General features: G+C 42.1%; 5 protein-coding genes across 7 annotated transcripts; 4 read left to right on the forward strand and 1 right to left on the reverse strand.

Annotated features, from left to right (window-relative positions):
* Positions 1-1523: 1523 nt before the first annotated feature.
* Positions 1524-10769, forward strand: ccnl1a (cyclin L1a). 2 transcript variants are annotated; one of them, XM_076101061.1, is made up of 10 exons: positions 1524-1865; positions 2061-2135; positions 2849-2958; positions 4828-4948; positions 5096-5160; positions 7665-7764; positions 7893-7997; positions 8338-8591; positions 8762-8833; positions 8969-10769. In XM_076101061.1, exons 1-10 carry the CDS (start codon positions 1626-1628, stop codon positions 9450-9452), a joined length of 1626 nt encoding a protein of 541 aa, XP_075957176.1. In that variant the 5' UTR covers positions 1524-1625; the 3' UTR covers positions 9453-10769. The 2 variants fall into 2 exon arrangements, with proteins under 2 accessions (XP_075957176.1, XP_075957174.1); XM_076101059.1 differs by having other exon boundaries at positions 1527-1865; positions 8762-8860.
* A 5490-nt stretch (positions 10770-16259) lies between these two features.
* On the reverse strand, positions 16260-71010 carry veph1 (ventricular zone expressed PH domain-containing 1). Its single transcript, XM_076100878.1, has 14 exons — positions 70873-71010; positions 70493-70711; positions 68112-68286; positions 48640-48803; positions 47173-47382; positions 41240-41460; positions 40262-40489; positions 39319-39680; positions 35423-35562; positions 34917-35051; positions 28775-28892; positions 18966-19102; positions 16806-16859; positions 16260-16471 (listed from the first exon to the last, which is right to left on the reverse strand). Exons 1-14 carry the CDS (start codon positions 71008-71010, stop codon positions 16289-16291), a joined length of 2484 nt encoding a protein of 827 aa, XP_075956993.1. The 3' UTR covers positions 16260-16288.
* On the forward strand, positions 55287-63255 carry ptx3a (pentraxin 3, long a). Its single transcript, XM_076100370.1, has 4 exons — positions 55287-55610; positions 57666-57825; positions 58448-58899; positions 61300-63255. The coding sequence occupies exons 1-4, from the start codon at positions 55469-55471 to the stop codon at positions 61962-61964; spliced, it is 1419 nt and encodes a 472-aa protein (XP_075956485.1). The 5' UTR covers positions 55287-55468; the 3' UTR covers positions 61965-63255.
* A 9656-nt stretch (positions 71011-80666) lies between the features above and the next one.
* On the forward strand, positions 80667-87060 carry LOC142959204 (lysosomal amino acid transporter 1 homolog). 2 transcript variants are annotated; one of them, XM_076100414.1, is made up of 8 exons: positions 80667-80869; positions 81086-81479; positions 81674-81803; positions 82170-82257; positions 82691-82800; positions 83013-83114; positions 84214-84399; positions 84566-87060. In XM_076100414.1, the coding sequence occupies exons 2-8, from the start codon at positions 81280-81282 to the stop codon at positions 84680-84682; spliced, it is 933 nt and encodes a 310-aa protein (XP_075956529.1). In that variant the 5' UTR covers positions 80667-80869; positions 81086-81279; the 3' UTR covers positions 84683-87060. The 2 variants fall into 2 exon arrangements, with proteins under 2 accessions (XP_075956529.1, XP_075956528.1); XM_076100413.1 differs by having other exon boundaries at positions 80667-81479.
* An 83-nt stretch (positions 87061-87143) lies between these two features.
* On the forward strand, positions 87144-103855 carry golim4a (golgi integral membrane protein 4a). Its single transcript, XM_076100412.1, has 16 exons — positions 87144-88211; positions 94434-94508; positions 95092-95141; positions 95409-95462; positions 95625-95775; positions 96012-96094; positions 96277-96360; positions 98165-98389; positions 98498-98728; positions 99170-99438; positions 100145-100221; positions 100329-100399; positions 100829-101056; positions 101245-101313; positions 101445-101534; positions 102669-103855. The coding sequence occupies exons 1-16, from the start codon at positions 88025-88027 to the stop codon at positions 102828-102830; spliced, it is 2106 nt and encodes a 701-aa protein (XP_075956527.1). The 5' UTR covers positions 87144-88024; the 3' UTR covers positions 102831-103855.
* The last annotated feature ends 9217 nt before the right edge of the window (positions 103856-113072 follow it).

A 113072-nucleotide genomic window follows, 5' to 3' on the forward strand; every position in this document is an offset into this window, starting at 1 on the left:
CGCCATAGTTGAGATTTTACTTTTGTGGTGCAAATTCCCTCACAAATTTGTGGGTATAATCAAATTATAAAATACCAAATGATTTGCAGTGAAACTTGAGTTTTGGCACCTTGTGCAGGCCAATTGCTCTCTTTGCAAAAAACAACAGAGACAATACCAGCAAAAATAATGTTTGGGTTTATAGATACAACATTCACAGAAACAAACTACAGACACACACTGCAGCAGTATAGGCCCACAAGTCACTTGTTAGTAAAACTGTTTCAAACATAGAGGCTGTACTGCAGCATCAGGCTGTTGGTGGGGATTCCGTACAAGGTCAGTGTATAAATCCTCATTAGACACATTTTAAACGCAGAAAGATCATTGCTTCATGGGCCACCTGACTTTCAGAAACCTCAACTGGTGGGTCTCTAGCTCTCTCTGCTGTCTGGTTTTAGTTACTGCAGGGCTTCAGGCTACACCTTCCTGGAGGGAGTGAACACAATGTGCCCTGTACAAACTGTTCACATGAGGCTGCGCCTTCTTTCACAGAATCAATGCCAAAGTCCTAAAATCAAGCTCAGTTTGTCTTAAACCATTTTGTCCTGGTCACCCTACCTGGGTTACTGCTTTAAACGGTTAAAAATAAAATAACAAAGCTGATATCACTGACTTCCTGTACATTTTGTGTAAAATACGACAGCGAGTTCATAATAAAATCTAAGTATCCGCTGTGACTCATAGTTCTCCTAATTGGCGGATGGATATGTTCCATGGGTGAGAAGTCAGGACTTTCCCGTAATGCACGTCACTGAAACCCTTAGTGGTGAGTCGTTGCCTTCGCGTGATGTTGGAAATAACACACTTACCGACTACACTAATGAAATGATTTAATGAGATGTCTTTATTTCTAATACGAAGTGATATTTAATGAGCTAAATACATGGGGGGTATTGTTTTAATTAATTGTAAAACTGAGCCTCCATATAATAATTTAAAAATAAATCGGTTAAATCGAGTGAGACACTTCTCTGGTGTTTTCTTTCTGGATGGCGGATTACAGGGTCTGTAGTGTCAATTAAGATAGTGAAACAGTTTTGACCAACAACTATTAACTGTTTTAGGATTCATTTGTCATTATTTGACATCTAAAATACTTCTGATATTGGAAAATTGAGCTCACATGGAGCTCGTGAAGGAAGCATGAGATATCATCATTTGTAATGGAAAACCATGGAGCCATTTGTATCTCAGATCAGCGGATCTGTTTATTAACTATTTGTATAATGCGTGATTAACTTTGTTTAGACTGTCGGGAGTGTGCAGTTGCAATCTCCAAACAGGTGAGAGAAAAGAAGAAAAATAACCGGTAAATGACTGACCAATTGATTAACGGTGACAGATTAAATGCATGTTACACTCCAGTGAAGTTCGTGAACATTTGGGAGCAAAATGTCATGTAGTTTTTGTTCAACGCATGAGTATCGAGGAACTATTTTATCGGCGCGGATGTGCACAAACGTTTGCGTCCAGACAAGCCGGTTACGTCACGTGCTTTGTCAGTCACCCTGCTCCGCCGTCGTTCCGTCGAGGCTGGACGAGTTGTTTGCTGAAAACCGAAAAATCGCTTTTTCTGGGTGAAAATGGCCGCAGGTCCTCTCTCTGTCTCGTCTAACGCATCCACAAACAACGATGGCATCCTCATCGGTGACAAAGTTTACTCGGAAGTGTACCTTACGATCGACAACTCGCTCATACCGGAGGAAAGGCTCTCTCCGACGCCGTCGATGGTCGACGGCCTCGACTTGAACACAGAGACCGACCTTCGCATCCTCGGGTGTGAACTGATCCAGTCGGCGGGCATTCTCCTCCGGTTACCGCAGGTAAAGACTGCTTCGTATTATATATGTCGGTGTGTGTTTTATTCACATTGAGGAAATGTTAGTATTTTTCATGGCCTGGTGTTAGCTGTTTGCTAACGTTATCTTTTGTAACGTTGGCGTGGTGTAGTTAAAATGGCGGCGGTCCATTGTGTAAGGTTAGGCCTCCTTATACAAGGTCTGTATCTTTCTCGACAGGTGGCAATGGCAACGGGGCAAGTACTGTTTCATCGTTTTTTCTACTCCAAGTCCTTCGTCAAGCACAGTTTTGAGGTAAGTCAGTTTAAGCCTCTGGCTCACTGTCAGGCAGCTGGTTATACTAATGTTAGCATAGCTTAATGTTAGCATGGCTTATATCGTTGTGGTTACGTTTCATGGCGGCCATGTTGTCGATACGTTGTACCAGCGTTTATGAACTGCTGTAAGACGAAGAGGGGACATAATTCAAATCAAGAGGAAACTAATCAAACACTTGCAGTACAATAATAACACCGAATCTAATCATTCATTTTCTATAGTGGAAGAACTTAAATAATATAAAAGTATGGCAAACGTTGCACATGTAAGTTTATCTTAGTCTTAAAACCTTTTTGTTATAGATTCAATTGGTCGTTTGTTGGATAGTCGAGTATTACTACAAGTATTTGATTGGTCTGTCTGAGAAGTTCCGCCCAATATGGTAAATGCTCAATCACACTGTTCATTGTGATGTGCAAAAACAAAATTATATACAAATTTGTAATTTCTTTAAAGCTGTTCTATTCTCCGATAATAACTCCTCCCACGTGATGTAAATCTTCCAGAGATATTAAAATAGTAGCTACCATAGTATAAATAGGCACATAGGAACATTTCTTGATTGTTGGTACATTTATGTCTCCTCATTGGTATATTTTAATGTGTCTGTACTCTATTATCTCTGGATGCATGCCATAGGTTATTATACTCTGTCTTCCAATCGTTTGTTTCAATCATCTTCTTTCCAGATTGTTGCGATGGCTTGTATCAACTTGGCCTCCAAGATTGAGGAAGCACCGCGACGAATTCGAGACGTCATAAATGTTTTTCACCATCTGAGACAGATCCGAGGCAAAAAGTAAGTATCGCCAATGAACCCAGTCTTCTCTTTTGTGAAATAAAAAAAAAACTATTTTAATGTTGTATTGTATGTTTTGTTTTTTTTGCTGTGAAAGTGCTCTTCTGTATATCCTTGTACTCTAAACCATTTTAAAACTTTTCAGTTTCCGCTTCACTGGTAGTTTCTGAAGTGTAATTGTCTACCTTATAACATCTGAGTTTGACGTTACACTGAAATTGATATCGTGACAAACTCACTTTTAATAATTGGCGAGCATTTTAAGACGAGGCACCGCTGCTCTATTAGCGCGTGTGCCTTTTGTCTTCATAGAAATCTGTTCATGTCTATTCTATAGACCGTGGCATTAACTTGGCTTCTTTTTTCCCTTGCAACCAACTAACAGCGACCAGCTACATTTACCAAAGCCTGGGTGATGTGGAATGGTACGTAAGACGAAGCAGTCGGCATGACAACCATGATGCAAGGGGGTCTCTCCTCCCCCCCCAGGGCCACCCCACCCCCTCCTGTGGGAGACGCCCGTGGTCTGAACCCCCGTGGGGCACTGGGATCGGGGATGACAGGTTGGCCGAAGGTCCTTGGCCCCCCGGGGCGCCTTGAGGACTCCTGTGGTTCAATCTTAAGCTTTTGGGTATCTGTCCGTCACTCTGCGGACCGTTTGGGTAACGTAGTCTCCTTCACTGACTGCTCTTTGCCGTGCATCTTGTTTGTGCTTTAAGAGTAAAAAACCCCATTCACCAACTGTCTGCCAACCCATGGCTTTTATAGAAATATCACCTTGTTGATGTTGGAGTCATTAAATGGATACTTAGTAGTCCATGCGGCTTATGTTTTAGTTTAGGGTCAGTGCATTAGCTTAGCTTAGCATAGCTTTAAGAGATTGGTATTAAATTCAAGGGAATATGAACCGATTAAGAGTAACTGTAACCGTAACCGTGGTGCACTTGAAGCAAGTCTGTTGATTTAGATGTAGATTTGGACTGTTGGTCGTGTTAAATAATGGACATCACACAGATGCGTTTACCATGCATGTGGCTTTTAGCATGACAGTATTCACATTAAATTTGTTATTTGAGACATCAGAATGCTAGATTTTGATTTGATCATTGTTTGTAAAGATGCTAAATTATTCTGAAAGTGTTTAAAGTTCTATTTATTCTGGTATTGTGATATATACTGCATATCATACATGGTACATGATGTATTATAGGGAGGCCGACACACCGCCTGTTTACAGATTTACAGATCAGAATGCATCTAATCTTAAGGTTAATGCAGTTATTGTGATGAATGCTGAAAATCTGTTTGTATTAGTAGCATTTGAAATGATCTGTGTTCAACCAGCAGATGTGTTGTAGGTTTGTACAGTGTTCTGTTTGCAGTGACGGTTTTTGGTCTGGATATGCTGCTGTACTATGAATAAAAGTCAAGTGGTTTTGGTTACATAACAGATTATTAACTTAACTGGTGTATAGAGTATGTAAGAATAGGTGAGAATGATTTGTGACATCTCGTCATAGTAGTTTTGGGTTTTTATTCTAGTCCATGTTTGAAGATTGTAAAATATTTCTCACGTTGCGGTCGTGATGTGGGCGATGGTCTGAGTTGATATTTCTGTAAAAGCTGTGACACCTGGTGAATGAGGTAGAGGGCCGTCTACAAAATCCCATAACGCTTTCACGTGAACCACAGGAGTCCTCAACCCCCAGCAAACTGTCAGGCATGCAAACAGTTAAACCTGTTGCTTTTAGTTGGTTGAAACGGGAACAAAAAAGAAAAGAGTGCAAGAAATCAAAAGGGCACTTTCTTTATTTATTTTTATTTCCAAAGGGGGAAACATTATTTTATTTTGATTCCTTTATGAACCAGGACTCCAAGTTCATTGATACTTGATCAGAACTACATAAATACCAAAAACCAAGTCATCAAAGCAGAACGGCGGATCCTGAAGGAGCTGGGCTTCTGTGTGCACGTCAAGCATCCTCACAAGGTGAGTTCAAGCCACACTCGCACCTATTTAAGTTGTGCTGCGCAGTGTACTTCAGCTATTGCAACCACACAAGAAGCAGCTTTTGCAGAATATTATGAAGCATCTGGAGGCGTTTCTGTGTTTTTAACGTACAGTTTTTTCGTACAGATCATCGTCATGTACCTTCAAGTCCTCGAATGTGAGAAGAACCAGACGCTGGTCCAGACGGCCTGGTAAGTTCCTCCCTAGTTCTCCAATGTCCATCTCCCACAGCAGCAACCTGTGTCATGTCTGCAAGAAGTGCCACCAGACCTGGGCTAAATATTACGTTGAACGAGTTTCAAATGGTTGAACCGCTTGAAGAGCACTTGATTTATCTGCTAGGATCTCGGAACAAACCCATATGTGGAAACGACACCACCTGTCGGATAAGTGACGTTCAAGTGCCTCCATGTGTTCTTAAGCACAAATTTTGAAAATTATTCAACCACCATTTCGCCCAGGTTTGACTGCGACGTTCCCTCACTCCATTTTAACCCTTCCACCTCTTTATTTTTTGTTTCTGATGGAGCAATTTTTTTTTATTGCAAACCTGTTGCGTGTCTCACTCTCTTGTCTGCCCTTACATGGCTTTGCTGTAAAGTCTGTTTGATTTGCGCTGCCCGTGGAACTTGGTTTAACTTTGTCCTTTCTCTCTACTCTTTGATTAAAGGGTAGTCCATGCTGGTAAGTCACATAAAGAACCTCTGAACTCTGCCTCCTCCAACCACATGACCTAAGGAAGCTCCCCCCATTGGCTGGCTGCCCCTCTCCAGACAGCCAATCCCAATGCCGAGATTCACTGAAGGGGGCGGGCGGGCCTTTCCCAACAGCCAACATCATCTTGTTTTCTCTTGGGTGTCCAAAAGGATTTGTATTTTTTTGGTCTTGCTACAAAGGTTTTAACTGTAATACCCAGTTTTGCTAAGTAGCTACATATACATTTATATTCTGACTTTTTTTTCTAGTTTACTTGCATCTAGCAATGAAGTAAACTTAGACACAACAGAATAACTTTTTTTTTTTTGACCAGTTTACCTGCCTATTTTTTTATTATTATTTACAGTAGTATACTGTGTCCTGTCCCCAACTTACTTGGTGTCCAGACATGTGTCTGTCTTACAGGCTGATCCAGTTCTCAGGTTTTTCCTCCACGGACCTGTCTCACCCACGCAGCAGTCAGAATCCAGCGGCCCTGTGTTGTCTATGGTAGCGTTAGCAGAGCGGGTTCACGCCGACGTGCCAAAGTGCAGGTCGTTCGATGAAGGCTGGCTAGACTGGAAGTAATCCTGGTGTGGCAATGTCGTTATGAGATACTTGTGGCATGCTTCCAGCAGAGCAGCTCATGTTATATGAGTCGAACTGTGGAACTTGACACACAGTATTTGGAGACTTTTCACTGCTTTGTGATTAGTTGTTTTTTTTTGTTGCTGGTTGTTCCTCTTGATAATCTGAATGGGATCAGTGCTAGTTTACCGGGGTTTAACCATCATGTTTCTGTTATCACACTTTTTTTGTCTTTAGGACTTCTATGTTTCTTAAGGACATAGATGCTCACACCACCCTGTACTCCTCTGATTCACATCCTGGCCATTTTGTCTTTCCTTTTTTTCCTAACTCTTCATGGCTAATCTAATTTATCCATTGTTCCAGACAACCCACTGACACATAATCTGTTTATATCACAGAGATTTCACTTAACCGAAGTAGTGAGGCCTACGTTGCCACCTAATGTCTTTTTAGATGAGTTAAAGTGAAATGGGGTTGAAGACGATCAGTGGTCTTCCGGGGGTTCGTTTTAAATCGTGGCTGGAAAGCATTCATCTTCATTTAAAAGTGGTTACTGTTTTGCAGTTAAGCCTTCCCATCAATGTGAGTATCACAAGCAGGCTGTCAGAATATTCTGCCAGTGCTGCATCATTTGATGACATCAACATGCCACTGACTCCCAGACTCTAGCTGTCGTGCATGCCACCATACATGCTGTGCCTCCCTATTCTCTCAGATGTAACAGTTTGAAAGCAACTGCATTCTCCATGAATGTGTTGAATCCGTGTGTCTGCATGCCTCCCCCCCTCTCCCTCCCTCCACACACGGCATGTGTCATAATCTCAATCATCATTAGTCTTAATCTAGCTACTCAAAGGTCAGTGTGGTAAAATGGTGTTGGCAGGTCTTCAGTAGATTTTTTTCCCATTTGTGTCTTCATGCTTTACCTGTGACATACAGCACTCCCATGGATGCCCCAGAGAGAAATGGACAAAGTTAAATTTTGACAGATCCAAGTGCATATTGCTCCTCAGAATTGTGTAACTCAAACTGTATAACCGTGGTCTTTATCGCTATCAGGGCTTATGATTGATTTGATGCTGTCAGGGCCTCTGTTGGTCTAATCCTTAGTCAGTGAGCCGTTAGTGTTGATGCTTGTTCAACAGTCACCCACCGAAATGTCTGGGTGGTGAAGAGGTTGTTTCTTAGTCGTAAGATTGAGCTAAATTTTAAAAAGGAATGAAAAATCTAAATCTTTATCAGAAAGTTAAAAACATAAAGCCCTGATAAATCAGCCGATCACTGACCGACTAACGACCTGCGGCTACAGCTGTGACACGTCTTTAAGTGTGTCGGTATGGGTAAGAGGTGGCTTTGTGTAGAGAAGATGCTATGTTTTTGTTTCTATGTGTTGTTTTTGTCTTCATAGGAACTACATGAATGATACCCTGAGGACAAACGTGTTTGTGAGATTCCAAGCCGAGACCATCGCCTGTGCCTGCATATTCCTCGCTGCTCGAGCCCTGCAGGTAGTTTTCACATGGCCTCAAATGCTTTATCACTGTTTTTGGACTACATGTTGTCTACTCAAATCCTCTCTAGCTCTACAGTATTGTACCTTTCACATAATACTACCTTCTGTGCATGTGTCTGCCAGATCCCTCTGCCATCCAGACCTAACTGGTACCTTCTGTTTGGAGCCAGTGAGGAGGAAGTTAAAGAGGTCTGCATCACCACCCTCAAGCTCTACACCAGGAAGAAGGTAGGCATCTTTAGAGAGCACAGTACTAGCATGACTGTGCATCATATGAATAATGCATTAGTTAATAGATAGTTGTGGAAGTATCTGCATTTGAATATTTCAGCATGCTTCATTTCATCCCCAAATTTTGCCCAGATGACATTTTAAGCGTGTATGATATATAATTAGGAACCTGACTATCCATCATTGGTCGTAGACTGAAAAGACGGTCTAGATTTGGGATTAAAAGCTTACTTCATTTGGTGCATTGAGTTCAGAAACGTTAGTCAACGACACTTATAATATGGTGTTATTTGCTCACAGTCGTCTGTGTAAACTGACGGCATGATTTCTTCCCCAGCCGAACTACGACCAGATGGAGAAGGAGGTGGACCGGAGGAAAATGTTCTTGACCGAGGCCAAGCTGAAAGCTAAAGGCCTGAACCCCGACGGTACCCCTGCACTGACCACGCTGGGGGGCTTCTCTCCGGCTTCCAAGCCCTGCACCCCAAATGTGGCAAAGGTGGAGGAGAAGTCTCCAAACCCCCAGACCCTCAAACCCGTTAAGAAGGAGCCAGAGAGCCGGACTCAGGTCAACAAGAGTCCACACAATGGGTAGGAAATAAACACATGTTTTAGCAATAGCCATCCTCACTTTCCTTAAATGCTTTCCTTTTGCCTTCATTAAGTTACTCAGAGTACAAGATGGCTGTCATGCCACTTATCTAACAGTGTTTGTCTTTCTATTTTCATTAGTTCCTAATATATATGGGGCTTTTTTTCAGCTTAAGGAAAGACATGAAGATTGGGAGGAACAGCAGGAGCAGAAGTCGATCTCATTCAAGAACACGTTCCAGGTCTAGATCCCGCTCACCTCGCAGACAGTAAGATCACTTGTTTATGTCAAAATGTTCTAGTTAAACATAACTTTTATTTATGTTTAACTAGCTGAATGTATTGCTCATCTTCCTCTTTTGCTTCTCTTTCCACAGTTACAACAGCAGACGCAGTCGCTCAGGGACGTACAGTTCTCGCTCACGCTCTCGCTCTCACAGTCGTAGTCCATCGCCTCGCCGCCATCCGCCCTCCCCCCTCCTCCCCCACCTCAAGTCCAAGTCCAGCCACCACGGCAACAATAGCGACTCCAAGCCCAGCAGCCGCCACAGCAACAGTGGAGGTGGAGGAACCGGTCACAAGAGGAAGCGCTCGCGCTCTCGCACACGATCCCGCACCCCGGTCAAAGTAGACCGGGAACGGGACCGAGAGAGGGAACGGGAGAGAGACAGAGACCGCGGCTCCTTTGACCTCTCCACAAAGAAACACAAACACGAGCGAGGAGGTGGCCATCGAGGAGACCGGAGGGAGAGGGAGAGGTCTCGGTCCTACGACCGGGACCGGGAGCGGGAGCGTGGCCACAAGAGCAAACACCACAGCAGTAGTAGTGGGCACTCAGGACATAGCCGTCACCGCCGCTGAGACAACACACGCACACACGCCCCTCTTTGGGACTGATGGTCACTGAAGCATTTTCAGTATACGCAAAACTAAATCAGATTTTTGCCGTGTTCTCTGAATGCAGTGTGCTAAATCAGTGTAACTGCCAGTCTTTTCATTTAATGAAGTCACATCTTGCAAGTTCTTCCGAAGGTTGAATGGTTGCACTTAAACTATTATGGAAGTCATATATCTGTCGGATGACTTTGCTGACATGTCATCAGACTGCAGCTCTGCCATGGGTGAGAGAACAGGCCAGGTTTGGTTTCATTTTGAGTATATTACCAGCCTAATGCAACATAGTTGGGTTTCTGGGTTTCTCATATGCATCTGGAAAATGACCATTTAAACTACTCGACTTACAGGAATGTTGATTCTCCTCAAGCTTTTAATTTTGTTGGCCAAAGTCAAATAAGTAAATATTTATTTTTTTTAATTGAATTTTGCCTTGTCACCGGTGGCAATTATGGAAACGTTGAAATTACCTAAATCCTACACATACCGTCTGCATGTACAAATGTCTTTGTTATAGAATATTCATTACTTTGACTCGTCTACACGACAGCACACTTGTAGCTGATATTTGGCAGAGGTGGTTGATGTTGTGTCTCTTATGGTTTGGAAGTGTGCGTCTGAGGAACCCAGGCTGCAGCAGTATCTACCAGCATTCAGTGGACTATTTGTAGGTTTACCAACCTTTTGTTTCACCCAGCTCAGACACGATCAGTGGTTGAGGGAAGGCACCAACGCAGTGCGACATCAGTCCCAGTCCGGTTGTCCTGCCCTCTCCCAACTATACGTTTATCTTCATTTTTCCCATGATACCGCCACTCCGCACACCACCACCATCTCTCTAGCCTCCCTTATGTTCTTAGTTTTACATGTGAAGTTATGGACTTTAAAACAAACCTTATTTACAGTGTAAAGATGGATGGATATCCGCTGACAAAATGTGAACGCTTTGATTTATAAAAGCGAACCGCTCAGTGGAACCATTGAATGAACAAATGTAAAATAAAAGCGATCATTCAGGAAGATCAGTATGTTTGCACATTAAGGGACAGGTGGGCGAGTGGTATTTGTTTCCATCTCTTTTTTTTTTGACATGTTGCTAAAGCTGTTTTGTACAGTTTCAATTATATATCTACATTTTCCTTTTTTTTTTTTTTTTTTTTTTTTTTTACAGCAGGGGATGCAGATTTGAAGAAGTTTAGGGTTGTCAATTTGTTACACTGGTTTTTAGTCTGCATGTGTTCATGTCCAATTTTTATTCAATAATAAATGAGTTATGCCACTGAACTCTCTGGTCTCCATTGATTTGAACTGTTGTAACTAAATAGAACAGCACAACATATTTGATGTATGAAGAGGAGAAAACGCATTGGTTTTGGAAAAGTTTGGTCCATATGATGTGCGCATGACATGATTTGTGTACCATAAATGTGAAGCTGATTATTGCAGGGGGTAAATCCTTAAAGTGTGTGTTGTGACAGCCAGAGGGTGCTGTCGGCCTTACTAATACAAGTGCTCATGTCTCTGAGCAGTCTTGTCAAATTTCGAGTTGGCTCTTAAGACTAGTCGCATTCACCAGGCGATGGTTTAGGGAACAAACCCACATCGGTTTTGTCATTGTCCGCATCTCTTTTGTTCCCCATACTGCTCAATCTATGTCACGGAGTGGTCAAAGTTCCCAATCTTCAATTAAGTACTTTATCATGTTGCTGTTGCACAATAATTAAACCTGCCAGAAAGTCCAATGACCCCACACACACACACACACACACACACGTAAACTGACAGAGCAGTCTGATGCTTGCTTTGCAGATTTTGCTACAGGAAGCCAGTCCACACTGCCAAAGCATTGGGGAGCACTCATCTGTGATGTGCATTAAAGCACCTTCACATACAGGTGACACACACACATGCCATAATATCCACCTTTGGCCTTACAAATCTGTAAATCCTTCCTGAGCTCTTTATATAGCCTGTTCTATGGCAGAATATACTATATTTTTAATGACAATTTTATACATATGGATTGGCTATGTTGTAATATTCATATGTTCATTCTGCAACATATTGCCCTTCTGCCCAGTTGCTCTCCCGGAGTTTTCTTGGGGGGAATTTTTCCTTAATCCGATGTGAGGGTCTAAGGAATTGTAAAGCCCCCTGAGTTTCTTCCTGACACTTTATATCATACTATACTAGGACATTTTTAAAGCCTTCTTTAAAATATGACTTTTATGACTGACCTTTTGGAACATACTACACTGACTTTTTTCAACATACTACACTGACTTTTTTCAAGATGCTATAGGCTACTATGACTTACATGACCCACAACGATCACAGCAGACTGATCGAACGAGAGGGATCCAGTCATAAGGGTTTGGAGTTTTGGATCTTCTTGTGAAGCTGCAGAAAAAACATTTAAATTCTTCAATTATGTTTTTTGAATATATATATATATATATATATTTTTATTTTATTTCAAGTGACAAAAACCAAACCCAGGAGTGGAAAGACACAAAGCGAGAGGAAGAGAAACTTAAGATACTTCACTAGAAAATATTTATTGTACAATTGTGTCAGGGGAAAAGAAGGCAGTGTGAGACATGCAAAAGGTGCAACAAGCAAATATACAATCCATACCAATATCAGATAACTGTCAATAAAATACAGCATTCATTTTTTGCAGTATTAATTCATAGTAATATAAACACAATGTAGGAGGAAGGGGAAGACAGAAGCCACATTCATCGTTTCAGTAGCCTTTCTAGACATCATTGAAGTGTTACAACAGTGCTTGTACAAAATAAATATTGACCTTAAATGAAAAATCAAACGTAATTTAACACTCTAAAGTTTCCTACGATTCTTTACACAAGGCTCAAAAATGTTTTTATACATTCAGAAAATGTAGCACGTTCATCTTCACATATACAGTTTGTGATTGTTGATATCTACAGTCTTGTTTCCGTTCTCTCAACTGCAAATGGAATCTCTTTGTGCCTTAAAGTAGTGAAAATAACAGCTCACTTCTCTCAAGTGTGAGACGACAGACAGACAGATAGATGCTAGAGTATCCATCCGCAGTCTATTTACACAGCTGCCTACAAATGAAGCTCTAGCGTAAGTCAGGAAGACTATACTCTTGTATGCTTAGTCTTGTAGTTTATTTCTCATACATCTGCCATTCACTTCTCTCGCATGCTCACTCATAATTTCCTTGCTGTCATTGTTCCGGGCTGTCAATCATGAGATCAGCTGTGTAGATCAGCTGGTCTCTTCTATCCATTAGCACAGCACTTAGCGAAGGGTCAATTGGTCATGTTGGCTGTAACTGTTGCCCCGTGAGGCTTGGAAACTAGGTCCACACGGCAGTGTGACGGCAGAGAGCGTTCATATTATTACTTCAACATTCATATGATCAGACATCCACCTTCCAACACCAATAACTCAACACAACTGAAGAGGCAGGGTAAAGTCAGCACCATGGTACATTTAAAGCGAAGGGTAGAGAACTTCACTTAGCAGTGGAAGGGGATGTAACGTTTGCTTGCCAGCCGGCTGAACGGCCCAGATAGGTAGGTTTGCCACAAGACAAATTCCAGAAAGTGTACATAATCCATCAGTGTTGTGTAAGTAAATCTGTGCATGATAACATCTGACAGCTAAGTAATTGTCCTGAGGTGCTAAACCTGACACATATGTTAGTTTTCTTTAGGACAAATGATAGTGCATAAGTGTTAAACAAGGGACAGCGATGGTCAACTTAAATCTGATGCATTCTATAGGTCAAACCAGACGAGTCTATGCTATTGGCTCTGTACTTAAACACTGCAGTGCTTTGAGCTAAATACTACTATGAGAAATAATGTCGATGTTTAGTTAGCATGCTAAACATCTTAAGGTCTTTTCTTAAGAGTACCTTGCAACGTAAATGCCTTGCAACATGTTTGGTCCCACAAGGTGAAAATGCCAATATAAGAGATCATATTATGTATTATCATATTAAGATGACCAGAATGCAATATACAATAGCTGTATATTGTACAATAGCAATTATATTGCACCTATTATGCAATCCTTGCGTTTTGTGTTGTGTTATTGTACCGTTTTAAAATAAACTCCTATGTAGGTGTGTCAATCATAAAAGAAAAGCAGAAAGCGAATCAAATTGTGAAGGACAGGCATGATGTAAATAATATTATGTGTAAGCAGTCACCTCTGCTGTGTAGGGGGGGGGGGGGGGGGCACAGAGACAGCAAAAAGTACAAACAGTGGTAACCTGAACGGGTGGGAGAGGCAGTGTTATGACTACATGACTACATGACGACAGGGTTATAGCTGAAGGACAAAGTAAGACCAAAGTCAATGTGCTCGTCTGTCACACCAGTTGAGATTAATACCACCCGAGGCATTTTTAAATGTATCCAACGTTGGATTCTATATATTTAACCAAAAGCAAACACATTTGATAAGAGACAATGCTTCCACCTGTGGGCAGAAACACACCACCCATAAAGATAAAGATCAAATCAGACATCATACATAATAATTGATTCGTCACGGCCGACCGTGAATGTTTGTCTGGTGCAGGCAGTTCAGAGCTTAACAGGGGCAGTACATGACACGAGGAGTTTTGTTTTGAAACAAAGGTTTGAACTGAGCCCATGTTGGTTTTTAAAAAGCGGACTTTTCAGAATGAAACGGATCACTTTTCTCAACATAAGGGAGTCATAGTGCTCCACAGAAGTACTGCAACAGGCTTCGATTTTTCAGGTGGAAAGTTGTAAAGAAGAAAAAGTTGCGCTCACTCAGTCAGGTGCTCACTCGCACTTCATCCAATCTCACAGTTTCAACACAAGACGACAAAACACACAAGCGTTTCCTTTCTAACCTTTGGAAAGGGCCTGTTTTAAAATGATGGAGATTGCTGCATCACCACAGAACAAAACATTTTACTGAATCGTCAGCGGAAATTAAATCAATGTGACTGAAGTGGAACAGTTTCTAAATCCACAAGGAAACCCCAAATTGACTTCACTGTTGTTCTTATGTTTCAAACACCACTGTTGAGCAACAGTTGAGCTAACACTGCTCCTCGTAAAATATGGAGTGAGTTGTTGCAGATTTATCTTGTTGAGGAAAGCCAAAAATAACCAGGTCCATGTAGAATAGAGATTGCAAAAGAACAGAAATATGAGCATTGCACTAACTCTTAGGGGGCTCGCTTCATAAGTACAACAGCAGGAACAGGGTCGAAATGTTTTCTTCACACAAGGTGCTCTTATTTTTTTGGAGGAAACATTTCAGATTTTTAAATAACTCAACTTGAACCATGTCTGCTGACTTTGCGTCATGACACAAATGATTTAAAAACACTGGCTCAACTGTGTACATCCATATTCCACGAGAAAACAATATGTCAATTAAAAGAATAGTTCCACATTTTGGGAAATACACTTTTTTTGCTTTCTTGCCAAGAGACAGATTAGAAGATCGCTATTACTCTCTTGTCCGTACGGTAAATATGAAGCTAGCAAGTCGGTTAGCTTAGCATAAACCCTAGAAGCGGGGAAACCTTTAGCCTGGCTCTGGTGAAGGAGTTGTGCTTTTACAGGGGGTTATGTGCAGGACTATTTCTTGGTTGGGAGCAGCGACTTCCTCAAGATTTTACGCCACCATGAAATTGCCAGTTAACAGCGTGAGAATCCAGGAAGTCGCTGCTCTTAGCCAAGTAATAGTCCTGCACATAGCCCCCACAAAACAAATAAAGTTTTACTTTGGATTTCGTACAAATTAAACAAACAAAAGTTGTTGACTAGTAAGCTTGAAAGGTGATTCGATTCAGAGGGATTTTGTTACCTTTGGACCGAGCCACGCTAGCTGTTTCCCCCCGTGTCCAGCCTTTATGCTAAGCTAAGCTAACTGTCTTCCGGCTGTAGATTCATATTTAGTGTACAGACATGAGAGTTGTATCAACCTTCTCATCCAACCCTCAGAAAGACATTTAACTTGAAGTGAAGTTGAACTATTCCTTTGAGGCTACGTCATACTCTCTCTCTCTTACTCGGACACACACACAGACGAAGACATTATTCTAGTATTGAGTGCCCTTCCAAACTGCTGTCCATTAGGCTCCTCTTCCTCATCATTCCTGCTCTCAAGAAAGACTCTTCAGTTTCATTATTGCTTCAAGTCCTAATGACGTCTTTGCTTCTATGCAGTCTTTATTGTTAAATACTACCCTGGCTTCAAATAGATCTCAATCATCATGCATCATTAAACTCACAAATCCAACGTTTCCACAGATGCTGATTTAGTTTGGTTGTTGAAGCTCGCAGTAGTGTTTGGTCTCAAGCAGAAGAATGTCCATACTGTAGAATCCAGTCAGGCTAAGATCGTGTACAACTTCAAAATGTAACACTTATGTATACTGTAACATTAATTTATGATGGTCCACAGCTGTAAATGCATCAGTGAGTCCATGTGTAACAGCGAGGAACAGTAACATCCTTCCTTCTGGTTGGATAAACAACATTGCTGGTTAATTAAACATTTTATTTCTCTAAAAGTACTGCATAAAAAGTGTTTTGATTGTTTTTGGAATATTGGAGGAGACCACCAATTACAGATACAAAGTTATAGTACTGGCAGTGGATGTTTGTGTCTACAACAAAAACGACTCAGTGTATATATGACTGTGTGTGTGTGTGTGTGTGTGTGTGTGTGTGAATTTGTATGCATGGCATGTGTTATCAATAGTCCTGTACTGTGTGTGTCCTCATTAGTAAACAGTGTTGCTGTTGCTCTCACAGGTAGGTGGTAGCCTCTCTGTTCTCCCTCTCTCTGGCCTGAGCCACGGCCACGTTGATGCACTGCAGCCACTCCTCAGCATGTTTCTCATCCTGAGCTTTCAGCACATACGTCTTACTGTCAGTGAAGATCTCAAAGGCCCGTGGCAGGCCCCGATCACGGCGCTTCTTGGCTACCACCTGTGATGAAAAAAAGAGAAGCAGATGACACACTCGCACTGAAACATCTCTGAAATGTCGCTCTCCTTTTTTAGATTGATGTGATTTGGCTTCATGTAGCCAAAGGATTTCGTTTGGGATCCACCCACACGGTACACTCTACCATAATCAGATGACAGCAAAAGCTTTGAAATGACAATAATGTAACGTCACTTAAAAATCTAAAGTAAAAACAACAACTATGAAACCAGGTAAACTGCTAATAATGGAAAAGAAAAAAGATGTGATCGGTAGGGAAGATCAAAAAGGTTTTGGGAGCAGGTTTTTGAGGGATGATCACAATATAACTCCTCACCTTGACACTTTGCACCTTGCTCAGCTCAATAGGGATGTCATCCAGCTCATCTTTCTGTGGGGTGGACAAAACATCACAGTAGTTAAAAAGTCTTCATTTTCCAACAGCTTTTGTAGGATTAAGAGGTGGTCATTTTAGCAAAACACAGCTGGAGTCAGCCACCTCACTAGTGGTAAAACTATAAACCAGTAAAATAAATTACAATTACCAAAATACGGCACCATGGTCTGAACGGACACATAACAAACACGAACAAGAAGTAACATTTGCATTTTGGAACATAAAACAGCACACGTAACAGAATACTCAGTCAGCGCTCTGCACCTGCAGGCACGATGGCAAATGTGGGCCGTCGCTATCGTTAAAATACTCTCAGCACTGGCAGACGGCCCTCAGTGCAGCGAGAGGTGGCTCATTTTCTCTTGTTTCTCTCTTCTTCAATATCAGAAAAAAAAAAAAAAATCCAATATTGGTCTGGCTCTAGCACAAAACCAGAGCTAGCTGTCAGGCTCGTGGCAACTGCCAACATCCTTTGTGTGTGTGTGTGTGTGTGTGTGTGTGTGTGTGTGTGTGTGTGTGTGTGTGAGACACTGTTTTACCTCCCGGCTGGCTGTGCTGAGGGTCTGATGTTTCCCACAGCAGATTCATGTCAGTGGATTCGTGCAGTTATTTAATTGGACAATTGATGGATTTTTGCCATATGGCTTGTGACAGCTGGAATCCGAACCGGAAAGTCCATTAAGACATTCTCTTATAATGCTTTAAGTAATCGCACCTCACTAACGTGTTTTTGCAAGTATTTTGTACCTTAATGTGTAACTTCTTTCATATTTCTTGACAGCTTGCATTTAATGAGACGATGGTGCTAGAATTAAGCCAAAGACTTAAATATCCTTTGGCTACTCAAGGTGTCCAGAGATTTTCTCTCAAATCACCTTGTACCTGCATTTTAGAGATTCTCAGAGCAAGTGAACACACCACAATTAATCGGTGAGCATTTAATAAGTCTGCTGTTCCAAAGTGAGATACAAGACTTACTCTCAAACCTCTCACATCAAATGTGGATGAAAACAACCAGTTTGTTTTGTTCTTAATCTCACTCCTTATTTGGGAAAGGGTCTTTCACGACATAGGCCTACCAAAATACCTCCAGAACAAAGATGGACTGAGCTCTGAGAACAAAGACTCAAAACCTTTCCAAATTGTGGCTGCTGCAAAAAGAGAGGAGTGCAATACCATCTGGAAAGGAGCACAACGACTATTGTTAGGAGTTTAAAAAAGAGAGCTCAAATCTACTTCTGCATTTCAACCAGCAGAGAATATCCCACTGTTTCCAGATATCCTCGTTGATGTCGTGCCTCCCTTTTACGTTTTGGGAGCTGATTGTATAAACATGTCTAAAGATCCAGTTGACACCCAATCTCCTGTCGGCTGTGAACATTATTTCAATTATAATAAATTGTTTCACTCCTGCAGATGATCGCCAAAGACACGGATATAAGCACGAATACACGGAGGTGTAGTATTTCCCAATAAATCTGATTTTCTCATGGACTGATCTGACTGAAAATATTTTTCTTCCGTCAGTGGGATAAAATCAAACTTGACCTTTTTTTTTTTTTTTAGCAAACTTTGACCTGAACGAGTTTTTGATCGTGCTGCTTTCGCTTTAAGTTTTGATTAAACAAACCTTTCCTTTCCACAAAACTTCTCCGATCAGTAACCTTAGCCTTTGTTCAAACTTACAGTAAGTCACCAGCAAACACATTGCTCATTGCTTCAATGAAAACAGTCTTTTCTTTAACTCACACCCTAACCCACGAGGCAGTACCTCCTGCTCGGTGTTTGCTACTTGTGCGTAATTATATCTGCTTTGAGTTATAGTGGGTGAGAGTGACTCAGGTTGTTGCAGCATCATGCTTTGGCCTTGGGAGTCCCCCAAGAGTCCTTACCGGGGCCATTGTTTGTTACGGTTGGATTCACCAGATGCTCCTGAGGGATAATGAGCTTATCACGAGATGTGATTTCCACTGTTTCACGCAGAGTTTCACCATGATTCAAATGACACGGAACTAGGAAACATTAATACAGATTTTCTGAATGAGAGGCCAGAGACAGTTGTCTCTGTGTGAGGAGGCTTAATTTCCATTGATTACATACTGATTTGCCTCTACGGAAGAGGAGCTGGTTTCCTGCCAGGGTGAAGTAACGGGTTTTCCAGCGCTTGATGAACTTCCAGCGGACCTGCTTCTCCTTTAGCTTCCCCTCGATCAGAGGCTGTCCCTCCTGGTTCACAACTAGAGGGCCACACAAACAGAGACAGAGACAGAGAGGGAGAAAGACGCAAAGGAAGAATTATAAAGAAAAAGATGAACGAAATAAAATATAGTGCTTTTTAAAAATGTTGTTGCCCATTTACTTGACTTTATAGCTGACCGTCAATAGATTGATCTGAAAGGTCTGCCAATATGATGCATTCATGAGCTGGTGGAGGGGTCTGACATCTGAGACTTGAATCAGCCATTGAACAGTACTGTGGCTATGAGCTATGTTACTAGAAAATCTAGCCTGAAAGGTGAAATAAAAAATGTGGAATGTTTGCAACCAACCAGCAAGCAGCAGGTTTCTAGATTCTGGAAATAGATTTTTATAGCGTAGGGCAGGCCAGGCCAGATGCAGCTCACGGGACAATTTCATAACCCCCTACATGGTTAGAATTTATTATAACATCTGGCTCACTAATGTCTATTTTTCCATTTCTTCCTATTTGGATTTTCCCCAGTCTAAGTTTAAGTCTACAGTAATCATTTACTTTTTTATTATTATTATTTTTAGGATGCAACCTGGCTCATGGCCCCTGAATAATTCAAGATTGAGACCCATGCCGTAGGGAAATGAATGGAAGCCAACGGCTGCCTGCAAGATGTAAAAAAATTAATTCCCATCTGAAAAGATAATGTTATGCTTTGGACATGGGCTGGCAGCAACATAAAATATAACTGGCTAAATATACAATACAAAAGCAGAGGTATGGTACATTTAGGCCAGAAAGACTCTGAACATGTTGTAACAACCATTGTAAATGTAAATGAATGCACAAAATGCAGATCTTTATCCAAATAAAGTGAGTGCATTCAAAGCACAGCTCAGCCACCCTGCTGATCTGAGACTCACATCATTAATTCTATTCTGTTCTCAATTTCCTTCACTTTTATTTCATCCTGTTTCTTTAGTTCGTAGTTGTAATGTTTTATAACCCTATTAAGCACTTTAACAGTTGTATCTGATTAAATTGTAGGATACAAACAAACTTCAACTTCCAGTGAACATCAATGAGTTGTTCAGTTCAGTTACTACATTTAAGCAAAAACATGTTGTATTACTTGTGTGTGCATCTGTGTGTCTTTCTGATAAGATGAAGGAGAAGTCCCCCGAAGTGAAGTCTGTACTGGTCTGATTACAAACACTCGTATGTGTGTGTATATATATTTTGTTCATGTATATAACTGTTTTGCAACATCCTTTGCAGGGCTGTAACAGAAACATTGATTCCTTCATCATCCGTAATCTGTTTTTTGGGGGCGTGGCCATTTGATGAGTTTCGTCTGGGAGTGTAACCAGCATCCAGCAGCTAAAGTGAACTGCTGTCAATGGGTCGCGGCCCTGTTGCTGCACAGAGCGCTGTTCACATTTTTATTCAAAGTGTATTAATATTAAACGTGTGGCATGTCCAAATGTATCCGACTTCGACACTGCATGTTCTTGGGTACCCAGCAATGTGTGAAGTAGATCGGATGAACGGTATAGATATGCGAAGGACACACACACACACACACACACACACACACACACACACACACACACACACACACACACACACACACACACACACACACACACACACACACACACACACACACACAAATGTAAAACATTTACATTCCTTCCAAATTGTCAGTCTGCGTGTGTGTGTCCTCTGCACATTGACTTCCTGCCAGACTGTTGAGACAGACACACTTCTCATATACGGTTGGACACACTCCCATCGTTACTGTGTGCCGGCTTCTCTGCATCATCTAAGAAATATTCTTTGAGTGCAGAAATAAACTTGTCTGCTGCATGAATCATTGGGCCTCGTGCCGTATCTTTGCTTTGAAGCGGACACCTGGAAAGGGATCCCTGGATTTGTTGTCAGCCTCAGGCAAGTACTGTAATCCACAACACCTCATCTGGGACACGCTGGTGTCAATCAATGAGACATAAAACGCACACACGGAGTCGCAACAAATAATGTATGTTTCTGCTGCATTTAGTCTTCTATTTAGATCCGTCCACGTGTAGTCACATGACCCATAACACATTTTTATTTCTGAATCTGAATAAGGCTTCTCTGCCAGTGCTACATGTTCAGCCTCATGGAGGACATGATTTCAAACCTGTGACAGGAGTGAAGTGTCCGACCCAAATCATTAGCAGAAACAGCTGTCCCTCCAAAGCAGCCTAATTATGCCCCCAGGCCCAAACATCAACACGTTCGTGTTGGGATATGTCAATTTGTTTGGCTTTAATAATGTATGAGTGCATTTGTGGTTTGGTGTTTGTAGTCTTTGGCTAGAGTACAACAACTTCAGGTTGAGGTGTGAGGAGAACAGCGAGATGTGTCCTGCAAGACAAATATGGGTTTAAACCGCAGTTCCCTGACTCACCCTTGTTAACCATCAACATTAGGAAGAAATGTGGTTGTAACCAGGCCCCCACACATCCAACTGTGTTAATGTCACGTTTTTCCATCCATCCATCCATTTTCCTCCGCTTATCCGGGGTCGGGTCGCGGTGGCAGCAGGCCAAGCAGGCCGACCCAGACCTCCCTCTCACCGGCAACATGTTCCAGCTCATTCTGGGGGATCCCGAGGCGTTCCCAGGCCAGCTGGGAGATGTAATCTCTCCAGCGTGTTCTGGGTCTTCCCCGGGGTCTCTTCCCAGTTGGACGTGCCTGGAAAACCTCCAGTGGGAGGCGTCCAGGAGGCATCCTAATTAGATGCCCGAACCACCTCAGCTGACTCCTTTTGACGCGAAGGAGTAGCGGCTCGACTCCAAGCTCCCTCCTGATGACCGAGCTCCTTACCCTATCTCTAAGGCTGAGCCCTACGGAGGAAGCTCATTTCGGCCGCTTGTAGCCGCGACCTTGTCCTTTCGGTCACAACCCAGAGTTCGTGACCATAGGTGAGGGTAGGAACGTAGACCGAGTGGTAAATTGAGAGCTTTGCCTTCCGGCTCAGCTCCCTCTTCACCAAGACGGTCCGGTGCAGCGCCTGCTTTACTGCTGCAGCCGCACCGATCCGCCTGTCGATCTCCCGCTCCATCTTACCCTCACTCGTGAACAAGACCCCGAGATACTTGAACTCCTTCGCTTGAGGTAGGCACTCCGTCCCCACCTGGAGGGAGCAATCCACCGGTTTCCGGCAGAGAACCATGGCCTCAGATTTGGAGGTGCTAACTCTCATCCCCGCCGCTTCACACTCACGTTTTTCCTTTCTGAGTAATTGTAAAAAATGCCAAGTTACAACAAAGAGAAAAAGTGCTTCTTGTAACATGCTGAGCTTTGCGAAAACATGTTTCAGAATAGAAAAAAACAACAGCTGAGGGGAATCCCTGCAGGACTCTGTGCTGTTTGTTCACAGGTGATACTTTGTTTCTTAGTGACATGAAGCACAATGTAGCTAATCTGACAGCTAGTCCGTACTTTCTTTGTTACTCTGCACTTTTTACAATATCTTTGCTCTAACTTTTATTCATGGTATATCTTTCCGATTCACAATAGCCTCCAAGAAAAAACTCAAAGGCTAACTATTGTCTTTCACTTTTATTGGAAGTATGTTTATCTTGCTATGCAAAGTCCTGGTCCTGCTTGGACATTCAAAACCTACAGTATGTAGGTACCACTATGCTATGAAACTCTATTTAAGAGTCTCATTGATATCAAGATCTCTACTTCAAGAAGCAAACAAAGCATTTACAGTGAGAGAGCCAGAAGAGAACCATAAAGTTTGACAAACAACAGTTAAAAAAGTGTCACAAAGAGTCATAAAAAATTCAGATGATGAAGCTGTAAAACCTCAAACATGAATAAAACCTCTCCGACAGATAGTTCTCTCTCTCACACACACACACACACACACACACACACACACTTTATTTATACTTTAATAAAAAAGAATGCCCTAAATGCCAATTTTCCCCCTGGTATCAACAATTGTATTGAATATCGATATTTTTCAAAATATTAGTCAAAGTTAGAAATTCCAGTATTGTGACTAGAGCGGATCAGGCGAAAGCCAAGGAAAAACCTTTTATTTCTCTGCAGGGTAATTTCCATAATGTTTCAGACATGGATAATAACAATCTGAGCCTGTCAGTGGCAAAGACAAGCACTTTTAGTGGACACAATGATGCATTGATGCTGCGCAACTGCCCTCACAGCTCGTTTCGCAGCTGCCAGTTCCATTGTTCCCCCACAACACTGGACCAATTTTAAAAAATTGTATTGCCATTAGTCACTTGGATACAAAATAATGGGAAAATATGAAGAAAAAAAAACAGAAGTTACCCTTTAAGTCATTATTAGATTGCCTACTGCAGTTAAGATTTAAATGAGAGAAGAGTGGAAGATTTGACTGTAGAGCTTTATAGGCCAATATTCTGAAATAGTTATCCCTTCTTGTCAATAACAAGGTATTAGCCAACATGTGTCCTTATGACCACAGCCCTGCCTGAGGATATTAACGGCTCCCTTGACAAATGCTGTCTAAAATTATTTAAGCACACTTCCCCAACTCTCAAAACTCCATCTTTAATAATGACACTCACTTATACACTTTGGCACAGCGTGATGAACGTCTCCCTTTAGCCAAGGAATCTCCTGAATTTGCAACATAATTCCTGGAGGTTGGGAATTTCTGTCCAGCGTGTCTTCACTGATTGATGGCAAAATGATGGAAAGTCATCCTTGGGGTTTTCCATCTTTTTTTTTTTGCAAACAGGGGATCAGTCTTCCAGACAAGAGTGAATGTGTGTTCAAACCCACATGTAGAGGCACGAGGGAGTGAGGGTATATATGCACATTTTAAAGTGAGTGCATGTTTGTGATAAAAGGCCTAAAAGTCCACTCAAGACAATTACAATTATCTTCTGTCTTGTTTCTAGTGGTTTCACACAAACCAGTTATCTCTGTGGTAAGTTTGGTGATAAGGCAATAAAAACTCAATGATGCCAGAAACACCGGAAGTGAATGAGAGAGGGAACGTGTTGAACCTGTGCATCTTTTTCTGGCATGTCAACACATACAGTGCATGCGCATACACACACACACACACACAACTCTGCTCGTTACCACTCACTTCAAAGGCATTCCAGTAGTTAAACTCAACAGTATATCATAGAGCATCATGGAGTTGCAGTCACAACTGGCCTTCACAACGGAAAAACACTTCACCTTTCTCTATTTATTTTTTTTTACCATTAAAAACATGAGACCAGCTCCTTGCTTGTGTGTGTGTGTGTGTGTGTGTGTGTCCTATGTAGTAAGGTGAGCCACTATAAGGCAAAGTCAGCGAGCATTTCAAAGTACAATGTTGGCGGGTGGCAGCTGTTAATGTGAACAGCATGCGTACATGGTCAATATGTGAAGTGTTATGTGCTGCATTTGTGATGGAAATGCAAAAGTGGGTCACCTAAAAGTGACATGGATCCAATTCCAAACTGCACAGGGTCTGAAGTCAGGTTGTTACGTTTGTTTCAGTGAGATGAGTAACTTGACCTCATATGCTGGCTGTGGCTGGACAGCTTTCAGTTGGACGAGTAGAAGTTTCAAGTGGACTTTTTTCTTATTTCTGGCTACGACTGCATATTGCGAGCTTGTTTTATGGACATATTCATTTTGGTGAAAGACCTGTTCATGTTTTACATTTTCACAAACCATTTGAATTAAGGTTGATGTACATGAGCTATGTTTGTGTCCACTATTTGATGGCATGGATACAGGCGCTGTGGTATGATCACTAACCCAAAATATAAAAGTTCTATAGAGTATGTACCAATTATTTTGTCTAAGGTGAAAACATCTTTCCTGAAAATCCCTAAAAAAAGAATTAAAAGAAGAAAAAAATGGTCATAATGTTCTGTAAACATGTTGTGCATAAAATGTAAAGTAGCCCCTGTTCTTCAACGTTATGTAGCTTACTGTCGACAGCTGACTGATGATCAGCGGCAGATAATGTTGGTTCGGGGCAACTGACATGTGTCATGTGACTGACACAAAAATGTCAGGCCTCAGGTGGTAAAGGTCACAGAGGGGGTCATCACAGAGGGGGTCATCACAGAGGGGTCCCTTATTTAACACAGCGGGTTGTTTGAATACAATGCAGGATAGATTTACAGCCAAGAAATTCCTTATTTCCTTGACTCATATCACACATACTCAAGTGTACAAGTATATGCTGGCTGTATGTTGCTCAATTGCTTTGGAATGTGTTAATTTCCTGTTTCAACAAAAGCTCTCATCACTGGCCATGCTGAGGTGAACAGCTGACTGTTTGCGTGTTAACTACTATGTTGTTTTTAACAGGTTTAATGATAGTGATTTCAGCTCTGCAGTTACAGTAAGTGTTGTCTGGGCCGGATCTCAATAGAGATACAACGTACACGTTAGAGCGACTCTGTGCTGTTCGGTTGTGTTTTACCTAATTCTTTTGATTATGGCTGGCTGGGTTTACAATAATTAACAATATTAAAATGTGTTACCGAGCCACAGTGATGTGATGGGTTAATGGAATAATTTAAACACTAATGGCTAACATACAAAAGTAGATGTATTATTGATTTAACAACAGGGAGATTACATACTGTACATACAACACATGCTGTATAATATGCTGTGTGTGCCTATCTGAAATTATTTTAGTTGAATTCTCGAAATGTCATTTACCAATGTCATGCACACCACAAACACAATTCCATTAATTCTCTTTGTAGTAAGGTGGAGGCAGCAATCTCACTGTTTGGCTCGTTTGTACGCAACACATCTTCATACAACGGATCGTAAGATATCTTACAAAAAGGGAATTCCTATTTTTTGTGTGTTTTTCCACGAAAGTCAGCAACACATCCTTCCAATATAAACTTCTGTCTTCACAGGAAACAACTCAGATGGGTTTAGGAAACAAAAATACTTAGTTAGGAAAAGATTGTGAAATAGTTAGGTTTAGGAAATGATCATTGTTTGGGTTAAATTAACTAAGAGGGTGCCGTTACTGAAGTACGCAAGTTACGTGACAAATGAATGAACGTTGACTTCTTGTTTTACATGGGGAACAGACAGCGGTCTCTTTGGACCCATCTGTCTCCACTCCCGCCTGCCCTGTGTTTTTGAAGACTTTATGCTTCCTTGTGATTACGTGGATAACATACAAAATCCTTTCATGGAATATCTACGGATTACAGCGCATCATGTTTCATTGGTATAGCTACAAAGCCTGGACTACGAGGGGTGAGTGGTTTTATTTTTGTCATATGGGTGAACTTAACAAAGCGTATTCCAGTCAGACATGCAGAGCAGTCGAGCCGTCCAAGGATACAAAGACACAAATGCTTTTGTAAACACATGTATTCACGCACGCACGCTTCCAATTACACCATCCCAATGGGAAAGTACTACTATTCATTTTTTCAGTGCTGTAATGTAGAGAGACTGGCAGGAATCTAAAAGGTAATCATCCGTTCCTTGCAGTCATTCAGCTGGCTCAGGGATTGCAATGTTCTGAGCAGCAGAGCTGGAAGAATGGCTTTCATTTGGCTTTTGTTCTGTTTGGACCGGGCAGGCTGACGGGTGTGTGTGTGTGTGTGTGTAAGTTTACTTCTGTGCGTGTGTGCTTGTGTATTTGAAGAAATGGATGATGACAAGGGAATGACATGGAAGAACGTGAAAATGAAAACCCAGCTTTATGACAGCTTCCATATAGATGAACCAAATGAACAGTAATTCCAAGATCATTCATCACTCACTAAATCATCTATTAACTTGATTACTGACGACTACAGAACCACTTCCAAGTGAATTAGTGTTGTTCCAGGTGCTCAATGTGCTTGTGACGTATATTTCTGCCTACATTTTCACACTTATATTACACTGATCGACAGTTGGTGGCTGAAACGTGGAAGGAAATATGGCAATGCAGAAAAGAAATCTGACTCAGAAGCCAGTCCCTCTCATTCTTACATTATTTCTTCATCACACAGCATCTGCCACGAATTGCACTCTTCTAACACTCTTATATAACTAATAGCTGCTTCTATGAAAGACTGCCCGAGAGATACACATGAAGATTTTAAGCCCAAACACATTTCCTTTGAAGGCTAAACTGTCACTCATTGATTTAGAGACTCTGTAAACGTCTCATCACTCAACTACACACACTTCCTTTGTTTCACACAGTGGAGAAACGAGTGAGAAGAGACAGGCACCAGGGGAGAGATACATAGCAGTGTAAATAAGATACGATTATCTCTTATCAGTCCCACAGCGGAGGAATATGCAGTGTAGCAGTAGCAAAGGGAACGGTGATATAATAGATAAGTAAGTATAAAGCTCAGCTATAAATAATAAACGGTGGAAAGAATATATAATATTAGACGGACTGAATGGATGAATTCACATCATGAAACATGAAAAACAGACCTAAGGAAGAAAGTCTGAATAGTGAGGAGTCACTGTTAGACAGGCGTATAAAAGAGTTTGTTTTCGCTTTGATAAGCTTTTAAATGTGCTCAATACATTTTTGTAAAAATATATTTTGGTCACATTTTATACAGCTTTAAGTCTCCAGTGTGTGGAGTTGAAGAGTAGACAGACAGAAAACACAAACACAGTAATCTAAATGTCATTTAAGGATGTTGGTCACTATTCCAAGTCTGACTTCATCAGGACAACGTGCTCGTCGAAGGGGGTCGCCGGTCCAAAGTAAACTAATCAGCAGTAAATCATGATGGCACTGACTGACTGATTACAGTGCTCCTTCAAATCAGACTGCCAGCTATTAAGAGCTGCTCTTTGCTCCATTTCTCTTGACTGTTCTGAGAAAAGATTATTCCCCTTGATGGCGTTTTGAGTGAAAACATCCCATTGAGCCAGACCATCAGACCACAACTGTGTGCCCAGGACAGCTTGTGACATGATAGAAATGAGGGAAAAAAACAACGTAAAACCCCACTTTGGTTGTTCATTGCTCTGTTTAGAGAGGACAACAAGGGGCAGGAGCAATTTAGGGGAAACCACAGAGGAATTCAGTGGTCAAAGTGAGTAATTTGATGGTAATATATGAGAGGATATCTGAGGCGCAGAGGGTCAATTTGTTACATTTTTTCTTCCCGTCTATTTTTCCTTGTGTGCTTCCTCTCTGCCTCACCCTTTTTATACTTTTACGGGCCGTGAAACTTATTGATTTTATTTGCTTATTTCATCCATCAGCGTTTTCATCATCATTAATTCACGACATATTCATTTCACTGTTAAATTCAACGTATATAGAACAAAAAATATTCTCACAATAACGGCTAACTGATAGAGCACTCACATTTTGTATGTCAGCCTATGAAAATTGTCTATATTCCTAATCCCTGTCTGTTTTCTTAATGAAGATTCTGATATTAATATGAAGTTGATGAAACAGAGAATGATATTTTCTTGTTCAACCGCTCCTAAAAAAAACAACTATAAATCTCAAATTTTGAAACAGTTGAAACAATAATGTGCTTTTTCACAAACTTCTCCGTTTGTATGAAACCAACTTGGTTATGCCCGTACAGTAAACTATGTGTACTCTGATCATGGTATTATTTGGCCTGTGTGTGTGTGTGTGTGTGTGTGTGTGTGTGTGTGTGTGTGTGTGTGTGTGTGTGTGTGTGTGTGAGCGTACCTGTGGCCTTCTCCGGATTGTTACACATGAAGCAAAGCCAACCTTCCTCTTCCTCACTGTAGCCAAACAGGTCAAAAAACCGCACCTCCTCCAGCTGAATCTGGAGACTGTCCAGGTCCTGCAGACAGACGGAAAGAAAACAGAATAGCTATTAAATATCCAGTAACTATATTTTAACTTCCTATTCAGTATATCTGTATTAATATTGACAAAATATCTTTTTCACAGAAGACAATTGGACATGTCATGGTAGGAAAAGCACGAGTGTAACTAATAAATATAATGATGTCTGAATTCCATTTAGCTTCTTCAGTTTCCTGGTATTGCGCATGCTGGCTCACTGTGACAGCTTACGAGGAATAAATACAGGGAATACTGCGTCTGATCCATCCAATCATATTTTATTTATTCTGTCCTGCATATTACATCTGCACATTGCCCACATAGTCGACATTATAACTGAAATATTAAGACATTTGAACAGCTGTGTATTATTAAATTACAGCCGGCATCATCAACTTTCTTTCATAGTTTAAGATGCTCACATTGTTTGTATGAGCTAATACTGACGCATCATCCCTCATTCTGATCCCATGGATAGTTTCTATAACACAAAATACTATAAAGACTGAGAAGAAATAAGAAAACTAAATGGGAATTTATAGGAGAGGTTTAACCAGCCCACATAAATCTGTTAAAGCTTGTTAAAGCTGCTGTACAGGAACACACACACATATACCAAATCACAAGCTGTGTGTGTGTGTGTGTGTGTTTCAGAATAGAAAGTAATAGAAACCAATACAAATCCCTGAAGAACCCCTGCACATGGTAAGAGTTATACTTCACTTTGAATACACACAAACACACTTCAATGAGTGAGTTAAACCCACGAGATAATACATATTTATCTTAAAACAGGAACATTCAAGAAGATGATGGATTACTGTCATCAGTCTTCATGACAAAGAAACAGTCATCCTGCGTGTGTGTCTTCATACTGTTCTTGCGTACATTTGCTGTTTAATGAACTCACAGTTTAAATACCCTGACCACCAACGCGGCAGAATACTCCGCTTCATCATGTCTCTGAACTCTCCAGGCCTTTCACATTTTCTGATGATCCATTTAGGAACGTAGTGTGGCGTTATTGACCACGGACAAGGTACTCGCATGAAATGCCCAGAGGGAACTGGATTTTAAGAAGTATATGAAAAACAGGTAGCTGTAGCGTGCTTGACCTTTCGACCCGCGCCCCTTCAGTCAGTCCTTGATGTTAACGAGCGAGGATTTAAATACATATAAACCAGGAACATGTGTGGCTGAGAGAGATCTGTGGATTTACGCAAACCTTATTATACTGACGCGATTTAGAGGACTAAGTGGTCTTCAGGAGACGCATGTTGCAAATTTGGGAAATCCTGATTATGATTACTGAAAAGTGTGAGACAGTGTGAGAGGCTGAAAGGTGGATGAAGAGGTGAAAGAAAGGGCAAGAAGAAGAGAGGCTGGATAAAGAAAACATCCGCAAATGGTTTCAGAGGAGAGTACAGTACGAGTACAGTACTTGAGTACAATTTTGAGGTACTTGTACTTTACGTGGCTATTTCCATGCTATACTACTTTGTACTTCTACTACACTAAATAAAAAAATGACTAGTGTAGTTACAAGTTAGTTTGCATGTTAGAATTTCACACGAATACAAGATGCACTCGTATAGATTTTACTACCAAATAGTAATGTAGTTAAAGGAGAACTCTACCACCGTTACACATGAAGTTCAGTTTACTCATCATAAGGAGCACGACTCAGTCTGTGTAACGTCTTCATGTGGCTCTGGAGAGTAACTCGAGTACCGGATTTGGATACTTCCTCCAATCTAGGATACTCATTCAAGGAAATAATGCTACACAGATGAAAGATGAAAGAACTACCACTTGTGGCTGACAAACAGAAGTTGCTCATTGCAGTTACGTGTTGAATAACTCAAGCCTGCACACAGTAATCATTCCACCGAGTTTTGGCTCTCAGAAGAGACAATCAAAATGGAGACTTTTCTGGATTAAACAATGCCGACACAAATGCCGAGGTAATTAAAATAGCTTCAACATTGTTCACTGATTACACAGCAAAGCTGAGCTGAATCATCTATTCTTCAAAAAGCAACAAAGGAAAGACAGAAGCGGAAAGACGATGAGGGACAGACTGTGAGTCAGAAGTTGAGCAACAATGTGCGAGAAACAATAAATCAGGGAAAACACGGCCAAGATCTGCTGCATAACACAACGAGAAGGGAATCATTAACTTAAATGAGTAAAACACCACGTATGCGTATGTGCTTCCGCAGTCCATAATACTCCGGAAGGCCATAATAAACAGATTAACTCATTTGTATACGGTTTGAATGAGCCTTTAGGAGGAAGTCGCTGTCTTTAGAGTGACACATGTGCAGCTGGACAACAGACGGATGTGGACAAACATAAACCCAAATTTGATCCTTCAGGACCAGAGAGGTGGATTCAATAAAGAGATGGCTTTACAATGAACAATGGCTGAGTGTGTGAGTTTGAATATAATCTGTCTATCCTCATGTAACCCCCTTTACCCCCTTCAGCACGCCCCCTCTCTCTCCTTCTGCACGTCACCCTCCTCCCTCGATCGCCGTTTGTAGATCACCATTATAATGTGATCCCGATGCAAGATTTTTAGTGCACATGACAGATTACAACTGTAGGCAAAACAGCGACGATGGAGAGCTGTACTGAATCTGCAAAACATGTTCAAAACAAAAGCAACTCTGTTGTTCTCATGTTCAGTTTTAAAAAGCTATTTTATTGAAATAAGTAAATCAATCAGAGTGGAGCGATTCCCTCACTGCGTTCTTTGTAGTCTCACCTATTGTTGTATTTTATTATAATTTAAAAGGAGAACTTCATCAATTTTACACATCAAAGTCTGCTCACAGGTCCTGGGGAGTCTGATATGTTGAAGAAGAGATCAAATGAGAAGAAGCTTGTGATAATGAGACGGGACAGGATTAGACAAAAGGAGAGGACAGTAGAGAAGACGTGAGGACAGAGATGCTTCATGGAGGTTTCCTGAATAAACTTAACCAGAGACAGAGAGCAAGGACAGTGGGAGGTGGAGACAGGAAGAGGAGAAGCGAGGGGAGTGGGAGTCAGGAGAAAGATAAGTGGATGAGAAGTGGGAGTGTTGGAAGGGGGAGTGGATGAAGGAAAGGCAAAGGCTTTGGCAAAGGCTTTGTCTCTCAGGAAAATGTCCAACAATGTCTGGGCATGAATGCATGATGTCCTGATATTATAAGCCAATTTTAAGCAGGCACAGCACATCCTGTAAGTCTTGTTGCTCCTTTAAAAAGGAGCAATTCGTCTTCTCACCCTACCTTTTGTGTTGTCTTTCCTTCCCCAAATATCTTTATCTAATCTCAGTCCTTAGCTTTACTCTATCTCCTGGTATTCAGCCTCCTTCATCCTCATCCTCTGCCAAACTTTATCTCCACCCAAAGTTGTATCAACAAACGCTCTAACTCCGGGCTAAAGGCAGAAGGTGAAACAATACTTGTCAAGTATCTCCCTTCTCAGGCTTCCACTTTGCTGCCGTCATATCTTATGCCATGTCTGCCCTCTTTTCCGCTTTCTCTTCCTCTTTTCTCTTGCCACATCCTTTATTCTATTATACTTCTTCACAATCTTTCCCCCCCGTCTTTTTCAGTCTGCATGTTCACATCTTCCTCCTTCATCAGTGTTTAATCACTCCACATATCACATTTTTTGTCTTTACTTCTGCTTATTCTACTTTTTTTGTACTTTCCTCTCCTTGAACCATTATTTTTAGTAATCTTAGCTCTCTCTCATCTCCAGTTACCACTGTTATTCGTCTCTAACCCTCTTTAAGGGACAACAGACGGTAGAGGAATACTGTGCTTATTCTTAATCACTCAGTGCCTGGATTCTTTTTTCCAATCTTGTCCATTATTTCCCATAATGTCCTTTTCTTTCATCCTTCAATCTCCACTTTGCTCTCTCGTACTGATCTATGTCTCTTGTGATCAACGCAATGATGGTACAGCTCTCTAATTTTTCGTGAGGCTCATTTCAGTTTAATCTTCGATTAATCTTTATCTCTTGACCCCTGACTTTTCAAGTCTTTTTACTGTTTCCATTTTTTAAACCAATTACCTTTTTTTTGTTAATGTATCTTTCTCAACCTTTTCCTCACAAGAATCTCACATCCTTTCATTTCTGTTCATCCTTGAAGCTCTTACCTCCCTCCATCCCTCCCATCTTTGCTCACACCAGCTTTTTATTATCTCTGTCATAAAACCATGAACATAAGATGCCAGAGGCTGTACATAACTCATTCTTAAACCTCTGGAGCCTCATGAAGCCCTATAGTATCCTTTTAAACCTCCCTGTCAGTACAGACACAATCGATAACCTTTTCCGTCTGATGTGTGTAATAGCTTTTCTTCCTCTCGCATCTCTTCTCTCCTCGTCTTCCACGACATGTGTTTCTGATTGGCTGACAGGGACAGGAGTGAAGCTGTAGGACTAATAGAGTGGGAAAGAAAGCAAAGAGGAAATGCAGAGCATATGGATGGAGGGAAAGGTCGTGGCCTTCTTATTCCCTCTTTGCTGTTAAATCTCATCCTCTCTTTTTGGTGTTTTTCCTTGGTGCTACCTGACAAATGAAAACCCATATTAAAGCAAAAAGGCACGTCAAAAGTGTATCACTCTGTCAGTGTACACTGTGTACTTGGCAGGTTTGTTGGGTCGCTACCGGTTACAGTTAGTCATCTTATTAATGCCAGCTCTGATCATCACATCACACTTTGTTGTCTTTGGACAAAGCCAAGCTAGCTGTTTACTAGAACTATTTCCCAGCATTAGTTACTAGTTGCTTAACAAACTAACAACCAAACAGTTGATACAAGTACAACTAAAAATGAATTTAAAATAGTTCTGGTAATTGGTAGAGTCATTTTTCATGCCAAAACATAATATACAAATTCACAAGTCCAGCTTTTAAAATGTGAGGATTTGCTGCTAATTATCATTATGATACAATGCTAATTATGTTTGGTATTTAGAATTTATGCTTAACAGTTTTGAGGTCTGGACTGTTGGTTGAACAAAGCAAGCATTATGATGGTGTCACTTTGGGATCTGGGAAAAGCATTTCTCACAATTTTATGATTAGTTTTTTACACACCAATCAATCACTCAATTAATCATTTGAACTATTAGTTGCAGTCCACTAGCAAACTACAACAGCAACATCCTGTTTATCCAACTCTACATTAATGCATGAGTAATAATAATCTGATGATATAGTATATAGCAGTATGACAGTCACAGGGATTATTTTTCTCTATCTTTTACTCTTAATACGTTAGTACGTTTAACTGATTATACTTAAATATTTTAACTAAAAATGTTCAATGCAGGACTTTTACTTGTAACAGAGTAGTTTTACAGTGTGGAACTTGTACTTTTACTTCAGTAACGTATCTGAATACTAACTCCACCACTATTACCCAGTGTAAAGTTAGTGTGTTTATGAATAACTATGTTCATGCTCCATGTGGTAACTATAGCTGGTCCATCTGATAGAATACACAACACAACTTTAGAGAAAGACAAACCGCAGCTGTATTTTTCCTTGTGGGTCTAATTATTTCCCAGGGACCACTTAGCTTGTCACATTATGACAGCATGAGGAACACCACCCATATCCACACACTTACAAAAACAGACATTGAAATGAGCACGCACACACACACACACACACACACACACACACACACACACACACACACACACACACACACACACACACACACACACACACACACACACACACACACACACACACACACACACACACACACACACACACACACACACACGATGAAGACGAGGCGTCGGGGTGAGTAAGGCCTTGTATACAGAACTGTCTATTTAGTGCATTCCATATTCAAACAAAGTGGATGTTGAACTTTGACACTTTCCTATGTTGGAGTTTAGTTTTTTTTTCGTTTCACTACCGATGACTTCATTCCCTCTGCTCAAGGCAGATAGGGGGAAGCAGCATGCACGCACACACAGACACACACAAACACACCTTCCTGTGTGGGGTGGTGTTCTGTGTCATAGCCATGGGGAAGCTGTGAGCTCCTTTTAGCTGCGTCTTCTCCCAAAGGGTGGCAAGCCTCTGGACACACTCATCCTTGGAGCAGAGAGCGACACTGGATTTACTCTGGTCAAAAGAGAGAGACAAGAAAACAGCAGGGAAACAAAATTAAAATATAAAACAGAGGCATGGTTCGGATAGAGACGGAGTAAAAATATTGGAGAAAAAAAAGGTTGGGAAAACAAAGCTACTCTTGTTTGCCAGTTTACATTCGAACAGATGCAACCACATCTTGCGTTCCAAGATAATCCTCAACTGTACAGCTCTTCATATGTTCCCAAAATGACATGGAGACTTTCAGAATCAACTGTTAATTTAAAGCTTGTTATATTGATTCATTGCAAAATGAAAGTTTTTCAAAAGGGCACAACATGTTTTTCTACTCTGCAATGTAAATCAACTTCAGTGAGCAAACCACAACCACATTGCCTGCGCACCTGTAGGTGTAGCAGCATGATGTGTATCCAAAGGTGAGGCCGTCGGCTGGTCATGTTGAAGCAGGACTTGGCGTACAGACAGTAGTGGCCCTTAAGAGGACAGGAGAACGACAGCTTGGCCACACACCCTCGATTTGAATCTGACACACAAAAAAAGACAAACAAACACATAAAAATTCAAAATTTATATTTAGCAGATGCTCAAGTTGAAATTTCCAGGCTAAACCAGTGTCGGTTAGCTCTCTGTCTTGGTGTGCTCCTCTCCGCCCCTTGAACATGAAATGTATGTAACTTTGGGAACATGTTTACAGAGTGATTCATGCAGGGACACTTGTAATCATCAGAAGACGTTTTCTCTTCCCACCACCACCTCCCACGAACTCCCACCTCAAAGCCAAGGACAAGAAACCAGGGACAATAAACCGATGACGGTTTCACGTTTCTGTGCTTCATGTGGAAATCATCTAGATCAGAATGGTGATCAAAATATGTATTTTTTTGTTTTTGGAGAGCTTCATTTTAGCATTTCATTTGTATTTTTTGCAATAAATAAGAACATTGTTTTAGTTGTGTCTGATTTAACGAGTAAAGAGGTTTAGGATTTCTTCTGTGTTTAGAGTAATAATTACACAACATGTTGTTAATAAGTCTATTCACTTTGTGGTGGAAAGTCAGAGGAGAGGATGGATACACTCAAAGCAAAGAATGTCCATCCAACCCAATAAAGGAGCCTACAGCTGCAGCACAAAAGACAGCGTACAAAAGAAAAGCAGAGGTTGTCCGCATGATGATATTTGCACGCTCCCAAAATTGTAATTGACGCCATGTTTTTATCTATAAGGCAAACATCCATATGAGCATTAAGCAGGCTATACAAACAGACAAAGGTGCGGCACAAAATGTCTCGTACAACGGCAAATAGTTGTTTTTTGTGTGGATTAAACAAATCAGTTATTAAGTGCTGGTAGGCAGTTACCTTTAGTCGGAGGCAGGGTAGCTATTTCCCCCTGTTTTCTTTCGTTTTGCTAAGCTAAGCCAACTGGCTGCTGGCTGTAGACTTATATAAGAGAGACAAACATGAGAGTGGTATCAATCTTCTCATCTAACTCTCAAAGAAAGCGAATAAGAGCCTTTCACAAAAATGGTTAAAGAAATCAAACATCTTCTATATATCTTCTCTTAATAACAAAGTTATCTGTCCATGCTTCAGGGGACTGAAGTGGTTCAAAGTGATATAAAGCCAAACTCAACCTTACTTTGTTTTTCGGCACATGGGATAAACTCGGATGCCTCAAAATTGCACAAAACAAAATTGTAGGAGACACTATGGTAGAGAATTTAAACCTACATGTGTCTGAACTATAATGTGTATGTTTATCCTGCGTCACTCTTTAGCACAGGTGTGTTTCTAAGAGAGGTTGTTTGTTTCTGATAGTCGGTGACGCTGTATGTTTTTTGTCTCAACATGTGTGTGTCGATGTTTGGATTGAGGATACATGTGTATAATCCTCCTCCCCTGAGATAGAGGGGTCGGCAGCTCCATGATGACATCATCCAGCTGAGACCACCTGTGACATCATCAAGTGCTAAGGGGTCAATTCTCATTAAGAGAAAATGCAAAGCACCAATTATGAATGGAGGAGTGAATGTCTGTCTATGTGTATGCGTTTAACATGTGTATATTTAAATTCAATCAATTAACCAGAGGCCAAAGGAGGAGTTTGTTATTTTTTAGTCTTGTTTCCTGTTTTACACATGTGCATACATGTGTGTTTGTGTGTGTGTGTGTCTGTGTGACTCCTGGCTGCCTCTTAGTTAAAATGACATTAAGGCCAAAGGTGGAGCAATAACATCCCCTCCTGTCAATCAAAATGTGTGAACTTTGTCTGTTCCTAATATGTTCAAAAGACTGAAGCTGTGTCCCCATAGGTGGGGCTCACTGCTGCAGATGACTCAGACTAAGGAATAGAGAAAGGACTTTACTGTCCTATTGCATACTCATGTAAGTATTTCTGGGTTGTAAAGTGTGAACTGATGTGTATTGTTGAATTTGTGCACACACATAAACAGAGGCGTATGTCACGGGGCATGATGGTGGACTCAAACGCAGACCAGAAGTAGTGTTAAAAGGAATTTAATGAACACTTAACTAAGAACGTGAACACTACAAGAACACAGGGAATCCAGGGACGAGACAAGAGACGAGGGGGCAAATCCAGCAGGACAGGCAGATGTGGGAAACCGGGAGCAGGACAAGACAAACAGGCGGGTACAACACAAACAATGACCTGGCAGTGAGTGACTGAGAGACAGGGGTTTATAAGGTGACTTGAACAGGTGAGGAGAGTTGTGCTGATGAGGGAGTGCTTGCTTACTGAGGGAGTGGCTGAGTTAGACTGGTGCTGAGGGAGTGAGGAGGGTGAAACTAAACAAAGACACACAGAACACTCAAGGCAAAGCCTGATCGTGACAGCGTAAGGTACCAGTGGTCTGGTTGAACAGATCAATGTTTTTCATGTCTATATGTGTTAATCTTGTAAAATATGTTCATCTCATGTATCAAATGCATATTCCATGTTGGCGTTGGTTGAATTTAGCTGTTCGATTTATATCCCATTTAGCTAGGATCTATTATTACAGGAGGGGCTGCATTAAAAACAACAAAAGGTGAACAGGCGGTGCGACGTAACAAAATGGCAATGAAGTCTTAATTCAAGTGAAGCAAATCAAATTGAAAAAGCAGAAATCATGAGGCATTACTGAAAATATATCAAATATCAAATTGCTGAATATGAAAAGAATCAGAGGGGAAATGTGAAAATGGATTACAAAGTTTAAGTAAGTGGATTAGATTAGTTTGGAAGAGGTTTCGCATTTCATTGTTTTTTCACATGAACTGCTTGACCGCTGTTTCTAGTCAGTATGCACTGCTAGAACGAAGGTATGAAAGCATGCGTGCACACACACACAAAACTGCACCTATACATGTACTTCATGCATACTACATGTATGCATAACACTCTTCTGTTCCTACTTAAACCTGACTATGTTGTAGAGATGTAACAGAATCTAATAACCCTGCCCATTTCAAAACAATTCCTTGATTAATTTTTCCATTAACAAATTAGCTCAGTGACATTTGCCATATAGAGTTTGGGCCATAGGTTTTATATAAGAGTACATTCTTTCCCTCCAGATTAACAACAAGTACAAGTTCACTGGAGTCAGCAGATGAATAAAAGGATAGGTCTGGCAACTCTCCTCTCAAAACAGTAAAACCAGCAAGAAATTGATCACACTGATCCCTTTAAGATGATGCCATTTTAAATCTGCAGTGCAGATTAACCAACATGTGAAACTGTGAATGAGGTCAATGGGGAACAAAGACAATTAAGTAAATTGTATCATTCAACATCAAATTTAAAGACCCGAACTAGGGCTGTGTTTGGACAAATGGTCTAGGGGAGGTAAAAAAATAAATCAACAAAATATTTGCTTTGCTTCTCAGTGTCTGTCCAGACAGGATATGAATCATAGAAGGAGTGTAATTAATACTGGGGTAGAAGGGGGAAACAAATCACTGAGAAGCACAAAACTATTCCCCCTCCAGGAATAAATCCCTGTCTGACTGGGTCTAAATGTGTGTGTATGTGAGATGAAGAATGATAGTGTGCGAGGAGAAGAGAAGAGAAGAGGAGGTGTATCATTAATCATCCCCAGCCACCACTTCTGAATGTAATCTCATTCAGGTTCAGCAGGCTACACAAACCCTCCCTCTGCCTCTCTCTTTACTGCACTTTTCTTCTCCCCCTACTGAATAAACCAATAACACTGTCATCAAATCATCTTCAGCACTTATTTTCAAGAAAGCCTGCCGTTCGTCATGTTCACATTACCTTCTATTGCACACTGCTCTGGTATGGGGATCTGCTGCACCATGTCTCGACAGAACTCTCCGATGGTCTCCATATTGTCTCTTAAATGGATGAAGAGCCTGTCAGCGTCCTCATGCTCCTCCTCCTCCTCTCTGCTTTGACCTTCCTCAGACTCTTTGACCGCTCTGTCCAGGGCAGCTGTGAAGGGCATCGACCCGTCACCCTTCGGTTTCCTCTCGACAGGCGGCGCTTCCTGGTTCTGCGAATTCACCGATGTGTTGGAGAACACGTTGTCTGGGCCCGGCTCCGAGCCGTCACCGTCCTCCCCGGTGTCTGAGTTGATGGAGCGCGAGCGCCCAGCGTGGAGGGCCAGGCTCTTTGACCTAAGAGAGGCCAGAAAATTTAAAAAAAACAGTCAAAAATAAAACAGAATACAATGCATGGCAGGAGTATTGTGGGGCATAAGCATGATTCTGCTTAAGCTACTGATCCTTTGTGGTCCGTGGCTGCCTTTGCCTTTGCCTGGGCATTTCTTTGTTTTCTTTGGCCAACTAAAAAAAGAGCAAAAGTTCCTAAGTTCATCAATCCAAATCAAAGCTGAATTGTCATTGTTTAATTTTAAATACAATGTGTTGGAGTGCAAAGCAAATGAAAAAAAATACCATCTCAGTATTTCAAGCATCCCTGTTCTGTGCTCTCAGCATATAAACATTTTTCAGTGTTTTGTTTGGAGTTATTTCAATATAAACTGTATCTTTGGATGGTCTGTTCATGTTTTTCTTCAATAAACAGAAATAGAACAATGTGTTCTTGGCTCAAGGGATCTCTTCTTAATATGACTAGAAATCATAATAATCCAGCAGGCTGCACAGTGATAACAGTCTATTGTTCATAAAATTGTTACCATCCAGTCAGATCTAAGCAGATACTCAGCAGAGCCATTTCATGTGACATGCTAACCGACCTGTTGAATCTCATTTCTCGTCTCTCCTCCCTGACGGCTTGGCTCAGGCTGTAGCGTCGTTGGGGGGCAGGGGAGTCCTCCTCCACCTCGTCCTCCTCTCCCCTCTCCTCCCCCATTTTCTCCTCAAAGGCCTGGATCTTCACCTGCAGCCGCTGCTCTGACCCCCTAACTCCCCCTCCGCCCCCTGGGAGAGATGCACGAGGAGACGGCTGGCTCGCCTCATCCACTCTGTAAAAAGCACACACAAACAGGTCAAAGGGTTGGATTCCATGTGGTGGGCACGTGAGATGAAGCTGGACGGACACATTTGGATGGATTTCAATAGCCTCACTCTCCACCGTCCTCCCTCCCTCCTCCGGATAGCCTTTCTGTAATTGTTGCTTTCTCACGATGACCGGCTCTATTTCTGTCTCTCACTCCATGTGTCCCCCTCTCTCGCTCTCTATTTGGTTTTGTTGTTATTTGTCCCTCACCATGGAGCCATTCTCCTCTCTTTTGATCTTTAACCAAACTAATTATTCCCTTCATCTCTCGCTCTCTTTCTTTCTGTCTCTATTGTTCCACCACAAGTGGCCTTTATAACTTCATTAAACAGTCCACTTGTTTGCTGAAAGAGGACATCCAACTGCCTCTTTATTGTTTTTCTTCTGTCTTCCCCCCGGCTCTTTCACTAATAAACCATCCTGTCCCTCTCAATCCCTCGTTCCCTCGGTCTTTCTTCCAGAAGACCCCAAACAAGTATTTGGAAGCTCCCAATCCTGCACATGATGTTTTTGTTTCGGAGAGAGCTGTGCGTGTCACTCCCAAGCTGCAGCCAGATGAATCCCAGTCAACGTATGCACATTAACACTCACACATGCACACGCACACACAAAAGCACAAGCATACTGTGTCCTCACATGTTGTGCTTGCATTCTGCATGATGAGAAAAGACATAGGAGCATAAAAACATGGGCCTGTAAATGCCCGTCTCCTAACCTGCAGTGCATGGCCGTGCTCTCCTCCAGTCGTCTCCCCAGCAGTCGGGCTATAGCAGTGAACGAGTTGCTCATCCTGTAGATGTCTTTGCCGCAGCCTCCCAGTAAAGTCGGGTAGCGGTCGGTAAGAGCTCTGATCTCCAGCAGCAGTGTGTGGTGAAAGCTGTGCTCCATGCTGCCCAGACAGGACACCAGGTAGACCAACACGCTGCGAGCATGAGTCTGGAGAGAGGAGGCGACACAGAGAGAAAGACAGGATGTTAAAAGGATAATATCTGCTGTTGTGATCCACGCTGGTCCCAGCATTAAACTAAACAAAGAAAGAAAGAATTAATGAGATTGCCAACAAGTTGTTTTATTGTACAAACATCCAGTTTTATGGTTATTTCTAAAGTCGTGGTTGTTTCTAAATACAGAGAAAATGACTGAAAATGGCACCAGTGTTGTGTTATAGGACAGCTTGAAAGTATTTTCTGTGTTTTGGTGAAGGAAAAGAGTAGATTTTATCTAATTCGACACACATTGGTTTTACACTTCCAAGAAGTTTCTTTTGTTTCTAAATCACGACAAACAATACTGAATGCAAACACATGCTCTTGGCAAACTTGGCATTACTTTCCACTAGTGGTAACACACTTTTTGTCATTCTGAGTTTGCTTTTTTGTATCCAGAGCATATACAACCTGCTCACCTCTGGCACAGAATAACAAGATTCAACCTCCTGTTATGCATATTTGATTCTCAAAGGAAGGTTCATACTTCTCTTCTATGTGTACTATGTCCTATGATATGCAATCTCATAATCAATATACCCCTGTGAATGCAACAACAACTTTCAGGTAATCACTTTTTAAACCATTTTGGATCCTAAACCGTTATTTTACAAAAAACCGACACGTTTTAAAGTGGTGTAAACTAGTCAATCATTGTGGTAACAGATGAACACAGGTGACATGGTTCGGTAAAGGCACTCTGGCTGTGTTTGAGAGCAGAACCAAAGCCAACAAAACATCTGGAAGCAAAAAGAGGATTCTTTAAAAAAAAATAACTTTGCGCTTGTAAAAACTCACACTGCTTTGACTGAAAAAAAGAGACCCACTCTCTTCTCCTCCTTGAGACAAACTGATTGATTGATCGAAGGAAGGACAGAAAGACAGAGCGAGCCAACCTGTGCTTCCAGAGCTCAAGCACACCTTGTAACAAGGAGAGAAGAATGCACAGTTTGGGCATGTTTCACAAGCACGCTCTGTCGGATGCTATATTTATACGGGGATGTCAAAACGACCAGAAAAAGGTACAACTTGACTTTATACCGTAACAACATGCTAAGGTAGGTATTTAGGAGTTTATGAGCCTGGATTGCAGGCTGCAGGTACAAAGACTTTGCTAGGATGTGAGCTACTTCTCCACACAGTTCAAGCTTTTACTGTTGAGATGTTTTACTTTTTAAGGACTTACTATAATACTTCCAAACATTACAGCATAAGCATAACTCGCATCATTTCAGACATATAAGCGTAGTACTTTTAAAAGCCTGCCAGATCAAATGAAGCTCTCCCTCATCATAAAACGACACAGCTCGTGTTTAATTGTCTGGAAAAAAGCACTTGGCCTTAATTTGATGTCTTAAACACATCACTGGTTTAACTCATGACTAAATTCTTCTGTAAAATCCTGCAATGAGCACAATAACAGGAAGTTAACAAAAAACAAAGAACTGTTACATTTAATAACTTTAAATGTTCACCAGAAAATGATGACAGGAGGGACACGAATGTGGAGAAATAAATCAGCTCTTTCTGCCTCATGTGTGCTCTACTACACAAACATAAACACACGCACACATAAACACACACACACACATAAACACGTCCTCTGAGAAAGACACAACTTGGCTCCGTCACCCCATTATCATAATTCCAACAACACTGGGAGAACATCTCCTCTGGCGGTAGAACATGCGTTTGTGTGCAGGAGATATCTGATTAAAAACTTAGCTTTAATATTGAATGATTCAGAAAAAAAAAAGAAAACACTGCATCCGTCCAGCAACAAGCCAAATCTGTGCTCTGCTCACAAACCTGTTTCTTTCTTTCCTTGTTTGCTTGGTCGCTTATTTTCCCCTGATTGTCCATCAGCACACTGATCTCTCTGCTTGCTTTGGAGCTGCAATCTGGCACACTAACAAGCCCCATGGAGATACTCCTGTGTGCATGACTGTGTCCTTTGTTGCCCACAGCACATTAATCACTTGCGACAGTGACAATGACTGTGTATATATCAAGGGGACGGATGATTTAACCTTTGAAATTCCGAAAATTTCTATAAATAGTAAATGTGAAGAATTTCAGCAAAGTACAAAAATATCACACTTAAGTTACATTTTATAAGTTATACTTGTGTTTTTCCATGAGCTATGATTGTGCTCAACAGCGGTTGCTTTAAACTTTTTAAACTCATACGGACTGTGTGTCATGGTACCTCTCTTTGCCAGTAGTCACCAACCTCTTTGGCTTGTAACTTGTAACTTTATATTTTTAGGAGCTGTTAGCAAAGAGATTATTTTTACCTTCTCAAACTGTTATTTTAAAGAGGTTGTGTAGGCCTGAGGTAAAACGTAGTCGTCTAGATGTGCTGTATCTTGCGACGCCTTGGAGGTGAACCAACATGAAGATGGTACACAATGTTAACAATTTTAAAACAGTGCAGCCTTATAATCTTCATTTTGGCTCGTAAAATAATTGTTTTATTGAAGGTATGACATAATCTGAGTGTCTAGTAAAACAGCAACACTTGAATGATGCTGTCTTCTTTAAACAGTTAACATTTTGCAAAGACAATACTTTATTGTTACGTATTGAGGTTGTACTGTATATTTTGTGGTGATGTTGTGTTGGACTGCATAATATTGAAAACTGTTTCTGATGTTAATAGGCAATATAATAATATTAAAAAAATTAATTTAGTATTCAATCAACACAATTCTGAAACATTATTAAGACCAAGTAAAAAATATCTTAGTTTTCCAAAACTAGGATTTATAACAGGACTTCTGGGTTGGACAGCATTAATTAAAGCTTTTTCTTTTCTCAATGTACTTTGATGAATATACAGCACAATATAGACTAACTCTCTTCAGGAGGTAAAGGAAACCAGAAAGAGTGTTGTGCAATCATGTTACACTCAAGTACAAATGCACCCCTGTGAGAAAGTGTGTGTGTGTGTGTGTGTGTGTGTGTGTATGTGTGTGTGTGAGAGTGTGTGTGTGTGTGTGACACAAACAGGAACCCACAGGAGGTACTCTCCACTTCCATCACCAGGAGGCCTCTGCAGAGGCATTTCCCAGAAAAACATGGGTTATTTTCCAAATGGTTCCAATGTGAAGAAAGACAGGACACTGAGGCCTGACCAACTGCGTGCATATGTGTGTGTGTGTGTGTGTGTGTGTGTGTGTGTGTGTGTGTGTGTGTGTGTGTATTTGTGTCTGTTCTGAAGCTGGGTTGGCAGGTTTTTTTGACAAGAAGATTGAGGAGGAAAGGTTGCCCTGAAGCAATAGAAAACTGTATTATGGTTTCCAGCTCCATAATATCTGTGTGTGTGTGTGTGTGTGTGTGTGTGTGTGTGTGTGTGTGTGTGTGGGAGTCGTGCCATATTTCCCCCTTTCATTAATTTACCCAAATTGTCGTTAAACTGCGTTAAATGGACCCAGAGGAAAAGAGGGAGGGGGAGCCCTCAAGCTGTCCTGCTGTCACCTTCATCGCTCCGCACACACACACTACAGACTGGCTGTAATGTCTGTCATACAAACATGTTTTTATTATTATCCAGCAGAGGTTTGCATCTTCCAAGGTATTTTTGAGACGGGTGTTCACTGTCTTCCCGGGATGAGAACATCTTTGCCGGGGGTTTAAATCCAGTATTTCCACAAACTGTGCTCACTTTTCAGAAACAAAACTACAATTATTTTCTATTAATGTTGTCTCTTACTGTCAAAACTTTCAACAAACACAATTTTGGGGGAGCAACATTTACTCAGACTGTAGGTGTTTTAAAGCCTGGGCAACAGAAAACTCGAGGCTACTCTGAACCACTTTCAGATGGGAAGAAAAGACAATATAAATAGAGGAATTAGAAGCATTGATTCAAACCATCAGATGAAGAGTCTACAGCCAGACAATGTCATCATGGCAATCAATCCACCTCCCCTAAAAATGTCAGGCCATGCCGGCAGCAGAGGAAAAGTCAGGGGACCACCAGACTTAGTCGGGAGCTGGGAGCCATGAATGTCTGAGCCCAATTTCATAGCAATCCGTCCAACAGTTGTGGAGATATTTCAGTCTTGACTAAAGTAGTGAACCGACTGACATTACTGTACCATCCTCAGAGCCATGCCACTGTCTAAAAAGGAAGGTGGGTTCAAGGGTCAAGCAAGCTGCTAAGACAGCACTTAATGACTGATCTGTCTCTGAGACAGCTCAGCCGACATCACGCCCTCCCTCTCCAGCCCGTCAGTCAGCAGAGATGCCACTTTGCTCCAGTTGCGAGGCTAATTAACCTGCAATCAGCAGCTCAAGTGTTTTTGCAGAGGCCAATCACAGCGAGTTAATGGCTGAAACACCACTTTTTACGTCAAAATGAGTGCCATTAGAAGGAAATGAGCGGCCAAGTCTGTCGGGCAGCCAAGGGTTTAACTCGTGGGTTGGCCACAATGAGGCTCATGGGACACATTTAGTCGACTCCACACAAATTTAGATTTTGTAAGTCTTCCAAAAAAGTATATTATTAGTAACAGTAGTTATAGTTTCAGTCGTAATATTTAGAAAAATGTACCCGGTACATCAAATTAAAAATCAGATCTGCCACACAAGTGCAGTTCAGTTCAGGTTGTCACCTTATGAAGAACACTTTCTTGCGGTTAGTAGTCCCTTACATTGTGTCGTTCTTGCACCATTAGGCTGACAGAGCTGCTCTTTAACTGTTCCTTCAAATTAGATTTGTTTCTCTCCCTGCCAGAGGAGCAGTTTGTTGCGTTTCTTCTTCTCTATTCAGCTGTAGAGAGACAGAACTCTCTGAGGAGCCGGCGTGTGCTTGTTTAGAAGAGACGCTCCTGAACACTGATGTGTGTGGTGTCGGACTGCAGTTCAAACCTTCCGGTTTAGTGTGTGCTTTACACTTGGCAGGACAACAGAGAACAAGTCATGCGAGAGTGCAGCCAGTTCCTCCCTACTCATTAGAATAATCACGACTGCCCGTTTCAGTGTGTGCGAACACCCACTGCTAGACAGACGTGGGGTGTATTAATAACATTATTCCCAAGCCATTTTAACAGGAATTTGAGAATTTTTACAGCCTGTCTATGTTTACCACAAACAGACACAAACAATGACAATACAGACAGCTAACAACACACACCACCTTGTATGACAGGTACAAACTTCAGAGTAAGAATGATTTCAAGCACCTTCCTTTGCTTCTTATTGCCTTCAGACCCTTCATTCTTCCTCTTTATGTACCTTAATGTAATAACTGCAAATCTTTCTTTGTAGAAATAGTTCTACATCTTGGGAAATACACGTATTATTTTTCTTGTAGAGAGTTGGATGAGAAGATCGATACTACTAGCGTGTCTTTAAAGTAAATATGTAGTTGAAGCCAACAGCCAACAGTTAGCTTAGCTTAGCACAAAGACAGAGGGAAACGGCCTGCCTGCCTCACTAATTAACACGTTATATCTTGTTTGTTTAATCTGTACAAAACTCAAAGTGTAAAAAGAACATTATTACTATTATTTTTTGGCCGGGATTAGTACATTCTTGGATTCTTCCAAAGTATACTGAAAAACATGTATCCACTTTCTGTATCAGCTTCAAATCACTGCTGCACACGAACGTGAACTTGGGTAATTTGTGTGTGTTTTGACTGCGGTGTTTGTACCTCACTGATGATGCCCACGGCACCATGGATTTTGGCCACGTGACCCAAGAGAGCAGGGCATTGTTGTCCCACAATCCTCAGCGTTGGCAGAAAGCTGACCAGTGAAGAAGGGCTGGCCTGTGACACGTCCACGAGCGCGCCCAGTAGGGCCTCAGTTAGGGATTGGTCTTCTAGGAAACTGACGAGTGTGGGCACCTGAGGGCTCAACATCTGTTCGGGTGAGGAGAAACAAAGTTAGGGAGGGAAGAAAGCATTATTCATTGCTTTTGATTATAGCCGTAATCAGCGTTTTTTGCACCATCACTCAATACCAAACAGAAGTTCAATGGGCCTTTAATGAAGGCTTGAGGTGAGAGGAGTAACCTTAGATAGGGATGAACATACTGGTGAGTAATAGCAAACAAAAAGTTTGACCGCCGGACTGTCTGTACAAAGTTTGTGAATGGCCAGTTCCTCTCTACTCATTGGAATAATCACTACTGCCTGGAATGCACTAGACAGGACCAGATGCTCACCATTTCCGGGCCCTCCTTCTGCTACTTTATGAGTCACTCGTTCTGAATAATCATATTAATATCAAACACATATCTGTACTCCAGGGAGAAGATGCTTGACTCCATAAAATAAAAGTTACGTGATTTTCCATATTAATGCCATGGTTCATCGTTTCAATCACTTCCAGTAAGTGAATATTAGGATGCAGACGATTTGGTAACTTTTGAGATGAATGAAGTTACAGTCATGACCACATTTTTTTAGTATTTCTGTGTGGTGGGTGGAGATTAGAATAACTCCAGATGGCTGGTTTGGTTTCGTGAGGAATGACATGAGACCACGTTTTACCACCATGTGCTCTGTTGGCTGGTATGTGGTACTTTCCCCTCATGCTGACCACCAGCAGCTCTGTTCCTACAGAGAAATGTGCACTCCACATGCACTGCTCCATTTCATCACTTCTAACTACGTTCCAGTGGCTTTTTCTATATTTCGACACAAGCTCATTACAGGGTATTGCGAAGTTGAATAGTACAAATTCTGATTAAGCTTGACTCATGGGCAGAAATATTACACAAAAGCCACACACGTACATCATTGTAAGCCAGTTGGATGGTGCTATATTTTCAAATATCCCCACAGTCTTAAGTATTGTAACTACCTCATTATCATTTAATATGAGTATCTAATAAAGCTGGAAGGGTACATGTTTTAGATGTTACTAGGTTTCTTGAAACTGTTAGTCCAAAGCTGATGAAGATAGTGCCAACAAAAGTTTTTTTTAAATATGACGAAATATAATTCATATTTCGATCAGTGACAGTGAAATAAGTGAGTTAATTTACATGGGCCTATGCTGTAATAAAAAGATAACATAGTAGTATGTTATATATCAATATAGTTTGATTTGCCCACAGTGCGTTGTGCTTTATTCTTTAATCAAACTACACAACAAACAACACAAACACTCACCAGTGGATGTTGCTCGGCAACAATTTGAATGAGTCTGATTAGGTGTTGTTGCTCTGGGGACTCCAGCTGTGACATCATCGCAGTGAGGTTGCCTAGGTGACAGTGGATGGTATCTGGTTGCCTGGGGTAGACCGAGTGCAACACTCGTAACAGCATGTGGTTACCTGAGAGGGGGGGGGGGAGAGAGAGTCAGAGTTGCTTTCAGTAAACCTCGTCGCCAAATATAAATTTGGTGACCACCATTTTGACAGTGAAAGGGTCACAATTTAGAAAAAGTAGAACGAGGTTTGTTGACCAGTGTTAACAGTAGAGGTGGAGACATAAGTCCACTCCATTTTCTTACAAAATGCCCAAAATACAAGAAATTACATTTTCCCAAAATACCCCACAACATCCCCGTCTTTTTCGTTACACTGATCGATGTTATTACTTTGTGAGGGTAGACCAAATAACAAAAACACCTTTCTGTGGAAAGCAAATTACATGATTTAGTGAAAGTGACATCTATTGCAAGTCTGTTGTGTTAGACTGCATTCGTTTTAGTTGGGTGTACCTAATAAACGGGCAACTACTCCATCAGACTACTTATCTGCAACTAGTTATTGATGTTGCCACATTCCCAGATTTCAACAATTAACTTGGTGACTATAATTTCTGTATATTACTACGAAGAAAACTGAAGGCCATAACTATCAAACAGACCCAAGTGGCATGAAACCTGAATTTTCCTTTAAGCTGTTCATGGGGTAGCTTTACTGGAACATCATGCATATTTGACGTAACTGTCATTTCCCCTCAGAAAACACACACGATCCCCCGTCATGACACAACATCTGTGTTCAGTAAATAGAACTGTTTCCATTTGTTGTCAATATTTCTTCAATGAAGCTGATGCAGGAAAAAAGAAAGTCAGTGCTGACGCATGACTGGACATAAAGGCATTTTTAAATCAGCACGCAGCCTAAAAAAAACCCCACGGCATTACCCAACAGCCTTTGACTCACGTATGAAACATCTTTAAGTGATTCACTGAACAAAGACTCTTGTTTTCAAATGGAAGGTTTGTTATTGGTGACATTTCAACATTTGGCTACAAACAATGGCTTCTGTGTCAGACGCCTGACAAGAGATGTTGCAAATTTAATTTTTAACCACAGTGACATTTTGGAGCTTAATATAGAAGTTGTATAGATAGATAGATAGATAGATACTCAGACTCAGGGTCCATATAAGACAAATACATAAAGTGACATACACAAACAATAAAAGTACATAGGCCTAGCAATGCCTTACAAAGAGACAGCTGTAACAATTTCGCCACAGCTGGGACTGGTAGCGTGTGGTACTAAACCTTATGTTGGTTAAAACCAATATGATCTCATTTTCAGAGTCATTAAGTCGACAAATTCATTCATACATGAGATTTCTTAACACAGTTTGGAAAGTATTGACTCGTGCAGCCACAAACATTTCACTAGCACCGCTCCATCTCGGTCTCTTTAGCAATAGTCTCATGGCGTCATTAGAATAAAGGTTTGTGTTAAAGATGCTGCAGGGTTTAAACCATGGACAAATTATAAGTGGTGTTCATAATTGGTGATTGGTATTCACCATCGTAGTTTAGAGAGTGAGCCTGCTCTCATTTGCTAATTAGCGAAGTACAGCTGAGGCTCATTGGAATGTGATTATCTGTAAAATGAACAGCTGAGGGATCACCAGAGTTATTACAGTTCATCCTGAGGGGAATATTAATAATGTTTAAAGTCCAGCCGTTACTTGCTGAGATATTAGCCATCCCAGGAGCCATGCCGCTATTAATTTCAATTCAAGTAGTAACAGCAGAACTGCCTTGACATCTTGAAGCGAAATTACAGTATTTATGATCATTAATCATATTTTTATTCATCATGAACATCTGGTCCATAACATTTCAAAACAGCTAGTAGCTCATGGTGAACTTTTGTCATATTTCATAAAAGCTTAAAAATAGCAAAAACCTAAAGAGATGGTTTCAAACAGGTGATTCACGGCTATAAATCACTTTAACCACAGGTTTTATCCCGTTACAGACAACTGGATGCTGACCAACCGAGAGGACTCTCTGTTCTGTGCTGAGGCAGAGGACGGAAGAAGAGTGCACATACAGTACAAATTTGAAAGATGGGTCGCTGGCTCATGTGTTCCTTTCATTTCCTGTAATCTTAGATTATACAAGATCACACACACCCATCTCCACACTTACGGCACAAATCGCCATAAAAAGAGACAGGCACAGTACATGTACAGAAAGACCATAAAGTTGTGGTTGCAGATTTATAGAGCGTACCTATTAGAGCACACTCACCCACATCTAAACACACAGACAATACACGCGAGACGTGAAGATATTCTTTTGATTATTGATTAAATATACTTATTGTCTCATATTTAATTTTTTATTTACTTGACTCACACTGAATCTCCCTACAGCACCCTCTGTGTGTGTGTGTGTGTGTGTGTGTGTGTGTGTGTGTGTGTGTGTGTGTGTGTGTGCGTACAGTTTCTGACCTTCATACCTTCATTCCAGCATACAGCCAACCCATCATCATGAGTTACAAATCTCAATAAAATATCCTGTAATGACCTTTGGTTCTGTAGCACACAAAGGCGACATTTTTGAAAGGCCCATCAAACATTTTCCGAGAGGAATGAGAACTAAGTGATCTGTCAAACTATTGTTAACTTTATGTGCTGAGGCAGGAGAGGACACGATGGCTTTCTTTTGCTCTGCTGTTCATATAGTTGCAGCTCTATTTTTGACAAATACGGGAACATTCCATTAAAAACCCACAATCCACACATACCTTGGCAAAAGAAACTGAACTCTTATGCAAGGGACGTTATTGTACAAGACAAAAATGCAGAGATCAGCACGAATGATATCCAAAGGGATGCATTTGGAAGCTTTACAGCTTACAAGTGTTTCCCAACACTCATTTTGTCTGCGTTTGTCCCTAAAGTCGTATATCACACAGCTCGAATAACCTCTGGTGGCAGAGGGCGGGAGAAATCAAAAACAGAGACAGGGGTCAAACATCTCCCAGAAAATATCTTCGGAATTCTGTGCATTGTTGTTGCATGACTGACCCCCCCTACAGCACAGTAAAATACCTTTAAGTATTCAGCACCACATGAAGCTGACGGGGATCCAGAGAGCAAAAAAGACGGAGGGATTTTCCTTTCGTGTACACAATACTCAAAATGTTTCATGCATAAAAATATTTTATATGCATTCCATTCAGTGAAAACCATAACGGCAGACCAGATGTGCGGCAGTGCAATTCATAGACACACACACACACGTGTGTCTCTTGCACAATTTAAACTCAATGACCATCCTCCCCCTTTCACCCAGATAACTTCAACCGTACATACTCTCACCATCTGTGTGAAACAAAATGTCCTGTGCTTTCTGACTTGATGCATCATGGTGATAAAATATGCAGTGGAGACAAATAATTTCACTGGTGAATCATGAATGAATCTTGCTTTCCATGACGCATACACAATGCTATAAACATGTGCATAATGCACATGCACACACGCTGATGTGACTTCTTTACTGGTGTATCAGAGAAACTTCCTGTTGGCTTGATTCCTACCTCAGGTAGCAGGCTGAAAGCAAAACATGGAAACATTTACACCCAACGCATGGACACACATACTTATACTCATACATATAACCAAACATGTGTTTGTTGTCTTTTTAAATCTGTATCTTTAAGCTTATAATATCCCTCTACTTCTATATATATAAAAAAGGCGTAGCTTTATACCTTCAATCCAACGTACTGGCAGAAATGACTAACCTGATGAAGGTCTAGCAAACATTTTTTTGTAACAAATGTATTTTTGCAAGTTAGACTGTGCGGGAGTTTTGTTTCCAACTTTTGATCTACTCTTCCCTCTCAAACGCGCCTGTCTCATGAAATGGATGTGCATCTCCTGGTCTAATTACAGACACTACCACTCTGTTTTAATGCCCTTTTAACTTTTATTCAATGAAATCTTGCAGCTAAAAATGCTTTAAATCCCCGTTCACTTCACCTTTAGTGCAGCATGAATGCAGTTATAAGTCTAGTTCATCATTTCCCCCAAACACGTAATATCAAACGTCAGCATGTCTCTCAGTTTTTTGTCTCTGATTTTTGTAAAGTCATACAGTGTCAAACTATGGCAGCGATTATAAAAACGTAGATTCCCGCCAGTATTTTCGCCAAAAATAGAGCCGTGATCAGTGCTTTGTTCTCTGGACTGAGGGAAGACTGGACGCTACAGATATCGCTGTTTTTTTATGTTTTAAACTAGTATTCTGGCCATATCTTACACATTGCACCTTCAAATTCTACCTTTTTTCCCCTGGTAATTATTAAAGTAGGTCTTTAAAAATGATTATTGGTTATTAATATCGACTGAAATTAAACATCATGAATCATTTTCAGCCCAGCCCTAGCATCATTTTATTTACTGAGAAAGAACTATTAGACAGAAGCAGTCTCGAAGATAAAATTGTCAAAAGCATACCACAGATGCTTCGTAAAAAATAATTCAATTCCATACTTTCTGTTAAGAAGATGTAAAAGCTTTAATGAACTGGCTGCAGGTTAAATAAATATTGTGTTCTACCAAGTGGCAGTAGAGAACTAAATAAAGTAGCTTTTGCCACTTCACACAACTCCATCTCCGTCTGAGCAGCAGTCTGAATGAGAAGGCTGTTCCATGCAGATAACAAGTGAACAAGTGTGTGTTTCAGTAGGTATTTGTGAGAGAGAGAGAAAACAGACACAATGAAAGAGAGACACAGGCAGACAGAAAGATGGAGGGAGGGGGGAGCGAGATAAAATCTCATGAGGAAGTCATTATTTCCCTCCCCCTTGAAAACACCCACATACACACGATATATACTGACACAAACTCACGCCATACAAATTCACATACAGTATATACACCCACAAATACCTACAAACCCACATGGTGAGGCTGACAAATAAATAAATAAATAAGTAAACAGAGCGAAGCAGGAGAACAATAAACCCATTTAGAAACCCCTAATGGCTGGGTTCTATTCAAACTTCCACACACACACACACACACACACACACACACACACACACACACACACACACACACACACACACACACACACACACACACACACACACACACACACACACACACACACACACACACACACACACTCTGCATGGGGCAAAAATCAGGAAAGTTTGTGTTCACTGCTTCCTCCCCCTTCCATTACTTCTTTCCCTCTCTCCCTCTCTCTTTCTCTCAGTGAGTCAAGGGGCTGCAGTTATATCTGATTACAACATACAGGCCACCTCCAACGACGCATTACTCACCGCCTCACTTGTAGGTTTGAGCGCCGCTTTCACATTCTATACTTGTGAGAGCCAAATGTTTTCACAAGGATGGAAAATGTAGAGAGCTTTTTGAACATTGACTAACTTACTCACAGGATACTCTTCATGTGTTTGCATAATGTTGTGTAATAAAAGGGTTTCATTCTAAACTTGTAATCAAGATTAGTATGGATCAAAGACAATTCGGAGTTAGAGCTTGGGTTTATAGTGACGGTTTGTAGAAGGATTAGTTTTGGGGTTGAGGAATTCTTCCGGTTTATTACAAGCTTCTTGTAGGTGAGGCTTTTGTCCGTTTTGGTTTTAATATTGTACTCATCAAAGTAAATGTTGAGATCTGGGGCCCATTTCAACAAGCGAGCACTGCTTGCACACAGTTAGCAGGTGGTGGTGGTGGCGTCATGTTAAAAAAAAAGATCACTCGTCTTTCAGGCCTATCGCATCCTCGTGCATGGGTCACAGGTACATAGTGATTATTTTGATCAGTGAAAACATGTCCAAATCAACACAAGAGGAAATGATCGCCTGTTGAAAATCCCAACTTGCATTTTGTAGATTTGCTAAAACGGGCCTCTTGGGGCAGCATCGCTAAGAAGTAGTGAGATGAATCGCAAGCAGTCTGATCGGAATCAGTTCCTACAGAAAAGCTTAGTTGTGTAGTGAGGGATAACTAACATTTCGGATGCACACTTTGGGTTTATCTGAAAGAATGATGGTTTTGATAGTCTGACTAAGATGTTGGCCTGATTACAACCCATTTGATTGCCTGACTGCTTGTGTTTCTTGCCCCGTCAGACTTTGCTGTAGCGAAGTCACCGTGTTCCCAGCATTTATTGCTGAGTTGACCCATGTTGCGATAATCCAAATTTATCTTTTCAGAGTAAGTATGCAGGGCTGAGGGTTACGGTCTGCTGGTTAAGATTATAGATAAATACAGTAAATCAACGGAAAGTACTGAATAGTATTATAAACGTGTGTGTGTGTGTGTGTGTGTGTGTGTGTGGAGCGCACGTTTCCCCTCTTTGGTTGAAGGACTCTACACTGCCAGGCTTCCTGCCAAAGGATTGCTCAGCATTTAACGAGAGAGTGAGAGAGAAAGAAAAAAAGGGAGAGGGAGAGGGAGAGGTGGGGAGTCATTAGGGAGGAGGGACAAATGTTGCACGAGAGAGAGAGAGGGGTTGAAAAAGAAGAGAGGTGGACCTGCAGCACTGTAGAGAGTGAGACAGACAGGGAGAAGCAGCAGAGATCAAAATAAATAAATAACACACACACACAGCTAATCGCACACATACAGACACACACAGACAAGCAGGCAGGAAGAAGAGCAGACCTGAAACTTAACCAGACACACTCTTCAAACACTCTCACTCTCTCTCACACACTCAGTCGGCAGCAGCAGCAGCAGCAGCAGCAGCATGTTCCAGTGGAGGCTCCCCCAGGCAGTGTGTGCGCTGTCGGCGTGCGTGTGTCTGATTCTGGCCTATGAGGAGGATGATATTCAGGTCAACTTCGCTGACCCCTTCTACAATGAAATCATAGGTGGAGAGACACCAGAACGTAAGTGTTAAACCGTGTGTGCATTGGGGTGATTCATCTGATTAAGACTCACAGATGGAAATGTTGCAATTGAATTCAATTCTGGGAGCGTGTCATTGATTTCTTGCAGGATTCATGCATGGGGTTGTGTGAAAGGTGAGCTCAGGACTTTATGAGTCATCATCCCTTTATGTTCAGTATCACTACTGAGATTGAACTCCGTTACAAATATACCGTTCGAGCAGGACCTTAAAACTGACAAAATAGTGCTGGACTATGATTTAAAAAAGAAACATTGAGCGACGGAGGGGAAATAAAGGAACAGTTGGGGTCCAGCTGCACAGTAGCCGCTTCACAGGTTGCAGAAAAATACAGTTAAGGCAGTTTGTTGTTTTGGATTTGTGCTTACTTTATATTTGATGTGCTGCGGCAGCTTAAACTCAAAGATAGAGAAAAAGACAGAGCTAAGAGATCACAGTACGTAGAGTACACAGACCGTTGGCACAGAGTTTTGTATGAGACGAGCAGCATCAAAGAAAATGCTGAGTCAGAAAAATGGGCTTTTTCAACCAACACATATTACAGCATGAATGACTGGTCACCAACCGCAGAACCACGACAGTATACTGTATTCATCATGAAACTCTTCTCCCAGCTGTTCTTAATGATCTTGATAAGAAAGTGTGTGTGTGTGTGTGTGTGTGTGTGTGCATGCGTGCAATGAATCCCTCAAAGCTTTAATTTGGCATTTGTTTGTTGTTTTATAACTGGCGGGAGGTATAATTGCAGCGCCAACAGTTAACAGGCAGAAAACTTAGCTCGGGGCGCAGCAGAGAAAAAGGTGGGAGCAAATACAACATTTCATAATTGGCTTGCTGGACTAAGGAGGAAAACGTTAAATCACGTGAGTTACATGCAGTTTTGGGATCAGTGCTTCTGACCTGCTCGCATCTCTGAAACTCAGGACGGAGTGGAATTTATATCAACAAAGGCAGAGAGGCCATGACACAGTTCATTTTGCCTTTCTAAAATGATAGAAGGCTAAAGGACAGTACTCACTCGCAGACACTCAGCTCATTTGCGGATCTATCCTTCTTAAACCTCTGACAGACCTGTACTTTTAGTTTGGTAAGTTGGCGTCAGCAGAGTGCATGAACCTTCTGTCTAATTCTCTTTGAGCCTTGGGGACAGGCAGACAAAACACATCCTGCAGTCCTGTGATAATACCCTGTAATAGGTCTGCAGGTATAAACAGAGTTTGAGGGGCTCAAACGTTAATCAGAACAGTGTGTCTGACACATTCTCACTCCCCTGGCTTTGCTTTATCTCGCTCCTACTTTCAGCAGCTCTTTCCTTTTCATTGTAAACAAAACCTTCCTTTTCCTTCCTTCTTTCTCCTCATTCACGCCGGGAGGAGCCAGATGATCTTGCCGGACAAGCAAAGTTGTTTATGAGTCAATTGTACCGTTTCTTTCTCACGTTCTCTTATCGCTCCACTAACGACCTCATTTCCTCTTTTGTCCCCATCTTTACTCTTCATTTTACCTGCTTTTCAGCTATCTCCAGTATGTTTCTGTCTTTCTTCTTGTAATTACGGTCCTTAAGTTGCAAATATAAGTCAGTCCAATCTGAACAAACAGATATAATAAAAGCGCATAAACAATTTCTGAGTATATCATTTTCTCCAAAGTCTATCGCAAATAAACATCTATAAACTGGCTTAGAAATTATAGAAATAATTTCCTTCACTGTCAAAGTAATCCAATGATGGTTATCTGTGAATTCATGGGTACATTGCAAACAGGTACTTATTTAGCACATTTTTAAATGGTGCCCATTTTGCCCAAATGCAAACAAATACAAGCTACAAAAGTTGGTAACTAGTTGTACCAACTTTGTAGCCATTATGGACATTGTAGTTCCAAAGAGGATAATGGGGGGGATGTTGAGGAAGTGCAGTTGTGTCAAAAGGAAATTCTTCTCTACATGCATGCTGTTGAAACCCAAACAACTTCATCTTCCGTTTGATCTTGAGATTAACCTGTCTCTCCCTCTTTTTACAATCCCTCTATCCAGCCACACAGAGTCAAGCCCCCTGCAGTTCTCGAGACCTGAACAAATGGGACAAACTCTTCTCGATGCTGGAAGACAGTCAGATGAGAGAGAACATGCTGCTTCAGTATGCAGGTGACATCATCAAGGTGGAGATGGCTTCGCTGCGTGGAGAAATGCTCAGGTTGGTTGGACAAAGCGATCAGAGGTCCGAGAAACTACCGTCTCAAATGAGAAGAAATGAGTTTTCATGATAGATGCACAAGTCAAGCTAAGAAGGTGAAAAGAGCAACTAAGTCACGATAGTAAAAAGGTCAGGTTTGAAACTCAAATGAAACTTAAAAATCAGTTAATCTCGAGCTCAAAGGTTTGCTACACTGGTGATCAAAGTCTACAACTTATAAGTGCAAATACTAGTATTGCTATCGTGATCCATGGAGGTACAGCAACTAATGATTATTCTCATTAGATATATATATATATACACACTTTCTTGATCCATCGATTAACGGTTGGTCTATACAAATGTATGCATTTTACCATCATAGACAACTAGCAAATATTTGTTTTTGAGAGGATCTGGATTTTACCTAATTGATTACTAAAAGAAAATCGCTTCAGCTCAACTTGCGACCAGTAATCTGAATCCCTCCTGTTCCTAAACTCAAATGGTTTTATGAGTGAATTGGGAACAAAGGTCAGTTCCAGGTCAAATGCTGGTGCTAAATGCAGCCTCGGTTGCTGAGGATTGTTGACACAGTTGAAAAGGTTCAAATACATTCATTTACATTGGTTCTTTTGGTCAGATTTGGAGCCCAGTATGGTGGCTCCTGTGGGGTTGCAATGGAGACAGCAGGAAGAAGGATGGCCTTGCAGTTGGAGGGCCGCCTCAAAGAAACAATGGAGCGCGTCAAAACCAGAGATCCGACTTCTGCTGCCGCTGCTGCTGCTGCTGCTGCTGGGAATTCTGTCTCTAACCGCTCGGAGGCGATGCTACAAGAGCTCCTCTCCGCAGCACGAATGCAAGCTTCCCGACTTACCAAGCTGGAGACCAGCTGCCTTAGCAGCCCAGGAGCCAGGATGGGGTTGAATACAAAGCCAGGATCCCAGCTTCCAGAAGATGGAGAGGCAGGGCTCCAGGAGCAAGAGGTCACATCACCAGAGGTGGCTTTAGGCGGGGTGCTGGCAGCAATGCAACAGACGAGGGTGGAACTGGAGGAGGTGCTGAGGTCATCGAGGCAAAGATTACTACCCGCAGGTGAGACATCCATCTTAACATCAGCCAACTCTGTGTCTGTCATTACCTCTTGCTTTCTTTGTGTTTGTCTTCACCTTTCTCAACAATGCCAACAAAACAACCTTCCACCTTCAATTTTTTTCCTCCGTGTTGACACATTCAGGTCACGCCTCGAGCAAAAGAATGAGAACCCTTTGCTTGTGAACGTTCAACAACTAATCATGCAGCTTGTGGTTGTCCCAAATACCTATTCCTTCTTATTCTGTATGTCTCCAGGCATGTTGTCCTCCTTAAGTAGCAACCTATCATTTTCCCTTCACAATTAGTCAAACATGGAGAAGACGGGCCAGTGGATGGTATGGGGTCCGTTCTATAATGTTCACTTATTGCCTCTTATTGATGTTTAACATTTATTTAAAACACATTTTAGAGAGTCATCAAACAACAACAAAAAAACTCAAACTCTCAGCTCAGGCAGAGTGGGACATCATTCATCAAGCTTAAACCTTTGCCGTTAGCTATTTTCATTGATTTACAGAATCATTTAAAGATACTTTTACATGTATAAAGATAATAATGGAAGAAAATAAATGCAGGAAAGGATAATGTAGAACTTTTGCTGGACTGACTGTGAACACAAATAAATTCTTCTCGGATTCAAGCCAGCACGGCATATGGTTTGCATTATCAGAGCTACTACTTGAAAAAACACTGACTAATACTAATACCAATGTAACTTTAGAGATTAAGTGACTAAGGGTGAGTAGGTAGACTTGAACCAAGTTGAGTCCCACAAAGGCACCACTCATGTCAGTAAGACAACTTCATTTCCAAGAATTAATCAAATAACTGCAAAAAAAGGATATGTTATATTACTCACACCTTTACAGTCCAGAAATATAAATCTGAACCAGATGGAAACCATCATATTCTCTCTCACACACACACACACACACACACACACACACACACACACACACACACACACACACACACACACACACACACACACACACACACACACACACACACACACACACACACACACACACACACACACACACACACACACACACACACACACACACACACACACACACACACACACACACACACACACACACACACACACACACAATTATTATTATTTTCTGAGTGGCAGAAACCTGAGACAATTACTTGGTATCCAAGAGAGACAAGGAGAGGAAGAGACACTAATGGAGATGAAAAATAATGATGAGAAAAGAATAGAAAGGAGAGTGAAGAAGAACAAAAACACACAGTGAGACAAAAAGCAACAGCTTTCCAGAAGGATAAATTGCCCAGAAAGGCTTCGCTTAAAGGAATACATCAGGTATCAAACACAATTTCTCTCTGTTTTTTACGTACAAAAAAAACTAAACAACAAAAGTAGGTTTTACAATGTAGAGTGAGTTCAGAGGAGAGTACATGAGAGTGAGCGAGTGAGTATGTTTGAATGATTAAAAGGAGAGAGGGACAGGGGAAATGATAAATGAAGCAGAACAGACCAATGAACCAGATGATCCAGAGAGGGAGAGGTGTGTGTGAGTGTGTGCATGCGTTGTTCGGGCAGGAAAGAAAACTCCCATGGTTCATGACCTCATCACCTGAACTTGAACTGACTTCCATATTTACTGTAATAATGCCACATATATGTACCTTTTCAAAACGGGAGGAGAATGCACCGTATGGCTTCACAAGCATTCCAAATCTATTTTACATAAAGACATTCATCCATATTATTCAACAACATATTCCAATCAAATTCACAAATGCATTTCCCTGTATCTGGTGATCGGTCCAACTACAAGAAGGTAATATACGACAGGGTCTAGATAGCTTCAGCTAGCTGTAGCTTTAAATTGGTCGTCTTAATATTAAACAGTGTGGAACCGAAGCCATCTGCTTTTAATGTAGAGTCCCACGAGGTTCAACTGCGGGCCCATTTCTTATCTCTACTTATATGCTCCTATACCAGGAAGTATCATAATCAAAAATACAGAATGTTGTTTCACAACAAACTGTTTTAAACAAACCCGATCCAAAATGGAAACAACAACCTTGAGGACATCAAATGTTGGCCGGCTAAAACTTTCTCCAGTTGAATAATAATGACTTTAGAATCATCATATGCGATCCTGCACATAAAACCTCCCTTATGAAAACAGACATGGGCACATTATCCTTTTCAGCAAAGCCATATATGGATGTCTGGTACTGATGTTTATATATCATTTCAATCAACTTCTAACTTAGTGCTTTTTAAATAATATTGCTGTTGCTAGTCTCCTAACCAAGTTTGCTTGTATGAAAAGCCTAAAACCTTCTGTGAGACAAATGATTCAAGTAAAATCAATCACCGATACTAACAAGTAACACCATACATGTCTTCTTTTTTAGGTTATGAGATGGCGCTCCTCTTCCCCATGCGTTCCCGTCGGATCTACGCCTCGGTCATACCAGACGGCCCTCTCTCCATCTCCGCCTTTACTGTCTGCATGTGGGTGAAGCCGACCACTGTGTCCAACAGAACCGTGCTGTTCTCCTACGGGAACCGTCGCAACCCATATGAAATCCAGCTGCTGCTGGGTCAAACCTCTGCGCTCTTCACCGTCGGAGGAGAGGCTCACCTGGTGGAGGCCCGGGATGTGGTGAAACCAGGAGGCGCTTCAGAGTGGATCCACTTGTGCGGGGCTTGGTCATCCGAGCAGGGCCTGGTGTCCCTGTGGGCAGGTGGGAAAAAGGTGGCCTCCACACCCGGAGTGGCGGAAGGACACGTCTTACCCGACGGAGGCTCACTCCAGCTGGGGCAAGAAAGAAACGGCTGCTGCCCTCTGTCTCCAAGCAGCGGGAGCAGGGTGACAGGGTTTGAGGAAGGGTTCGATCCAAAGGTGGCGTTCGTGGGGAAGATGACAGGAGTGAACATGTGGGACAGGGTGCTGTCAGAGGAAGAGATTTCCCAGCTGGCTTTGCGGGAGGGTCAGGGCTACGATCTGAGGGGGAACATGGTGGCGTGGGGAGTGACGGAGATGGTGCCACATGGAGGCGCTCAGTTCGGCAACTGACAGGTTCCTTGAGGTGGAACTTTTCATCATTATCGTCATTGTGAGTACCAGCAACATCTTAATAAGCTTTCATGATGAAACTGAAGATATCATGCTTTTATCATCTTTGTCCCTATAGTTAAATGTTTTAATTATTATGTTATTTCTTTTCTTCGTCATCTCAATCGCCATTATCATGAACAATAATGCTGCAATGAACTTTACTGGACATGTTCAAATGAGAGAAAGCCAATGTTGTGAGAGACTGAAATTTATTTTTGTAACATAATCTTTTGAACTGAGGTCATAATACACACATACACACACACACGCATTCACTCACACTGATGTAAATTCAGCTTCGAAAACTTGTATTGTAGCAAAAGAAGTCCTGCATTTACCAAAGGCTCTGGCAATTAGACTGCAGAAAAGACAAAGAGTCTATTGTTAAAGTGAACGGGTTGTGAGCCAGTAAACAGAGTAATCAGCAGACAGAGGAAAATAACAAGAGATTATCTTGTAACTGTAAAGTGATGCAGTTGTTAGAGTAACGATGCCATTTTATCTCTTTCTATCTAGATTTGTAAAGAAATAGCTAGTGCAGTTATTCAATTATCAATGTTAAACATGTTAAGCATTAATATAACACAATATTTTTGTTTTCTATCTTTGCAGTCTTGTAGATACAATTATTATTAGATGTTTGAGATTGACTGTCATCTATCCCAATTAAAAGCAGCGGTACCACACTAATGTGTTGATGATGTGTTGTCATGCGCAGTGCAACATATAATGTATAAAATACCTGCTTTCATTCATGGACAACCAGCAACTGCAGAAACAGCTTCAGACAAAACTATTTTAGCAACTTATTAATTAATTCTCATCATTTTCTTGTAAAAGCTTTTAAAATATTTTTAAGACCTTATATTTCCAAACGTGTAGAGTTTACATTTATACGAGTTATATAATTCCAGTTCTTCTTTGTTCTTTTTTTGTGAGCAATTCAATTTTATATTTGTCTGTTCTTTTTTGAAACTGCATAAAGTAATAGAAGTAAAACCGTTATATTTGTAATGGGAGATTGACATTGATTTTGTTTTGTAATTTTTAAGAGAAACTGAGGACAATGTTTACACACTAATCATTTATGAACTAAGTTGTCTTGTATTATTGTATTATAATGTAAATTGCTTATGATATTCTTGCGAAAAGGTGAAATTGAATGTATTTTGTACATAAATATATTTTGCATAACATGACTGGATGAATGGAGAATGAGATATGAATAAACATTTCAAGTTATATTATATATTCTCTTGCTGGATAAGCAGTGTCTGTGTGTTTCTGTCGTTTCTAAGTCTTATCAAGTGTGCTTATGGTTTAAAGGGTTTTGACTTTCATTCGTTCACGCACACACTCGCTGGTAGCAGACGAGCTACCATGCAGGGCTCTGGCCTGCTCATTGGGAACAATCTGTGACTTGCTCAAGGACACCAAACCTACAGTTAGCGGACAACCAGTTCTGCCATGTGAGCCACAATACTCCCCCCGTAACCACAGGTGAGATTTGTCCTGCACACAACTTTTCACCCGGAGTCAATCTTTACATTTTTAAGTCTCATCAGGGAAGACCTCTGCCGAGTTCATCGAGTTAGGTGTTTGCCTTTTTAAAGGCACTTCATTGTTAGTTGAGGGGAAAAGTCCAACTGTAAAAAATGACATTGAACCTACGCTGCTGAAATATGAATTGAAACGCATGTTTGACACGGACAATACATCTGCATCTGCATCAAATTCAAGACACAGCTATAAAGATCCTTCCATATAATGTATACAATCTCCTGTCGATTCAATTTAATCCGGCAATGACACTGAAAATACATCTGCAACAGCAGACAAATAGCACGCAAGTTGTTGTGCAGCTCACACATGCTTACAGTTTACTGAGGCCCATCCTGCTACTTGCCCATTAGTGAAATATAACAGGTTTCTCCGGCAGCTACAGCCTCTGGATAGTCTCCAACCGTTCCTGTAACCTGTTGTGAAATGGAAACGTCACCTTTCACACTGACTGCCATCCAACCCACCCTCCCGGACTTTCCTCACTCTGCCTTCTCTTAACCTTATGAGACAAAGTACAGTAAGTACACATGTCTCGCAGCAGGGGAGCCTGAAAAGACATAAAACTTTGACAGATGACACATTCCAAACGTCAGTGTTGCCTTAAGATCTGGTTTTACTTAGAGAAGGAAGAAACTCTTAGCTCCAAAATCCTTATGTGGCAAAAGCAATGCCATATGTTGCCACACATATGTCAGTGTGTGCGTGTGTGCGTGTGCGTGTGCGTGTGCGTGTGTGTGTGTGCGCGCGCGCGACATCCGATAATGGCCAAGCCCTTATTTTAGCAAGCTATAAAACCTTCACGCTATATCCTGCTTCTGGCTTCCTGTAACTAGTAAACGCACACACATTCTCATAAAGCTCGCTTTACATGGAACTAACAGATATATAACAGATATATAATAGAGATACAACAAAGGACAAAATGCAGCCAACACATTGCCTTCCACAGAACACAGAGAAACGGATGAAATCAATAAAAACCAGCATGTGGCGACCTCAGGTTTTGATAACAAACTTAAAGTGTAAACACACACACACATGCACAGTGTGACCAACTCATCATCAACGTCACCCGAATCCCATTACATCAGCTCACATCCTGAACAGAGGGGCTTCTGGGAAAAAGAGATGTCATCTGTTTTTACTTCTACAAGCTTTGTGTGTGTGTGTGTGTGTGTGTGTGTGTGTGTGTGTGCAGTTTGGCATGTGTTTGTAGTCTTGTGTTTATGTTGTGTTGTGTTTATGTTGCGGTTCGAGAGGGGAGGAGAGAAGTAGGGGCTAGCTAGGCTTAAAGAGGCAACATGAGGTTGAAATGTTCAGAGTCTCAGCAGTGGGGGTAAAAATTTGAAACTGCCGAGGATGCAATAAAAACTGCCCAAGGAAACGTAAATCTGAACTTACTTTAATAAAGCCCTCAAGCAAGCCTTGTTCACTTTCATCATTTCTCTCAGTATATACTGTATATATATGTGTGTGTGTGTGTGTGTGTTATTCCAGATGTCATAAGACCAACCATCAGTTCGTCATCCCCTGTCCAGCCAGGTCACAGCCACTGGAAGCTTTTTAGTGTCTATTTGCATAGAACTTTCTATCCCTCCGATCTGTTTCTGTTTCTCTCTAAGCTCGCACAGAAAGACCAGGTTTCACTGTGTGCTGGTGAACACGCGTGTGTCCTGAAGTGTGATATATTTTGTGATGACTTTGGGGAGGTCATAAATCTATTGGAAAGAAATTGCCAGGTCCAAGTTCAGTGACAAACATTACGACTGTATCTCCCCTGAGCGGCTGACCAACGGGACTTTGACGCGTGCATGTGGACAACAAACTGTAAACATCCAAAAAGAAACGCATTGATATGACACGCCGATACACACGTGGGACTTTATTTGCATCTCTATTCGATCAAATGAACTGAGTTTGACTTTGGCCCAACACCGAGCGCATAGCTCATTAGATTACTCAGATGGAACAAAAAAGTTGGAGAGGTTGAACAAACTATTACAGTTGAGTGTAATAGATTTTCAATTAGTTAAACTTAAAATATTCCCTTTTAAGTTTTAATAATTTCTATAAGGGTGCCCTGTGGAGTTTTCTTGTAAACAAAGAAAACAACTATGTTTACATACAATGTTTCTCTCCTAAAATAATTGTGTGTATACTTGAGAGGTAACAAACATTTATTTCCTTGTAAAACCTTTGCAAAGCAGATCGTTTTCAATATTTTAAATCATGCATTATTTACGTCCATTTTTTAAAATCTTGCTGTCTTATTGCTCTTTGCCTTTGCTGGCGCATTGCTACGCTTCTTCGCCATTACCGCCTTCCAAAATCGATCAGCATAACATGACATGTGACATGTCACCTTCGTGCTCGCTTGCATGTGCATCCTCATCTTTCTGCACAATGCAAGCAAAACATGGACATACTTGTATAAACGTTGCTCCACAGCGCTACTAATGGTTAAATAGTTAACGGAGTACCTTAAATAGAGCAGAAATCTCAAAAAAAGCTTCCAAAATGCTCCAGAAAAAGAAATAGCGTTAGCTGATTTGATTTGATTTGATTTGTTCTTTTTCTGGAAAGAAGCCGTGGTGTTTCTTTCTTTAGCATCAACATCTGACTTCAACAGTAAGCCATGTTGACAGGCATAGGTTTTCAACACAGTACTCAAGTGAAAAAATAATCTTATTAGTCTCATATAGCAACTCTAATCAGAGAAACACCTGCTTTCTGTCTCCCCGTTGGCAGGGCATCTCTATTTTCAGCCACAGTTTTATGACCAAAAGGTGTAAAGTGTCTTTCAACTATTTAACGCTCTAAGCCCAAACGCTGGCTAAACTTCACTTGTATAATAAACCAGACAGCAGAGCGCTAAGCTGTTTCATGTGCTGAGCTGCTGGCAGAAAATGTGCTCGGTGGGAGCATGACTGTGGTGGGCGCCTCACTTTGGTGCTGCATGAGGTGATAAGCACCATGCGATAGTAAGTGTGTGTGTGTGTGTGTGTGTGTGTGTGTGCGTGTGAGGTGATAGTTCAGCATGTTGCCAAAAGCAAGAAAAACACATCTGTGCATCTCTACACAGAATCATGTACACATAATGAGACCTAAATTATTTCTAGACAAAGAAAACTGTTTTCTTTTAGCTGAACCGCTGCATGGCAACCCCCTCGTATTAATGGAGCAATTGTGTGTGTGTGTGTGTGTGTGTGTGTGTACACGCCTGAGGTGTAAACAGATCTCCATCAGGCAGTGCTAACTACGGTTCTTTAGACACCTACACCACACTAATGAGCTTGAAAATCATGTGTTGAAAAAAAAACAGGTTTCAGGGAAAACAGGCAGAAAAACAGGTTTCAGGGAATAGCTGTCTTAAACATCTGACCAGAGGTCAGCTCAGTTTCCCTCTATAACCATTAAGAGGGGAAGTTGAAGACAGTACGGATCAGATCGATGCCTGAGGACAAGTCCACCTTAAGAGGATACGTGCCTCAGGTAGATTCATATGATTTGGTCATTGGGGAAAAAAAACATTTGATTTTCTTCAATTGTTTGGAATTTAACTATTTGTGGGGCAAATCAATGAAAGCAATGAACATGTTTTTTTTTGTATTAATCAAACAGTAAAGTAGACAAAATACAACCAAGTTGAAAAAGAATATTAACACAGACAAAAAGAAGAAACTGCACAACACGAAACATCAGTTGTCCTTTTCTCCACACAATAACTACGTCTTACGCATGATTTTCCATGCTGCATCAAAGGGCCATCGGGGGAAAAGATGATTTGCAGCAGCTGTTATTTACCATCATATTTATCCCTGGTGAGCTGGCAATCATTATAAAAGCATTCACTACAGCTCATCATAGGATAAGTCTGTGGTTTGCTACTACGACGACAGCAGATTACAACAGTAATTCATTTTTCCACTCCAGTAAACCAGCTAATCCCATTGTTGCAGCCCTCACAGTAAGAGCATATAAGCACTACTTCTACAAGCCCAACCCACATGTCAACCATCAACAGCTAAATAAATACATCAACGCCTGTAATGAAACCCTCTTAATGTTCATTCTTAAGCAGAGCTCTCCTGCAAAGCTCTTTCTGTGACTCTCCTTCTCTTTATAGTCCCTACAAAAGGCACACACTCATACCCCACCTCAACACACACACACACACACACACACACACACACACACACACACACACACACACACACACACACACACACACACACACACACACACACACACACACACACACACACACACACACACACACACACACACACACACACACACACACACACACACACACACACACACACACACACACACACACACACACACACTTCGTCTGTATCTATCTGGAGCAGCCTAAACTAAGGAAAGGAGAAGAACTGTAATGCATTGCATTGAATTTGAAAGGGTAAAACTCCCTCACTTCACCTCTTTTTAACAGCAACATCTAAAATATGTTGTGTGCACGTTAGTTAATATGTGTGCATCCTCTTCTGTGTATGAACATGTGTATGCGCGTCCTACCTCCCAGCACGCTGAGCGTCATGGCCTCCGTGTGCTCGGCCAGCAGATCGGCCTTGGCGATAGCAGCCAGGGAGAGATAACTGGACATGTTCCTGCTCAGCTCCCTGTTGCCGCTCTGCAGGAACCGCACCGCTACCGGGACGGCCAGCACCATGACCGAGGGACAACTGTAGTTCTGAGGGGACAAAAGAAGGTTGAGAGGACAGCAATCACCATACATTCAAGGGAAAGGAAGGAGACACGGGGGCTTATATTTAAGGCTTGTATTTATTAAGGGCTTTTATTTAACCACAAGAGATCTGGCTCTCTCTAGTCCTCGGTCATGACAAAACATGAAACGATTCAAGTACATAGGGGAAAGGAAAGGAAGTGTGTTGTGTTTCAGGATGCAGACACATGCAGACGTTTTGTCTGAGGAAAGGGATTTGAAATGCACTAGCACCCTCAACAGGACAGACTGATATCAGGTCTGTGTGTTTGTGAGTGAGTGTGTGTGTGTGACAAGGACACAGAAAGATGGAGGAAGAGGGGACCCCTCCCCCCCCTCCTTTAGCTGCGGAGGTCTAATGGTGAAACTTTAGATTTACATTTCTAAGACCATCAGCACCTTTGGATGTGTTTCATGATGTATTATTTATCTGCAATGTTAACTGCACCCCTTGGACGTTACAATTTATCGTTAAGCAACTTATTTCAAACTCAACCTTCCTCATCTACTTCTACTTCAGAATACCCAGAATGCCTTTCAACCGGATGAGTTGAAAATGTGTCCTCTTTCTCTCTCTTTGTCTGTCACATCTCTATTCAGCCACTAGATGGAAGTGCAGACAAAGTATCACCAAAAAGTGTTTTTCAGTCAGGATGATCCATCAAACAATCTACCTTACATTACATTCATTTGACAGGCCCTAATTTTAATCCAAACATACATTAAATGTTTTGCCCATGTTCCTCATGTATGGATGTCCCGTCTCTCTCTTTAATCTAATCAGCGAGATTTAGAGCCAGTAGATGCCATCATAAGCCGGAAATCTGCGGGCTCATACATGTGTGCGTGTGTTGCGCACAAGCAGTGAGCTAATGAAAACCTTCCTTCCTGCAGTCTTGCTTTTTGCTCCTCTCTGTGGGAGTCTCAGTGGAGGGTTAAGAAGAGCGTTTGTGCATCTGTCGATTCGAAATGACAGGAAGACAAAAAGAGTAGAAGAGATCATAGAAGAGATAAAGATAGTCGGAGGGTAAGAGAAGGTAAAAAAAGAAAGAAAGAGGGAGAAAGGGAAAATAGGTAGAATGAAATCATGAGGAAAAAAAGATTGAGAACGAAAGAGAGTGAGGAGAGAGAAGTGCTTTCCTGATAAGTTTAGAGTTTAGACATCAGAGCCTGGAGTTGCTGTCAGAGCTGTCAGAACTTTTAGTTTCACCTCTACGTGTGTGTGTGTGTGTGTGTGTGTGTGTGTCTTACCCTCAAGAATCGGTCTCATTAAGAGGGAATTAAGCACATTCCCAAAGGAAAAGGAAGGGGGGAGAGAGAGAGTGAGAGAGAGTCCCTTTGCTTTTAAGCCTTTTAGAAGCAGAGGTCTGATGGGGAAAGTAGGCAAGATTGAGATTTACATTTTAAAAGACCCTCAGCAGTGATTACATAAAGAATATTTGCTCTTGAAGCAAAAAGACACCTACGAATATGTTGCATGATGGATGGATGTTCTAACTCATACTTGTATAGCCACTTTACTTCAATCTTCCTAATCTACTTTTACTTCCAAATACCCAAAATACCATTCAGCCTGCTGTCTGCTGTCTTACAGTAGATAGTTGAAGCCTATGATTAGCCTGTTAGCTGCAGCATTAAGTAAAACAAATGTCACAAAACAATAAAAATAACGTATTTTTGCGTGGAGTGTTGGTTTAAACCAGCGGTTCTCGAGCTGGGAGGATGAGCTCTTCTAGATTTTACTCTTTTCAGGATCCTCATTGTCAGACAGACAGAAAAAAGTTGAACAATGTGGCTTGGTATGTGCTTTTCATATTTGTACTTGTGTGTGCCTGACTAGCTAGCTAGCTCCAATGCCGGCAAGGTGTGCACTGATACATATCTGTGGTCATTTTTAGGTTGGTACACGGTAAATCCTCCTGTCCAGAGGTGGGTATAAACCGTAAACCTGCTTCTATGTGCCACTACTTTTTTTACACAGACCAAAACCCTGTCTGGCAAATTCACTGCTGAAGTATCGTATTACAGAGTCATTTTTCAAAGTGTCAACAGGTATGTCCAGAGGTATGTACTGTATGTGGCGTTTGTGCTTCAAACAAAAAAAAGAGAGCACTGCAAAACTATGTCTAGTGTGTGTGTGTGTGTGTGTGTGTGTGTGTGTGTGTGTGTGTACCTGCAGGATACAGCTGGTGATGTCCGAGGCTATCTTGGTATGCGGCGTGTCCTCTGTGTTTTCACCTTGCGGGGTGAGGTTATGTTCGAGACACGACTCCCACAGCCCCACCAGCGCCGTGCTGTGCTGCTCGATGGAGCCCGTCTCCCTTATGGCCGTGGTGATGCGCGTTATGCAAATCTCCACCACTGCCTGGTCATTGTCATTGGTCAAATAGTCCTGTCAGCCGGCAGACGGTAAGAGGGTACACAATTAAGGATGCGGTGATAAATGAAGGACAAAACGATGAATTATGGATGAGAACATGAATAATTATTCAAATGGACATTTGCCCTTTTTTTGATAATTAACATCTATGTGTGTTGGTTCTGCATACTGACCTGTGAGCAGGAGATGGCCTTGATCTGGTCCAGAGCCTGAGACAGACAGGCTTCGATCTCTGTGTCCTCCAGAGAAAACAGGTCCCCTGCTCTGGACAGATCCCTCTGGCCCAGCACCTGGCTGAACAGCTGGTGCATCCTGGTCCTGGTTTAGGACTCCTTTCAGACCAGTAAAGGGACTGGTGCTGCCCAGTTTAAGAAGCCTTAATTACAAATGAATATATCCCGGACATTTTTTTGTCTTTTGAATAAAGTTGTCCTCCTGGTTTTAGGGGACCATTTAGAGGGAACACAAAGTAGTTTGCATTGTCATCCCAAAAGAGTAGAACCTTCTAAAATTACAATTTTTCCAAGCACTATTTTAGGCATTTTGAGTCAAAATAACTTCATGGAGTAACGAAGGACACTTTCAAGAATTGATTGTGATTGTGTAAATGTGTGTTAAAATCCTCTTCAGTACCGTCCAGGCTCAGGTAGGTTGGACTAGAGGGGATGTTTTCCCGGGTCTGCCTGAGGTCTGTTACCATGGAGACAGGGCATATTCTGGAGAGGACTTTCTACAGCGGAGCCCTGAAGGAGAAGGAGGGAGAGACGAATACATTAACCAAAGAGAACTAAATGCTGGGATATTCATTTTGTATACAAATATTAATATTCTGGCCGGCGATAGATTGAGCAGCCGAGGATGAGAAAATTAATTTTGAGCCAGTAAGAGAAGCTGTAGAGGTTTTGACAACCAAGGAACAGTCTAACAGAAGTGGAGGTAAGTCAATATCAAAAGGAAAAGTAGGAGTTAACTTTAGGAAATACGCTTGAATACCTTCTGATACCTTATGAAGTCACTGCTCTACTCCGGCATACAACCCCCTGCAAATCATCCATCCTTCCTCCAGCTTCCTCTCCTTCTTTTCATCTTTCTAAAAGGTGCACCAAGTGTAAGCTAATGTGAATAATCTCTTTTGAACGGGACAAGAGTTTTGCACCAGAAGCGCTTTGGTTTCCGTTTGTAGTCTGAGTACTATCGACCAATCACGTTTAAGCAGGCTTTGCTTGAATTGAGGTAAACAGTCCGCGTGGAGAGCAAAGAGGCAGAACGCATTGGCCGAAATGCAATCTCAGAATCCACTGGCTTTCGTCTGAAGATGATGTTGCTTTTTATCGGTTTAAAATGAGCTTGTAAACTCTCTGGCTACACCGGAACCCCAGAATCACAGACCCTTGACCCCAGAGGCTTCTCTGTCGTCAGACCGATAGCCGACGGGTTCAGAGATCGAAGTGAGAATGATGTGAACTAGATGACTCTTGGTAATGTGTGACATATCAGCTACAAAATCATACATACCTACAGGCACACACACACACACACACACACGCACACGCACACACGCACACACACGCACGCACACACACGCACACGCACACACATACGCACACTGGGAATGTGTGACTACAGTTTCCACTGTTTGCTTAAACTGTGCAGCCTCAGTGACATGTTGGGTGACCGTCTGTGGGTGAAGTTATATTGTTTAGTCCAGTGCACATTCCACACCGTGCTGGGTTCAAATTAAAAGTATGACCCATGTCGCCGAAAAGGCAAAACCAGAATTGCATAAACAATCTTCAAAAAGGTTAAATGTTTTGTATGTATTCAAATGTATCATTTGATTTGTTGTATTCTTAATATGCCGTTCAGTATTCATTACAGTACTATATATGTATTCATAATGACAGATTGGTTTAATGAGAATGAACAGTCCTCTGCCTTTAACTCTTATGAATGGAGGCAGAGTTGAGGGAATTCAAAAGCACTATGTTAACCATTATCACTGTTCCTGTGAACCTCAATTAAACATTAAACACTGTGAGGGGCACCGGAAGGGCGGAGGGGGAGTTTTACACACACACACACACACATATATGCATGCACAATCTATGTATGCTTGTTTCAAAAAGTGTGTTTCAATCAACACAAAGCATATCTGTCCTCCCATATAAAAACTTAACACACACACACACACACACACACACACACACACACACACACACACACACACACACACACACACACACACACACACACACACACACACACACACACACACACACACACACACACACACACACACACACACACACACACACACACACACACACACACACACACACACACGTTCTTCAAAGCAGCCACCCTGTTTGTCTGCTGCCTCCTTTCAGAGGATGAGCAGCTAAGCATATGTATCTGTGTCATTGTCTTCTTGCTGCATCCGCTTTTCTCGACGATCGGACGTCATCGCACATCGTTTCTCTGAAAAGTCAGATTGGAACGAGCCCAATGCTAGACCAAAGGACGGCACAAAGCGGAGCACTCGGGGGACCGTTGTCTCTCCTGCCAAGTCGGTGATGGCCATAGAGAACCCGCCCACTGCCAGGATACCACATCAGGAATTCTTATTGGTCCGAGCCAGGCTGCTGGGGCCAAAACAACAAAACGACCATAAACACAGAGCAAAGCGATTTATCTGTCACACACACACACAGATATCTATTATCCTTGTACAAGCAACAATGAGAGCTATTTCTGTGCATGGTTGGAGGTACAGTATGTGTGTGTTGAAGGGGTAGCATACATCAATTACCTGCAGCATGTTTTTGTATATTGGATACATGCATTCTTGAACCTTGACACAAGAAGACTGTGAGTTTATTAGGCACACCTACAGTATAGCAACAATGCGGTCCTGCAATAAATCCTACCTTCACAAAGTTCACGATGTTTTTAGAGAGGTGATGATTCAAACAAAATTCAGAAAGTAATTCAGAAAGAAAGCAGAGACAGGGGAGATAGATAGATAGATGGATAGAGGATCTGAGAGAGACAACAGAGAAGAAGAAACGAGACACCAGGAGAAAAGGAGGGATGAGAGTCGGTCACACTCAGAGTGAAAGAGAACAGCAACAGAGCAACAGAGGAGCTGACAGAGACCCAGAGAGAGACAGCCAGAGGTGGATAATGTTTCTGTGTCCTGAATTCCCTGAGTAACCTGCAGACAACTCGCATACTGAGCTTCCATTATTCTACCTGAATGCCTCACAATAACTCTCTCACACACACACACACACACACGCACACACACGCACACATGCCATCCTCACTCTCCTCGCGAGTGAACTGTTGTGTTTATTTACTTATCCTTTCCTGCTCTCACTATGTCACAGCCTGTCTGAGTGACTGGGTGCCAGTGTGTGTGTGTGTGTGTGTGTGTGTGTGTGTGTGTGTGTATAAAAGCAGAGGAAAAAAATGGGTCTGAGGAATTTCAGTTCTTAAACAATCAGCTAGTTACTATTAATCACCCAGCTACAGCTCAGTAAGCTCAGGAATGCGGCCTTCAAACACACGTTCACAGTAAAAGAAAGTTGCCGTAGCTTGTTCCCGCCTGTTATTTCTGATACATTCTTAACTTTTTAAATACTTCACAATTAACCGAACAGCACATTTGAGTTGCAGTTTTACTTTTTTTCGTCTTGTTGGTGTGTTCTGTCATACTTCAAATTACAAATTCAAATTGAATGCAAAAGCACCCACATGTTGCAGGAGAGCTGTGTATGGGCCACTCGGTGAAGGGTGCCGGGGGGTGAGAGGGTGAGGGGGCTATGTGAGGACAATGTGACTGAAGGGCCTCTCTCTCTCTCTCTCTCTCTCTCTCTCTCTCTCTCTCTCTCTCTCTCTCTCTCTCTCTCTCTCTCTCTCTCTCTCTCTCTCTCTCTCTCTCTCTCTCTCTCTCTCTCTCTCTCTCTCTCTCTCTCTCTCTCTCTCTCTCTCTCTCTCTCTCTCTCTCTCTCTCTCTCTCTCTCTCTCTCTCAGCGCTCCGAGAGAGAGTGAAGGAGAAAACACTGGCTCTTTTGTATGACCTATAAGACAGAGCTCCCTCCCCCCTCCCTCCCTCTGCTCAGTCGGCCCTATCCTTCTGTGTAATGTGCACCTGCTCGGCCTGTAAGACATCACACACACACAAACACACACTCGCACAAATACTTTAGAAAGGAGCTGAGTGAAAGGGAGAGACTGAAGAAAAAAAGCCCTGCATTCCACTGTTTTCTCCACATTGCTGCTTCATATCTGACTGAGTATCTTTCTTTCAGTCTTTATTTATGCACAACATTTTAAGAATGGGGAAGAAGGGATTTGGAGTAAAGGCTTCCTGAACGCTGTTGCAAAGATGTTTAAAAAAAAAAAAAAGAAAACATTTTAAATTCCTCATCTCACACCATTGAGACAAAGTTAAAGATGCCCAACTGGCCTTCATTTTGCAGTCAGGAACCATTTGACAAAACATCCTGTAAACGTTCACCGATACTAAAGATTGCATATTAACTTTGTCTCAAATCAGTGTTTGTTTTGTTCATTTCTGGCAATATGCAAACAAGAAGCATACTTTCTACTTTCCGATAAGAGAAAAGCTTGCACCAGCATGTGCAGTAAAACTTCCATATGACTTAAGTACACATATATAAAAAGTTCAGTTTTAATTACTCCGCCTATTATTTTCTCAATTAATCGACTTCTCGTTTAGGCAAAAAAATGGTGAAATGGTGAACTGGTGAAAATGACCTGTCGCAAATTCCTCAAACTGAGAGTTACGTTTAGTTTTGTTCAACCAAAAGTCCAAACCCCGAAGATATTCAGTGTGCAGTGATGTAAAAACTGAGGAAACCAGCAAATCTTCACATTGGAGGAGCTTGAACCAGACTCGACTGATTGTTCATCAGCTCTAATCCGATCAACCTGCTGGTGGTTTTGAGTACATCGGAATCATTCCAGGACTCCTTGAAAAACCTGTTAAGCATCCCAGTCCACTAGAACGTCCCAAAATTGGTATCTGTGTGACAACAACTAAAGAAATGTTCATCTTTTATGCCAAACGGCCTCCACACATCAAACAGGTGAAATATGCCAGACTGTGTCTCCCGTCATATCTCCCCGTCACGTCCTGGGCAGAAATCCATTGTCCATACTAATGGTATGATTTAAGGCTTGTTGCCTTGGTAGTTATTCCCTATAACTGGGCCAATCAGTTATGTAACTGATGCCATGAATTTCATGAATAAGTAAGAGGACTAAGTCGCTATGAAGAGATCCCCTGAGGACTTCTCTGGAAATAGGTCCACCCTGCCGCAACTCTTCTTGAAACATAGACCGCCTAGGTTTCTCATATAGGAACATAATGTATGAGTCTACTGTATTATATGTGTGTGTGTGTGTGGGACAAAGGGAAAGTCCTCCATTATTTATGCCCTGCAGTTATGCAGCTGCCGAGCAACGATTGGGAATTACAGTATGACAGGAGCTGGAGAAAATAGCTACTGTAAAGACGCATCGGAGCCACTGAGAGATAAAGAAAGACAGAATGGGACATATGGAGGGACAGAGAGAGAAAACAGAGACTGAGAATAAGGGTAAAGCCCGGGAGCGCATATCTCACTTTCTCTCCTGAGAGCAGTCGCTGTGGATCCGATAAGAGAAAGCAGAACCAGACCACAGGAACACTTAATGTGCCACTTATGGATGTCACACTGCCGACTGCAGACATGTTATGAATACCAAAGAGGTAAGTTCAAAACGGTTCAATGTGACTTTGTGGCCTTTTATCCTGCTGATGGACTGATCAATGTATCGTTCCAGCTCAGTTACTAAGGAGTGCTATTATTGAAAGGCTACAGTATGGGAATCAGACATAAAGTATAGAGGATTTCTTTATACAGCCACAGATTTAACCCAGATTGGTCACAGTAAAACATATTTTGGGGCCCACCATGCTGAATTCCAAGGTGAAATGAATTTGAGTCCCAGACAGGGAAAAAACATGACAAAAAGAAGATCCCCTTCTAATAGAAGGTCCTTATAGACTGATTTGAATTGGCTTCCCATGTGTGTTTGTGGATGTAAGTGTGTGTGCGTGTGTGTGTGTCTGAGTCTCTGTCGGCATAACTGTGTCAAATAGCATTGAATCCAACCAAAAGTGTGGAGTGGGGGGGGGGGGGGGGGGGGAGAGATCCTCTTTGCTCTCAAGTTTGGCTCTGCTGCGCCGTGAGACTCTCGACCGCTGAGAGGATTTCCACAGCAGAGAGGAGAAGTGCATTATCGCCACACTCAGCCAGCTAACATACACGCACATTTTTTAAAGCATTCATTATTCATTTAGTTGCCTTCAGGAGCCCAAACTCAGAGAGCTGAACGGAAGCATGTTCTGGTTTCAGCATATACGGGTCTGACCCAGGAGTGTCGGCTTAAAGGAATAAATTCAGTGCATCAAATATTAGGAGCTCATTCTTAAAAGAAAAGTGAGCTGCGTTCAAATATTCTCAATACATGTTTAATATGTTTCTAAGTTTAGAAATCTTGCATCCGAAACCCTTATTTAGATTTCCTGTCTCGTGTGCGAGTAGGTGGATTTGATGGGCGATTTAACCTATTATGCATTAGAGTGAATATCCTGGAAAACATGTATAAATCAAGTTGTTTCCCTAAAAATATATACGCAACCTAATTTGACCTGTAGCTGAAATTCACCTAAATGCCATCAGAACGAGGAAATGCGAAGATGACTCCAGTTTAGTCATCCAATAATTCCTCATTCCAAGATAACATGCGTACATTTTGTGAAACCAAGTCAAATGCTGAATCAAATTAAAGACTATGAGTCTGGTGTAAGGCAACATGAATGCATATGTTCTAAATTACACAATAAAATGCTATAATATTTGATTTGGTCTTTGCAGTGTGGAGAGAAGCAAGTGAACGAATTTGGGCTCCAGTGTGTTTCTGTGAACTGGCAGCCTCCACATGACGGATTTGGCCAGAAAGGAGAAAAAATGAAAACACGAATGAAGGGATTGCAAGCTGCGAATACGCTTTGAATGGAGTATACCACAGTATTGTATACAAAGTAAATTAATTTCACGATGTAGGTGAAAAGAGAATTTTTATATCCGTTTATTATAGAAATAATGCATGAAAATAATCAGGACAGTCTCCTCCTTTCCTGGGACATCAAGATATGTCTGCCTTAGAAGTCTTGACCTTGAGGAGTCCCTCCTCTCTACATATCCACGCAGAGACACGCGCACGCGCGCGCGCACACACACACACAGATTACGAGAAGAAATGCAGACTAAATGTGAGTAATGTGACTGAACTTGCCTTTCAAGCTCCAAGAACATATTCCTCCGAATTTAAACTGAAACAGAGAGAGAGAGAGAGAGAGAGAGAGAGAGAGAGAGAGAGAGAGAGAGAGAGAATGGAAGTAAAACAGGTGTAAAATAACTACCCAGGATCCCTCAATGTTTCCAGCCAAACCTAAAACTTTTCACTATAAAGTGCCATATGTGTCTGAGCCGCACTTGTACTCTTACCTCCGTTTATCGTATGAGGGCAATATGTGTAGTCAGCATAAGCAATAATTAACAAGTAACCATATATTGCATTCAGTGCCTTTTGGCGACAACCCACAGAAAACACCTCTCCCATCCACCTGCGTGCTCCGCTGTGTATTCGTATTTAGGTCTCACGCGTAAAATGCATTTGATGCGCGATGAGGAGAGACGGTGGCACATCGGCGCTTTGACGAACGATTTCACCTGATCCAGTCAACTTTCCCGACCATCAGGGAATGCGGTGTGGCATTCATGCCTTAAAGCAGGCAACGCGTTTGTGTCTCTGACAGAATACCACGCAACAAGAAAAAAAAAAAAAAAAGCCTGATTCAATTCCTAACACCTACAGCTTACCTGCTCCGTGCAGGACGAAGGACGCACGGACACCGGAGCTTGCAGAGCTTCGTTCAGTAAGTCCAGACCTCGGTTCGAAGCGGCACATAGCAACACACATTACCCCTGCACAGCTTCAAGTTCTCCCACGGAGCAAGCCTTTTATTCATCCTCGTCATCCACCATTGCAAAGCGCGCCATCGTGCGGTCGACGAGGGCGCGCGGCTCAACAGGTGAATAGAGGTGGGGACAGGTTGGGGTGCTGCCTTCAAGTGCTCTCTGGAAATATAGGAAGTACACCTGGCGTGACATTTGAGACCTTTCAAAGTAGCGCATGGATTTTCCTCAGCTGGTTACACACTTCACCAGGTTTCATGGGAATTTAGATCAAGTTTTAGGATTTTATTAAATACACCTGTAAATATGATCAGAGTCAGCACCAATTAAAGGTTTCTTCCCATCTGCAGCTGGCCTCAATAAACCCGATTCTGATTTACACGTTTTTAATTTCTGTAGCTATCCTGTAGCAGCAATTCTGTATTGATTGGAATTAAATTTAACTTTTTGTTACAGGGTGAACCTTGCTCTTCTTTTCGCAAACTAATACTTATGATGTCTCGGAGTTTACAAGGACCGCTTAAGGCAGCATGGTACCACAGTGAGGATTGAGAGGGGGGTAAATGAGGCCTAATGACTGCATGGCTGCATTCCAGAGCAAAATTATCCCTAATCTCTTTTCCCAGCTTAGACATACTGTTTAATGTTTGCATGAGTGCCTCAATGAATCTACTGGCAGGGTAAGGTGCAGAGGAAAAGGTAAAGGCCATATTACATTTGTCAGCTAAAGGCCTGGCCAAAAGTCCACTGTATGTCTTAAACATATTAAACATTGTTATCGAGAGACGAAACAATATATAAATATATATATATATATATATATATATATATATATATATATATATATATATATATATATATATATATATATATATATATATATATATATATAGAGAGAGAGAGAGAGAGAGAGAGAGAGAGCTGGAGAGACGAAACACTTTTTACATCATTTATCATCATTTCATTCAGTCACGTGAGGCTGTTCATTCCTGATTGTCGGGTTTGATGAGTTTTATCATTTAAGAGAAACAATAATCATATTCTGGGTTATTTAATATCGACGTCACAATCTGAATTTCAAAACGTACAGACGCAAATAATTCATAAATAAGACGATCGCATTCCGCCGGTAGAAATGGATCCTGTGCTTATAAACAGAACACAGGACACAGTTTGTTAACAGAGAAACACCTCTACAGTGGTGATTACTGTGTCTTTATTAGTTATTAGTATTATTAGTTACTATTATTAAGTACAGTGATCATGTGAACAGACACAAACTTCTCAAAAGTCTCTCCAGCTGTTAAAGCCGACTGACAGCTGTGATCAGCTGATCCTCCGTCATCAGAAACAGACGTCGCTTCACGTGACGCAACTGAGGAAAGGACGTCCCATGTCTCTTAAAACATATTTCCTCGTTCCTCTCTCCTCGCATGGTTTCCTCCATGCATCCCTGGTGAGAGGGACTAAGACACAAGGAAAGGACCCAAGTGAGGGAAACGGGGATGCAATTAAAAGACTTGGGATGTACCCTGAGAAGCACTTTTGCTTTCAAAATAAAAGCGAAGGATTTGTCACCTTTAATACTGGCAAAGAGGCTGGTACACACACAGAGGGTACACATTATCAAATTCAAAGAACATATTTTGAAACTTCGGAATTATCAGACTAAACAAAAATGAATTTATAAAATAGTTTCCATACTTTGACGTCTCTATTTTTAATTAGATTTGGCAAAACTGTTCATTGTAGCAGTACTGCATGGAATTGCATCATATTTGAACATAGGTGTAAATGAGACAGTATACAGGAAAGCATCATTAATAAAAAACAAATCATGATATATGCTCATTATTGTCAATCTGCGCATCAGTATAGAAATAACGGGTTATGCGGAAATTATTTTGAAAATCCTCACCGGATGTTTTAATGTCATTCAGGATGTCTTGTCTCTTAGAGACCACCAGCAATGGATAACATTAAGCTAGGAGCTAATCTATAATGTTCTTCAAAGGCCAGACACATCGCTTACGGAAACGTGCGAGGAGGTGGGGAACATCTACCCAGACCCGTAAACACTCTGCGGTATAACGGAGTCCATTTCGTCAGTTGAGCGGTAACCGGAAGCTACATTTCATCCCATCTTTTATGTGTTAGCATCTCATCCTCGATGCAAATTAGCCTTAATGACGGTGTCTAAACTCAATGCAAATGAAGCCGAAATTGGCCCTAAACATGCAATCAAATTTCCCGAATTACTAATTTGGGATTAACTATAAAGCGTCTCACTTGTTCAGTGTTGTACCTGATTTTTGGGATGTTTCTCTTCCAGGCTCGTCAAATGACAGAACAAGTCTTCACGCATATACTTTGTGAAATAGGTGTGTCGGACTTGTTTACCTTGGGATTAGGTTTTGTTGTCAGAGTAAATACACATCTACTCACAATTTGGAAGCAGCAGCAGAAGGAGGAGGAGGAGGAGGAGGACAGATCCTGCAGCTGCGTTGCAGGTCCTGTCATAGCGCCATGGCCACTGCGCGGTTCCCCGGGAAGAGTGTGGACGTGGCGGCTAACTGGACGGCCCCGGCGCTGGGCCGGCCGGTGTGCGTCAACGGGACGCCGTGGATCCTCTACCTGTTGGAGGAGTGCGTGGACAATGTGTGGGAGTACTGCAGCGTGGTGATAGGTCTCATATCCATGTTCTGCTTTCTGCTGTCCACTCTGCCGTAAGTAACCTTGGCACAACGACTGTGATGTTAAACTAAATTATTTAAAGTGTTACTTTTTTTTGAAGTGCAACCCAGTAATCTGGTTGAAAGTGCTTCTGATTTATTTTATCCTATCTATTTATCCATCTCTCTATCCATCTATCCATCCATCCATCTATCTATCGTTGATCTGTCCATCCATCCATCTATAGGCAGGTCTACGAGGCCTATCGGAATGGTAAAGTGGAAGAGGCCATGTCCTTCGGCTTTCTTTTCTTCCTCTTCAGTGGAGATGTGACCAGCTTTGCAGGCTGCTACCTCACCAGCCAGCTCCCTATTCAGGTAAACACGAACATGGCCACTCATCCTCAGTGTGTACGTGTCTGTGCTGTGAACTCCATCCACCCTGGTGTCGTTAGTCCCTGGCAGACCTCAGTTGTAGTCATATTTAATTTCCTTTCTTGTCCCTGAAGCCGGTGAGTTACCACGTCTCAGACGAGCTGTGTTCAGGCTTTGCTGCAGGTGTTTGAACACATCTGTATTTGTTTTGCTAATGCTGCGCTTGAAACTGTCAGAAGAACTAAAAACCATATAGTGCTATAACTTTTACCATTTTGTCTGCAGCTTTATATGGAAAAACATTTCAAAGGCACAATGTTTCTGGGGTTTTGAACCAACTATTTATTTTTCACCATGTCTCTCTCTCAGGTAGTCACTGTGGTCTTCTACATCTTCACCGACCTGATTCTCATCTCCCAGTTCCTCTACTATAAGATCAAGAACAGCTCCAGCAGAAGTAAGCCCTGACATTGAGTTAAAAGTCAGGAAGTATTTCCTGCTGTTGACTCAATACACTTTGAATTTGCGTTGCGTGACAGCCAGACACCTGCTAACTCCAGAGATGACGGATACCGTTCCGAGTGTTACTTACTTATGATGAGTTCTTACCATGGAAGCCAAAAGCACATGACTGCCTCATGACTCATGCCGAGACTGCACACAGCCCTGCATATATATATATATGCATATTAGTTTTGTTTTATGCAGCTACTGTGTACTTGTTATGCCGGTAATACAGCGGAAATTGAAATGACTCATATCTGTTGCACTTGTCTAGTGTTACACAATCGGTATAGACACTACCGGAGTGTTAGCTCATGTTGGTGGGGGGGGGGGGGGGTATTTGCATGTCTTCACTGTCCGTTCTTTGTGTTGTGTGAGTGCTCTAGAAAGCCCTGTGTTGAAGTGGCTGTGCTTCATGTGGTGTGGCGCTGCTACGTTAGTTCTCCTGGCTTTACCCAAACTCATCGTAGACAATAGTGCAACTTTAGACACCCAGGTAGGTCGATTGTGTGCCGTGTGTGTGTGTGTAGGATTTTAGAATACGGTGCTTGTAAATCAAATTTGGGTCGCTTTTGTCCAGATTTTTTCAGGTTGATTGGACACATTAATTCACATTTGACTATAGATTGTGGTCGTACTGTTTCTTGCGTACATTTTGCCCCCTTTCACCTCTCTCTCCCGTCTCTCTGTGTCCTCGTCCTTTGCCAGAGTGCATCTACCTCGAGATCGGTGGAAATCACTGGCTATGTATGTGGATACCTGGCGTCGATATTCTACCTCAGCTCCCGTTTCCCCCAGCTCTATAAAAATGTAAGTGGCAATTTGTTGGATGTGATTTCAGTTGCAAAGTGAAGTTTGTTTGGTTCGCATGCGAGCAGTCGCCCTCCTGACGGGAGATCTTGGAAAGCTTTCTCAGGTAAAACTGAACTTATTATGTGTCAGTTAGTTATTAACAGGGACTGTGAGTGTGTTTTGAAGAGGGAGGTTGAATAACAGTATGTGTGTCAAAATAAGAACCAGACGTCAGAGACAATGGCGCTGTTGTGTTTGGGAAGCGTCCTGGCTCGACTGCAGATATTAAGCACCAGAGGGGAGTGTGCTGCTGGTGCCAGAGAAACTTCATGGCACACGCACACGCACACGCACACTTACCCCGACTGTTGTAAATCATTTAAGAAGCATTTTCCCTGCGGAGATTCCCACAAGTTGAAACGTGCTTGTTTTTTCAGCAAGAAGCCCAAAACTTTTTCTCAATATCGTTCCTAGTGGCAAGTTAGTGTCATCCAGTTTGGTGAAACAAAAACAAATAAACAAATATATATATATATATATATATAAGTTATTTTTGATTACCTTTAGTAGTACTCTGGCAAACACTAGCTGGTTGTCTGGTATTGTTTGGGTCCAGCTCATGTAATAATCAACCGGTTACTAACATTGTTCAGTCAACGTTAAAATGGTTAATATGTTTCTTTGGTTTCGCAATATTGGACGGATGCTCTCAGGAGTGACCGAACTCACATCCTTCCTGCTGTTTGTGCTGAACGACACTGTTGTTAGTTACTATGTTTAGAATAAACTAGAAATCTGTGTGATCTCTTCTTTTCTGTGTCCAGAGCCATGCAACAGACAACACCATATTTGTTGATTTAAAAAAAAAAAGATAAAATGACAACATTCTTGTTACGGTCGTCTGTATCTGTTTGGAGCACAAGTACACAGAAAGTAAATCCCTTGTTGTGAGTGAAACACCTGGCTTGTGTTAAACCTGTAGGACCAGATCCTTTCCTTTTTCTCTGACTGTGTGTGTGTGTTTGTTTTTTTGACATACGTACGCTAAGGGAATGATAGCTACAAGTCCTGCTGTTCGGGTCCATCAACGAAACACTGTAATCTCTATTTGTTCTAGTTCCAGCGACAGTCCACGGAGGGCACCTCTTACATGTTGTTCGCCCTGGCCATGATGGGCAATGGGACGTACGGGTTCAGCGTCATCGTGGTCCTGCCTGCGCTGAAGGGCTCCAAACAGACCTTCATCATCAAACATCTGGCCTGGCTCATCGGCAGCCTGGGAGTCCTCATACTTGACTTCTTTGTATCCTTCAAATCACAAGTTCAGCCACGAGATGACTCATATCTGTCTTATCTTCTGATAATACCTGCAAGGGAAAACTGGAATCGGTTATTACGCTAAATTCGTCTAAGAGAAGCTAATACTGCTTAACTCTTTTATGTTTCTGTTTGAGCCTTAACCCAGTCAGGTGACCGCCCAGTTCATCATGTACAGGAAGAACTACGCGGCTAAAAGCAGCAAACTTCTCAGCGTCCCAGAGGTGGAGCCTCTGCTGTGTGAGGAAGTGGAACTGTCCGTGTTATAGGACACCAGCAAGTTCCACGCAGTCAAGAAGGAACTGCTCAGTCTACGATTTGTGTTAGATCATTCTGTGGTGATTGATTTAATCAGAACAACTTCAGAGAACGGAGACCTTGCAGACGCATTGTTCTAGCAGCCATGTTGTGGTATACCAGCAGGCAATTCCAGCGCGCCTTTATAGCCTAATTTTATGCCGTTAAGATGATCAACTGTCGTGTGGTTTGCTGTGGTAATAAGACAGGAAACACTACAGACAAGATCTGATTTCAATTTTGTCAATTTGTCAATTTGTCTTAACACCGGGGGGATCGAGTTAAATTAAGTATCACTTTAGAGACATTTCTGTCTGTTTATCTCAAGGCAGGCAAGTTAGCTTCAACGAAATATTTTTCCCAGTTATGAATACTGGCATTTTTGATTTGATTTGATTTCCCCACTGGGATTACTTGATTTTGTCTTGGATGGAATAACCGTATTTTGGGGACCACACACGCCCAGAGGAGATGCCAGACGTCTCTTCACAAATGCAAGCTTTATGGAAGAATGAAGTGCCTGTTATACTCACACGTTTCTGACAGTGTCCACACTGCTGTTAGAGGATTGCAATATTATACTAGGACGCATGGTATGGGATTTAAGTTTCTTACCTGATTGGGTATTTCAGTGCCATGAAACACAGAGTTTGTGTGAGCACAGTAATAGTGGAACCAACACTCTGTGACCAATCTGTGAACCTGACAGATTGTGTGATTGTCAGGTTTTTTTTATGGACGGTTAACTGTGGCGAACAGGAATTTGTCAGGAGCTAAACATTACAACACTAGACTCTAGTTTGACATTTATTTAGCCAGATGTGTTGGTAGCAGCAGGGGGCCTTCCCTCCACCTAAAAAACAGTTAATCTACAGGTTTATAATGACCTCATTTCTATTTCAAAGGGATTTTCTATTTCTATGCTTTCTTGGTCCAAGCTTTTTTTTTTCTGGAGAAACACGTTTGTGCCTTTTTTTAAAATTAAATACAGTCTTAATATAAATGTTCTATATATCCATTTTAGAACTAAATTATTTTAAAATTTAATTGAAGTTAGATTTCTTAATAAATATTGATTTATTTAAGCCACTGTTTTTATTTTTTTATTTTTACAAAATGCGGTGAAACTTATTCCTAAAATATGATCTGCCTCTGTAATTGTTATGATCAGCGGTGACTGTTTTCTTGTAACAGCGTCCTCTTTACTTTTGTAACATCTTCAAAACATTCAAACACATGGTTTGATCGAGGCGTGACTTTTCGATGACATGTTTCCAGATGGATCTAAGAATAGGAACATTAATGGGATGCTATTGAAGACTTGTTGGAGCAATGAGTAATTGGTTTGCACATTTAAGGTGTGTTTTCTCTTCTGTCTGTTTAAAGCGCAGAAGATAAAGAAAAATGTATTTTTACAACGCTTTTTTTAATTCTCATTCGCTTCATTGCGATTGTTCAAAGAGTCACACAAAACAAATAGATGACAACAAAGCGGAGCAAAAATATAACCCAACAAATAGGCTTATTGATGACGAGCACTTCCAAATTGTTGGCCATTCATTTAGATCATTAGCAAAACTAACAGCTCATCAATTTTGGGCCAAATGTTACACAGTAGTAGTGTGTGGTGCTGCATAACTAAAGGACTGTACTTGCAGAGATCTGCACGTTTCTCTACCTCATTAAAGTGTGGACATGATTTGTTTAGTGTACATGAAGAGCTGGCTCGCACACATTAGATTTAAAAACAAATGTGAAATGTACAATTCATTTTGTAGCATCCAAACGACAATGTTTTGTGGGAAAACTCTAGTTCAGTGTATGTTTGTCATTGTCATCACAATAGCGTGACCGGTTGTGTTTTCCTGTTAGCCAGTCAGCTGATGCAATAATGTGGGATTATATATAGATGTTGGGGGACTTCTTCTGACTTTGTTTACTGAAGAGGAAATTTATTTGCAAATATATGCAATTAGTCACTTTTTTCAAAAAAAGATTGTTTTTGTAAATTAGTTTTGTATTGCACGATTCTTACTTTGATCCCTTTTCAATTCCTGTAATACGAGTCTGATACCGTTTTTCAATCCAGCACAAACAATTACGTATTTATTGTATATATTATTGCCGTAAACTGTAGAACATGTTGTAGTTTTTACTTATTGGTCACAGTGTATTGCTCTTTTGTATTTATTTTCTTAAAGCATTCAATGATGTACTGTACACGGACAGTTATATTGTACCATGTGTACTGACGATGTCTTCTGATATTAACTGTGTGTACAACCATGGTGTGTATGATAGTACGTGTATCTATATTGTACAAAACTTTAATAAACTGCAATATACCGTATACCCTCACTCAAGATACGTTGTTTTAATGAGACGGAAAAGATGAGCAAAATAAATACATTCATATGGATTTTAATCAATCATCACTGCCAAGTAATTTCTAATGTTTTACACTTGTAGATTTATTTAGTGGATATTATAGTTAATTGTTTTGCACATTTATGATGCTATGAGTATTTTATTCCAACATAATTTACACAGCAATAATTTACAGTTTTAAACTCTTCGTGTCTCTAACATTCCTGGTATTTTGTAGCTATGATAACAAACTATTTGTAGGGTACCTAAGATGTTCTAACAGTATATTTGGGGAAACTACAGGGGTCTAACCTTCTAAACCCTCACACCTCACTGCTTTTTTGATCGAGCTTTCTGGCGACCAATTGATCAAATCTATTTCTCTGAGGGCGGGAATAGGGAAATTTTATGATTTCTTTTTTTTTTTTCGGAGGAGGGACTTCCTTCAGAGTTGTGCTACGATGGCAGGCAGCTGCTGGGGCTGACACGTAACTGGAGTTAAAAGGTGCTATGGAGGCCTCGTCTGGGACTTTGAGTTTTTAAACTTTCCCACAAGCTCACCTTGAATTGCGTCGGGAAAAAAAGTTCACGTCTGCAAGAAACGAAACGTGGACGCAAAGCGGGGAGTCGTCAGCCTCGGGTTTTTATCGCTGCAGAGCATCGAGTTTTGACGTTTGGAAGTGAAGCAAAAAAATCTGAGCGGCGACTTTGAAGTCGCAGGGGGGAGGAGGAAGAGTCTCGAGTGGACGTGGCTATGCTAAAAGAAAACAATGTATCCATCGGTACATATTCGCATTTAACGCGTGTTTTCTGCTTGGAAATGCTCGGAGAGTGAGGGGAGGAGGAAGGGTTTCTTCACGTCTTCGTCAGGAGGTAAAAAAAAAAAAAAAGAAGTTGTGTCGGGAAGTTTCCAGCAGCGGAGGGGTGGGGTGGGGTGGGGGTCCGACATGGGAAGCGGGGTGTGCTCCCGGAGGCAGCGGAGGATCTTCCAGTGTCTCCTGCTGGTCACCGTGGTGTGCGGGATGATGTACGGCGGCATGATATCCTACGAGATGCACAGACAGCTCAAGAGGACCGAGGCGACGGCGCTGAAGTACCAGCAACACCAAGAGTCCCTCTCTGCACAGCTCCAAGGTACAAAAACACACACACGCGCACAGGGTGGTGATGTGAGGAAAGGGTATTCAGGTGAGTGAGAACTCGGTTCTCCTTTTCCGGGGGGGAATGACACGCCAGACTCCGCTAACAAAACTTCAGTTTTATCGTTTTGTTAACGCATACACCTGTTAAAACAAACTTGAGGATTTAATACGGTTTATTACTAAGCATTGCTCAGTTCGGCATCCCGTTAGCACCTGGAAACATCTACATTTAGTCCGTTTTAACCTAAATATACAGTGGGTGGTTGTAGCACGCAATGCTGCGAACGTTTACACTGTATCAAAATACGCGCTTGTATGTGTGTTAAATGCAAGAATGACTCCACTGGATTTGTTTGTCTGCCGTCTGACCTAACGTTAGTTGAACTGGAGCTATACTGTATATAAACCCAGCAGTGATCTCCTGAGAACCTGTCTTTGACCTATGGCCCTAGGTAACCCAATCCTGTGATAAACCCGGTTCAGGACTGAGCAGATTTGTCCGGAGAGTTTGGACAGGGTCTGCCTTTTGCATTAGGGTACTGACAAGACTGAAACTCGACCCCCCACACTATACCTACAAGTGGGGTTTACTGCAGACTGTAGGGCGTGAAGCACGTGCACACGTACATAAACACACACCTGGATGTAGTCACCTGTGTCCGCAGGCTCACCGCAACCGTATACAGATTGGTATTCTTTAAAAGTCACGAGGTCAGCCAGAACATCTGCTTCTGTCAGCCGGGGCTGAGGGAAAAGAGGGCCCACTCACCTTGGTTCCAAGCAAAGGGTTTACAAAGTTACAATGTAACTGTTACATACAGTATTGGCTTATTTTTAAAACCATTTGTAGGGTTTAGCCAGCTTGGGTGCTGCACCGTCCTGATATTGTTTGCAACACTTTGAATTTTGACAGAACCGTTTCCTTGTATTTTATTATCTCTCTGTCAACGCGTATGTTTTAGTCCCATGTTTACATACGGTATAGATGTAAACAAACCTATTATTGTGGAGTAATACATTAATAACTTATGTTTAGTTGTTAAAATAGCATGTTGAAGATGGGGACTGACTGATACAACTGACGATTATTTACATTAAAAAGATATTAATAGTATTGGTGTAATACCCAATGGAGAAACAGGCCCCGGAACCCAAGTTGATGTCTTCAAGAAGCTTGTTTGGTCTGATCGACAGTCTGTCACCCCGAAGTGATCAATTTAGTGGAACACAAGACTAAGAAAAACAGCAAATCTACTTTCAAAGATCTACTTTTCAATTAATCAAATAATCATTTCTACTCTAGTTCCAGTCCTGTGTTTTGAATTTGATGAAGGGGGAGACCAGTTAGTTTGCATTTGGACCAGAGATTGTTCTTTACCTGCATTGTAGAGATCTGTTAGCAGAGCCACCAGTTATTAAGTGACACTCATGAAACATGATGACATTGATGTTTAGCTTCTTGCGTGCTTTCCACTCTACAAAAACAAATTTAAACAGGATGGTCCTGAGGTAACCCTCCCAGATGTACTCCCTCCATATAAACACAGTTCCTGTGCTGACAGGATGTGAGGTTTTGTGTCATGCCATTATGCCATCAATTTAAAATGTACAGCTGGGCGGAGAGCTCGCCCTCTGCACGGCTCCATCTATTAGAGAACACGGTCTGTGCCCACATCAGGGAGTCTAATAGTGTGTGTCAGACTCTGGACCGGGTAATTACATGCAGCCTTTGATCCACCTAACCAGTAGTCAGGAAGTCGCAACCTATCAGAAATGTCATTTTAACCTTTATCATGCTTTTCTTATTGTGTTCATTGTAAGACAAAGATAGTCAGACGGGGGGAGTCAGTTGTCTCACATTTAACTCGATAAAAGAACAAACTACTTAAAGTAAGACATTGTACAAATCCCACCTCAACTGAATGTCTGTTTGCCTCGAGCTAAGCAGCTTCTTTCAGTCAGTTTCAGGTGGACGTTACACAAATGGCTCCTGTTTCATCTTTGGAGAGTGTGACAGTATAACGTGACAACGTTGCATGAAGTGGATTTTGCTCCACTCCCGTTTTGCAACCCTCAACTTGTGCGCCACACCCTTACTTTCATTGTGACGCGATGGATCGCTCGGTCCCATCACAAGTTCCGGGCCACTTGATATCCACGGCTGCCTTTTGATTGCTGTTTTTTTTGTGTCCTATATTTAGAGGTAGGCCATAGCTCGGGGGGGCTGCGAGCCAGCTGTATTGATTCACTGTCGCCCACAGTTGTCATTTAAAAGGATTAACTGGCACTTTGTGGTTTTGCATGCACTCTGATGAATGTGTCTGGTGCACCACCAACACTGTAGCCGCCTCCTGTTTATTACAACTCTTCTCTCAGCAGTCCATGAGATACAATGAATACTATTGTTCTTTGAGTTACAGATGGACTTTCTTTAAATAACTTCTTTCTTTGTAGAATTTGTTACTGGGACTTTTGTAAGATGTTGGGTCTGGGTTTTAAAATGTCCAAATCTCTCCGCCCTTGAACCTTTTTGTCAGGAAGTCCATTATCTGGTTGTCCCAAATCACTAATTTAGGATAAGATAATCCTTTATTAGTCCCGCAGCGGGGACATTTACAATATTCTGTCTAGTTTTATGGACGTATGGGTTTACTGGATATAAAAGTACCCGTGTGGGTTATATTTACTAGTAGGAGGTAGAAAGAAAGCCACAGGAATTACAATGAGAGAGGAAAATTGGTGTGTGTATGTGTGTATATAGATGTCTTTTATACAGTATGTACTGTATATTGTACTACATGTTTGAGCTGTAGTGCGATGAAAGCGGTGAGGTAAACTTAAAAAAATTTCACTTGCTTGAAAATATTGTATTTTACTCATGAAAACAGCCGACGTTGTTTATACACGTTTTCACTTCTGTGACCGGATGTGATCCTGGATCAGCTTGTGTGTTGTGGCCCAATGCAGGGCTTGACCTAGCTGTGGAGGGGATTGACTTGTGTGTGTCAGATAACCTGTTGGAGACAGTAGTCATTACCGCGTGTACACAGCTCAGGTACTCTGTGAGCTCTTTGATCAACGCAGGCAAAATAGACAGAGCTCACACAACACTGTGTGCTTTATTGGACTAAGCTAAGGTCTGTGTCGAGTGTACCGAACAAGGGTGGGGCGGGCGAGGGGCAACTCTGCTGAAAAACAATCTTTCAGCCAATTTCTCTGTGTGATTGATAGCATTTCCCTGTGCACGCCAACGTTGCCAAATCTAACCAAACCAGTGTTCTCCACATGTTAACCAGTAGGCCAGTGAAGGTCACCACCACAGAGAGCTCCCTTGTTCCCGCTCTGCCGATGCTCTTTAACCACACCTTCAGGGAAACGCTCATCGGTCCAAGGGGGGAACCTCAAACATTCATTCCCATGCTCACTGAGGTCTGAACGAGATAAGGGCTGCTGTAAAGTCAGTTAGTGTGTGTTTGGAAGCTCGAGGGGATGTTGTTGCTTTTTTTTTTACAGAACATTGGTCTGTACTTCATTACACATTTGACTGTGGGAACATTCATTCATGACTGGAGGTCTCCAGCTTTAGGTAATAAGGTAATTTTGAGGCTGTAGTTTTTTGATATCGCTTTAAAATGCAAAGAAGCCGAAACAAGAAATGAAAAACAAAATCCATGTCATTTTTTTTAAACCAGTTTTTTTTCTCTTCCTCTCCTTTCTTTACCTTCTCTTGATAGGTTTTATAAAAAGTTGTTTTTGTGTGGCACATTGAGTCTCTGCATGTAAATTATGACTTTGCCTTGTGGGACTATTAGTGGGTTTTGATAATTCAAATGACCTTTTTTAGACTGTAGCCTCTTTGTTGCCCTGCTTGTCCATGTTGTCCCCTAGAGAGAGGGTGTGTGTGTGTGTGTGTGGAGTGGCCTGAACAGAGCTGACCTAAGAACAACATGGCCTCATCTTTGGCACAGAGGGTACAGAGCCTCTAATACGTAGAATAAAACCTCCCTGTTCTCATGTATCTTAGACGTCCGTCTGATCAGAGAGGTTTAAAGAAGTTCATGCAGTCAGTTCATACCAAAAGAAATGGAATCGTTTGGAATTTTGCTTGTTTGAAGTTTGTTGTATTTAGCCATTTTAACAATTACTAAACTACATGTTACTCCTGAAACAATCTTATCATGTGAAGTTGTAGCATTATGCATCTTGGACAACGTTGTATTGTTTACAGTGGGAACTGCTCAGACCAGAGTCCATTCATGGCTCACTGATTACAGTATAAAGGTCATAGTCACAAAAATTTCAATAGCACATTTTATTGCTATAAAAAATGTGCAGTGCTTTACACAAAACACACAATGTAAACAAATATACAAGAATAAAGGTAAGATAAGTAAAATAAGATTTGTCCTACAATTGAACCCTGGGGCACTCCTCATGTTGTCGGGGCTGAAGAGCAGATACTGACACCGATTAAAGAACATACAGTAGGACCAATATGCTGAAACCCACTGCAAGGCTGTGTTCAACACACCAACCCACTGCTGAAGTCTGTTCAGCAACATGCCTTCATCCATGGCTTACTGCATCAAGTCTCTAGGCTTCACTTCAGCCCAGCAAGATGAGAATAGAGCAATCTCCAGCATCTGCATTCATTAAAAGGTCACATGTGATTCTGAGAAGGGCAGATCGTGTGCTGTGATTTTTTTCAAATAACCTGTAAACAGATGTTTGGAAACCTTCTATGGAGGGATCAAGGCCAGGTGTTTAGAGGAGGATGCAGCCGGTAGGGAAGAGAAGTGTTCACCATATTGAGCAGACGAGGCAACCGCATTCCAAACTTCTAATAGAAACTGTGAGGGCATTACATCAGCTGGACTAGAAGAGGGTTTCAAATGAGGCACAGTGTCCGCTGGTTTGTCAACGGACTGAATGGCTGAAACACTCTGGGAACGGACAGGAAATGTGAAGGAAACACAAGTGGAAATCTTGGACCTGATACCTTTTTAATTTAGTCACTAGACGAGTTAAGCTATTTAGATAATCAGCGTCAATTTAATGTTTGTCCTTGATTAGATTTAGGTAATCACAAGCTACCTTAAGTGTGTGTGTGTGTGTGTGTGTGTGTGTGTGTGTGTGTGTGTGTGTGTGTGTGTGTGTGTGTGTGTGTGTGTGTGTGTGTGTGTGTGTGTGTGTGTGTGTGTGTGTGTGTGTGTGTGTGTGTGTGTGTTTCCGTGTTTCCGTGACTGTCTCTTTCCCTTCAGTCTCTTCCGGTTTGTCTGTCTATCTTAACCCTGTGTGTGCCCGTCTCATCTGAGTCAGCTTTTCCTCTGTTTCACTCTCGCATTTCTTTCTTTTTTTAAATCTTCCATTGTTCCTAAATTTGCTTCTCTCTCGCCCACTTCCACCCTTCTCTCCTCCATAGTTTTGTTATCCTCATGGAATTATTGTCACACGATTGTGTGTCTCAGTTTATCCCAAAATCTGTTGAGTTGGCACTCAGAAGGAAGAACAGCCACATCATCAGTTTGACTGCCCAGCCCCCCCCCCCCCCCCCCCCAACCCAAGGTTGGAGAGTCAGAGAGAACATGTAAGAAACTGATGGTTGAGCCAGAGGCCCAGCACCACCATAAGGGATCAGTGCCAGAATAGATTGTTTTTAAATTGTGAATTTACATTTGGTCCCTATTTTCACATTTAAGTTGTGAGACAATAGATTTTTTTTAACAAATTAACTGACGCATTACCAAATGTTTATTATGACCAAAGCGTTGATGGGAGGGACTATTATTGTCACTTGGCACATATCGAGGTTACAGAATGCGTCACCTAAAACTATTTTACCAGGGGTGGGTGGAGAGACGACTGGCTTACAGTTGAAATAAGCATACTTAGACGCCATCCACCAGGCGCTGAAGCAGCCTGAACCAAACTCGTAGTATTTGTAAAAAGCTTTTGACCGACAGCCTTGTGAGGAATACCACAGCTTTGTGCCGATGGAGATCACAGTGCGGTTGAATAAATATCACACCTGGCTCTCATATCAAGCTTAAAATGCACTTCCTGTTTCTGTCCACCTCTCTGAACGGAATGTTTAAGCGTTTGTGGGTGCATACGTTTTGTGCAGTGCACATATTTGTGTTACGGCTCCGTTTGTTAAGTTGTTCAAACTCACTAAACCGTTGTGTGTTCTCTCTCTCCTTCCCTCCATGTTCAGTGGTGTACGAGCATCGCTCCAGGTTAGAGAAGTCTCTTCAGAAGGAGCGCTTGGAGCACAAAAAGGCCAAAGAAGGTGAGAAAAATAACGTCTACGTTCAATTCTGACTCTTGAAGTTTATCTCCATTTAAAAAGGAGCTTTGGAAAGTTCAAATTCTGAGACTGCACATCATTGGGTACAATGAATATTAGACTACAGTTTGGTGTACTATGGTACATATATTCTTTGATGAGATTATTATTATAAGTCACCTTTTGACAAAAGAATCTGCTAAATAGATGCAATGTAATACAATTATTTAACAGATGAAAGGGTCATTCTAACTGATGTACCCACCGTGAACATTTTTAAAACCCCATCTGCAGCAGCTGAGCTGTGTAGCAGTACAACAGTGTTGGTTTTGTAACACTATAACGATGTGTGCTGTAAGAGGACGTCTGATTCAGGGACGGCGTGTCATACTTATGAATGGACTAACGTGTTAATGAAATGAAGTGGGTTTGAGTTTACAAGGCATCAAAATGAAGCTCATAAGTCAGCATCATAGTGTCGTACCCTTTTCTTTTCCATCAAAAGCATTTATCACGTTAACGCACAATTTTCCATCTTGTTGAAAACATGAAAGATAAGCTGACCTGTGCTGTTTCTGTCTTCTAGACTATCTGGGTTATAAACTTGATGCACAACAGTCACTGAACAAGGAGAAGGTATGTTTCCACACACGTTTCACTTCTGCTGTGACTCAGCGTCTTTCTTTTCTACACTTTTATATATTGTGTCTCTTGCCACCCGTCGGTTTTACGTCGTCTTGCATTGCTTTGTTGAACAACTGCCGCTGTCGGCTTTAATTCACCTCTTCACTATTATGAGTTGAGACGGTGCCAGCGAGCCTGACCTACAAAGTCACTAGTTTCACTTTTCCCAATAACTGCTGAAGTAAGAAAATGTTTTCTTTTGTTTTTATGCTCAAACAGCAAGACTCCGGCAACAGATTCGGTTCTCTACAAGTGCAGCATCAGATGCTAAAGGTATAAATCATTCAAATCCTTTTATACACAATCACATTCTCACATTGTGGGTTTCTTACTTCTTGACATCCTCATATTTAACCTTCTTTTTTTTCTGTCTGTATTTGGCACACACTCTCTCTGGCCTTACCACACTACATCCTTCCTCTCTCTGGGTTAAAGAACCAGCACGACGACCTGAAGAAGCAGTTCTATGACCTGCAGGAGCAGCACCAGGTCCAAGGCGAGGACCACAACCGGCTGCTGGACGAACACAAAGAGCACTACGAGCAAGTGCAGCAGGTTAAAGAGTCCGAGATCTCCCACCTCAAAGGTACAGACGCAAACATACAGTAGCAGCAGTGTGGGAGTGGTGTCATCAGTAAACATTTTGACTTATTAAAATACTGCATGGTTGAAGTCATAAGGATAAAAAAGAAATATAAAAAAACACAAGTGGTTGTTATTATTCATGCAAATATGTTGAAGTAGAATATTGTTTGTGTTTCCTGTGTTTCCTGTTCAGATGCATGCTTTCCGTTGACGTGTTTGCTGTTTTTGTGATTGCAGATAATGTCTACAACCTGAGAGAGGAAAATAAGCAGCTGAGGAAAGCCCACCATGACATCCACACACAGCTACAGGATGCACAGGTCGGACTAGTTCTAGTATAACTGTCACATGCATCATACAACGTGTGCTATTTGTGCTCTGACATGGAAGAAATAAAGTTGCCAGTCATTAAAATGTGCCAGATCTTACATTTTACTTTATATTAAATATTTTGGGCAATAAAATGAAAGTTCAAGCTTTTTGTTTGCACTTGTTTGTCCAGGTCCAGCATCAGAACCTGAAGTCATCCCACGACCACCTCGCACTGACACTGGAAGACCACAAGAGTGCGCTGGCTGCAGCTCAGGTAGGACGGCAGCAGGTCTCATTGTTTATTCCTGTCACTGAAGACAACAGCTGATTGATGCTGAATTGCTGCGTCGCAAGTATTTTGCTCACGTATTTGTCTTCCCGTCAACTGCTGCAAATGTTATTGCCTGGTGCATTCAAAGGCTCTCGGTGAGATTTTGACACACAGAGAGGCAGGAGAGTCGCATTTTAGTTTGTCGTGCGAGTGGGTTTGTGTGTTTAGCATGTTAGCGGCGGAGCTAACGGACACAAGGGCGGTGTTAATGGAGAGAAACAGCCAGGTGAGGGGGGAGTCTCTGCTGCTGCTGCTGTACAGTCTGTCAATAATCCGAATGAGCTGATGAAAGACAACTGGAGAGCAAGTCCTGCTCTGCATTCCTCTCAGCCAAACTTTATCCTTTTACTTTAACCTTCCTAATAAAGCAAACCTTCGTAATAAAAATGTTTATTGTAGCGGACTGCGTAATCCCCAGGAGAGAAGAAGAAAAGATGCCCCAGTTTCTGTTTGGTTTTTGGGTAATTAGATCAGATGTTTGCTGTTTCTCCCCACGACTGACCTTTTGAAATGCCTGAATGTTTTATTGAATACACAGTGCTCTGCTCTCCTCCTCTCTGTCTGCGTTAATGGACACTCACTCACTGTCTTCTCTTCTCCCTTCTCTCTGTCTGTCTGTCTGTCTGCATTTGCTAATTTATTTTAAAGCCTGTCCTGTTTTCCATCACTGCGTCTGGATGGACACACACACACACTCTTTCTCTTGTCCTCGGGGTTTGGTTTAGTCAGGGCTGTCAGAACGGTACATCTAAAGCACGTTCAAGCCAATCAGCCAGAACGATATAATAGAGGGAGTGGAGCAGGATAAAGAGGGGAGGGAGGGTTTTAGCAAGAGTTTTTTAAATGTAACCCTCTGGCCTGGTTTGTTTGTTTGTTTGTGTGTGTGTGTGTGTGTGTGTGTGTGTGTGTGTGTGTGTGTGTGTGTGTGTGTGTGTGTGTGTGTGTGTGTGTGTGTGTGTGTGTGTGTGTGTGTGTGTGTGTGTGTGTGTGTGTGTGTGTGTGTGTGTGTGTGTGTGTGTGTGTGTGTGTGTATAGAGGATGGTGTCCTTTTAATGGTGTGATGGTCTGAACTGGAAGAAATGTCTGCATCGCCACAGCAAATCATGTTAAAATGTATAATTGTTCCCCAGATGCAGATATGTAGGTGGCTAAATAAAGTTAGTTTCTGAATAATGACTATATAACCTACATGATTACTACTATAATGATTTTTCATTTGACCCATTCACATGTAATAGCGTACAGCATGTTTGTCTGTCTTCAGGGCTGGGTATCAAACCTCAGTACTGATTGAATTGTTCAGCACTTCTTGGTGTCTTTATCCTTTGGCTGGCTGAAATCTGTCTGCAACACAGAGGATTTAAAACAGTCTAAGTTTTAAATCCCAAAAGCTGGCATTTAATAAATCATCAGATGAATAGACTTGTTTGCGTCAATAAGATATTTCTGTTTTTGTATCATTATAATTTGAGGTTGTTTTTAATTCAGGCGAAATCTTAGGACCGCTTGTGTTAAAATAACATTGACAATTTCACAACTCGACGTCTTTTTAAATTAGGAAGCAAGAGTATTGTAGAAAAGCATGTTCAACGTTATTGCCACTAGTATAGCATCAATATCCAGCCTATTCTCTTACAAGTCCCAGAGGTTCACACATGGGATTTTTTTATACTGAAAATCGAGCAGCATCACACAATTGTCCCAGGATGGTCACTCTTAGCCAACCTGTTTATGTTGTTCCCTTTAGATGCAGGTGGATGAATACAAGCAGGTGAGGGAGTCCCTGAACCGGGTGGCTAATCTGAGACAGCAGGAACAAAACCCTGCCCCCCCCCAGCAGCCGCAAGCAGCCGCCATTGCGCCCGAGTCCCAAATTCATGAAGCCCAGCAGACCACAGTGCTGGAACAGCCACAGAAAGGAGAGCACGCCCACGAGGACGATCACCAGGTTCACCCGAACACCGAGTCCAAGGTAATGTGGGATTCTTTGAGGTCATGTTATTATCAACAAGAAAAGGCATACTGTTAGTGTACAAACACACAAATCTGATCATCATATCTCCTGCTGCTTTGTCCTCAGCTGGACCATCAAGAGGAGGAGATCAAGTCCCACCCCACCGTATCCCAGCAGGAGGATGGAGAGGGAGAGGCTGAGAGGAAGAGGGAGCTGGCGGAGGAGGAGATGGCTCAAGCAGGACAACCTCAGAAGCTGGAGGAGGACCCGGACCAGCCACAGGACGAAGAGGAGGAGCCAGAACAGCAACAGCCGGACGAGAACGCCCTGGACCGACAGAGACGCCAGCCACAACCGGTTAGAACTGGTGCAGACTGCTCAGTTTCATCTAAACGGGCCTTAAACTGGCTTTAATTTTCTGTATCTCGGTTACTAATTTATAGTGACTTGTAAACACACGGTGTGGTTGAAACTTTTCAAAGTAGCTGATTGAAGCAACATAACAAACCTTGTAATCATAAATGAGACGTGTGTCCTTGCTACCGCTCAGATTGAAGTGCTTATCATTTATCTTAAATCCCAGAGGACCTGGAATGAGTTGCAACCTTTCCTCAGCGTTTACTTCTTTGATTAATGACAGCTTGCTCATTATGTGTCGTGTTCATTGTTCTACGCCATCATTCTCATCTATTAAACTTCTCCCAAAGGATGAATTATACCTTGCCTCCACATTCTTGTCTCAAATTAGCAACAGCTCTGTGTGTTTGATTTGCTCTCATCTAGTTGTCTCCTCAAAAGGGCCTCCATCCGGAGCAGCAGGAGGAGGCGCACGCCCAGGTGGAGCGCGTGAAGTCTGCCTACGAGCAGCAGCAGGAGCAGCAGCGTCTGGAGGCCCAGCGGGCCGAGGAGCGCAGGCAGGTCCAGACGAGGCAGGATGCCCTGAAGGTCCAGAGAGACCAGGTGCTGAAGGAGAGGGAGCAGAGGCTGAAGCAGGAGCAGGAGAGAGAGAAGCAGCAGCACAAGGAGGCCGACAGGCGGGAGCAGCTGCTGAGAGAGGACCACCAGAGGTCAGACTTCCAATCAGAGCTGCAGTCAATTGAAATGGTGCAGGAGGAGTTTGCTCAAGTTACCAAAAAAAATGAACTTTCATACTTTTGCTAAGCCAGTACAAAGGAGCTAAATGCAATTTCATTTGTCCTCTTCAAATCATTTTTAAAATGTTGTTAGATTTTATTGCTTTACAAGTGTTCATTTGAAAAGAACAAAGTGAAATGAACCAAACGGGGTGTGTTTTATCTTCAGTCTTGTCGCTACATCAGCTCAAAGGCCGCATTGGAGATAGAGAATCAGCAGCTCAGTCAACCATGGCTCTCGGACATTTTTGTAATTAACTTAAAAAAAAAAAAAAAAAAAGATGAATTACTGAGACTAGCGTTGCGTTGATTAACCTGAGCAATAACAAAATCTCCCTCTGGTGAACTGGAAGTTGTAATTCAATGTTTGCCACTCGCCAAACAAATCGTTCTCTGATCCTGTCAGTAACACACACGCGCACACACACACACACACAATAAAAGAGGAAACATTTGATGCTCTGATTACATTTCTATGCCGCGGGTCTCAATATACATGATCATTTGTCTACGTATGTGCAAACTGGACCAGTTCTACCACACAAATGATATATATTCTACAGCTAAATATGTATCAGTAGATGTATATTTCTCAACGTTCATTGATGTGCTCTTTTTTTCTGCCCTGTACTGTCATTAGGAAAAGAACCAATTATGAGAATATGGGGAACGATATTGTTGAAGGAGAAGAGGACCGTCACACTGACGATGAAGAAGGTACATCACATACAGTACAACATATCAAATATATTCTGAACGAACGTTTCTCACTGTCTGATGCTGTTAGAAGAGTTCACGGTGAACGTGTTTGTGTTCGTTAACAGACACTCATATGATACACGAGGAGGAGGAGGAGAATCAAGAGGCGGATCACAGAGTGCCACCACATAAGCAGGTGACGGTCTCTCCATCCATCCCGCTCACTGCCATCTGTTAACGCGTGTGTCCTCATCGTCTGACTCTCCTTTCAGCTCGTTCCGTCACTTCACGTTCACACCAGTGTATCATGTGTCACACGTCCATCCATCCGCAAATCGATGCTTTCGTCCGCCCTGCCCACTGTCTCCCCTCTATCCATCTTCCACTTGTCAGTCAACCCAGTGATTTGTTAAAGCTTCTGAATACCAACAAGGCCATTAATGCATCGTTAGAGTGCACTAACTGCCACAATCAGTTTTTATCTGCCAACATATTCAGTTATAAATCCTCCACACTACTGTTTCATTGCATGCATTCAATGCAAATATTAACGCACTAATACCAATGTTATTGTACCTCTTCTTTACTTAAATCCTGTGTTGTTTTTAACTCTCTTTTTCTGTAGGGTGGTGCAGGTGATCTGGACCCCGAGGACGACCCCAACAACCAGGGAGAGGACGAGTTTGAGGAGGCTGAGGACGACCGGCCGGAGCACAGGGTTGTACGAGAGGAGGATGAGGAGGAGGACGTGGTGGAGGAGGAAGACGAGCCGGCAGCAGCAGCAGCAGCGGCGGCCAAGCACAAAGACACGCGCTCAGGCCCCAAACAACCTGCCGTGGAGGAGGAACTGGTGGTGAGTAAGGAGGGGCCAGAGGAGATGCGAGGCATGATGGTGGCATGACGAAACTGACGGAGAGAGTTTGAGATCTGGAGGCAGATAGGAGGGGAGGGGGGGGGGGGAGAAGGGAAGAAACCACAGCATCTAGGAAAATAAATTATCTTTAAGTGGTGTTTAAACTTGTGTGATTTGTGTGTGTTCAGCTGGCTGGAAATCCGGATCAACAGGAAGACGCGCTGGACGACCAGTACCAGGAGGGAGTAGAGGACGATGTATGTAACACTCTGTGCATATTGAGTAAAGTAATGCAAGAGATAAGAGGGAGCGTAGGAACAGACTTGCCCTAATGACACGCCATTTGTTTTTTGTGTAATTCTGTCTTCTCGTTGTTGGTGTCCTGAAGGTCCAGGAGGACATAGCTGGTGGACAGAGGAGAGAGGAGGAGGTGGAGGAGGAAGGAGAGAATCCATATAATGAGGAGAACATAGAACAGGTGGGTTATTCTTCAGGGAACCAGAGTCAGAGGATTTCTAGCTATCTGTGCGTTTTGTTCCCTTAAACCCAAACTGGTTGTGGTTCAAAGCTTAGAAAGCACCTGTTGTACGCGGTAAGATGCTTTTGGCACCACATCCGGAGAGTAATATTTACTACGGTGACGTATTACCTGTAGTGGCTACACGGGGATGAAGCTGCGTGTGCATGTGTGAAGTCCCTGTAACTTGACCCTTTGCCTGTGCGCGTCCTGGTAAATGTGGGAGATCGGGTGTCGAGTCTGTCGGGGTGTCGAGTCACCACCCGGGTTTGGTTTAATTTTTCCGAAGAGGAAATATGTTTAAATGGAGCTCACACGCATTTCATAACTCTGAAACAATACATTCATGTCACATATTTACTTGTTTACATGACAAACGCTGGGTTGGTCTTAATATTTCTAAGAAATAACTTGAAGAAGTCGTATCATTTTGAGTAATATACAAAATAAATGACAATCAGCAGCCCACCTTGCTGATGTGTCCTTGCACAAGACATTTGACTCCTTCCTCCCTTCTGTAACTGACCTCCTGACATTCATTTATTTATAATCCCTAGTGTTTAGGTCCTCAGTCCACTCGCCTCTTTAACCGACTGGTGTTTCATACTCGAGAGTGAACGTACTTCTGTAATTTGAGCTCAGACGAGCTTTCACTTCATTCGGCGTCATTCATCCACTGGTCCACTCTTGAACCTTTGCACGAGAGCCACTCCTTCCATTTATTTACAAAAGAATAAAAATCCTGTGAGTTCCAATTTTACGGACGGATTATCAGGAGAAACATTTCTTCCCCCCCCCGTCACGGACTCCCAAAGCATAGATTCTATCGGGACATTTTTGCATATTTTTTGTCAATAGTATAGAAAAATGATCTTTGTGATGTCTACTTGGTTGTCTCTACTCCTACACTGTGAAATGACATGATATCTGAAATGAGTTTGGAATGCCACTGGCCGCGTAAAAACAGTACGAGACTAAGACGTTAACAGGAATTCAAGTCTTGTGATTTCCACAGAAGTTATATTGTGTCGTGAATACCTGTAGATGTCTGAAACGATCATCATCCTCTTGTTGTGTGCTTGTGTTTTGCTCCAGGATGACGTAAAAACCAATGAGGGACCAAGACACGAGGAGGGAAAGGACGGGGATTACAGAAAAGAGGGCGAGAATAACGAGGAAGAGCATTACGAAGATGAGGACGTGGAGGTGGACACGGCTGGTCTAAACAAGGGAACCAATCGGAGGGCAGAGATGTAAGACGGAAGCAGACGAGTCGCAGTGCCTTTTCGGCTGCCCTTAGAGCCTGTCGGGTCTTTCTTTCCCTTGTTTCCCCAAAGGAATAAAACCAGCCATCCGTTCACAATCCCAATTAGGAAAATTGGGATATTATGCCTGGAAGATAAGATGCCATTGCGAACTCTGTGGGGATGGAACTGATCGTCTCTCACTGTGGAAATGGACAGAATATGTCGGGACGGAAAACGGATGCGTACTGTATATTTTATTTTTATTCAATTGCTTTTCTGTCTGCCTGATTGCCTGCTTCTGTTTTTCAGAGCAGACAGGCAGAGAATGTATTTCTACCATGTGCTGTCTTTGAGTATGTGTAAAGAAAGCAAAGATAAATGACGTTATTCATGTTCAGGCCTTTATATGTATGTGTTATGCAAACGGCTGTATACTTTATAGAGCTCACATTTTAATCTTGCATTCCAATCGATCGAGTCGTTTTCTGTTATTTATTGTTGATTGTAACAATTCTGACAATCGTAAAAAAAAAAAAAAAAAAAAAAAAAAAAAAAAGATGCAACGTTTTCTATTTTTTTTTATTTCCCCCGACTGAACTAGTTTGTGTCATAATAGCTTTTACCAACTATCTGAAGCCAAGGAGTATTTTCACTGGATGTTGCCAGTCCAAAAGACATTGTGTGCTGAAAGTGTCACACTGACATGTGCCTTCCATTATTGGAAACCCACTCTAGGTCTTGGTCATTTCACATTTGAAAAAACAACACCATTTTAATAGGACAGGAGAGATAAGGGTGTAGAAGTTAGTGCTGAGCCTTAAACGGGGCTTTTTCATGTCGACTGCTGTCGTGAATTCAATTCACAAACCCAATGCGATTTCCTCCAAAGTCTTTATTCTACTGTACCATGTATAGTAAAACAAATGTTGACAGTTTGTACTATTTCCCCGCCAGATATATTTGATACAAAAAGTGGGACTTTGATTGCATTGAACCATGTGTGCCACCATGTGTGGAATAAAGATGTCAAAGGATTGTTGTCTGATGCAGTTTAAAGTTGACGGTAACCGGTCTCCGGCATAAGCCTCCCGGGGAAGGCTTATGCCAGGGTGCTGGAAAGGAGGCTCCGACCGCTTGTCGAACCTCAGATTCAAGAGGAGCAGTGCGGATTCCGTCCCGGCCGTGGAACAGTGGACCAGCTCTTTACCCTCGCAAGACTACTGGAGGGGCTCTGGGAGTTTGCCCAACCAGTCTACATGTGCTTTGTGGACTTGGAGAAGGCTTTCGACCGGGTCCCTCGGGGGGTCTTGTGGGGGGGTTATTTGCAGATGATGTGGTCCTGTTAGCCTCCTCGGATCGTGACCTCCAGCATTCAATGGGGCGGTTTGCAGCCGAGTGTGAAGCGGCGGGGATGAGAGTTAGCACCTCCAAATCTGAGGCCATGGTTCTCTGCCGGAAACCGGTGGATTGCTCCCTCCAGGTGGGGACGGAGTGCCTACCTCAAGCGAAGGAGTTCAAGTATCTCGGGGTCTTGTTCACGAGTGAGGGTAAGATGGAGCGGGAGATCGACAGGCGGATCGGTGCGGCTGCAGCAGTAAAGCAGGCGCTGCACCGGACCGTCTTGGTGAAGAGGGAGCTGAGCCGGAAGGCAAAGCTCTCAATTTACCACTCGGTCTACGTTCCTACCCTCACCTATGGTCACGAACTCTGGGTCGTGACCGAAAGGACAAGGTCGCGGCTACAAGCGGCCGAAATGAGCTTCCTCCGTAGGGTGGCCGGGCTCAGCCTTAGAGATAGGGTAAGGAGCTCGGTCATCAGGAGGGAGCTTGGAGTCGAGCCGCTACTCCTTCGCGTCGAAAGGAGTCAGCTGAGGTGGTTCGGGCATCTAATTAGGATGCCTCCTGGACGCCTCCCACTGGAGGTTTTCCAGGCACGTCCAACTGGGAAGAGACCCCGGGGAAGGCCCAGAACACGCTGGAGAGATTACATCTCCCAGCTGGCCTGGGAACGCCTCGGGATCCCCCAGAATGAGCTGGAACATGTTGCCGGTGAGAGGGAGGTCTGGGTCGGCCTGCTTGACCTGCTGCCACCGCGACCCGACCCCGGATAAGCGGAGGAAAATGGATGGATGGATGGGTCTCCGGTGGAGGCTGGAGGGGGAAACTACCTGGAGATACTCGTCCATAAGAGGAATACTAATACAGCAAAGTATTAGGTCGGTGTAACTCAAACCCGAAAGTGTATTTTAGGATGTTAGCTACCATTTAGTCTGTTTTAATGTTTGTGTAGCAAGCAGAGCTTTCCTCAGAGTATGGTCTATTTTTGACTCATAGACTGTATAGTTTTGACCTGTCCATGCTGCCTGTGGGGGGGAAACTGGATGAGCAACATAATGTGACACTTTGCTGAGAGCAACACTGGAGGCAGGATGAGTAAGTATGTGAAAAGATATTTAGATATTTTTAGAGGGGTTCTAAAATGAATAGCAGGTTGGACCAATGGTGTTGGTGGCTTTTTGCTTTTATGCCATAAAGCATAATTTATTAATAAATGCTCTTAAATTTAAGTGTATTATTATTATTATTTAGTGTCGGCCATGATAAAAAAAAAAATTTAAAAAAAGTCTCCAAATTTAAGATGCTTCGTAAAGAAATTGACATTCTGCAGTCCTGGCAATCTTCGCTCCAGCAACGTTCAAATGTAGGAATTTGGTGTTGAAAAGTTTCCACTGTGGTATTTACTTCTGGGGATTTCTCCTTCACATCTTTTCTTATTTTATTTTTTTTTAATCAAAATCAAGGGACAGTAATTGGAGAAGGAAAAGGACATAATTGAATGACCATTTAGATCCATCCAAGTGCTCGTCTTTTATGACAGAATAGTTACTTAAAAACCCAGCTGCTTCAAATTGACAAATACTTGGCCATACCCTGATTGAGTTTGTACCCTTAGGTAGATTTGGTTTGCAGTAGAAAAGGCATCCATCTTAAAAGACATTTTACAAACAACATGATAAAAGCACTCAAGGCTCCAATAGTGAAAGCTGTCCAACTGAATATTCTTACAGATGTTCTATCGGCTGGAGGGACCTCAGAGTTGTGCGGCTGCTCAACAACTAAATTGTTAATCAATCTGCAGCTTGCCAGAGACCCACGAAGGATCCAGAGGAAGTTGTTGGGCTGCTCCACTGCTGTTGTTGCCCTGTTGCCTGACATTACCAATACAATTGATGGACGTAATCTTGACTTTCAGAAAAGCTCATAACTTGACTTGAGCTGTGTGCAATTGCGCCGTCAAGTTTATCCTCAGACGAGATGATCATAAATATGTATCAATCCTGAATATTCATTGTTGAGTTTACATGTCATGGGGTGCTCGGTTTGGCCACCTGTGTCCCCCCCCCCCCCCCCCCCCCCCCCCCCCCCAATACCAATCCTCTCAACTGTTCTTTACCCTGTGTGGTTTAGAGAAGATTGTGTGTGAACTCGCTCACATGGGAAATGAACCGACAAATCCGGATGAAATGAAAATCAAACGAGAGGGGGGTTGACTGAGTGAGGCAATTACCTCTAATAAAAAACATTTGTCCCTGGCACAATCAAATCATCCCTTCTCCTCTTGGTCTCCATTTCTGCTCTGCCTCTCACTTCCTGTCATCGTCCCCGTGCTTTATCTCCGTTTCCTCCCTCTCTCTCTCTCTCTCTCTCTCTGCCTCTCACCGTGTCTTTTCTCCCCCCCCCCCCCCCCCCCCTCTTTGCCTCTTTTTTTTTTCTTCCTGTCATCATCCCTCTGCTATTGTGAGATTGTTGATCTCCCCAGAGGAACTGTGGGATGCTGGAGGAGCACGAGAGTAACAGGTGTCTCATTACTGTGCTAATAGCGGGCCACAGGGAGACGCACATATTTATTTTACAGTGACAAGAGAGATAACTCCTCCACATTCCTCTCTCTCTCTCTCTCTCTCTCTCTCTCTCTCTCTATCTCTCTCATCACTTCATGGGTGAATTACCAGGCATGAGTAATTTTAACATGTCGATGCCTACAGCCGGAGTCTATCTTGAGACGCATGCCCACACGACTGCCACCAATTCTCACATCTTCCATTTAACACCAGTGCAAGATTTACTTGAAAGCTGAAGCTCCGAGCTATGAAAATATCTTCTTTTTTTTTCAGCCCATTTTTATAGGAAAAATCAACTCAAACTCCTCTCCTATTTCACCGCCATACCGGAAGAGATCATAGTGTCAACATGGGCAGCAAAGATCATTGATGACATCTCGAAACCCCTCAGTTGAAGACCATGCTTCTCTTTTTAGACCCGGATCCTGCCTGCGGTACACGAGGAGCCAGCGTGCTCATTATACCGTGTCTCTGCAGCAGTAACGATCTCTCACACATCAGCTGCAGACTTAAGTTATATCTCTATCTCCACACACACACACACGCACACACACACGCACACACACATATAACACGCAATTGCACAAACAATCTTCCACACTTAAACGAATCCCAATGAGGCATGTAACTGGCAGTTTGTGCCTGGCTGTATGCTTGTTAGAGAGATATCTGCTGCTTAAATTGTGTTTCTCCACATTACTGTGAGGGAAGAGAAAGCGAGCGGTGTGTGTGTGTGTGTGTGTGTGTGTGTGTGTGTGTGTTTTCGTGCACCAGTTCATACTTGAGACGTGTGTTTTGTGCATGGGTGCTCCCTTGAGGGAACATGTTGCAGTCTTCATACTCATGTCCTTAGGTATCAGATAACAAAGTGTGTTTATGTTTCAGGTGCAGGCTGAAAATGAAACCATTATTAAAGAATACGCTGCTGCAATGTATGAATAAATCAACTCCAGCCGACAGGAGGGGGCAACACTGCTTCATGTACGACAGTATGGACGCCATTGTTTTTTCTTTTATCCAAAGCACTTTACAGGACTAAGACACTTTCAGTAGGAATTAAGTCACGTCAATGTGAGTGCTTCGCAAGCTACCGAGGAATACTGTGTGTGTGTGTGTGCGTGTGTGTGTGTGTGTGTGTGTGACCATGGTGCATGCGGCTCATGGGTCATTACCCAGTCAGTCAGAGGACACAAGAGGCCATTATCCCAGGGAGTCTGGTCACTAAATGTTTGATAGGCCTCGATAGCGGATGTCCTGTTATACTCCTCTCACATATTACAGACGGACACTAAGGACACAACTACCGATTATCAACTCATAAATCTGTAAAAGACAATCAACATTATAGATCCCCGTGTGATGCGTTTCCGCTCAGCGAGAGAATCGTATCTGAAGAAATACGATGCAGTCTGTAGCAGATAGAGGAGCGCAAATGTGTTGGCTCAGCAAAGTCCTGAGAGATGTCGAGCTGGTGGAGATGAGTCACGTATAGCAATCTGATTATGCCTCCATCAAAGACAAAGTTCAGTCTCTGTACTGCACCACAGTCAGTTTAGCAAAATGGATGAAAAACACAGCTAAAAGACTTCATGGTATTTTCTATTTATTATCAAATGTAGATAGGATATCCAAAAAACAAATACTATTACAAAGATATTAATAATTGGTACTACATATAAAAAGGTTGTTGCATGGCGTTGTAGCACATTGCCATTACATTTCCTGTGACTGCATTGTCAGTGTGTTTTCGGCAACTGACCTGACACACTTTGTGTGAATAACTTGAACAGTTCTATGAAACCTTCAGTGCGACTTCAACGTCTGCTGACCAGTACTTTGCTGAAGCCTCGTCACCGCGTCAAGTGTTGTAGGATCGGGAGAACTGACTCCGTACACATCCATCCATGGAGAGAATGTCACAAAATGTTGCACATCTTGGTGGTTTCTGGGAACTGTAGTCTGGTGGGCAGAGAGTCTTCTGGCAGCTTTGGGATGCCATCCAGGATCTCGAGCTTTGGCAAACAGAGGAAAACACTGCGCAAAGACAGAAGCAGAATGAGAGGTTCACGACATAAAAGGACAAGAACAAACATTTTCTCGTCTTCTCCCTTAACCGTCCGCGTGTCTCCTCACCGTGCACGGTAGTCCTGAGTGAAGGTCACTGGGTTGCGGGTGAGGTTGAGGGAGCGTAGAGGGCTGCTCCCCAGGGCCCCCAGTCCCCCCAGGGAGCCGATGGCATTCTCAGACAGACAAAGGTGCTCCACCGCCGGGAGCTTTGGCAGCTGACGCAGACACACCAGGTGGTTACGGTGCACGTTTAGCATTCTGCACCTGGATCAAAGGGAGCACTGATAGAGCTTAGCTTTCTTTTAGTGGCTACTGATACAAAAAAATAACATTTTCTTGGATGAAGGAACAGCTCTCACATCCGACTACAGCAGTGACATAGAGGTGTCGTGAACTCTGCATTGTTCTACAGGTGAGGGAGTCGTGGTGCAGCATGGGTAATGCGGTTCATACCTTGGCAGACGTACGGAACTCAGGTTGGTGAGGGAGTTGTCAACCAGTTGTAGTTTCTCCACGCGGATCAACCGGCGGAGGATCCGCAGGAAGTTCTCTTGCTGGAAGGGGTCACCCAGGTCCTGGTAGGACAGATTCAACTCCTGAGAAGAGACAGGTGGTGAAACCGTGAGAGCCTTCATCTCTCCGTCACAACTCCAGCCAACTCCCAACATTCATTCTGTTGCTTGTTATACTCTGCCATATGCTGACTCTCCCTCACACACACAATGCTTGCTGACTTACCAGACAGTTTTCCCAGTTCTCTTGCAGTCTATCCTCCCATCGTTGTCCTTCCTCCTCTCTCCTCCTACTTCTCCTCCCTCTCTCCAAACAGATGTCATCCTCCTCTCTTTGAAGCAGCTCCTCTTCTGATGGCCCTTTCATGATGACATTGTCAAAAAAAAAGAGTCTATATAACAATGTTCATGTCATTATCATCCATTAAGTGAGAAAACGATTCCTAATCCTGTTTGCCATTTTAACAGTTGTCGGTTGGGATTCTTTGTAGTATGTCTGTCACTATCTACTAAATTAAATGAAACGAAGTTCATTACTTCTACTTAAATAAGTTAATTAGCTTAATGCAGGTAGGTCGCCGCAGCATAAAATGAAATCCCACTATCCAATTAATGGTTCTTTTTTACTTCCACCAAAAAAAGAGTACATTTTCTAAAGAAATACTCTCAAACAAAGAAGGCACATTGCAGCAGTGCACGAGTTGGAACACCGGACTCTCTTCTTTTATATCTCAGGAAGTTCTTATACCACATTTCCCTTCCTTCCGTTTCGTTTTAATCCAAAGTTACTGCAGCAAACGGAGCACACAGAAGGACTTCTGCTGTGGCTGTGTGCATTTTGGACTATCAAAGTTCAAAGGTCACAGTGGTGATTTACTCTGATCCAGACCTTCTCTGACCCTGGGGCAGGTCAGCTGGTCACCCGTGACATCACACTGCTCCAGGCGATGCCACGACACGAACCTGAACCGTCTTGACGGGAGCTGACAGAAAGAGAAGCAGAGAGCAGGACGAACGATCAGAAACAACTTCTATTGATCTATAACCGCGGTGCCTTTCCTCGAGTAAAGCTGTGACGGGGTGAGATGCATACGCACACACATTTGGACCGTTCAGTATAATGCTGAAGACACCAGTGAACAGGACACACACTAAAGCTTAATCTACTATTTCCCATTAGCGCAATATAAACTGTATTCCCGCATGCGTGCAGTTATGTGGCCAAAATCAATGGGTCATTTTTAAGACCATTAACCGATACTGCTACACATGCTAACAAGGTGAAAGCAGTTATTTCTCCTTCAGATTGGCTGACGCTTGACAAGAACAATTAAAGTTTTATCATCTGATGATGGCAGCCTCCTCCTTTCTCGCCTAGATCTCATCCTTTGTCTCTCTTTCCTTTATATATCCGAGACGTAATAGCTTATTAACACAATTGGTAATGTAACATGCAAGTTGACTGTCTTCGTTACTCCAGTGTGATGAAGTACGGGACTATACTCTTCTCCCGACGTGACCTTTTAAACCCCTTTACACTCATCTTGTTCGGCCTGACTTTGTCCGTGTAACTTTAGACCTTCCTCTGTTACTCTAGACACAGGAATGACCCTGCTGCACCCGACCACCTTTCCTCATTGACTGGACACTCACAAAACAGCCCCAGGTCACCTGCTCACTTTGGAAAAGCACAGTAGATAAAATACTGTAAAAAAAAAAAATGAAATACACACTTGACAGACTGATGCACTCTCTCAATTCCAAATGTTGGAAAGGTGGTAATTAAGACAAGTCAGATATACAGATGAAATCGTGTTGGGCTGCAAATAGCTAGAATAGAAAATGTGGATGATTCAGTTTATGATACAATTACTTAAAATAAGACAAATGCTACCTGGTAGTTAAACCAGCTCACTCTTTTATAATAAGCAATAAAAATAACCCCAAATCAGCATTCATTTTCAACTGAATTTGAAGAAATACGCCTTGCACAGTCATGAGTACATAGAGTATTTTTTACCACAGGTAAAGGACTCTGCATAGAACATAGGGAGGATTTGGAAAGAAGATATTTTTCATCTCTCTCTAATCAAATAGTCCAAGAGGGCGACACATTATTCTGTGTAGCAATCTAAGGGCGAGAGGCCAGTGGCCTCAGGGTGAAATAGAGAGAGCAAAGACTGAGAATATTAGGTTCAGTCCAGAGGGGAGAAAGTGGAGAGGGAGGACGGCTGAAAAGGAAGCATTGGAAGGATGAGGAGAAAAGGGGGAGGACACAGGAGAGGTGTAAGAAGATGACAGAGGCAGAGCTACAGACGTGAAGGGAGGATAAGGAGCACGAATGACTTGAGGACAGCAGCAATGAACGCCTACTGGGTTATTGTGTCTGTGTGTGTGTGTGTGAGAGAGAGTGTGTGTGTGTGTGCCACTCACAGGTGTCGATACAAGTCCAGAATCAGGACTCTGGTCCACAGAGAGAGGTGTGCGTGTAACCCCGAGGTCAGAGTACTGGGAGGAGTGGGATTTGGGGAAACTGCCACTGAGAGTGTTCACACCTGAGGAACTGAGAGAGAGAGAGAAAGATGAGGGTGATGCAGGACATTATCACATCGTCTCGTAATGTAAGCCCTGGCGTGTCCTGAAACCCTGACCACCGGCCGAGTGGGTAGAGTTACCGGTGAACTGGGCCTGACAATGCAGATTAGGACCCGTTGCCAGGGCAGCAGCGGACACCTGAGCAGGTGCTATTAGCTTAGAATAGTGGCTGTATGCGGGGGATTACTGGACACACACATGTGCCTCTATATTTGATACAGCTTTTAAGGTAGTAATAAGCTATGCCACTTTACTACAGTATAATAGTTGAACAAATGTCATTTTAAATATAATTGAAAAGATAAGATGAATGTTTGGAGGTTGTAGCAAGCGTCAAAGGCAGTGAGATTGAAGTAAAACCGGCCTCTGTGGTCTCTTGAGCCTGATAATTAAATTGTCAAACACCACACTGTCACCGAACACGATATCTCCCGTTGTCTTACCTTTCTGACATGTCCCAATCGTCTTTTGATAGTTTCTCCTGGCCCTCTTTAACGCATTGTGAACGGCTCGGTTTGGACTGCAGCCGTTACCCATGGAGCCCGCTGTTTTTTTTAGTATTCACAGAGAGAAAGTTAACCATCCTGTCTGCTCTGGCTCGGGACACTGACGCTGGTGTGGGGCCCGCTGCTTGCAGGTGAGACTGCTATAAGCTGCTGGTTGCCTGGCAACAGTGTTCAGGTGTATCATACAAGAACGAGAACGGCACGGGGCACTGCTGCACAACTCAACCAAGCTGGTGAATTAACTTTGACTGTTCAATTATCTTAAACAAAAGAGACCAGAGGGGGAAAAAACATCTTGTTTTGTGTGACAGAAAAAGAGAGCTTATACATTTGTCATAAGGTTTTTGTTTTTAATTATGTAGTAGGTCCATCTTCAGAGCAAACCTGACCAAGTGGCAAACAATAATGTAACAATATGCTGTTATTTTCCTCAATTCATCAGAAATATTTACATCGTCGTGTCTGTCTTGCAGTCTCCTTCTCCATCCTCTCCTGTTTCTAGTTTTGGCCTTCTTCTTCTTCTCAACACAATTGCCTTTCTTCATCTTGTTGGAATTTGATTTATTCCATTATATTCTGTAAACACTAACTTGGGTCTGAAAATGCTTGCCATGGTTATACACTGACTTCCAAAGAACAAGTGTGGGAATGAGGGGATCAGTGGTGGGAAA

The sequence above is a fragment of the Anarhichas minor genome, unplaced genomic scaffold (genome assembly GCF_050575085.1).
Source record: "Anarhichas minor isolate MPS153535 unplaced genomic scaffold, ASM5057508v1 ptg000026l, whole genome shotgun sequence".
Lineage (NCBI taxonomy): Eukaryota > Metazoa > Chordata > Actinopteri > Perciformes > Anarhichadidae > Anarhichas > Anarhichas minor.

Coding starts and splice junctions, on each gene's coding strand:
- golim4a (XM_076100412.1), top strand. CDS start 88,025: ATGGGAAGCGGGGTGTGCTCCCGGAGGCAGCGGAGGATCTTCCAGTGT. Junction 95,776..96,011: donor CGAGATCTCCCACCTCAAAG/GTACAGACGCAA, acceptor TTGTGATTGCAG/ATAATGTCTACAACCTGAGA. Junction 98,390..98,497: donor ACCCGAACACCGAGTCCAAG/GTAATGTGGGAT, acceptor CTTTGTCCTCAG/CTGGACCATCAAGAGGAGGA.
- veph1 (XM_076100878.1), bottom strand. CDS start 71,010: ATGCACCAGCTGTTCAGCCAGGTGCTGGGCCAGAGGGATCTGTCCAGA. Junction 47,383..48,639: donor TTGCCGAGCAACATCCACTG/GTGAGTGTTTGT, acceptor TCACCCGAACAG/ATGTTGAGCCCTCAGGTGCC. Junction 28,893..34,916: donor ACACCACCCCACACAGGAAG/GTGTGTTTGTGT, acceptor GTCTGTCTGCAG/GACCTGGACAGTCTCCAGAT.
- ptx3a (XM_076100370.1), top strand. CDS start 55,469: ATGTTCCAGTGGAGGCTCCCCCAGGCAGTGTGTGCGCTGTCGGCGTGC. Junction 55,611..57,665: donor AGGTGGAGAGACACCAGAAC/GTAAGTGTTAAA, acceptor CCCTCTATCCAG/CCACACAGAGTCAAGCCCCC. Junction 57,826..58,447: donor CTGCGTGGAGAAATGCTCAG/GTTGGTTGGACA, acceptor TCTTTTGGTCAG/ATTTGGAGCCCAGTATGGTG.
- LOC142959204 (XM_076100413.1), top strand. CDS start 81,280: ATGGCCACTGCGCGGTTCCCCGGGAAGAGTGTGGACGTGGCGGCTAAC. Junction 82,258..82,690: donor CAAGAACAGCTCCAGCAGAA/GTAAGCCCTGAC, acceptor TGAGTGCTCTAG/AAAGCCCTGTGTTGAAGTGG. Junction 83,115..84,213: donor TCCCCCAGCTCTATAAAAAT/GTAAGTGGCAAT, acceptor TATTTGTTCTAG/TTCCAGCGACAGTCCACGGA.
- ccnl1a (XM_076101059.1), top strand. CDS start 1,626: ATGGCCGCAGGTCCTCTCTCTGTCTCGTCTAACGCATCCACAAACAAC. Junction 2,136..2,848: donor TCGTCAAGCACAGTTTTGAG/GTAAGTCAGTTT, acceptor TCTTCTTTCCAG/ATTGTTGCGATGGCTTGTAT. Junction 5,161..7,664: donor ACGCTGGTCCAGACGGCCTG/GTAAGTTCCTCC, acceptor TTGTCTTCATAG/GAACTACATGAATGATACCC.